The following is a 144,179-nucleotide window of genomic DNA, read 5'->3' as shown; positions in this document are numbered from 1 at the left end:
TTTAGGATAACCATAGTGGATCAAATTAATGATGCATGTCGTTATAGACGTATAATATTGATTTGTTGTGACATGCAGGATTAATTTGATCCTCTATCCTACATAATAACACCTAAATGAACTGTCCCATACTACCATACATCGCGCAATAAGTTACAGCCCTAGATTAATCCAACGAGGAAGAATGACCCGGCCAGCGGTCTAGGGCGCTGGCCGGGTCATTATATATATATGGTTGTATATATATATGGTTTGTTTTTATTCCCGGGTGCTTTTTCGTGCATTGATTTCTTTTTAACATTTGTCATTTTGTAACGTTTAAAGTTGGCTAGTTGTAGTATGATATACTTTTACATCTCGCATGTGTGCAAATAAATTAAAAATTGGGATTTCTGTTTGAGTACAAAGAGTGAGATTATGATTACTTCAATACATTTTTATGGATGTTTCAATTTCATATACCAGCAGAAGGCAGTTACTGAAGCTAGATGAGAGGAAGTTAAACTGTTTATTTTACAATGAGTTGTATAAGATGGAAAAGGTTTTTTTGTTTGTTATTTATTTATTTTTTTTTTTTTTTGTATTTTTTAGTTGTTTTGTTTTGTTTTTCGTTTTGATTTGTTTTGTTTTGCTTTGTTGTTTTTTTGTTTGTTTTTTTTTTGTTTGTTTTTTTTTTTTTTTTGGGGGGGGGTGTGGGAGTTGTATTTTTTTGTTTTTTTTTTGTTTTGTATGTTGTTTTTTATGTGTTTTTTATGAGGTGGGAGGGTTGTCTTTGTTTGTTTGTTTGTTTATTTTTTGTTTTTGTTTTTTTTCATATTTGAAATTAAGGGCTTTTACATTGTTCCATAAGACATTGCATCCATCCTTAATCTGTGTATTAATGTTTGTTATTTGTGTGTCCGTTTCTTTGCTTGTTTTGTTCTACTTAGTCGACATTACTACACATATTCTATCTACAGATAAAAATAATATTACGGTGTGTAATTGTGTCGTATTAATATATTAAATTAAATAACACAATCTTCTTTTATTTACAGTAATATTGTGGTCAATTAACAATTGTAACTTTGAGCTAAAACGATTATTCATAAACATGCGGTTTAACTCACATTTGCTTTCAAAGATATATACATGATCAATTCTAAATAAGTACGTCTTTTTATGAATCATGATCCAATGGAAATAAAAAAAAAAACAGTTAAAAAAACACAAAGTTTGTCCCCTAAAATTGTTAATTGTTTTTCTTGGACTTCAAACTTTGGTTTCTACAGAAGATCGATCAATATTTCGTTTGTTACGTCCACAACTCATAAAATCTGTAATTATAATGACAACCGGAACGAATGACATTATAAAAATGCCAACCCAACCAATGGAGTTTGATGATGCTCTGTCATCTCTGGCTGATATTTTCGTTAAGAGAAACCGTTTAGTCTCCTTCTTGTTAACTGAAATTGCATTTGTTAAATTTTTCAGATGGTCAGCCAACTCTTTACGGAGATCTGCGGTAGTAAGATTCAATTTATCTAAATGTGACCACCGGTTGTTTGAGTTCGGACATGCACATTCACAGGATGACTCTTTTGTTATTATTGTTGTTGGTGAAGAGATAGGCAATGGGGTTACCAAATTGCCGGAACTTGTTCCCAGATTTGTTTCAAAAACTTGTGAGTAGTTACAACGAACAGCATCACGCAAATTGAAAGACGACACACCTGGAAATCAAGTTACGAAAAAAATGAAAAGATTAGAACTGTCATGTTAAACAGGATGATAGTTAAAGCTTATAAATCATTAAGCAGGAAGCATTGGCTTAATTGTGCTGTTATTGCGTCCCCAAAATTTATAACATTTTCTGTTTGGTAAAATAAGTTTATGCATGGCTACGTTATTGTAGAAGTGGAATATATATTGGGTTGTGCCTCAATTACCACAGCTACTATGTAATTAGCTATGATATCTTGCAAAAACAGATGGGAGTTTTGAGGGGATTTGTACATTTAATACTTTACATGGAGTTATATAATCTATAACTAATTGTATTAGTTTTAAAAGTAGTATTACCTAAAATGCATTTTTTTAAACATATTATATAGTAAAAAAATGTTATTACCTAACTTAAATTTCCACATATCATTCCCCGACCTGTTGCTGGACTTAATTCCGATGTAATTAATATCAAATTGTAGGCCGGCATCATGAATCAAAATAACATTCAGTGATACATTTAACCCTTCTCCAACACTAATATTTCCATTTCCATTCCAGGAAACCCAAAACATCTTGAATGTTTCACAATTAAGATAACTAGTAAAATGTACTGTGGTACTCATAAACATTTCATTACAGTCATAAAAATCGCAATTTTTTATTGATACTGTTTTGTTAGTCAATTCTTCCTCAATTGTAATCTTTATATATGGTTCTCTGGTGCTGGCATTTGCAGTTAAAATTAAACTCACGTCAGAGCAAGATTTTACGGAAAAAAACATGGATGTTACATTAGTGTTTGATATCGGGATTGAGTTAATTATAGATGCTGATGTATTGTTGTCCGGACACACATCTGTAAAACCGGCATCGAGAAGTCCTGAAAACAGTACAATCCTAGATATAAACCTGAATTTTCACCATTTTTCTTTGTGACTATTGATATTTTAGTTCATTTGTTTTTGCAATGAACAGCTTTGTATGCACACCTTTCATTTTTTTATTTTTGTTGTCTGATTTATAAGAGAAAAATAACACATGTTCAGTAGTACAGTTTTTATATTTAAGAAATGATGTAAATTGGGAAGTGCCTTATATACCGTGAATCTGAATAGTTAATTAGCAAGACGACGCTAAATTTGAAGAAAACAACTAAAAATTAATGCAAAAATGAATAAGATAAAACGTGTTGATTTAGACTTTGTTTTTGATTTAAATAGGTAGCGATATTTTGCACTATCGACAAAAGCAGTCAAATGGTTTTACAATTCAAATGTTAAAACTATTCATTTCGATGCATTTATTTTAATGATACAACAACTTTTTTCTAACAATATCGTTTCATCCAAAATTGTTAGCACTATTTTAAAAGAGCTTAACTACATACCTTGAGCATGTATGAAAAATCCAAAAATGGAAGCCGTCTTGTAAATCACTTTCATCATGTTTGTAATTTTACCGTGTTATTGGAAAACATGAGAAGCAAATATCGCATTAAAAACGTGTTGTTTATTCCTCCAATCAGGAATACAACATTTTCACTTCATGAACTGCTTTTACTTTTCGCAACTTCCCGGAAATTGTCATACACTTCATAAGTCGAATGCTCAACTTGCAATCAATTATCTTAATAAGGAAAATGATACTTTATGACACAAAGAGTTATAGTTCTTATGGTAACAAAACTTTTCAATATGCATTGTTCTGCGGCTGTCAAGATGGATAAATTACTTAACGGCCTACGTGCGTGTATTTTAATTTGACTTCACGCTTCTTATTTTCAACAAACTTAAATCAATATAAGGAACTTCGTATTCAAAACTGTTCATTTTGTAACCAAGGTTTCAATCCCTGTGCATTCTTATAATATGGTAGCTTTTTTATTGTATCACACTGCGTTCTTCAGATGGCATCTATATATATATATATACCAATGGAAAGCATTTGTCTATTTGTTTTTAAAAAATGTAAACGTTTACAAATATTTGCCTATTGAATATTTTTCAATTCAGTGTATGTGTGTGTTTTTGCGCGCGCGCGTGTGTGTGTGTTAAATTATATATGTTAAATATGTGCCTTATTTTTTGAAGGAGGACTTTAATATAGAATCGGTCTAATATTCAGTTTAATCTTAAACTATCCTAAGCTTTAAAATTGTAACACGCTATAAAATCGACAGAGGATTTCCCAAAATGTCAACATTTGGTAATATATTTCTTTTCATCTTTGTCAAAAGAAATGAATCGTACATGCATGTGCATTTAGTATAGTATAACAAGCAATCCAAATACACAATAGAAACACTATTAATTTGTATAAATTATAGTAGAGAAAAAAAATATTATTGGAATGTAAGGTATGAAATTAAAGAAAATCAAATGTCAATTTTGCTGAAAATGTACGTGTTGTATGACTGATTTAGACACAACAGATATTCGTATAAGGAATATAAAATAAGTAAGAAATGCATACTGTAAAAGTACTTTTATTCATGGTACCCATTTTCGTGGTTTAGGAGAAAATATGTTAGTTCGTAATTCCTGGATTTAACAACACTATCTTCCAAAATGAATGGGAAATTTCTGTAGGTTGGGAACTTAAATTCATGCCTAATAAAACCTATGAAAACTACGAAAGATGATTCCTGACGAACTACAATACTTTCGAAGCTTCTTTCAAAAAAGTATATTTTGTGAAGTATAAAACTGCAAAAATTCTATCAGAAATCAAAAGAGGACAAATCCAGGGACAAAGACCAGACATGAAATACCGAAAAACACAACAAAGATCATAAATTAACTTAAATAATAAATACAAAGTAACAACAAAGTAAATGAGCAACTCGGACTCCACTAAAAACCGGAAGCATGGACCCAGCGCACGGGTAGGGTAGGCATCCTCTGCTTTTCTAGAAACAGCTATCGAGTTGGTCATAAAAAGTAAAGTTCGAGGTAAACGAAAGAGGAAAGGAGGTGCGTGTACACTTGTCGAAGACTTTATAAGGATGTAGTATATTTTTAAAGGTTATATGATGGTACATTTGTTGTTTTTACCATATCAGTTCCCTATTTAAAAATCGGTTTGCATATTTCACAAATGATGTGAAATAAAGCAATGATTTTAAATGTATACTACATATCTTTCATGGTTTACTGTTTGATCAATGCGATTACATATGAAACAAGTCTATCTTTAAAAAAAGATAGCCGACGCAGTAAAATTTGTTGTTTTTACTTATAATTTTCATTAGGAAATAACGCATGACACGCAATTTAAATTTCCTTTTTTGAACCCCACTAAATTATCAGTATTTGGCCAATCAGAAAACAGAATTTTGATCTGGTGACTTGCGTTTACTTTTTTATTGATTTACTCACAGAATGTTTCACCACATTTCATTGTCTAAAATCTTCTGGGTGCAGAGAGTACTTTTGAAGGCATTTGTATATGAAAACCGCACTCAAATGTGTAATGTCTGGAAACAATATAGGTTCTAGAATATTCATTTCAACTTTACCTTTAAGCATATATATTTAAACATGTAAACATATTTGCAAGTCAAATCACTGTGAAAATTTAATGTAATTTTGTCCTTTGAAGTCAGATCAAACATGATAATCTGTATGGTTGTAAGTGCAGTCAAACTTGTTTACGTTCTCCTATCCTGGGAATCAATAAATATAGGGTATTTAAATACTTTTTGATGCTGTTCATTTTGTTCGAAACATATGTCTTGTTTATTATTTTTGTCTTTCGTTTAGTAATATTTTGTTTCACTTTAAGTCCGGGAGTTACTATTCAGGTAAGTGAGATAAAGGACATAAGTACGACGAGGCTGCAAGGGAACTGAATCACAGATATTCAAGGATATGGTTTCTTTTGATTTCCACTGGAACGTTGGTTCCATTGAATACTCTTTCTGTACAGCAGATAGCAAGGCCATTATGATATCGGAATGGTACATTAGTTTATCGTGTCATGTTTCTTCGTTTAGAAATGCTGATAAATATTAAATATTTAGTAATAAAATAGCATTACTTTATCCAATCGTAAAGATAAGAAATGGATGTCGTTATATGAATTTCAAATATTTCTCCATTAGTGAGTTCTATTAAATTCAATCAGGTTTTATAGACGGAAGTGGTATGATTCATTGCCAATATTTCAATCCGTATTCATGAATAAAGCTCATCCAGTGATCAGTGTTATAAATGGCAACTGCCTTGCTATGGACATTGCTATTTACCACACATAATCTAGGTATGTTATTGCTTTGCATACAACCCGAGAACTATACTTATTGTAAAAATTTCTTTTTGTCTATTTGTGAACTATTAAATCTGATATTCATGAAAATCAAATCTAAATTTCCAATAAATTATTTCTATTACATTCGGAAGATGTTGTCAAATCAATGTAGTTTTAAATATATAATTTGCACTGATATACACCATATTCGTCTGTGCAAAAACCAATGATCATTCAATGACAATTGTTACTGAATAAAGTATCTATCTCAATCGATGTTTAGGGTTCCAGTAAAGTTATCCAACAACGTACAGTTTCGATCACTTCTAAACTCTCTTTAATTCTGATTAAACCTGATTCAGGACACTCTTTGCCCTATTCTCTGAGAGATCCCTACAAAAACTCAACATTAAAAAATTATCATTGCACACATGTATAGATTTTTTTTTTTTTACATTTTGCCATAGATATCAATTTAAACTGTATTTATTTAATTATATAATTGCAAGTCTATGATTATGTTCTAAGTGTAAAAACGGTAACCGATAACTTTGAGATGTTTGGTAATTCTCACAAAATTCAGGATTGTCAAATAAATTTTGGATTGAAAATACTTCCATATTACGTTAGGGTCTCAAATTATTCTTTAAAATGTAAAACAATGATATTAACTGGGTGACTGCTACCTATACATTTCTTTCAAAATTCTTTAAAATGCTATTTTTGCAAAATAAAATACAAGTGAGAGCACTTTTAATTAACCTAATGGTCTTAAATCTTTATAGAAAATATAGAAATTGTAAATACTAGCTTTATAGTAGTGACAGTGACCCCTGTATTTTAGTCAAAATTCTTAAAATTAACACATTTGTGCAAAATGTATGAGTGCTATCACTTTTGATTTTCAAACAGATCTGAAATTGATGTCTAAAATGTGTTTTCAATATAACAATCATGTGGTTGACTAGACACATAAAGTGATTAATGTTATGTATGTAAGTCAGTCAAAAAATATTTTCTAGCTAGCGACTGTCAGGATTGTTCAGTAACTTTTCGAATCCACGTCACATTACTACATAGAACAGTTCCTAACAGAAGAGTGTCACAACCCATGAGCTTTTCCGGAGCCATGGCAGATCCTGAGAAATTGTGCCGTGAATCAGAACAGTTTTTGACAGTTTAGAACCGTTCTATGAGAGCTAATCCTCACAGAATCGGGAAGAGATTGGAAGTGATCGGAACTATACCTATAATTGTTTCTATTCCCATGATATAATGTAAACGTATTAATATTTGATGTTGCTAATTTTGCGGATTCTGTAACGTGAACACATTCATGGATATTATTTTTGCGGTTTCAAAACATGGTTAACATTATTAAGTGTATTATTCAATTTCATGATTTTGCCCAATAACATGATGCAAACTATCATTATTCGGCAAACTGTCACTCACAGTGATTGATTTAAAAAAAAAGTAGCACTCCAGCTAAGAATCATGCAAAATTCATGAGTAAAAAGCCTACATATTTTTATTTTTGATATTTTGTTATGTCATAGTAAACTGAAATCAACATCTGGTGTTTCATATAACCCGTGCTCTTAGGAGATAAAAATTATATAGAATGCACTGTAGATTTCAAAACTAAGGGAGATAGCTCTGTAAATTACGCTCAAATACAATAGAATCTACTGGATTTTCAATGTTGGTTATTTGCTAAGAGCAGGCAGATTTGAATGAATAATTACACATTTCATAGTATAGACCCATAAAACAACATAACTACAAAATTAAAAATATGTAGCCTTTTTGGGGTGTATCACAGTTTTCAGATTTTGCATAATTCTTACAGCTACTTAAATTCAAAATATAATGCTTTTTATTTGTAGGAACAATAGCAGGTTTAAATTACATAAAAGTGTGTCCTGACTCTGCAAGCACAGACACGTCTATCATTAACACTATACCATTAACCCAAACTACAATAAAATCATTTGTATTCGCAGTCAAAGCGTGCAGCAATGTTTGTTTAACCTTGGCAGAAAATTCAACGACATTATTGAGAAAGCACACAATTACTATTGGAAGGAAAGTGACATCGGACAATGAAATTTCAAGCATAGCAACGTGTTATTCTTATGGTTGTTCATTCGAATCAGTATTTACCAATGACATTCTAAGTTGTACGTCTTTTAAGTGGTATTGGATTTCCTGGTACATTGATGTTACTTTTGGACTTGGTTCAACAATTTATGAAAATGTCATCATCTCAAAAGATCTTTCAGCACATTTTGTTGTAAATTATATCGGGATAAGGGAAGGTGAATGGATTTTTCGGGCAGGTAAATGAAGCATGTACATAAATAAATATGGCAACAAAGGAAACTAGTATGTAAAGTTAAATTTGTCAATTATTTATATCCACAGCTTCTTTAACAGTTTATTTCTCCGAGGAAGACCAAATAATTGATTAAATCTATAAATATATTGTTTTCAAATATATTTCGAGTTGGGTACGAAGAAAATCCGGACTTTTGTTACTGTTGTTGACTAGTATGCAATTTGATATTATTGAAAGAGGAATCAAGGGTACCAAAATTACGAGCAAAAGTCGTAAGAATGTATTCCAAGGATAGGGAAAACAGACACACACAATAAAGAACATAAAATAACCAAAATGTAAAAAGAAGTAAATGAGCAACGCGGACTCCATTAAAATGTGGGAGCCTCAACCAAGTGCATTGATAAGGTATTTCGTGGCTTTCCGAAGGTAATGTTTTTACTGTAGGAAAAGGGAATGTTTTTGTTTACAGAAAGGGAATTGGAACGATTTTTAGGATGAGAGCTCTTCTTGGTCCAATATGTAACTCAAATGAAGCGACAAGACTATTATGGATTAATTAGGAGACTGAAATCCATTAAAAGCACGTGCAGATTCCTTGAAATTACTGCATTAGGATGACAAAAATATTTGGTTTAAATTGATCAAGTATACAAGTTTATTTAGATTTTCTATTTTTTTTTCTGTGTATTGATCGGAACAGAAATAGCCATTATATAGATTTTTCCGTATCGTAATGTAGTATTAAGTGTTTTGCGGTCGTTGAACATTTATCAATTTTCGTTTACATCTATGTATATATATATATATATTTGTTGTATTTCAACATGTTTGGTTAAAAAAAACGCTATTTATGAACTAAAATCGATTTCCTTACACCTTGGATTTGCTTAATCCAGGGACAAAGACCAGACATGGAAAACAGACATACATAACAAAGAACATAAGTAACTAAAATCATAAATATAAAATAACAAAAGCAAATGAGCAACTCGGACTCCACTAATAACCTGTAATACTCCATCGTAATTTTTTTATTACGTTTATCATATTTCGTCTTTTTTTCAAAATTGCCATTTCTTTTAAACAACATTAAACTTATGAACTTTTTTAAGATTTCTGCTCGAGTTCAATGACATTTTCATTTTATTTAATAATTGAGTACTCATTATATTTTAGATCAATCATCATTTGAAATTCGAGATGCGGTAAAATGTACATATCAAACAACGGCAGAAACTGATGAGATGAAAACTAATCCAGTGTCTTCACATACTTATCAGTTGACGTCCTTAACTACATCGGGCTATAGTGGTTCTACACATCTGAAATGCAGCTGTTCTTGCAAATCAAGGAAATACAAATTTTTTGATAAGATGAAAATAAGTAAAGAAGATGTAAAAACAGTGTTTGCAAACGAATTACAAGTCTTAACAAACTCTATAAAAATCGACAGGAACAGGACAAATAAGTGTCTATCGAAAAAAGTATCAGCCCAAGACGACCGAATGTCTTCACAGTCCGTCGGATGGGTAGCGGCCTTTATTATTTCTCTCCTACCAATGTCTGTTTTAACAATTGATATTCTAAATTACAGAGAAAGGAAACAAATTAAGTAATTGTCATGATCTCTGATACATTTGATTAAGGCCGAAATGAAGTTAACGATCATGACATGTGTAACATAATGTTTTAAAGGCATCTTAGCTAACGCATCTTATCGCAAGGGCAGTTATTTCTTTACATAACAGTTTTCATTTAAGCAAATCAGAACATTCAGCTTAAGTTTTTTCATGTATTTATCGACGTATGTTAACTTTGAAAGCACAATGCATTTAACCCGTATTGTATTTAAGTGTCAGTCTCTGTAAGAATCAGGCAGTGGGTAAAACATAGTATGACTAAAACCACCATTTGAAAGGTTTAATTTGACTTTTGTACCATCATAATCAAGGGAAAAAAATTAAAAAAATCAAACGGATTTTCGACATGTTTCTGATTTTTCTCATTTCACCTGATTCTTAGAATTAATTACACTTTAGTTCAATAATGATGTTTTTACAGTGCTTTGTCAATGGTTTTCGTGTACATTTATCATCCGCATTAAATAAAGTACACTACTGTGTATTTTACAAAATGTACGTTATTTTAAATACTGGTTATGAATTTTGGATATATATTTACAGATACATGCTGTTCACTATTTACATCGACTTTTATGTCTCCATTTATGGAACCGATTTTCAAGACATCTGTACGCAGACTTTTTAATTTGTTGGCACATTAAGAGATGGGTGGTTTCATTTCGATAATGTGCGAGTTTTGTTAACTTTTTTTACATTCTAATTAGAAAATTTCTCACATTTGTTCTCGAATTTTTAACATAATTTGATCATTATCCATTGGGCGTTATAGCAGTTGCTTATGAAAAGGTGTGAAGTATATAACTCTAATGTTGTATGGAATAAGCATATCAATAAAGTTTTGCTTTTAATTTCGCCGAGGTTGTTGTTGAACACCGATAATAAAACGAATATTTCTCGACAATTTATTACTGAATGTTTTTTCCTACATTTTACATTATCATGTTGTTGAACACCGATAATAAAACGAATATTTCTCGACAATTTATTACTGAATGTTTTTTCCTACATTTTACATTATCATGTTGTTGAACACCGATAATAAAACGTATATTTCTCGACAATTTATTACTGAATGTTTTTTTCTTACATTTTACATTATCAACCTAAAATCAAATCTACTTGATCTGATTGCAAATTATTATATACAAAATGCGGGAAAAGAAGATATGATTGTAACAGCGAATATGGAAGTAAGTCGTTTAAATTACAAAAAAAAAAAAATAATTTAAAGACAAAAAAGTATAATTAGATCATGAAGCTTCGAAAGATCCACACACAAAATGAAAAAAACAAAAACACTTTCATATAAGAACTGCAAATTGAAAAGAAACTTAGAAAGGAACTTCATTTCGACCATTTAAATTGTTTCTTTCTTAGTTTCTTTTCAATTTGCAGTTCTTATATGAAAGTGTTTTTGTTTTTTTCATTTTTCATGAAAGTGATGAAAGAAGTTTATACATGCAAACAATTGTATTTTTATTGTATAAGAGTGTTGCCGAATTATTTGCAATTATAAATTACACAAGAATTTTAGTTCATTTCATTAGAAGGTAAACAATATTTATTCATTTCTGTTTTTTCTTATTTTAAAGAGTTGGTTTAAATATGCCAATATACGTAATGTCACACGCATTAGATATTTGGCCAAAATAAATGTTGTAACAGTTTATTTTAAATTTGAATTTTGACGATCATGTTCTTTACAATAAAATGCAATTTCGGCATCGCTGACAATTTTGAAGTTTAAGATATGCACTATATATTCGTCTTCATTAGACGTCGAAACCACACGGTCATAAGATGGTTGTAACAGTCATCGAAAGCGATTCCTTGTGGACATGATGGTAAACTCCTCTTGTATGTCCTGTGTACGAGGTGATCTGAAACAAAGATAATAAAATAACATTTTAGTGTGTTTGTTTTTCATAAGGAAGGAGTATATCAAATAACACATAACAAACAACTATATCGATCCTCATCTCGCATTCTGGCCAAGTGTTTGGCAATTGATATCATCAAATATATGTTTTTCACCTCTCTAATGTGATAATTACAATTACACACTGTTTAATGATGATGGATGTACTAGGTATGTTTTGATTTTTTTCTATCCATGCTTGTATCTACAAATGTTTTCAACTGAATTGTGAGCTATTTACGTGTGAAAAGATTATGTTACATGTATGTGTGTTAGTACACTTTCAAAGTATGAATAAACAAGTGCAAATTGAACGGAATTGATGGAACGAGAAAAGTAAAATTAAAAAAAATAAAATACACATGGCACTAATGTTTGTGTTCCTATTATTATTTTTTTTTGGTTTCGTTTTCTTTGTTATGCTTTGTTTGTTTTGTTTTGGCTTTTGTTCGTTGTTGTAAATGTTTTGTTTTTGTTTTTGTGTTTTGGTTCCTTTTGTTTTTTTTTGTGTTTTTTTTGTTTTTGTTTTTGTTTTTTTTAATACATGCTTTTGTTTATTTGATTTTATATTAATTTATTTGTGCTCTATTCATTGATAGCAAACATTACTATTTATTTAACAGAACATTCTGTTTTAAGCGTAAAAAAAATGGAGCATGGACCAGGTGCACCGGTAGGGTACATTTGTAAGTGGATTTAATGAAATGTTTAATTAACACCATTTTCAGTATGGAATAAAAATATATTTACTCTTGTTCCTATTCAAACATTTAATAAAAAGGTTATGCGAAATAATATGCTAAGCAGCAAAGACAATAGCCAACCGTATCAGAGGGAAATTTATCAAAAATTAATATAACCTTCCTCGACAAATACGAACAAATTTCTGCTGGTTTGCAAAATATATTTTAGGGAAACCAGAAACGTTTTATTACATTGAAAGTGGAGGTAACAATCGCATATAATCTCTGAGTACGTACCTTCTAATTCTTCTCTATGTACTTCGGAATAAACTCTATATGAGTGCATTGTTGGAATGATACACAACAGTAGAATCATCATGGTTTCAAATATATGCTGCATTTTATAAAAGGTGCTTGAAACGGTTAAGATATCAAGATCTTTGTTGTTTGATTGGATTATGTTATACTTGTCCGAAACAACAAAAATCACAGCGTCGATGCAAATGAATCTATCCTAGGGATCTTCCTCCCCAGATGCAAAATATGTTGAAATATACCTTTCTTTAATATAAATGGAATATATATTTTCGTTGCCGTTCTTTGTCAAAACTACAGTATCTGCTGCCCTTCTCTTATATCAGTTGTTCTGAAATTTTGTGCCTAAATTGCCATTGCTTGTATTTTTTTGGGCCTTCGCTCTCCTTACCCAGTCCTCAAGTAATTCAAAAACACAATTCATCGTCCTTTTATGCTGTGATGAGGGGTAATTTGCAAAATATAAAATTTCAAGTGTCAATATTGTACACGAAAACTGAACATTTCTGGTAAAAGTATCATTTTTTGTCAACTTCTCTACTATTTCAATACATCAATCAGGTGATCGTTTTATGGTTGAATGTGTTATATCAAACGTCAGGCAGCAAATTTTATACAGGCTAATTGATTTAAAAAACAAACGGGAAAAATAGAGATATCATAAAGCTGCAGCTGCTAGTGGTTCTAGTTAAACTCTACGAAAGAGCACAAATGTATAGTCTAAACGGTAATATCCATTTCGTTCATCTTGAAAAGAATGAATTTATTAATACGCAAGAGTTTTCATTTCTTTGATTTTACTTTTGAAAAGGAATACATATGCACTAAGGGCATTTTCATTATTAACAGCCTAACTAGAAATACTAAATGCATTTCACATGACAAAATAAATGTAAGATAAATGTATCATAGGTACAGATACATAGCTCATATTTTGTGAAAAATGATTTCAAAACATTTTCAAAGTATACCAAAGAAGACGTTTCCAATAAATGCTGGATTTTTTTATCAGTAACATATTTTTCCAGTGCGGTGGACGCGTTGATCAACAAATGGTCGGCATTCCAATGGGAACACATTGTTCTCCTCTAACTGCTCACCTGTTCCTTGTGAGAATTATTTTATTATTGAACTTAACCAAAGGAAGGAAATCGTGTAGGCAGATCAATTGATCTCAGTTCCCGTTATATACATATTAAATAATCTTATTTCGGGGATTTATACAACACATCTACCCCCCAAAAAAATTGAGATAAAGGATACTACAGACACTTTGAAGTCAGCCTCATAAATTTATCCAAACTAAGAGATCGATTGTAAAGGAAAACTATTACTTTACGACAAAAACAATGACTTTTCATTCCGTATTATTAACTTTCCTTTCATCTGTTGCAACGTCCCTCCCTTCATCACATGCTAGTTTTCATATCACTACTCATACGTTCTGCCAGAGCTTGCCGTAACTATGCAGGCATTTAATACCGCGCTGAAAGTCTTACAATTAGGCTTTTAAAACATGGTTATGTTCCTACAATATTGAAGACATCACTACAGAAGTTTATGGTCGTTATCATTAACTCGTGGATCGTTACGGTATATCCATCTGCACTATGAGATCAATGGGAACCAATTTGTCAACCTATCATAGTTTTCGCTTCTTTTGTCTACCCCGGACTCGATTATTTATGAGTACCCGGCGTATGTTTCTAGAAAAGCAGAAGACGAAGACGCTTACTCTGTGCTCCCAGTTTTAGTAGAGTACAAGTTGCTCATATCATCTACACTTGTTATTCTGGTTATTGTATCTACCTTATTGTGTGTCTGTTTTCTTTGTTTAGTTTTTGTCCCTGAATTCCGTTCTTTCGATTTTCGCCTAAGTCTTTGTTCCCTTAATTATTCTTTCTACTACCTTGCATTAATCTATCAAATTAACCTTTTCAGCTATGACGACGTTTAAATCAAGTTTGTATTTTTTTCTGAGCTATGCGTCGAAATATTACATTAAGTTACATCAGTATCACTAAATAAAGATAATTACAATGTATTTGAATTTTAATGATATCATTTCTATTGATCTGTTGTTGTTTGGGCAGCATGTTTCTGAGTTTTTCAATTTGCCAGATTTTTACAAAAACTGACACTTAAAAATGAATGGTCGCTTAAAAGTGATCTGATGTTCTAAATTATAATGTAAAATATAAAAGGAATTAATACTTTGCCATGTTCTAATGTAGTGCTGTAGATTAGTTTACCATAGTTTTCCGATTACATTAACAGTAAGTACGTCACAAAGTCATGTGTGAATGGGGGTGGGAATATTATACTCCACTTGTTAGACCGAGGGCTATATATTGCACTCACCTTGTCCGTCCGCCTAACAGTCCTTTCGTCCGTTACACTTGTCTGAAACAGATATTTCAGTTTATATCGTAAAGAATGCTTAGTCATTTGGTATGTTGCTTTTGCTTTGACTTATGCCGTGTCATCCCTTTCAAGGTTCCTCGTTTTTTTATACTTTCTGTTAACCGTACAACTAAGTATTTTATTTGTGTTGCATAACAGATATTTAGATTTTTCTGTGTTTATTTGAGGGAAGCCTAGATATTTGGTGTATTGCTTTTGAATAACGACTATTACCGCGTGAAAATGATAAATGGGCATATTCGCCCGATGAAACGTGCAATATTTTAATATTAAGTTTTAGTTTATTTCATTTTATTTTTATTTTAACCATGTATGTAATTCAAGAAGCAAACGCTTTAAAAAAATGGTAGTATAGTTTATTTTGTATTTCATTTTTAGATCAGGAGATCCGAAAATATGGTCTGCTTCCTTCAACAGCCTAAATATTTCTTCAAATGATGTACGTTGATATATGCTTGCATGGTCACAAGTACATGACACGACCTGATCCTTTCATTTGTTGACAGTAAAAGATCGAAAGTGACAAATGTACAAATGACATCCAGTGAATCATGTGATCAGAAGAAAACGAAACGGACGGACGAGTAGACAGTGCCATATGTATACCATTCAGCATTCACCAAAAGGTCGAATATACAGGGTGACTTAAAGTTACAATCATGGTGGATATTTTTGTATATATTTTTTTTTTTATTTTTTGTACATTAACGTTTTCCACATTTCTACCCGTTTAACATTTAAAACTTAATCACCAGTCGAAATTACATGTACTTCACCGTCTTTTCACATTTCTAATTTTACGAGTTGAGTTTCAATTTGCAACTTCTTTACCTACATAATTAACAGTAATCTGACTTCTACAGGATATTTTCACACATTTTTATTTCTTTTGTATAGGTCTACGTAGGTCTAATCCTTACAGGATTAGATACGTAAATACCTTCGCTCATGCACACATGATCAATAATGTGAAATAGTTTTTTTCTAAAATTATATTCTGTTTTAATTGATGTTGTTAGAAAGGGTATTAAAGGGAACGCCGATTCTAGCCGAAATCAAAAGAATATATTCCAAGGACAAAGATCAGACATGGAAAACAGACACACGAAACAAATAACATAAAAAATACATACAAAGTAACAAAAGTGAATAAGCAACTGGGCTCCACTAAAAACAAGAACTGCTTAATTTGTATTTCTTGCAGGTAGTAAACTGTAGAGTGAAACGAAAGGAACTCTCAAGGTAATAACATAAATGACAGGTTTTGGGGAATAAAATAATATTTACATGAGTATTGTCAGATCCTATCCTGTGCATAAAGAAAACGTAAACAAATATGGAAATTAAATAACAAAAGTCAATTTTGTCAGACAAAATATTATATTTATATTATTGAGGAACCATATCCTTGATTTTGTTTGTTTTTTTTTTGTTTCATAAAGTGATGCTAGTAATTGTGTTTCTGCGTCAGGAGCAGACATGCGGCACGCCACATTCACATTGACAATTGCTTGATCACGAATGCGTTTGAATGATAAAACTTTTTACTGCAGATTAATTGATATCAAGTGAAAACTTTTTGTCCAATTGAAATTACTGATTTTTCACTGATATGAAATAAACAAAACTGATGCTCAGGTGAAAAAAAATTTCAATGAACAGGTGAAGCTTTAAAACAGTAGAAATGCATACACTATAACTCACATAAGCAACAAAAAAAACAAACAGTCACTGCCAATTTTGCAGCTTTTAGACAGCCTCTGGCATTCGCGATGAGCACGATACTAGAAGACAACGAGGCAGTCTTATTCAATTTGGGGCGATTTGACATCAATTTTACTGATAGATCGTATTCATATGGCGAATGTGCCAAATAAACGATATTGATTAGCATAACATATTTTAATGTAAGTAGCATACATACTTTGATTTTGTGGAAAAGTGCGAAAGGCCTTGACCAAACTTTACGACAAACGTGATGACATTTCATTCAGAATTGTCAACTTTCCTTTCATCTGTGGCAACATCCCTTCGGCACCTGCGAATGAAGTGTTCATATCGCAACTCATACGTTATGTCAGAGCTTGCCGAAACTACGCAGTTTTTTTGTATCGCGCTAGAACTCTAACAAATAGGCTTTTTGGAACAGGGTTATATTGCTCCGAGATTGAAGTCATCACTACAGAAGTTTTATGGTCGTCATCATGAACTCGTGGGTCGTTATGGTATATCCATATGCACCATGAAAACTGATTTATTCAACGGGTCATAGTTTTTCTTTCCTTGTTTGTCTATCCCCTGACTTGACTTTTTATGAGCAACTCGGCGGGTGTTTCTAGAAAAGCAGAAGACGCTTACCCTACCGGTGCGTCTGGTCCATGAGTTTTTAGTGGAGTCCGAGTTGCTCATTTGCTTTTGTTACTTTGTATGTATGCTTTTAGTTACTTTATGTTCTTTGTTGTGTATGTCTGTTTTCCATGTCTGGTCTTTGTTCCTGGATTACATTCTTTTGATTACCGCTATAGCCTTGGTTCCCTTGATTACTCTCGAACAATTTTTGTATCATTTCTATAGGTATAACTACAACTGATCGATGATACATGATGCTTTTGTCCCCTCACAACACGTTAGATATATGAGAAAATGTTCTATCCAAATAACACGTTTTCTCACCAAATAGTTAATTGTTCGTGTCATTTTAACATGCAATGATCACAGACATTTCGTGATCACCTATTCAAATTATACACCGACTTGTAGTGTCGCTCAAAACTTTTCTTAACTCAAAAGTTCTAGATCAACGAAAAACAAACAAATTACCGAATCTCACCCTTTGTTTAACGGTAATATATTAAACAATCCACGGGAAACTCAATTCTCAACAAATAAGTTAACTAAATCGTTGAATAGGCTCATTCGTAAGGAATATAGTTATAACACTGTTGTCAAATCATTCAGGATAGCATTTTTTGCATTTATATTAATTCTATCATATGGTCTTAATACAGAAATAGAAAAAAAAAAACTGTATTTAAAAACAGTTTTTGGCATGACATAGGTTGTGTCCGTATTGTATGACTTATGGTGTACCATGGTTCTCAACCCCGCAACGGGAAGCATTGGGATTTATTTTACATACGGTGGGGATAATTTTTGTAGGTTTAAACTGGTCTGAAGTTGGCATATCAGTTGGATGTAAGCACCAGTCCATATATGATTTGACACTGGCTATGGTAAGGTAATTATTGGTGTAGAAAAACCCATGGATCAGACATGTCTACTTTTTTGGTTTATATATGCTATATTTTTATGTGACAATATAGCCTTTTCTGTACTGAGATCTGTAGTTCACTGCATTGCACTTTAACCTCCCACTAAAATCAACCAAATCAAACCAAATCAAGAATGATAACTCTTAATGCTTGCAAAGTGTTAATTTCATGTACGATCTATTTAAAATTTTATCTCAAAAGTGCAACAACCAAATGAAAAGCTAAGACTGGTTACATAGAATATATGTGGTTGCTAGCTGTTTCTGAACCAGAAATATGACTTAAATTTGTGGGTTTTTGACATGCATGAATCACCTACTGTCTAGTTTTATAAAGACTTCTAGTTAACTGCTAGTAGTCCTTAGTTTGTACTTTTGTGTAATTTGTACTGTTTCTTTATTTTGGTTGTAACAAGTGACTGAGACCTTTTTGAACTGACTTTTAGGTGTGTTTAACAGTGGAAAGGTTTCCACAGTGGCTAGATTTAAATTGGGAGGTTTGTGATTACGCCAAAGTACTTTAATCCTGGCGCATTTTTTTCGCACCTGTCCCAAGTCAGGATTTTCCGGCCTCTGTATTTCTTGTGTACTTTTCACCTTTAGTTTGTTTTTATATTACTTGGGTATATAGCGGCAACTCTTTCGTTGTACCTGTGTATAATGATGTTTTTTGGAAAGCTGCTGCTTTCCCTGTGGTGTTAAGGTTTACTCGTCGTTCATTTAAGACACATTGGTGGGCTTGGGATGACAGTGTCATACATGTGGGGTTATTGTCTCTTTGACATATTCCCCTTTCGTATTCTCGTAATAAATAACGTATCACCATACTAAAATAAATATCATGAATATTGATTAGTTAGATCTTGAAATAAAAGGTATTTAATCACGAAGCGGTCAGGAATTGAAAAACCTGAATAACTGCTTCATTGTATTCACGGGTTTACGGGGAGCAGTCAGTGCAGGTATTAATAAAGTAAGAGTACATAATTTTAAAATCACAATGGACGCAGTTGAACAGCATGCAGGAGCGTTGATTAAAAGAGGGAAGGAACAAGAACCAGAACTTGACTTACTGTCAGATTGGGTAAAAATATTGGGAAAACTGCACTAACCTGTTAATAACGTCAAATCTAGAAGTTCGTAGAAAATACTGCCCTGCATTACTTGTTAATTACGTGAAACTCGGAGGTTCATTGGGAATACTGCGCACGCCTTGCCAACTTGTAAATCAGGTCATATCCAGAAGTTCGTAGAAAATACTGCCCTGCATTAACCTGTAATCACGTGAAACTCGGAGGTTCATTGGGAATTCTGCACTTTGCCAACCTGTTAATCATGTCAAATTCGGATTTTCGTTGGGAATACTGCCTGTACCAACCTGGTAATCACGTTAAATACGCAGGTTCAACTGGAATATCGCCCTGTACCACCATATCCATTACGTCAGACCTGGTGATTCATTCGGAATATTGCCTTGTACCAACCTGTTTTTGCGTCAAACCTGGACGTTCACTGGAAATTCATGTACCTAGACTTCCCTTTACCAACCTGTAGATTACATTAGTCCCGGGTGTTCAATGGCAATAGTGCCCTGCACCAAACTTTTAATCATGTCAAACCTGAAGGTTCATTGGGATTCTCTCCTGTACCAATCACGTCCAACCCTGAGATTCAGTTGTCATACTGCCCACTACTAATATATGTATCACATCAAACTCGGATGTTTATTGGGAAAACCGCGCTGTACAGACTATTTATCACGTCAAATCCGTGGTTTCATTAAGAATACTGCGCTGTACCAACCTGTTAATCATGTCAAACCCGGAGGTTCATTGGGAATATTGACCTGTACCAGCTGGCCTGTTAATCATGTCAAGCCTGGAGTTTCATAAAGAATACTGCATTGTACCAATCTGTTTATCGAGGTTAACTCGGGGGTTCATTAGGAATATTGCGCTGTATCAACATATTTATCACGTCAAACCTGGAGGTTAAGTGAAAAATTAATGTATGTCAGAGCTAGTAGCGAATATCCTGAATTTATGAGACGCCACCGTTGCCTTGGAGACAGACTTTAGGACCAAGGTTATAAGAAAATACGTTTATTCGTTACTTTAAATGTTTCATTTGAGATATCGTTATACATTGTGTGATAGTGTGACTTAATGCCTAACATAGTGCGATTACAATTGTACATGTATCGAAACATATTCCGTTTCTGTCAAACAGATAACAAATGATGGATTTTCATTATGTCTTCAAATCAATTTGCTGTAGTTGTTACTATGACAATAAAGATGAAAATGATACATTGTAGCACTTTCCATATATCCGTTACACCCTTCATTTCATGCGTTATAAAGCTAGGATATCGTAGCTTCGAGCAGATAATTTGACTGTCTTTTTAGATATAAACCATTAAAATCCCCCAAAATGTGTAATACACGACGGACTGAGGGGTTTCTTAAAGTCATTGGCTATCATTCATTCAGGGTCCCTCATGGACGTTGTAAAGCATCAAAGCGTTTACACCGACCCCCGGCATAGCCATACCCGTGAATGTGGGTCAAGGTGTATTCGGGGAAATTAGTCATGTGGCCACGTTCATTCATTTAAAAATTCATTGAAAGCATCACACGTGATTTAAAGACGATTCGTGACCTAGTGATCCATTTTGTGATCCGTACGCTGTAAAGCCTACATCATTTGCTGAATCTTTGATTCAGCTAAATACTTTTTGGGATAAAATCAACACTTTCCAGTGCAAAAAATAACGTTATGTTTCCGATCACCATTCTAAAATTTGTAGAGTCTGAATGTAAGGATTTATTTTCATTTTTATTTAAATTTTGCAACGAAATAAGTCACAATGACACCAAATCAGAATACAATAAAAGCAAAATCTGCAAAGACTAAACATGGCGTAAACTTAGTGCGCGGCCTAATCCCTTTCGGGATTCGGAGCTGGAGATATTTTTGTTTTGATGGTGCTGGTCAAAATAAACAAAAATATCTCAAGCGCCTTGTACATTCCCAAGAAACTCCAACGATGTCTAGTTTTGCTATATATGTACATGTCAGACTGCATGTACTGACAACTCTTTATATGATTTTTAATTTAACCATTTTCTGTTTATGACTTCGTGCCAATAAAGTAAAGTTTGTAGATGTACATAAGAATATAATTTAGTCTCCTTTATACTTAAATATTGTACAGGTAAAACAAAGTTTTGTTAAATTTTGAAGACGATTTAAAGGATTTAATGAAATAGAGATTCTTAAGAAAGGTTAATGACAGAGTTGTGAAGTGCTGAATGTACATACTGATTAAGTTGGTTCTGAAACCAAATAATACTGGCAGTGCCTCTGGATATATTGTATACAGCTGCAAAACAAATACTGTAGTATACAGTTTTTGTCCAAAGAAACATTTTTTCAGGCTACACATGTATATAACTATTTAGAAGTTAATGAATTTGTTCGATATAATATTTAGTTGAAATGTTAATTTTGAAGTGTTAGCTGTGAGCCAGTATGGATGGATTTAGCCTTAAAGTCCTTCGTATACCGGTATTATAATTTTGTTTCATATAATAATTTCGAATTGAGTTCTCTGTTGAGTACATGGCTGTAACTGAGAAATTTTTCCATTATACGGATTTCTTCTCTTTTGCTTGAGAACTGTTTTAACTAGGGCGAATGTGAAAGCAAAGACCTTATAGATGTAAATTCTTAGCAAATCACACACAACTAATTTGGTCCTAAGGAAGAGTAATTGACAGGCTTTTAAGGGAATTGGAAATGGAGCATTTTCAAACCCGGAATCTGCCGATATACATTCATATTAAATATAATAGTGTCACCGTAAAGAAAATGCGATCGTACGTGACTGTATATTGGTATGGTGTTGACAGCTATGTCAGTATCGTCGTCGTCCATATTCACCTGGTTTTTGTGCGATGCCTTTAGTTATGGTTGATCAATTGGTATATGAACTTTTTTTATGAAATTTATATTATAACTACTAAAGGAAGGCTCCTATTTAATTTGGAGCCATGGTCCTAACCATGTTAAAATTAGGGCTGTCCATGTAACTTATATATACCGCTCAGTTGGTTTGTGTTACAGTTTGTAATCTAAAAAAACCCTAGAATTAGAGCAACAAATTTTACCAAGCTAACCTACCACACCGTCAAAGTGGTTAAAGGCCGAGAGATCTCTAATTTTGAAACAAATGAAAGTTTTGCGTAGGTCAATGAGTGCCAATCCTACATCATTTTTCAAGGACTCCGAAGTAGCAAAAACATTGTCTACTATACATGACAAATATGTTGTCATGCCAGCAGACAAGTCCCAAAACAACATTGTTTTTGTCTGCAAAATGTTTTACATCCAATGTTTATTATCAGAGGTAGACGTAGAAAAAAATAGCAGTGATAAGACCTATACTGCAACCACACTCCACAAAGAGATAGTGGAAAACCATAAATCTGTGCTATCCTCTTTTGGTCTCTCTACCAAGGACGATGATTGTGATTTACCGTCTATGCACTGGATTCCTTAACTCCACAAGAATCCATACAAACAACGTTATAAAGCTGGATCTGAAAAATGTACCACCAAACTTCTTTCAAAACTTTTAACTTCTATACTCACAGCTGTCAAGTCTGCAGTCCTACCACAACACTTGTTGCTCCCGTAGAGGTATTAATTCAGTGTGGATCTTGAAATATTCGAAAGATCTTTTGGAGACAATCAGTTCGAGACTATTATCAGAATATAATAGCATTAAAACCTATGATTTTCCAACATTATATACTTCTATTCCCCATACTTAGTTAAAATCCCGACTCAAAAACATTATGCATTGTTTTTTTTTCAAAAAAGATGGTACATCTAGATACAAATATATAGTTCTTGGTAGAGATTCCACATACTTTGTGAACAATAATTTCAAGTCGTTTTCCAAATATACAGAAGATGTTTACAAAATGCTGGAATTTTTAATTGACAATATATTTGTCTAGTGTGGTGGACGCGTTATTCAACAAACGGTCGGCATTCCAATGGAAACAAATTGTGCTTCTCTACTTGCTGACCTATTCCGTCACTCTTATGAGGCTGGACATTATAGCTGATCTGTTCCGACAGAAAGAATACCATTTAGCTAGATCCTTTTATCTCAGTTTCCGCTACATGTATATACATGACGTATTATCTTTAAACAATCCTAATTTCGGGGATTTGATACATCTACCCCAAAGAACTTGAGATAAAGGATACTACACACACTGTGAGATCAGCCTCATATCTTGACCTACACTTAGAAATCGATGGTAAAGGAAAACTACTGACCAAACTTTTCATTCAGAATTGTCAACTTTCCTTTCATCTGTGGCAACATCCCTTCAGCACCTACGTATGGAATGTTCATATCACAACTACGCAGACTTTTTTGTATCGCGCGCTAGACTTCTAACAAATAGGCTTCTGGAACAGGGTTATGTTGCTACAAGATTGAAATCATCACTACAGAAGTTTTATGGTCGTCATCTTGAATTCGTGGATCCCTACCGTGTATCCATCTGCGCCATAAAACTGATTTGTTCAACGTGTCATGCGTAGTTTTTCTTTCCTCTTTCGTCTACCCCGGACATGACTTTTTATGCACAACACGGGCGGGTGTTTCTAGAAAAGCAGGGAACACTTACCCTACCGGTGCACCTGGTTCATGCTCCCACTTTTTACTGGAGCCCGAGTTGCACATTTGCTTTTGTTACTTTGTATGTATGATTTAAGTTACTTTATGTTCTTTGTTGTGCATGTCTGTTTTCCATGTCTGGTCTTTGTCCCATATTGCATTCTTTTGATTATCGCTATAACCTTGGTTCCCTTAATTACTCTTTCCTACAAAATAGTAATCAGGTTAGTATTTTGGCATCTTAACAATTACATGAATATATAACTAATGACAATTAAAAGACTCTTATTTATTTCAATGTAAAAAAATATACAAAAAACATACATGTATACAAGCGTTTTATATATCTATAGCATTGAATCTGTAGAATTTCGCAAGGAAATACATGAAAAAGAAATACTTTAATTCACTTATGTCTTAAAATTGTAAATATTTCTATAAACTTCGAAATGTGCCACATGCAAATCATGTAGTGCCAATTCATCAAAATTATGATTATCATATGATAGTCATATGATTATCATATGACTCAAATATGTTAACAGAAATCATCTGATAATCTGTTCATTCATGTATGTTTGTGAGGGGAAAAAAACATACGATTATCATATAATAACCATACAAAAATCATATAAAACTGAAACACATGATAATTGTGCGACATTCATATGAAAAATTGAAATACATAATAAGCATATGTTGAAAACCATACGAATCTCATGTGAGGTACATTTGGTTGTGTATCCCCTTATAAATAATGTATAATATGTTCTGATTATGCATGTGTATTATCTTCTTATCAATGAAGGATATATCTATACAAATGTTAACTATAGTACATGTACATGTTATGACCTTAAATAAAGTATAGACAGAAAACATTTATCAAATAAGTATCTCAGGAGATACCTCTTCCTTGATTGTCATTTATTACAAATAGCGTGAGCAAAGGTTAATATGTGTTCGGCAGCGACCCGCTCCCAAAACGTCATACAAGAAAATCCACACGTCAATCAGATAGAAAATACAAAGGATGCCCCCTCCCTTTAATAGCTAAACAAAGTCAATGTTTTACATCAGGATACCCTGAAAGACATTTAAGTAAAAATAGGAGATACAATGACACCACCTAAGAAAGAAATCGTAAGATTTATATCGAATTCACGGGGAGGTTATCCCCCTTTGGTAGATGAATGCCAAGGTCATTGTTTTGCAAACTAAAATAGGAGGTCACAATAGAATCATGGGATAATAAAGAATGTGCAAAAGGAAACTGGATGGACGAAGAATGTGTAGACACAATAAAAAATTATACATGTACCTTCTTCTTTGCAGAGGTATAACGACGAGGAAAAATGAAAAAAATAAGTAACAGTACAACATATTTCTTTAAAAACCAAAACAAACTAGATAAAGTGATGCCCCCGCATTAAACCTTCATACAGCTATATCATAACTCACAATTGTAAAAAGCACTTTGTCAGATGTGTTATTGTGTCTGTGAGACACAAATGATGCCCCTATATGTGGTTTTGAGTAAAACTCGGCATAGCCAAACAAAACTTAAACTCAATCTGTTACTAATCATGACAGACTCACATACCAAAAACCAGTCAAATATCTTCAAGCATTTACAAAAAAAAAGGGAAAAACTATTATTTCAATACAATTTTTAAAGTGCAGGGCCCATTATTTTGGTAAAACTCAGCGTAGAAGAATGAAACTTATACTCAATTTGTTTGTTTGTTTGTTTGTTTGTTGGGGTTTAATGTCCGAGCAGCAATATTTCAGCTATATTCAGACGAGACTCAATTTGTAATTAACTCACATACAGCAGTTCAATATCTTCAAGGGTTTACCAAAAAAGTGCGGAAAACTGTTATTTCCATGATTTTTTTAAAGTCCAGGGCCCATATTTTTTCGTAAAACTCAGCGTAGCGGAACGAAACTTTACCTCATTCTGTAACTAATCATGACAGACTCGCATACAAAAAATCAGTTCAATATCTTCAAGGGTTTACCAAAAAAGTGCGGAAAACTGTTATTTCCATGGATATTTTTAAGTCCAGGGCCCATAATTCAGGTAAAACTCAGCGTAGCGAAACAAAACTTTAACTCGATCTGTAACTAATCTAGAAAGACTCATACACAAAAAATCAGTTCAATACCTTCAAGGGTTTTTAAAAAAAGTGCGGCAAACTGATGGGACGGACAGAATTACGGATCGTTTACTTATCGTTGCGGGGCATAAAAAATAGATAAGGCACCGTGACAATCTATATCAGATTGATATCAAATAATTCGTTTGACTTAATATAAAATGACAACAATCAAAAAAAAAACAAAGAACACACATTTGTCTATCTAATGAAAGCAAAATATAGGTAACAAAATACATTAATGTATAAACATCAGAAAAATAAATATAATATTATTATTGTATTACAGCGAATGGATAATTGTTAAAGCACATATCTAAGGTAGCCAAAACTGTGAACTTGTAGAAACAATATTTGTAGAAGTTCAGGCTAAAAATGTAAAAAAACAAAAATAGTTACCATACTTATTTTCTAAGATTGTCAAATGTAAAAATTCAAACTAAAGAATCCGTTACAGTAACATTATCACATACACACAAAATCTAAGAAAACATTAGGTGGACGCATGGACGGTTATTGAACAAAGAATGGTAATTTGAAGCCAAGCAGTCTTAAAGACTGGGTAAAACGACACGTTCAACGGATTATAGCTATAGTAGAGTACACATTAGGTGGACGCATTGACGGTTATTGAACACAGGATGGTAATTTGAACTTCAACAAAATCAGGAACATAGCTGCCTTCTGAAGGAATAATTATAATTCTACAATACATCTTTGAATTAATCATCAGAATAGTCTTCAAATCCCATTTAGTTCGCTATTAGTAGATGCTGAAAAAAAACAGCGTAAGAGCTCTAAAATATTTATATGGAAAAACAAGTTATAATAATTGTAAATCAAACGTGGAAATTATAAATCCCTGTAAGAATCGGTAACTCTATTCTTAAGTAAAATAACTGTATACCAATAAAGTAAAATTACCGTATTTGCTTAATGGGAAGCTGTGCTTCAGTAAAGAGTAACATAGTCGAATTGTGTGATTGCATATCACCGCTGGTGTTCATGGTCACAGGAATGTGGCATCGGAATTAAGGATGTATGGTGCATTGATGTAGCTCAAGTTCAATAAAGCTATCCAACACAATATATGTACGACTCTCTTCGAACATAATGCAGGGCCAAAATGAAAAAAAGAACAATCTATATGGTTATGTTATACCTTGAATGTATTGGGTGCAGCGGTATCTATATCCTATAATAATACAAATTATTCCAGTAATCAGTAATGCCACAATGGGAACTACTATGTAGATGACTGTAACATTTTGTTTATCTTCCATTGTTGACGACTGGTCCCTCGCTTTAATATATGAAAAACAACTATATGTATAAAACACGTTGACTAGATTTAGATGTAAATTTCCTATCATAAGTGTGCTATAAGCGAACCAATTCAGTGTACAATGTAATGCAAGCATATAGCAATTCAGACCATGAAAGACGGAAGACGGATGAATCACGTTTCAGACAAGTGAAAATGTGTGCATTCTGTTTATTTACATGATTTGATAGTTCAAGAAAAAACTAAACATAAACTAGGACTTTTATGATGAAAGTGAACGTACATAACTTGAATATATTATACTCATGTGTGTTGAAACATGTATTTTCCTCCAACAGAATATGCACTATGACAAAATAATCAGCGAGTTTTCATAGAAACAGGTATAAATGGTACATGTATATGTTTTTTCCTGTAACATCGTCTCAACTAAGACAGCAAAGAGCTCAGACAGCCTGTTCGACATACATGTATATGTTTAAATTAATCGTTGACTCCACGTTTGATCTGTATGTTGTTACCACTGACACTGAGACGGCCTTGCCTCCCCAGTCTGTGGAAATCAATATACAAGTGCAATGTAAAATTGTGACTTCACCCTGCATGTCCTGGTATTTTTGAATAAAGTTTCTCCATTTCCAGCTTAGTTTTAATAACGAATGTTCAAACACACAAGTATTCATGACGATGCTGGATTGTCGTAGGCATGTTTCAATCTTTATACATAATTGTGGGATGACACTGTATACTAATAATTCGCAATTGTAAAACTGAACCCTAAATAAACCAACGATCGATCTAAAATAAGTATCCCGAGAGTATGGCATGGTACATATTTTAATATGCTCTCCTGCCAAAAAAAAAACAAAACAAAACAAAATTATCGAAGAGAACAGAATGCAACTTTATGCATAAAAGTGCAGAAAACTGACGCTCAATTAATTTTCAAAAACACAAAAACCACCACTTATTAAAATAATCAAAGGACTGGAAGAAAATGTCTAGTTGATCTATCAATTGTCATGGTAAAGCAAGGAACCAAATATCAAACGTATATCTGCAAGCATAAGGAAAGAAGTTTTGGAAAACTTAGTTCTTGTATAAAAACACCAACGGAATAGAACAAATTTAAAACTTGACCTGTACCTCGTCATGATGAAGTAGTGTTCCAAATATCAAATGAATATGCAAGCATAATAAAGGAGTATTAAGTCCAAAGGCCATAACTCAGCATAAAATCAACGGATCAGAAAAAAAAACTCGAAATTAATCTGTAACCATATGGTTAAACAATGTATCAGATATCAGATGTGTATCTACAAACATGACGAAAAACATGCGAAAAACTGATTTACCCGACTGACATACAGACGGACGGACAGACGGAATGTTAAATTTAAGTCTGTTTCGGCAAAAGTCGCCGATAAGGACTAATAAGCATCTAGTTCAAGTCCCTTACATTTGTAATTTTAAACTTGAAATAAACTGAAAACAAATACATGTATAACTGTTTAAACCACATTCTACAGTCAAAGATTGGTTCTGTTCAGAAAGGATTCACTGCAATAGGATATTGAAATGGGATTTCGGAGTGTCCATTGATATCGGATGTGGGGAGTGTCCGTTGTCTCTTAGTAACACAAAGAGACAACGGACACTCCCCACATCCGATGTCAATGGACACTCCGATATCCCATTTCAATAAGAAAGTTCAAAGAATGTATTTTATATTCGATATTTCATTTGAATGTCCATAGTTTCATTTAATTTCAATTTATATACCAACCTTTATGAACAATGCGTGATTTGTACATCCGACGAACATGATTAACATTGTACATGTACATACACATGTATGTACATGTATATCGTAAATGTCATTTTTGACAGTTCAGCTTACCCGGGCATCCTAAACTATGGGTAACTGGTATTGCCAGCACCTCATCGCTGATGTTACAAACAACCTTAATTGGACTGCTACAATCATGCATTGGACTCTTAGATGTAACAAAGTAAGAAACCTTTTCAAAAATACCATCTTTATCAGTCAGAGTTTCTTTTAAGCGATGTTCTTCTTTCTAAAGTTAAATAAAAAAATCATTCATATATAACAAAGTAAAATAAAGTAAAAAGTTCCATCTATATCCACAGTTTTTAAAACATATCAACTCATGACTGATTCGGTTACCATCTTTTGTATTACAGGAAAAGGGTGGTCAAAACCTTCAAACAAAAAAGCAATGCCTGTCTTTGTTCAAACAAAGTCTTGCATAAAATGTGAGTGTTCATCCATAGTGTTGATTCATTGTTCAATTCCATAAATTGTAAAAAGGGAGACAACTCTAAACATAATTTCACATATAAAATGAACTTGAATGATAACTTGCGTGAATTAATTAAATTGTTACATTGTTTTGACTTCTTGACGACAATTTAGTTCATGAAAAGGTACATTCTCCTGACAACTCATACATTGTATATACATATATCAATTTAAATACATGTACAGGTACAGGTAGATTGATGCAAATAAATTTCTAATTCTAGCACAAATTAAAAAAATAAAATAATGCATGTGTGCAAATGAAACCTCTACAATGTTAAACATGGAGGAGTGCACCCTCCTTTTCTTGTGTATGGCCATCGATTGTCGGGTATTTATATCAATGAACAAGAACGTAAAATGGTGGATATTTTTCTTTAATAGCAGTTACAACCCTTACTGTCTCTCTACTATACAAAAGTGCACCCAATTATTTAAGAAATATTTATCCCTTCTTTTTCTCCTTCCGTTAGATTGTTTTTTTCAACATCGGTCCAATGATTTCACCGCAAGTAAGTTTCCTTTATGATGATTGGGAGTGTTTACGGTCTTGACTATCCTTACGGATCTCGCACGACCGCCCCTTACCGGGATTTTGTTAGTAAATGTTTGTTAGTAGTTGGAGGTAGCGCAGCCCAGCCTGCGGGATACCCGACCGAAGAACTCAGTCAGAGTATGTCCTACTAGCGACTGGGCTGCTCTGTTGACGTTCTGGCCTACTCCCAGACCCCAAGTCCGAGAGCGTTTCCCCACTCTAACTGTTTGGGAGTACGTCAATGTGAAGAGTGTGATTCCTTTACGAGGAACATGTAACCTCATATAGGGTATGTAAATCTCGTCATATGACCCCGTGGTTTCACGACAACGGGTCCTAATATACCTTTCAATGCATGGAGATAAGTCATTTAGAGAGCTTTGAGTTTAGCGTTAAGTGTAAAAACATCTTTTTGTGTAAAAAGATATTGATAAAAATGACAAATATCTACTTCTACATGAAATGTTGTTAAGAGAAAAACAAAAGATAGAAGATTTCGCATTTTATGTAGCATTTCGATATCCCGGAAGTAAAGAATTAAATGCAAACCGGTCTTTGGTTTTCAATACGTTCTACGTTGGAAATTCCGGTAAAGAAAAAGAAACCAGAACGAGAATTACATACCCTATTGCTGTGGATTCAACAGTCCTAGACAAACACGTGTTTTAAGTACATATTATAACTTACCGATGTAACAAGGGAACAAACGGGAGTTGGAAAAACTCTGCTAATATTGATCCTCAGCGAGTAAGCTCCGTTTTCCATGGTGTACAAGGCTTGGATTTCGCTGCTTTGTGGTATATCTACATATACAAATTTGAAAGACAAGTCAATATTAGCATATCATAAGATTTGATTTGTATCAAGCATTCTGGTTGGTTGGTTCTATTTTGAACAATTCAGGATATTTTGTTTAACCTAACTAAAATAACCTGCCTTAGTACGTTGCGACATTAACTTCATTTGGTTTTAATACCCCAAAAACAAATTATAACGTTTTGAGTTCGAATCAATATTTTTTGGACCAGAATCCATTAGAAATTAAATTAGGAAGAACATGCAGGCCTAACAGGCCTAACAAAATTATAATTAGGAATATACAAACAGTAGTACAAAATGTATATAGTGAATCTGTAGTAAATTGCTGGATTAATTCAAATGGTGCGAAATCAGCACAAAGAAAAATGTGCCAATGAGAAACTGGTTGATGACCAACGCATTGTAATAAGCCCGAAAAATAAAATGATTTCTAATATACATGTTAGTACACAAAGATATTAATTTAATGCTTTGCGAACACATGAACCTAGCAAGTACAGTGGAATTGGAAGTCTCAACGATACATGTACATGTATGAATGTTCAAAGTGATAAAATAAGTTTTAACTTACATTTAAAAGTTTGCTCATTCACTTTCAGCACCATTTCATCCGACTTGAAACCGTATCTACAGGCGTACGGACAATTTAAATCGTCTTCAGTAATGTTGAATACTTGCAGTGTAAAATATGTGGCATTTATCTCAGTCTCTTTGTACTTTTTAGGGTTTGATGAGACACCATTAAAACTCAACAGGCCATTGTCAGGTCCTCCTATCCACTGTCGGCTCCGACGTTTGGAGAGATCGGATATAAAACAGTCAAATCTTATGTTTTTTCCTATTTCCACAACATTGGTTTCAATCTTTAAGGATACTGAAATTATACCATTTAAATAAAAGCTTATCTACATTTACGTATTGAAGAGAAATAAACTGTTTCAAATGTTGCTGAGCGAAATTTTCTTAATCCTTGCAAAGTATGCTGCAATGACCCGATCAAAGATTTTCTGGTTGCCTCATATCTTTCGAAAAGCCTTCATGCTCAGCTGTTTTTTTTTTTTCTTTTTTTTTACCTGAATGTAAAAAGTGAAGCATTGAGGCTTAATCATCTATGACCTTCACGCTGATACTAACTCTATACCCACTTCATCTGCAAATTAAAAAAAAACTGCAACAAATGTTAAATGTGCGCTCGTTCTACGCAAGTAGATGGCGATGTTTAGTTTTTAGCGCTGCACAATCAGTTGTTTTGTGTTTTCCGAAAAGACTTCGTATGGACTATAAATGACCAAATGATTCCCGTCACCGACTGTTACGCATCGTGGTATATAGAAGTTCGCAGTGATCTAAAATCCTTCGACAAAATAAAAAAAAACTGTTTTTGAATGGGCATCAATTCAGTTTCGTATCTTTCAACCATTTAAAGCGGTATTATACATTGTAGTACATGTACCATATATAGTTAATTGTCCAACTTTACGAATTGGTTATACATGTACAATATATCCACTTGCTTTTCCAGCTGTTGACCTCCGAGTGTACTTTTCCATAGCGTTTGATTAGTGCCGTATTAGATCCGTGAGAAATAACAATTACATGTATGAACGTAGGAACAGCTTACATGTACATGTATCTGCGGTTCACAATCCTGACATTAATGCGTTGCCGCATACATGAACAAATGTACATGAACGAGGTGTTCAAAACCGTCGTACATTATAAAAAAAGGTTTACTGAAAAGCCTAGAACGGGACACCTCATGTACATGTATGTATGCTTCATCGAGTGATAACAGCTTTTTATGTGTAAGTTTACCTTCTGAAAGTAGTCTCCCAATCAAAACACTGACAAAAATGAAGGGTGATGATGATCTGATGATAATGAACATGATGAAATCGCCTGAAATCAAATATAGCACTAGTTTCAGTGTACCTACATTAATGTTTATCTCTCTATTTTCTAGTTTTTAGGAGATATACAGCTTGCTCCCAATATCAAACATACAGCCCGACTAGTATATAACACGAAAAGGGGGATCCTAGATTTGGGAGTAACTCGCTTCAACTCATTTCCCACTAATAAAATCGAACATATTACTATTTACTGCTCTGCAACCAATCTAATAAATAAACACCGATATCACCACCAAATACTTCTTATTATATACAGACGGGTTGCATATATGATAGTGGGAGCAAGCCCCTCTGATATAACTTCATCCAATCATGCCAGGTGCAAAAAAACTAGACATGCACTTTTAAGGCCCTGGAGCTCCTACAACTCTATTTTAATAGCATACACATGGCCACAGTAGCTAAATAGAATTATTATTGCAAAAACCAATAACACCAGATCAAAAAAAAAAAAATGACACATTCTTGAGAATTGCATTATCAAAATTCCTATGCCATCGTCTATGCAAAGTTTCATTTGTGTTTGCCATCTCTGGGCTTCCGATGCCAGGAGGCGGTTACCTTAATAAAATACATGATACAGTGAATGATACATCAATATGGTTTCGGGGGTTGTGCTACCCTTTTGTAACAAAAATGGCCAAAAGATGAGCAGCAAATAATAGCATGAAATCCCTTTCTTTATACAAATTTCTTGATCGGAACAACTGCCCCTTTTATCCGTCAGGGCCTGCATGAGATATCTGAAAACAGTTCTTCCAACTGGTACTCAGCATCTCTCTTCATATTCCAATTCTATGATTGAAGAGTAGTATTTATATACTTGCAGGGTTGTTATTTCTAGCTAAACATCAAATGGTTTATTACGCGTTTGAAATTAAATAGGCAACTTGAATATAAGGACACTGAGCAACTTGTTTATTCGGTTAAATGCATAGAACATGTAGAAATAAACAGGTACTGATAAGAGGTCATCTATTTTTAATTACAAACTAAATTAATCAAGCATATTAAGTTGGCAGTAAAAGTTCTTTATTGGGTTTGTTTATTGTTGTCAATAACATAGAATTGAAATGAACGTATTAGAAATACCAACAAAGTGGACCTAACTATCTGCATGTGAACCTTAATGGGGCCAATGGGAATATGTTCTTGCAGTAGTGTAAGATAATTACAGATGCCATCAGGCTTTACAAATCTAAAGGCTCTGGTGACTGCTATATCAATTCTGATCTTCATCTAGATTGATAATAACAACCTATAAGGAATTGTAGTATTTTTTTAATTTGCTGTTTGTTTATTGTGAAATATAAGGTAAACAAGAGGCTCCAGGTGGCTAATTTTACAGAAAAAATATGGAACTAAGCATATGAAAAACCTTATATCAGCCTTTCATGATGATCGTTCTTTAAATTTTGGAGATTTTGGAGTAAAATAGGCCTGAATTGAAATAATTTAAAGATTTCCTTCCATTTAGACCAGTTCTAGAAAAAACAGCAGTCATTTTTATACTACCTGCATGTGTGACTGAGCAATCTAGGAAATCTAAGTTCTATAAGGGTATGTTTATCTATATTTTCTAGTTTTTAGGAGATATACATGTACTTTATTTTTCCTCTTTTAGTCATGTTTTTTTAGTTTACAATGTAAATTCAGCCATCAATAATAATTTCTGGCATTTTCTTAATGTGTGCTAAAGTGTGGAATGGAGTTGGTGATGTGATTTTAGAAAATGGTACTAATATGCATAAAAGCTTTTTTTTAGCCTCATTTCGATGAAAATATGCATATTCTAAGTAAATCTGGATTCAAAAAAGGTTCTGACAACAAATTATGATGATTCCAAAGCATGAAGCTGAAATATCATATATTGATAAAGTCATGTCAAAGATTACACTTTATGTAAGGGAGGGTAGGTATAGAAAAGTGCTTGTGAGGATAAAACAAATGAAAGAAAATAACTTATTTCAATATAGAAAATCTCAATAATAATTTGCGACTCATAATATGACTTTAATTTAAGATGTTAAGTTTCAATTTGTTGGTATATATGTAGGTAGAACTTTGACCCCAAACATCATCTGCTTAAAATACTTAAGAATGGAGACGGTTTTGCTATGACTTTGATTGCAATTTTAGTTAGAGAAATGAAGATATTACTGGAAAAAAGTCAGTTTATAGCTCTGTCATTGCTTTAAAGGTGTGAATTTTTCAAAAGTTTCACCATTGTCGCCTATGAGAAATAAATAGTACCCTTCTACCTACATGTATGTTCTATTTCTAGTAATTTTTGTTACAGTGGATATGTTTTTCCGTGGGTTGAAAAAATAAAGGATTGCTGTGGTGTAGAATATTTTAAGGAAGAATAATACCAAGTTTAGTTGATTCTTTCAATATATCATTAAACTTTTTAAAGACATTTTGCATTCAACTTACTCAGTCCTAACATTATTCTTGATTTCAGTGCTCTCAGTTTAATGGTAAATAAGAGTTATCCCTCTTTCAATGCACCATGCACCCGTTTAAATAAGGTATTGACTCTGGCGTAACAAAATCCTCACCCCAATTCTATGTCAGAATTTTTTTTAAATGCATAAAGGAACAAATAACCTCAGGAACCCCTTTATTCAAATCTCTGAACCCCTCCCCCCCCCCAAAAAAAAAAAAAAAAAATTAATTGCATGTACAAATGTACTTGTATAGTGTGTGAACAAAGTTTTATACAACATGCATATCGGTTTGATACCAGTAGTGTGAATGTACTAGATAAAAACAATGTGTACAGTTTACATATTTTGAATACAAGTTTAAATTGATATTATCACTTATACATTACAGAGAATCAACTAAAAGGGGGGTGGGGTAGGCACCAAGCAGTAGCAATCATTGGGCATTTATATTAAGGCACCACTGCATGACCATTTTTATTTTGGGGGGAATTTGTAGTTATATTTCTGAAGCTACTCTAATTTTACTTTTTTTTCCATGGAATAGTAAAAAATAGTTTATCTGGTTATTCAAAATGCCAGCAAAACATAAATTTACAATGGTCAAACAGAACTACCCCCCCTCCCCCATTTTAAAAGTACTGAAAAAATGTTCAACCCCCCCCCCCCTTTTTCAACAACTGAATAAAATGTGATTCCCCTTTTAAATGCATGATATTGGAAGTGTTTATGTCAAAATTATACTTCAGTTTCATAGTAAGAAAATCTTACTGTCAAAATTATACTTGAGTTTCATAGTAAGAATAAGAAAACATGTATTTCAATGGTATGCTATATCAAAATTTGATGTCAATTTTTTTTCTTATTAGTTCAAATTTGGAGAAAAGCCAGCCAATTTTACATGTATGTACAATGTTATGGTTACAATATTTATAATTCGTTTCATTTACAGGATGAAGGTTCAATAGGCATTTCACATCAGCTGCTGAAAAATGTCAAACAATCCCAAAGTGCATAAAGGAGAAGGGGTATTAAAGGCTTGTTTTAACCTAAAATACAACTAAAATTTAATCATCAATTGTCGAAAGTGAATTTTAAGTGTTAATTGCGAATTTGGAGATTTTATTCCAAAACAACTAAGAACATATAAGGACATATGAAAATTCTTGTTTTAAAAGGACAAAATAATTGCTTGAAATTTATCAAAACATGGATATTCTGTTCAATTTTGACTTTTTGGTCACTTTTGGTCATATAACAGCCTAACAGGCAAGGAAATGGTGGCCACACCCAAGAAACATTTTACATAGTTTATCATATGAGAAAGTATAAAGTTTTTTTCTGGGTGTGGACATAGTTTTCTTGATGTCTGGATGTAAATATGCCAGAAAAAAAAGCAACTATATTTACAAATTTCGACAGTCTTAGTATGTTAAAGGATATATAATTATGACACCATTGTGATCCTTCATTTTCCATATACATGTATGTATACCAATATATATTCTGACTTTTTTTTAACAGTTCATGTTATTACAACAAAGTTGATTTTTTGGGCAATATTCATAGCCTAATTCCCCTACACCTTAAGTCATACTGCAATGTACCTAATCAGATATTGATTTTTTGGGCAATATTCATAGCCTAATTCCCCTACACCTTCAGTCATACTGCAATGTACCTAATCAGATATTGATTTTGGACACTTTATAAATACCTGTTTAATATTGGAAGCATTTTGCCAAATTTCAGTGTGTTAATTCAGTGTGTCTGGGTCTGCCCCTGTCATATCAAGACTGGGCTACATAAAAGTAAATATTACAAACACAGTGAATGAAGGTTTATGCATGCTGGAGTATGAAAGTGCATGTACATTTGTAACATACACAGGGAACAATTTTATATGCAGTCTATGGATTGAAATGTATGTGGTTTAAATACCAAAAAACCTATGTAGGGAGTGATAAAATATGCAGAGTGCTTATAACATACACAATGAGTGATTTACAAAACTTGTCAAAATGTATCATGCATGCCTGCATGCATATGGGTACAGGGGGTTAAATCAACTATTTTCATAAATTTTGCACATTGATAATGGATATGTGGATGCTGCTGAACTATACAGGCCTATAAATTGAGTAAAATTCTGTCAAATCATGGAAAATTTGATTATAACAGTAATAATGCATTGTCACAATGGGCATTCGATAAACACCAATACAAAGATAAAAATCAAAGATCTAACATAATGTGGTAAAAGATAATCAGAAAATTGTATACGGGTACCATGGTAAAGGCTCGGGAAATGGAGACGGCAATACATTTTTAAAATTACATGTACATTCTTTTCGAAAATTCAAACTTACCGCTTCTGGATATGGTATAAAATGTATAACCCGTATCCGTACCCGTACCGGTCTTTCCCCGTACCCAAATACCATTTTGCCAATTTCGTAAAAATGACTTTTTTCTGGTTTCAAAATGTCTAAAATGTGTAAGCCGGAATTCCCGTAGCCAAACTCCAAGTCAGGTATTTTTGTTATTTGTACAATACATGAGTATAATTGCGTACTAAGGTTTTTAGTAGTCAATTTAATAGTTTGTAACGGTAACTTCGGGTTACATATTTCAAATAGACTTTAGAAAACCGATCCAAGAAATATTAGAAAAATGTACATCATTTTCTTCATTAAAAATTAATTGAACCGAATTTTTACACATCTCGTGCAATTTTCAGTTCTTAACATACTGTAAAAGTGGATATTTTCAAAAAGTTTAAACATTATTTTGGTACGGGGGAAAGTTGGTATGTACGGGTACGGGTTACACATTTTAGATGCTACCTTTCAACTGGCTTACTAGCGGTACAGGTAAAGAGTAAAGGTCACATTGTTATGATAAATTTAAACTTCAGAATTTTATCAAATCTTTTTATAAAATTTGTACCGTACGGAATTTAAAATGATATGTAGTAGTTTAATGAAAGTAAAATAGTGAAATTTTACTAGACTTTCTAATTAGGCGTTTTCGAATATGGACATACATGTCTAGGAAAAATAATCGACTGACAATCATACATGTATGTATTACATTTTTAAAGAGCTACATGCACTAATTGCGATACTGAGTGTTTTTCAAAACAATTAACGTACAATCAAGATTCAAGATTCTTTATTTCACTCAGACACAGATTATGTGTAACATGAGGCAAATACAAATACAATTAATGAAAATGGCAAGGTAGACAGATATACAAAAATTACATAAAATATATGCATTAAATTACAATATAGCTGACAGTTTTTTGATGGAAATTTTAGATAACTAAATTGTATGACAATTTGAAAACATACCCTTGAACTTGTGTATTGATGGGTGGGATGAAAAATACTTTGGTACATATAGCTTCCTATGATTTACAACAATAGAATTTTTACATACAAATAAATAATGAAACTCATATCCTAATAAACCTTCATTGCATAAGCTACATATTCGTTCATGTCTAGGTATATTGTGCCATCGTCCAGTATCTATAGGAAATTTTATATTGGACGATCTAAATGTGGTTATCCAGATTCGGGATTTCTCGGGTAAACGAAGTAAGTAAGTTTCAAGACCAAAGTTTTGCTTAAATAACTCATAGAAAGATCCTCTAGAGGAGTTATCAATGTCACTATGCAATTTTTGAACGAATTGATCTTGCAATATCTGCTTAATTAGTTGTTTGTATAAAGAAAAATCTATAAATTGTTGATCGGTGAATATATAGCTTAATCCACATGAATCAAATATTGACTTCAGGAACGAGATCCACTTAAAATTACAAACATTATCAAAATGTAAATTAAACATAAGTTTAAATACAATACAACTTAGTTTATTTTCGTTTTTGAGGAGGCGAGAGTAAATTGACACCATCCTCAGTTTTATATCTATGTCTAAAGGGAATCGGCCAAGTTCTCCATACACCATGCAGTTCGGCGTACTTTTTCTAACATTATTAACAAAATTTCAAGTGAACCTTTTCTATGGAATTTGTGTTTTCGAATCCCCAAATTTCAGATCCATATAATAAAATAGGAGCAATCATAAAATCAAAAAGCTTTAATTGAATGTCGATAGGTAAATTTAAGTTTCGAATTTTAGTGTAAACGGCAAATAATGTCTTTTCAGCTTGTTCAACCAATTTTCTTTGGGCATCAGTGAATGAGCCGTTATACTTAAGCAATAATCCTAAATAATTATATCTGTCGACAATTTCAAGTTTAAACTCTGGCAGTCGCCGTGGTTTGCGTTTGCAAAATATTATAACTTTAGTCTTGTTAGTATTAACCGATAATTTCCATGTATCACAATATGCCGAAAATATGTCTAACGATTTCTGCATGTTGTCGCTCGCTTGTGCAAAAACATCAGTATCATCCGCATACAACAGTGCAAAAATCTCTAAATATATCTGCAGAGCATCATGAGATTTATCTAGAATAAAGTCTAATGACCGGCAATCAGCATTCCTAAAGAATTCTTCCAAGTCATTCAGGAAAATAGAGAAAAGGAAAGGCGACAAGTTTTCTCCTTGACGGACTCCTATCAAACAAGGAAAGAATTCTGAACGATCGTTTCGGTATTGAACGCATGATCTTATATTGTTATACATATTAAAAATGACATCAAAACATTTACCACTAATATTACTACGCCTAAGTTTAGTCCATAGTCCGGTGCGCCAAACCGTATCAAAAGCCTTTCTAAAATCTATAAATGTACAGAAGAGCTTTTTTCCGCTTGATAGATATAATGAAATCAAAGCATATATGACAAATATGTAATCAGCAGTTGAATGGCCTTTCCTGAATCCAGCTTGATTCTTTGAATTCAGACTTATCTCATTTGAAAGATCTGTTAGTCTTTCATTTATAATGGAAGTAAATAACTTACCCAGACAACTAATAAGTGTGATAGCTCTGTAATTATCAGGGTCGTTTACATCCCCCTTATTCTTATATAGTGACAGTGAGCGACTGGATTAGGTATGAACAGGTACTGAGGCCAGAGGTCAGGCTATAACACAGAATATCTCACCGCAAACCGTGGTGGTGCACCGTGTTTGGATAGATGCCGCGTTCCTCGCACCTTAAAGAACCCTGCTGTGGTATTCGATAGGAGTAGGAACCTTTGCACCCGCCACAGGAGACTAAATTGCCCGATCCTACACATTCCTCCTTATTTCTTGTGGCAATCAAAATGTGCCGACCCTATTATACTTGTGCTCAATCCCATTTTCATGTCATCATCATTTCATGTTCATTTTATCATCCATGTCATGTGTAATATTGCTGCTCGGGCGTTAAACCCCAATAATCAATCAATAAATAATTGGCGTTCAAGGAAATCAGAGTAGCTAGAACAACGCTAGCGTAACGAAGCATTTGTGAAATACAAATACAATAGACAGGAGATAATGGTATATTGCTGATCAGGTAAGGAAAATATATGATATTAAAATTACAGTCTTTTGTCATGAATCTTAGTGCTGAGATGACCACTGTTGTCAAATTCGAGATGTACATGTAAGTAGGTTCACAAAAGATGCAGAATAAGCTGTTTCTCCAGTAGCCTTTATCTCGATCTCTATTGGATATTTTAGAGGTATTTATAACCACTTACAAAAAAAAGAAGGGTTTTTAATGGACAATACATCATCAATAAATCTATATGTAAACTCAATGATAAAGACATTGTAATAATTTTGTGAGGGTATTTCAACCGAAAGGTCGAGCAAAACCCTTTGACACGGTAGATATTGTGAGGCATGACGGCCAATAGCTCAGCAGTACGGGGCGCCGAATGGGCCTCTTGGGGTTTTGTACTCAAAATTCAATTTCTCACAAACCAAAACTGAATTTTGTTTAACAAAAATGAGTTCTGATTAACAAAATTTAAATCATAATACATATCTTAATTTTGTCATACAAAGTACTATGTCAGTGGACAAAAGTTACTTTTGTCATGACAAAATTAATTTTTGTATCACAAATTTTACTTTTTTGTTACCTAATTTGAATATTGGGCAACAAAAGTCAATTTTGTATGAAATAGTTTAGTTTGGATTCAGTTAACTAGTTTGAAAAAAAAAAAAGAGAGAGAGAAATATTATGACAACCACTGGTCTCGCAGACGCTGGTTTCCGATTACTTCAGACAATGAAATATCATATGGGTGATGAGCTATTCTGCAAAAAAAAAAAATAAGTAACACCTAATAAAGTATTACTCTTGCAGAATAGCGCATCAACCCTATGGTATTTCTTTGTTCGAAGTCATTAGAAACAAATCGTAATGAGAGAGAATTCATTTGCATATCCAAAGGATTCTGTAAATCAATTTGCATACAAAATTGACTTCTGTGACACAAAATTGAATTTACAAACTTGAATTTTGTGACAAAAAATAGACTTTGTGGCACAAAATTGAATTGTGCTTCACAAAATTGAAGTGGTCATAAAAAAGTCTGTATAACATAATCTTATATGACGAAAATGATTTTGTTTTGACGGAATTCAATTTTGTGTACACATAAAGATCGAGTCCCATTCGGCGCCCCGTAAGCAACGCCGTCAAAGTAGCATTGAATCTATAAATGTATGATATCAATACATGCAACAATCAAATCTTAAGACTACTTTATAACCAGAGAAAAATAGGAAGTAATGAAGTTTTTTAGCAATATGATTCATTATGCTTTACAAAGATTCGTGTTTCATACATTGTACATACTAATACTACTTCAACGCGAATAAAATCCTTTTCACAGCATTTATACTTGTACATGTAAAACAACGACGTTTTAAAACTTAAATTAATTGTATATTTTGATTAACTTTTAAAAAATAATCGCTAATCAATGTTCTTTGCCACTGATTTTGGCATGCTTTCAACATTCGAAATGGCACGAATACGAAATGCTCTAAAATCGGGTGACTCCCACTAGAATCTTGGTTTCCTTTATATGATACTTTTTCGTAACAGTGAGAACCTGAATGTTTTTTCATTCAAAACAACCACTTACCAGGAAGTGCAGGTAATGTTTTCGTTTCAGTCTTTTAGCGATGTTTTGGTCGCTTATGATATTGACTAGGGAACCAGATTAGGAACCAGACTAAACATCTGGCAAGGGCTACATGTATCAACACGTATACATATAGAAGGAATTGAAAAATTCCCAATGATGTTAGAATTTGACAGTTCTAATATCGTTAGGAATTTTTCAGACCCTTCTATGCATACATTATCTTCCCTGTATGAATTTGATCCGATGAGGGAGTGTAGCGAACAGAGTCGTCACATTCCGAGACGCACGTACAAATATCAGGGCCCTGCTAATGTATATGACCTATATAGTCAATTGTGATGAGCCCCTGTGTCTGAATCGGAAAATGGGTAATGTTCTATGCTAACCGATCATTTCATCTTTTAATATAAACTTTCCGTTCTCAGACAAGTAAACAACACACGTAGAACACATGTGTATGATATTTGAGAGGTACATTCTGATCTCGTATGAATCTAGTAGTTTGAAGCTATGACGGTATATATAAAGGCTGCAAACCACTAATGTCACTTCCCATAGGCTCCAATGCTAATTTCACTAAGTTCAATGTGTTATGGAGCTTTTACCTTAAGTTTAACCTAGAGAAGACTATACATCACACAAAAGCTGCATGTTTACACTAATAGCCCTGAAATTATTATGTGGGGTTTACTACCTTTCGGTGTGACACTGGCTCCTAGAAGACAGTGAACTAAAAATAGAACGGGAATTCCTCTCCATTTCACAAAAAAGGGTCTTCATGCAGAACTCATAAGCAACCTTTATAACAGTAAGTTACCATGATCATTTTATGTAGGAACGAAGAAAATATAATCCCTTCCAAAACAAAAGCTCACTTGTGTAGATCTGATGTGCACTTTTTCCACAGCAACATAACACAAATGCACTAAAACTGGTGTAGGACTATTTTTGCGAACGTTCTAAAAGCTCATTGGTGGAATAAGTGGTATGAAACCTTAACACTGCACCGACCCACAGCTTAATGTGGAGTAGTAATGTAGAATTATGCAGATCATATACGAATGTAAAGTTCTGAAATTACGAGTGCAATAATTCGAAGTCATTAATAATATTAGTTATACTTAAAAGGTTTTAGCTGTCTCTAAACTTGAAATTGTTATTATGAACCACATAAATTAATAATAATACTAAGATTTATTTAGTTACCCATGCATAGTAATACTTGTATTTGTCTATAGGACCGAGAAGATCGAATCGTAACATCTTGGAAAACATATATCTTATATTCGATCATTACTACAATATGCCTCTGAAGTATGGTACAACTGTGATGATTCACTCACGGGGAAAATTAAAGCAAATAAAAACGGCGGAAGCTAGAATTGTTACTAGTTGTCTACATGCTGTTACTAAATAGATTTTTCATATTGAAATATCAGGATTTTTTTCATTTCTTAATAGTAGCTGGAAAGAAAGATTCTTTTGTAAGAGGCAATTTGTAATACGGCAATAATATATCCTCTCCGTTTCGGAATGGATATATAGTTGGAAAGAGATTGTACCTTAAGTTTGTTAGATATTACATGTATCGATCATTTGAAATTTGTTACATCGATATTCTTCTGGTGTCATCCAATTTATTTCCTTATATATATTTTCCATTTTTGTAAACACCGTTAATTTCAGATATACATGTATCTTAGGGTTATCGAGTTACATGTATAAGGGTCCAAAAAGGCCACACTCGAAAAAAATCTGATTTTACTTAATTGTTTCACCGTTTTCAAATAAGAATATCAATTGGACTCCTCATACAAATCCCTGCTTGCATTTACAGTCAGAGGGGACACACTCGAATAATCGACTTTAAAAAAATTAATCCCTCATAAAAATTCATACCTGAATGTTTCAATCAGATTTTAGCTAACTCTTACAGTTTAGAGTAATAAGGGGTACAGTAAAAGGGTCACACCCGAAAAAAATCGACTTTTATTTTCGGTATGATTTCGAAAACAAAATTTTATTGGATTTTTCATAAAACATCTGCTTGAAATTTCAGATATTTCTGAAAAACGAAAAAAAAAAAAACAAAATTGAAAAAAAAACAAAACAAAAAGAATGCAATATATGAAATGCTTTGTGAACAGCGCCGGAATAGTTTACGTTTCTGTATGTTCTATGCCTCCGTAATTGAAAAGTAAACATATAATTTTATATGTCCTGTACTATTGAAATCAAAGATCTGCCTGATAAATGTATGCAACAAGTACCCGTAACTTTTTGCTTCATGAATTTTATTCATTAAACTTTTCTTCTATTCAAATTACATCTAGAACCATCTAACACGGCGGTAGTTTTTACCTTTTCTCTCGTTTCAAACCCGTGTTGAAAGTTCTAAGAAATATATTTGAAACCCGTGAAAATATATGCCTTCATCCTTAATACAGACTTTTTTCAAACCAGACAGAAGTTACTTTCACATAATTTCATGCAATTGTAGTTTGTACTGTTTATATTCAAGAATTTATAGCGACATTTAAAAAAAAAGTTGTTTTAGAAATACATACTACTTTCATACAATCATTTTGAACCGTAATGTAAATGTAAAAATTTGAATCTTCCAAATAATTTAAAATTCCGGAAAATTTCATGTAGTATACTTCATAGTTGAAAAGTAATTATTTCTCTTTTAAAGTTTTATAAGAAATGTTGAAGTTTATCATCAGTGACAGAGTTTTTCTTATATTACCAAAATGATTTTCAACGGAGGCAATAAACGAAATTATCATAGTTCCCAGGGTCAAGGTATTTTTTTTAAATATTATTCAAAACTAATAAGATATTGAATATTTGTTTTTTTTTTATACTTAACAGTCTACACAGGTCAAATTACTTATGTTCTTCGCGTAAATTATTAAGAATAGCAAAATCGATTTCGCATATTTCAACGTATTTTAAATGTTGTTTGAACCCACCCAGATGTTATAAATACAATGTATTCAAGAATATTATTGACGACTAAGTTATTGACGACTTACTTCCATGCGGGTTGTATCGACGGCTAGCTTCTCACTGGTTTGATAAGGAATATAAATGCGAATTATAAATGAATAATTAAGTGAATGAATAAATAAAAATGATTAGAAAATTAAAGCTACGTAAAATACAGAATAGGAATGTATGTATAATATGTTCATATAGTTTTTTCAGTCATAATGGTAAGTACGAAAAGGAAATGGTTTATTGCTAATGGTTTCTTGTAAAAGTGCTGACAGATTCTAAAGATATATGATTCGCATATTTTAGAAAAGGAAAGTCTATTCTACTTGTCCAGATAAAAAGTCTGTGTCACAAGATATAATAACAATGGTGAGTTCGTCTTGAGTCAGAGCGTCCTGAAGAGCACTACATGCAAATGGGTTGATACTTATGATCATGATCTCTCTCCACACTTCATTGTAAATGAGCCGAATGTGAGCAAAGTTAGGCTCGCGTAACACATACTTGTTCCATCGCAATGTTTCAAGCTCTCTAATCTTACAATAATCAATTTGTACACGATTTTTTTTCGAAGAAAGCTCGGTCTATCATGAATCTATCCAGAACATCGACAATACCATATTTAGTGATTATACGGACATCATCTGGAACAAAGCCGGTTTTTATATACATCCGAGATGTTTGTGCTGGTATTCAATAATTCGTGTTAGAAAAAGATGCTTGGGAAGTTGAGGATACGGCCGAGAAACTGGAGCTTTTGTTTGTCTATCATACTATCTACAGATACATGTAGATTCCAGGTAGGCTGGTGCATTTGTATGTCCGGATCCGACGCTTGAGGCCTTGTAATGAGTTTATGAAATGTCCGGATCCGACGCTTGAGGCCTTGTAATGAGTTTATGAAATGTCCGGATCCGACGCTTGAGGCCTTGTAATGAGTTTATGAAATGTGTTTTCTTTCTAGAAGTAGTATTTGATTTGAGCGCAATGAATATCTACCTGTAAATTAGTGTTGTAGTCTCCAAAGTTATCATTTAATTAGAAGTTACAAGTCAATCAAATGAATCTGTACGAAATACTGAAATGATTGCTTGACTCAGTGCTTCAGCACTTTATATGCAAACGATTGCATTTCATAATCTATTATAAGATGTTGAGTTGTTTTCTGAAAATTACTTTATTGTACTTTCCACTATTGTTGTTCTACATATGTATTTATGCCAATTTCAAAAAAGTTATTTAAGCATTTCTAATACGACACATTTTGACTAGTAAATGGGGTATGCTCAATTAATCAGAGTGGAAACTCATTTTGACAACGTCATTGTAAATTAAACGAATACTCTGTGCAAAATATTAAAATTCATGAGCGTCTGTTACATTTGAAGCTGTGACTTGATCGATCCGTCCTGTAACTTAGTCGTCAAGGTAAATATGTAGGTTAAGTTAATCTACAGTGTTAGCCAATCCGTATACATGGACTTGTTTCTTGTCACGCTTTTGCTTGTATCAGAACATTCATGTCAGATTGAATCTCCACTGGACAAGCATCAGGAAATAAAGTTTGAAGACATTCTTTTTCTGAAATACATGTTTAAAACATCCATAAATTGTATGATTTATTTCTGATACGTTTTTGAAGAACAGAAGTTCCCAATATAAGGCGTGGTACATTTGCATTAAAACAATCAAGAGAAAGTATTCGTCTAGCACATATGATAAGTATAATATTACTGATTTACTAAAACAACAATTACATGTTGTTAAATTTCAGAAGTTTGAAAAACAGAATAAATTAAAGCAATGTGTTTCTGAAGTATCATTGTTCTTACCTTTTAAACTATTCTTTTTCCAGATGATGTAACAAAAAACTGCTACAACTGTGACAAATAAACAAACTATCGCGGTAGTACATGTTACTATAAACGCTGTCTGGGACCGAATCTTCACTGTTTATTAAAGAAAGAAATGTTCACTGATGTAGTATTTGGAGATGTGATTTGCAGACAAAAAATATGTAAAGTTTGAACACCAAAATAATTAAACTATCTTGCAAACATGTGTTCCAGGAACTTAAAAGATGGATGAATACATTTTGTACTTGGAGGTAAGTTGAACTAAGGACAACACATACGGATTCAAAAGAAAGAACATGTTGATGTCCACTCACTTTGAAAAGAAAATGTATCTTTGATTAGATTTTCCATTTAAGGTTTTCAATACCAAAATATTTAGGACTAAGAAATGCGCGAATCTCTGCCTGTTTTTTATGCAGAGTTGCATCAACACAAAGTTCGTTGAAACACCCTTTTAACTTCACGAACAAGGCATTCAAATAAAATAGGCGAACGCTGTGTCCTTTGAAGGAAATTATATCAAGTACAAACATATTAAGTAGCACTCCAGCTAAGAATCATGCAAAATGTGATACATGGTTGGAAAGCCTACACATTTTTATTGTTGATATCTTGTTTAAAATGCCTTAGTAAACATAAATTAACATTTGGTTTTTCATATAACCCGTGCTCATGGGACATAAAAATTGTATAGAATGCACTATAGAATTCAAAAGTAAGGGAGATAACTCTGTAAATGACACTCAAATACAATAGAATCTATTGGATTTTCAATGTTGATTATCTCTTAAGAGCAGGCAGATTAGAATGATTAATTACACATTTCGTAATATAGACCCACGAAACAACTTAATTACAAAAATAAAAATATGTAGCCTTTTTTGAGGTGTATCACATTTTCCAGATTTTGCATGATTCTTACAAAGACAGCTACTCAATATTTGGCTTTGACTTTCCTTGTTTTACCTTTTTATTGTGATTTTAAATTCTACATCACTCAGAATAAATTACTAGACATATTTTACCATTGCACTCATTTGGTTGAGGCTGGAAAAAGTTGTATGAATCGTGTTCCGTATTGCATTCTATTCTGATCGGCTTTCCACATTCGTAGAGAGGTGAAGTCGACTGAGTTCGATAGATTATATCAAATACTAGTCCGTTTCGGGTTTTATTTAACTTTGAAAGCGGAATTCTTTCGTCGTCTTCCTGTAAAAATGTTAAACAAAACATTATCAGTTCGTAGCTAACGGCCTTATACAATATACTTGTTACATGTAACATTACAACAGTATCGTTTTTGGAATATACACTTTAAGAAATAAAGATACTAAAAGAAAGAAAGTGCATTGTAAAAACAAATAAACAAACAAGCAAATAAACACATACACAAACAAACGAACACACACACAAATAAACAAACAAAGAACAAAACAAAACAACTTTAGATAAATAAACAAAGAAATGAAATTCACAAATAATGCTGGTTGAAAAATAAGTAGATAAAACATCATAAGCCATTATATCATTTTGAATTCATAATATGATCACATGGTGCTTAATTAGTATTAAAATCTAACGGTAATAATATGGTATTTACATAATTATCGTCACGTGATTACCATATGATTATCATATTCTAAATTTGGCATGAAAACATTAGCTTATCATATGATTATCATGTGATAATCACATACACACACACACATATATATAAAAGGGCCTGAAAAATTCCCAACGATGTTAGAACTGTCAAGTTTGCGATGCAAATTTTTTGGTCGTTCCCTCCGCGGGACTCGAACTCGTACCGCTGTGACATCTATGGCAACACCGCCTGCACTAAATCCAGCGCCCTAGACCACCCGGCCAGCTAGGCTATATATAAGTATAGCTTTTGCTGGCCGGGTCATTCCTCCTCGTAGGATTAATCTAGGGCTGTAACTTAGTACACGATGTATGGTAGTACGGGACAGTTCATCTAGGTGTTATTATGTAGCACAGAGGATCAAATTAATGATGCATGTCACAACAAATCAATATTATACAACGTCTCAGAATGCGACGACTCTATTCGCTACACTGCTCCATCGGATCAAATTGATACAGGGAAGATAACGTTAACTTATAGAAGAGTCTGAAAAATTCCCAACGATGTTAGAACTTTCAAAAAAAAATTCATATATATATATGAAAACTGAAACTCATGATTATCATACATTTGTATCATGCTCGTTTCACATGATAATTATATGTTCACAACCATATCATTCTCATGTCAGGCACTGTTGGCTGTATTTGTTTATATTGTTGCTTACATTAACGTGCATATTACTACAGGTTAAGGAATCCATCAAATTATTCTGTATTTTTGTGTGTATACATTGCATGATATGCGTTTTATAGTAAGATAAGTTTTAATTATACAAACCTTAACCTTAACACCACACGATGGTACAGGAAAGACCTTCCATAACCGGAGCTCCAAATAGTGAAAACATTTCTTTGGCTGTAACTGATATATTTTGTTTCGTTTGACGGTGAAGCTGAAATCAAATGGTATTCGTATACTCATTTTTAACATATGTTTCTGTTGCATGTTTTTATGTTATATGCACAAATTCACACATGGGCGGATCCCAGGTATCAGGTGAGGGGGGGGGGGGTGATAAAATATAACACTGAGCAAGCGACCATTTAGCAAATGTTGAGGTAAAGCGTGTGATTAAACCAAAGTTTCTATGCAAGAAAATGTTTCCCAATTCTAAGTTGGGTGGGATGTTACACCCGGCACGCCCGTCCTTGGATCCGCCCTGGTATATATTACCAAATAAGATTTTTTGTTCAAAAGTAAGTACATTGTTTACAAGTATGATGGTAAAACCTCAGCACTTATGAATTTATTATTATCTTGATCTCTAATTTTGTCGTCGTTGCACGATTCGAGTATTTTCTCGACTAAAAAGGAAAAAATACATAGTTTTAAATATATGTATCTTGAATAACCATCCGTTAATTATTCTTCTAATACGGAACTGATAACTGGTAATTATTATTTCACATGGACATAATCCAATATCATACCTTTGAAGTCAATGTCTGTGCTGTTTATACTCAAAATTCTTTGATCTGACTTGAAGCCATAACGACAGGCATACGGACATTCAAGATCAGACTCTGTAATATTTGATATTTGTAGTACATAGGTATTGCTGTCTTCCTGTATCTCTTTATATTTGTATGGGTCTGAGACAACACCGTTGAAACAAAGAAGTCCATTGTCCTCTCCCCCAATCCACTGCCGACTTCTTCTCTGCCTTGGCTCTGTTATCTTGCACCTCAATTTCAAAGGCTTACCGAGTTCGATTACCCTATCCTCTAGCGACAAACGTACTGTCAGAAAAGAAACATTGACCTTTTTATTAAATTTTAATCGCAATAACCAAAATTTGTATTATGGAATTTTTGTACTTAGCTCATATATTTTTTTTCTCTCTCAAAAACTACAAAAAATAACATCCGCGCTATTTATATTACGAATGCAGGTGTACAGAAATCGTCATTATTTTACCATACCATTAGCTTGAGATATATCCAAAACCATAAGATGTGTTATTACTAGATAAAGCCGTAAATCCATTTTTAATACACGCTTACTAATAGTATATTTTGATAATTGAAGATACTATGCGAAGTTATAGTTTAAATAATAATCACAGGTATTCTTAAATTAGAACATTAGCTAAAATTCTTAAAATAGATATTGGGAAATTTTACTAATTTATAAAGAGAAGTACCATTACCAGTAATGTTTTTAAATAGAAGAAATTAGAATAATACATTATGAAACAGATGACTCGGGCCTTTTTGTATTTTCACATCTGAAGTAATATCTTAGATTTCATCCTATTTAGAGAAAACAACCTGTATATAATGCAGTTTAATTAGATTTAATTAAAACAGTTCTACTTCTAACCATGGACTTTAAACTACACAGTCCCTCTGCAAACTGTTCAAATGATGATCGAGATCGCAATTGACTCAAAAGTGAAACCGAAAGTAGATTCGGTAAGTATAAAAGATGTATCTATCAGTGAAACGAATTTAGCACAAGTAAGTATGGAAATGTTACCAAAATGTTTAAAATATATCAAAACATTACGGAAAATAATAATAAATCAGACACACAAAAATGAGAGCCGGCACATCATATCTAAAGGTTAGTTACATTTCTCATATTCTGTTCTGATGCATTCTAATTTCTAAAGTTTTATTTTTTTTGGTATGAAAGACGTATAATTTTCAGAATAAATGCAGATATTTTTTTATTGGTATGAAAGTATACATGTTACAGGATGTTTCTTAATCTCCAATAAATCTATAAGAACCTTAGCAGATAGTTTGCCATATTTGTGACAAGACTGCATTTACATGACCCCCTGATGATTATATAAAAGTATTATAAAAGGGTGGAGTAATTTATTGCATCAGTGGTGTTAATTCATCTTAAGAATTAACAACAAATCAATATTATACAAACGTCCCAGAATGTGCTCCATCGGAACATTATATTGTGTATGTGTTCATGTGTGTGTGTGTGTGTGTGTGTTGCAATGTATACAACTAAGCTTGTTGTAGGACGTTGTTGTAAAGCAATATATGTTATCTGAAAGACACATTTTCCAGAACTGTAATAATATACATTTATATCTATATAAACATGTGTGAACTTTTAAATTCAGACAAAACATCCAGAGATACCTATATGGTATAATATAGTTTGGGCTACTTTTTCCTAAAACAAATATAAAAACAGAGTTTGTGACTATAATCACGATTAAACGAAACACTTACATATAAGATCTAAATTTCCATTCATTACACTATAAACTAGTTCATCTGATGTAAAGCTATAACGACGGGCATACGGGCATTCCAGAATCGAACTACATTCAGTATCTTTAAAATGTACGTGTTAGTTTTTTTCAAGCATCTCTTCGTACTTTTAATCTGATACGACACCGTTCAAAGAGTAATCAAGGGAACCAAGGTTATAGCGTAATCAAAAGAATGTAATCCTGGGACAAAGACCAGGCATGGAAAACAGACATACACAACAAAGAACATAAAGTAACTAAAATCATACATACAAAGTAACAAAAGCAAATCAGCAACTCGGACTCCATTAAGAACTGGGAGCATGGAGCATAGACCATTGTCCTTACCACCTGCCTATCCACTGTCGGGTTCTCCTTTTTGGTAGCTCAGTTATTTCACATCCGAGTCTAAATGGTTTACCAATTTTAATCCCATATTTGTCTATTGGTAGTCGAACTATTAAATATGAGATACACATTATTTAATGAGATGATATGTGTAACCATTTAACGTAAATGAAAACAATTTCTTGTTAACACTGAGGTTATTGTAAACATCATCATATCAATTTCTCCCATGTATTGGTCTACTCTTTACATTTTGGATATTGTGCGGCTTAAGAAAAAAAAATCAACTTTAGCAATCATGACAGAAGAAAAATGTAGTCTTATATTTAAAAAAAATATTAAGACGTAAATTTGTAAAACGAAGTTAAACAAAAAATTAAATGCAAAAAAGAAGAAGAAAAAAAAAGGAATGAATATATGTCGATACCTATACTCGGCGTCACATAATTAACATACTGTTAAAATTTGAATAAAAATATTTTCTACGACTTTATTGACACCAACCGTCGTTTAAATTGTCTTAAATGACTTGCTCATTCGTTTAGCCAAACAGCTTCTCAAAAACAAGTCGCTTATTAGCTTAAATCATGCGTAACAAATCCTTACGGGAAAATCCCATACTAATATCCGCCATGTTGGTTTTTACGGGACGATTTGTTTACAAACGAAGTGCGTAAGTTCCCGTCGAACTCCGGTGACAATCGTCTGCTTGATCAACTTCTCGGTATTATACGTTTTTCGCGTAAAATAAATCCGAGATATCCGAAATAACGCCGAATTGCATTCTGGGTTCTTCGGTTTTTGGACAAACCATTTAAACGTAAACAACATCTCCTAGCAACCCGATCACTGTAAACATGGACGACTTTTTACAATGTAAATATTGCCACCTAGAATTAAAATCTGACCGGAATTTAACGATTCAATGTTTAGGGAGAAGCCGTTTGGCTAAACGAATGAGCAAGTCATTTAAGACAATTTAAACGACGGTAGGTGTCAATAAAGTCGTAGAAAATATTTTTATTCAAATTTTAACAGTATGTTATTTATGTGACGCCGACTATAGTTATCATAAACCAACGTACCATCAACATTTGGAATTTTAATTAGGAATATCACCACAACTGATAAACATGGTAAAAATATGTTCATAATGGTTATGTTTTTTTTTTTTTTTTTTTTTTTTTTTTTTTTTTTTTTCTGAAATGAAAACTTGTTTTATCTGCTCAATAAACTGAGATACATACTGACGGAATTTTTCTTTGAATGTTTAATTGTTTTTAAAAAATTGTGGTTGAGGTTTTCTTTCATATTCTCTGTAAATATTCATCTATAATTTTTGTTTCTTCGCGACTATCTGGAATGAGTATGTCCAAGGTAAATACATTTAATTCTCCAGAGATATATTTAATTGTCTATAAGGGTTAACATGTCATTTCATACGTTACTTTTCTTAATATACACAACTGTAATTGATCAACATAACTTTTCTTTTTTGTGGGATCTCTAATTGATTTTCTTTACATATTGTTAAAATGACTACATGACTTACATCTAATGCATTACGTAATGAACAAAATATCATTCAAAATATGTAAATGTCTATTATTTTAAATTTTCAGTTACACGACGGAAGTATGACGTATTTTCATTTTGTGGTTGCATGTACTTCGATTGTACCTTCATTTTCTCAGAATTGATGTTGTGAATATGAGAATCATAAACATGTTATATCCTTTAACATTTCTAATGACTTTCTTATACCTTGTGTATTCTCGGTGTCACATACATAACATATCATTCAATTTTGATATGAAAATTGGTATACAGTGTTATTGAAACACACCAACGTTAAATGACTTCCTCATTCATGTCACAAAACAGCTTTCCGTAAAATATGTATTGTTCAAATCCGATGATTTTTTTTATAATACAGATCACAATGTTTACATTGTCAAATTGGCGGTGATTTTGTTACCAAGATAATTTTCCGCCTTGTCGTGTGTCAAATATCCTTTTGACGGTTATCGTTCCTACAAAGTATATATTTTTTGAACACTTGAAAAATTACATTTTTTATCAACATAGAAATTAAAAAAAGTACAATCATAAGTATTTTGTCAACGGTCGACATAAAGCAACAAAATTGCAGAATAACAATAATTCTTTCAAACAAACAATAAATATATAAATAAAATAAATGGAGATTTGCTGATTGCTTTTTTGGTGATAAATAAAAGATCTTTTACCTTAATTGCATTTCAAATCCTTCATTTCAATCGGCAACAAAGGGCTACACTATAAATAGTGTGACTAGGTACCTTCTAAATTAACTTAAAAGTCTTCAAAGTGGTGACTAACAAAGTCATTAAGCGTGGAGCAAGCTTTTTCGGACATGCAGTATTACGCCTAGGAAAGCATTGCACTCGTATACTGCATTTTTCTAACGAAATATTGTGTGTACTATTATTTCTGTTCGTTTTATATTTTGTTAGCTTCAAAATTTATTTATAGAATTATATACATGTAGCTTCATTCGGATGTAATATGTGTGGTTAATAAGATCTGGACCAAATATGTTGAGTACTTTTTGATGCTATCTTAATGTCCACTGTCCTTCCCAGCTACTTCAATTCAATTGTGCCTTAGTCTAATTGTGCTCCTTTACTTGCTGACCTATTTCTTCACTCTTATGAGGCTGACTTTATAGCTGATTTGATCAGAAAGAAAGAATATAGTTTGGCTAAATCCTTCAATCTCAGTTTCCGCTATATAGATGACGTATTATCTTTAAAAAATCCTTATTTCGGGGATTTGATACATAGCATCTACCCAAAAAAACTTGAGATAAAGGATACTACAGACACTGTGAAGTCGGCCTCATATTTTGACCTACATAAGAAATCGATGGTAAAGGAAAACTATTGACCAAACTTTACGACAAACGTGATGACTTTTCATTCAGAATTGTCAAATTTCCTTTGATCTGTGGCAACATCTCTTCGGCTCCTGCGTATGGAGTGTTCATATCACAACTCGCACGTTATGCCAGAGCTTGCCGAAACAACGCAGACTTTATGTATCGCGCTATAACTCTAACAAATAGGCTCCTGGAACAGGGTTATATTGCTACAAGATTGAAGTCATCACTACAGAAGTTTTATGGTTGTCATCATGAACTCGTGGATCGGTATGACGTATCCATCAGCACCATGAAAACTGATTTATTCAACGGGTCATAATTTGCCTTTCCTCGTTTGTCTACCCCGGAATTGACTTTTTATGAGCAACTCGGCGGGTATTTCTAGAAAAGCAGAGGACGCTTACCCTACCGGTGCACCTGGTCCATGCTCCCTGTTTTTAGTGGAGTCCGAGTTGCTCATTTACTTTCGTTACTTTGTATGTATGATTTAAGTTACTTTATGTTCTTTGTTGTGTATGTCTGTTTTCCATGTCTGGTGTTTGTCCCTTGATCACATTGTTTGATTATGGCTATAACCTTCCCTTGATTACTCTATCCTGAGACAACTGTTTTGGCATTCCGTTCACCTTATAATCTACGACAGGCCCGGGTAAGAGCAGAAATTTAACGTAAGCAAAAATACGATAGGCAAATGAAATCACATGCAGTGATAGATGTAATACTTGTTCACAGATCCTGCAAATTAACATTTAAACGCTATTGCATTAGCATTTCAGAGTAATACTGGTATAATAATTTACGGTATATGTGCACAGTTTAAAACATAAAGAATAAAACACATAAACTAACACAATGAAATAACAAAATAATAAAAATAGCATTTCTTAACACGTTTCTAATCAGAAACTCTCAATTGTTGCACCATATCTAATATTTGTCTGCAAATGATTCCATACTAAGCTACCTGATATAAAGAATGGTCATTTGAAATATTCCTTTCGGGCTCCTCGCAGAAATTTTATGTTACTTCACTCTTTGTAATAGTTCTATAACTTATTTAATGAATAAATGTTATGATATATTAGTACGCAGGTGTTAATTGATTCAAAGACTTAAACACTAGCATAGCTTTTCTATCAATATAATGATCAGTTATTTTCATTCATCATTATTTTCAATAATATATGTGATGGTGATAACAGATCTTGCACATTCAAAATTAAAAATATACATGTAATTCTTTCTGTTTGTTTTTTTTTTTGTAACTTAAATTATTCATCTACATTGAACACTTTTAAAATTGGACCATACAGTAAAACAATGATTACAATGTGGGACATTACCGAGTTAAATACTTTAAGCTTTGGTAGATGTAAAACCTTTTAGACGCTTGAATAGACCAATTTCTATGAAATTGTGTTCGTCAAATTATCAATGTAGTAAAACCATGATAAATTACAATTAATATTAAAACCTATCTTTTTAGAATTTTAAACAGTTTGTACTACAATGACATCAAATCGTTATCTGTATAACAAATATGACTTACACCAGTTCAAACTATTCTTAAAAAACACAAAACATTATAATATTTGATAACCGTATCGAAGAGTAATCAAGGGAACCAATATTCTAGCGGTATCAAGAGAATGTAATCCAGGAAAAAAAATCGCTTTACTTCAATCTATAAAGAAAGAACACTTGTAAGCTTCCCATCGTGTATGTTTTTAAGCCAAAGATAAAATAAATTACTTAAAACAGTTCCACATTAGTCTTTCGGACTGAAACCGGACTGACAATGTGTAATTAACTTATTTGTTCATAATTATTCATACAATGTATTGTATACGATTTCTATTAAATGTTATATATTTATATTGTTGGAGTAATGTCTCAAAATATATCGACGTTATTCGCTACATTGCTACATCGGATCAAATTGATACAGGGAAGATAACATAGGCATAGAAGGGTCTAGACAATTTCCAACGATGTTAGAACTGTCAAATGTGAGAAGGAAATGTTAGGTCATTCCCTCCACCGGACTCAAACTAGTATCCTAGACCTCAAGACCAGCTAGGTCATATAAAAATGTAGCTTTCGCTGGCCGAGTCATTCTTCCTCGTAGAATTTGTCTGTGTTTTGGGGAGATTCATGGTATTTTGCACGGTGACTTTTTGAATGTTTTCCTATAATTAATGCAGACATGTCTTTGACAAATGTAATAGCAATACTTTATTAATGGTTTGAAATGTTGATTTTGAAAAACAGATAATTCCAGTACAAAAATCCCTAAGGACTGCAAAATTTGGGCGGCATGCGAAGAACAAACAGAAACTAAGACGATAATAAATATCATTATGAAAATGAAATTGTATACTATATTATTAGACTATAACTTGCAAACATAAGTTAAAACAAGGCAGGGACTTTCAGCTCAACTAAGCCTTTGTCTTTCTTTTTTTTTAAATACTCTTCACAAAACTTACTATTTTCATATATCAACATTGCTAACATTATCAACAAGGCTAATATGCCTACAATAATTCCGCTGATAATTGGTAATGCAACCCAACCTAAAATGGTAGATTTCTGACATAAGTTAAGGTTGAAGTCATGTATTGCAACAGAAAATGAGTTTTAATGACAAATTAAAAATATTTAAACATAAACTATGCATTGTTAGCGTCACAGGTCAATATTTGTTTGTAGGTATTGGCTCAAAGTAAATTTGTAAATAATACGAGCTAAGTTACGATGACAACAATAAGGATTCAAAGTTAATGTTCCTTCATCGAAGCATTTCGTAGAGATGTGAAGTATAAGAGCTCTGATGATGAAAATTGCAAGTCTAAACTTAATCTTACAATCAGACACAGTTTACAATTTTATGCCAAAGAAATAAATAAAAACAAATGATCGTATGCATTTGTTCGTATGATATGGAACAAACACATTTATTTAAAAAGTGTGATCAAAGAAATAGAAATTGATGGAAAGAGAGGATGATCAGCACTAATGGTGTATAGTAGCAATTACACAATTTTATAAACATATACCATCAAATACAAAAAAAAGGTCAGATCTCGTTTAATTCTACGTTATATCAATGGAAACTATAAAGATGTAGGATGTCCCCGAGGATATCCACCAACCCAGTAGTCAGACTGGTCTGACCCCGAATAATATCACATATTATCTACCATTTTTTATGAAATTTGGCAGTATTCCATGGGCAATAACTATACCTCAAAACACACTATGACAGCCAGTCTCCAATCACAATAATTTTTTTCAGGATGAGTTCTGAAGTCAGAACTATTTCAACTGTCTTCATAGCTAACCTATTCATCAGAACATTATGAGTTAAACAAGTATATGATACATACAGTATGTATTACATATAATAAAACAAAATGAAGATGTAATTAAAACATAAAACCAAGATGCAAGTATTTATGTGGATACAGTGAGAATTAAATTCATGTTCTCTTTAGAGACGAAACCTAAGTTTATTTCATATATCGTAGTTAAAATGAAGTTATAACTATTTACTAAATAGAATCTAGCAAAACCCATGCTCCTAAAAAAAGCAGCAAGATTTAGGAACAACAAATTGAAAAAAAATATTACTTTTAATCCACAACAAAAATTCTAGACATCAAACAAATAATATGAAGTGAATATACTGCACTATTAACACCACACAATGCTATTAATATGAGACACAAGGTCCCAGGGTTATGCTGCTACAAGATTGAAGTCATCACTACAGACGTTTTATGGTCGTCATCATGAACTCGTGGATCGTTATGGTGTATCTATCAGCACCATGAAAACTGATTTATTCAACGGGTCATAGTTTTCCTTTCCTCGTTTGTCTACCCCGGACTTGACTTTTTATGAGCAACTCGGCGGGTGTTTCTAGAAAAGCAGAGGACGCTTACCCTACCGGTGCACCTGGTCCTTGCTCCCAGTTTTTAGTGGAGTCCGAGTTGCTCATTTACTTTTGTTACTTTATATGTATAATTTTAGTTACTTTATGTTCTTTGTTGTGTATGTCTGTTTTCCATGTCTGGTCTTTGTCCCTGGGTTACATTCTTTTGATTACTGCTATAACCTTGGTTCCCTTGATTACTCTTTCATTTCTTTCTTCAGACTTTAGTGACAGCATGAAATAATGCTAATTTGATAAGCAAAACGTGACTTGCAGAACAGGATTCAACCCTCTGACGCACCCAGAAAAGTCGTAAGATTGTAAGTCACTGGCGTGATGGAATATGCTTGTAAACTTGGCCTCCTGCCGGTCAGTATAACTTTTTTTCTATTTCTTTTTTTAGATGGGGTAAAAAGGGATACACATTTTGATATGTCATTTGGTAGGTATTTAAAACCATTATTATTAAAGTTGTTGGTATTTTTTTTTTTTTTTTCGTACTTTGACTTTTTACATTTGTAGGTAAGGATATTAAAGCTTCGTAACTTCCTTCAATAAATTAAAAACAAGAGTACATGTACAATTAAAGAGAATTTGCAACAGCAAAGCAACAAGTATACATCAAGGAAAAATAATTACTTTTTTAAACTTAGAATTCCAAGAAATGCACAACTTGCCATGTACTGATAAAAAAAATCTTTATACTGCAATCTGCCTATTTCCGCAAGTAAAACATATTGACCGTTTATTCATAATGCTTTAAGAGCTATTCTATGTAACCATCAAAATTAAGCAGAAATGGTACATTACAAGTTTGGAATTAAGTATTGCACAATGATAGTGTATCATATAAATATTGAAAAAATGGTATGCATTGCTATAAAAGAATTGTGTCACCATAGCAACGGCATTAATTATGTATGGTCTTCACAGATTTGGTGAAATTTATCATATCTATATTGTTCAATAAAAGAACATCCAAATCTGTTTATCTGTCATTTTGTTTTGTATTCTATTATGATCTTGATATAATTAACTAAGTAACTAAAGGAATACAATTGATTTATTAATTTTCATTTCTTTATTAAGACTTTGTATCACTTTCAATGTCATTTAGAGTCGAAATGACACTAAGTTGAGACATGTTTTATTTCAAAATGCAACAAAGGAAATTCCTGATATCTTATTTTTACAATATTTAATATGTTTTAAAAGTAATCTTAAAAAATCAGAATGGGTATTTTTAAAGTAATATGCTGCTCATCTCTGAAAAATGCCAAAAAGCACAACTTAACCCTAACCTGACCCCTGTCTCACATTTATGGATTGATTTAATAAAGAATGTACTTTTCTAACAATTTAGAGTACATAATATTTATATATCTTATCCTATGTTTATTGCCTAGTCATAGGTTTCAAATTAGAGTTATCTTTCTTTTCATCTAGTTCACTCTCTAAAAAGGAGGCTATAAAAAGTCGTCTGCTTTTTGAAGAAGATGTTTGTTTACAAAAACGAATGACTTGTAATTTTAAATATCTTACTGATTCTGTAGTGTGTTCAGGGGATTTTGTTCAATTGAAAAGGCATTCTGAGGAAGACATTAAAATAATATTCACTGAATGTGGACTTTTGCCTGAAAACTTGTTTGAAAGTCATTGGAAAATTTGTACTTCACATTTTGCAAATATCTTGCAAAGAAATAATAAGCGAAGCAGAAGGTCATATTGCGAAATACCCCAGCATCTAAACACACATCCTGAAGCTAATGTTGCATCTGCATGTAGTATTTTACCAACGGAACGATCTAAACGGAAAAGGAACAGAATTTTGACGTTTGAAAATGTTGTCACTATTCGAGATAACTACGGCATTGTTCTTCCTGTTGGAACTCGTATGTAGTTTTAGCATTTGAATATTATTTATAAAGGTCTCTTAAACATTAGCATTAAGGTTTATCATAACCTTTTTGAGATAATGGCCTCAATTACACCACAAATTTTACAGACAATCCGGTGCTTTTAGGAAACATTTGAAGCATAGCTGCATCTAAATGATTAAAATTTTAATTCATTTTCAGTTTTAGAATATCAAAATCTTCAATTGATTCTTCTGTGCATTTTTATCAATTCTGCAGAGGGTGCAAAAATAAACTAAGTTGGGTAAAAGATTTGAGATGTTCCCCATACAAAGAAGTGAGTTCTTTTTTTAACTTTAAATAATTTTCAATTGAAAGACAACACCCAGATGTAAACTAACAGGTGATTTAAACTGCGTGATCAAGTGGACCATCTCAAGTTAAACTCGGGTGATTGTTATTTTGGCCATCTGTTGCATATTGGAAAAAAATGGACAGCAAATACCAGGTCAGTTTTTTATTTAATTATATGTTAAAATGATGCATCTTTTTCATATCTAGGGCCAGCTATGCCTGATTTTGTTTCTAGATGCTCAGGTTTGTCTGTACACAGAGTAAATTTTGTGAAGTAAAAACGGCCATATTTTTCAATTCATTCAGATGAACCCTAAACACATGCATCTGGGAGTAATAAGACCGATAGAGGGTCCCAGTATAATTTAGTAATTATAGATCAGATGGAACTTTCTGTAATTATCACCAAAAAAAAATCAAAGGAGCAGATTTTAGAAATAAATATTCTCGGAAAATAAATAATGTGGCCTGCGGTAGAATAAAAAAAAAATAAATTTTGTCCACTATCTTTTTTTTTCACCTGTAAACAGAAAAAGAAAAAAAAAATTGCCAGAAATGAATGTCAGACCGAAAACATTCTTGTAGCATTTACCATGACTACTGAATATAGATTTTCTTACTAAAACAAAATGCCAATGATAGATTATAATCGAAAATCGATCGATTATTTTCCAAAATCTAATGACCCATTACAAAATTATCTAACCGATTGGTTGTGAGATTTAATCACAAAAATCCTCTGAATCCTGCAAATGGCATTTATAATTCACAGTTGATTCATTACTCACGAGCAAGTTCTAATTTTTCGGATTTCATAGAACGTCACAAATGTTTACGGGACAGGCTTTTAGATCAGGGATATGAGGAAAATAGCCCTAAAAGGTCTTTTTCCAAATTCTGTTTCTGATACCAATCACTTATTGAGAGATATTTTGTTTCTGCTAAAGCCATGCATGAACACTGTTTTATTTATATAAGTTCTTAAAATTCCGTGTATTGATTTGACTATTTTTATTCCTATTATGACTGTAGCACTTTAGTATGCTATTTAGGGACCGACCATTTAACTTCAAAAGGGGGGGGGGGGCTATGGATTTTTACTCTGGGTTAAAATTTGTTTTTGAAATTTTTGGAAATCAAATAATTTTTTTTCGTGGAAATATCGAATTATTTTGCTAGGTTTTTGCCACTATTTTAAATCATAGAAATTCAAAAACATTTTTTTTTTCAAATTTTTAAAATCAAATTATTTTTTTTTCTGAAATTTGGAAATCAAATAAATTTTTTTCGAAAAAACCATACCCCTCCTCCCAAGAAATGTCTTTTGTCATAGCAAAAACTCAGGAAGTGTTGCTATTAAATATTATACAGTTGTTATAAATGATATGAAGATGGGCATATTGTATTTTGGTGAAATTTTAACAAATATTTCTTGGGAAAAACTTTGTTATTGTTTCAAAAATCCCACATTTTGACAATATTTGGAGACTTGGAACATAAAAACCACACATTTTGACAATATTTGGTGACTTGAAACATACAAATCACACATTTTGACAATATTTGGAGACTTGCAACATTTTTCATCTTAAATACCAAAGTATCATCTTGTCAGACAAGTACAATTCCACTAATACCACTGTATGGAATGCTTTCATATTTGATAGAATAAATTGTTGATCAATATGTGTTGATGTGCATGCTATTGCCTATCTATTGCATTTTTGACATCGGTATGAAAAATGTATCGGCGGGGCCCTTACTGACTTGTCAGTTTTTTCTAGTATAGGATGAAAATTAAAATATTATATTAAATGCAGGGTATATCATTTAGATTCTCATTCACACGATTTTAATGAACACATTTCATGCAGATTATAAGTTTGTAAAATGATGGGGCAAAAAGATCAAAATTCTACAAATCAATTTAGCACAACATAGATACACTAGTCTATAATGCAAGTTTCGGGAGTATTTCTCTTCATTTAATCGGTAAAATTCAGAATCATTTCTATATGTACAGGCCCGTACACAGGAGTTTTGAAAGGGGATGCTAACCTAAAATTCTTGACTTTTATAGTCACAATTCAAACACAATCTCGACTTAAATAGTCATAGTTGATTCAAAATGATGAGTTTAAAAGTGCTTGTTTGTTTTCAAAGGGGGTGCAATCGCACCCACTGCACCCCTCTGTGTGTGGGCCTGATGTATAGGTTTCTTGTCATGTAGAAATTATATATCCCTTTTCAGGATATATGCTCAGTCGCAGAAGAATTGCATCAAGTTGGAGCAATGACAACCGAAAAGTTGAAAGAGTACAAAAGTGCAGTACAAGAATGTAAAAGATATTTAAAAACAGATTATAAGGTATTTAGTTCAATCAGTTGTTATTCATGTATATAAATTTGATTAACTTTGTAACTGTTTGTACTAGAGTGATGTAAACTTGCATAAAGGAACATCTATTGTTGTCTATCAGTATCCAGATTAAATAAGGTGACTAGTGTGACCTATATTACACAGTCTGGTGATTTTGTTTATATTTACATATGTTTTCATGCTTGGTTAAGATTAACATCCAACATTTCCATAACTTATCAATTATTTGTACTAGAGTGATGCAAACTTGCATGTAGGTACATTTATGTATGTCTGTCGGCATCCAATTCCATGTGTGTAGGTCTGACACTGTGTCATAAATACATGTATTAGGCTTTAGTATTTTGAAATATTGAACGTCCAACTTGACATATCTCGACAAGTACATGTACTATATACAAATTTGCATACAAAAATATCTTTGGTTTTATGTCAGTAACTAGATCAAATTAGGTCACAGTGAGATGTATTTCATGCTTCAGTGATTTTGTTCAGGTTTACATCTAACTTGGCCATATCTCATGTGCTACATATACAAGAGTGATAAATTTGCATGATGATACATCTCTGATTGTCTATCAGCATTCAGGTCAGGTTAAGTCGTCATGACCTATATATCATTGTTAATCGAATAACAATTGTTTCTAACATTATTAACCTATGGATACATGTTCTGTAAACCCTGAAATTTTCACGGCGTCTTTATTTCACAATTCATCAATTTGATTTCAGTTCATGCAGAAGCTCGATAGAACCAAATAATAAATAGATTTTCGTGCAGTTTAATATTGGCGGAAGACGCAAAAATGGCATATAAAACTGCTGCGAAAATTTCCCTGTTTACAGTATATTTTAGCATAAGAGGCTAACTATGTAATTTCTTATATTGTAAAGCCAGATATTTTTTAACCAAATACGAATAGTCCTTAATCAGGCCCTGTCCAACTTGTTTTTAAGATAAAACAAAAGATGATACATTTCAGGAATCTTAATATCATATATTTTAGGTTCATATAGCAGAGACATCAACTGTTCCTGACCATTGCAGGTTATTTTCTCTAAGTGATAAGTTGGAAAACTTCAGCTACAATTGTGACCATGAACATGATATGGTGTGTAGTAATTGTGAACAAATACATGAACTGCTCTCTTCATTATCAAATTTGATAGCCGATAGTGACCTCATGGAAAAAGAGTGCATTAGAGATGACTATCAGTATAAATTATCTCAAGCACAATTGAACATCAGCAATTGGAAAACTCATATCATGCGAACATGCCATCAAGAAAAGGCAAAGTCAGATACAACGTCAAACATGGGCCCAAATGAAGTCTTAGTAGTACTAGATAGGGCGATGAAGTATCTGCCAAGGCGATACAGAAAGGATCAGAGCAACTGGTTTGCTAAGCGGGGAATATGCTGGCATATTGGAGTAGTCTTAAGGAAACGGGTAACAATTGAGAGTTTAGGCTTCATCCACATATTTAATAGCCAGATAGCACAGGACGCACAGTCTACAAGTGCAGTAGTGTTCGACATTGTACAAGATATAAAAGATATGAATGAAGAAGTTGACAGAATACACCTATGGTCAGATAATGCAGGCAGTTACAAAAGTTCAAAGACCATTAGCGCTATGTCCAAATGTGGTATTGTTGTATCTTATGACTTTTGAGAGGCACAGAGTGGCAAGGGAGCATGCGATCGCATGGCAGCAACAGTAAAAATTGGTATTAGGAGATACATCAATCAAGGCCATGATGTACTGACAGCAAAACACATGAAAATGGTATGTTCTTTTTAGCTCATCATGCCCATTACCGTGCATCTATCGTCTGTCCAAAGACAAAATGTCAAACATCTTATATCAAACTTTCGAAGAAATAATATATCCTTGGTATTGAAATAAAAAAAGAAGATCGTATAAAGGATGAGGTTTCCTATACTCATAAAATAATACACAATTTAGGGTGATTGAAAGTCACAACAGTCTTAATGGAATCAACATAAAAATGGTATTGCTAAATATTGTCTTAATTATAAGCAACTACATATTACTTAAATAAAGCCTTGTATGCTTGCATTCAAACGTAACTTTGTCAAACTCAATATTGTCCCTATAATACAATCAATGGTTTATTAGAGTTTAAAGTTAACATAGCAACTGCATAGAATCATATAAAGTAGATGCAGCTATGGTTGCTATTGTTTTGTGACATCCATGACCGCCATAAAAATACTCTGATTTAACACTACAAAACAATGTCTTGTTGAATTGTCAAGATGCACGACAACACTATAAATTATATTGTATATTTTTAACATTTCATGTGAATTATTCTTACACATACATTCACTCCATAACTAGAGGGAAATATAAAAAAGGAAACGTGTCATGAAATTCAATTTTGGCTGAATTTCACTAGTGAAAATCAGGTTATAGAATGGTGAATATTTTTCGGACAGGGAAGTGGGCAGAGGGGGAAATATTTCTAACACTTTTCTCAGCAACTACAAATTGTAGTTTTGATATTTGGTATGCATCATCAGGTAGGGGTCCCATATCATGTGACCGAATTTCAGACTTGTCAGATATCTACCTCTTGTTTACCGAATAAAAGAATATTACAGTGTTAGGGCTATTCCATTAAAATGTATGTGGGTGGGTATGAAGGGACTTTCGAAATAATCCCACAACCAACAACTTTTTTTTGTAGAAAACTTAACATACAAATAGTGGCCACAAACTGAGAATGACCCCTGACCAATGTACAAAAATAAAACTTCCCTTCCTACCCTCCCGCATTCATTTGAATGGAATAGCCCTTACTGTAAGTAAAGAACATTTTCGTAACATTTTTCTCAGCAACTACTTATGGTAATTTGGTATGCATCATCAGGTAATGGCCCCATATTATGTGACCTGATTTCAGACATGTCGAACATCTACTTCTTTTTTTAATGAATTCAGCCAATTTCGTCTTTGACCTATTTTTTTTTTCTATTTCAGGCCATTGAAGGGATTTCAATGAAGGTGCGTTATGTTGTAAAAGTTGTCAAGTTGGAAAATCAATATAAATCATTTCCTCTGAAGTTAAAGATTCCATCAATATCAGCGATGAACAACTTTCAGTTTAATGAATCTGGAATTAGAGTATGGAAACATTACAAAATTGGGCCAGGTAATGAAAATTCATTCAAATTGATAAACGTACATGTATGTGTCAGTTGTAATTGGAGGACTGATTCTAGGCTAAATTTTATGTATTAGATATTCAACCAATGAATTGTAGCAGCACATGTTTACATGTTCATGGGTACATCTATGGTAGTTTTCAGCTTCCGCAAGAAATTAAGTCAATATATTATCCTTTCCATGACTGTCATTAGGTTTGCCTTTTTGTACGCATCACTCTGTCAGTCACAAAATTTGTCAGCGCAACCTCTTAAACACTACTGAACAGAAATTTACGAAACTTGGTATAGACATGTAGCACGGATGTCATATGAAGTTGTGCATATTACCTGGAAATCGTGATTTACCGGTTTTTAGCTCATCTTGCCAAAGGCCTTGTGAGCTTTTGCCATCACTTGTCGTCCATCATCCGTGTGTAAGCTTTTACATTTCAATCTTCTTCTTTGAAACCACCTGGCTAAATTAAACTGAACATGGCTCAAATGTTCATTGGCATGAGGGGATGAAAGTTTGTGATTTTGGTGCTGATCAAAATTCTTGCAAGTATAAACATGATCAGCATGATGAGATCTACCGGCTGTGCAATTGTCGTGAAAATCTGTTTATTGATGTAGGAATTATTGCCCTTTTTATGTCCTGCCAACTTTGTTGTGGGACATATAGTGTTCGGTCTGTTCGTCCTTTCGTTCGTTCGTCCGTCACACCACAGCTTTTCCTTTGTAGCTGATTTAAGTTTTTTTGCTAATAACTCAAAAACCGGTACAGATATCAAACATCTGACAAAGGATGAAATTGATCAGGATGATGAGATCTATCTGCAGTTCAATTTCTTTGAAAATCTGTTTTCTGATGTTGTAGTTATTTTTTTTTGTTTAAGGTGATTTCTCGGAAACGTTAAGTTGGAACTTCATGTAATTGTGTACACTTTTTTATCAGCATATTGACCAAAACAACCTAAGAATGGGAAATTTCGACAAACATGTGGCGAACGGAACATCCGTGTCGTATACACATTTACTTTTTTTTTTTTGCTATTTTTGAGGTTTTTTGCATAGTAACTTAAGGAAGTTCGCTCCCCAAATTCAAGATAACAAGGTTTTTAAAGACTGTTGTAAATATGAAGAACTTAAATAAAGAAACTAAAAGAGCAGAAAAAAATCATGGGTCAATGTGTTCGTTTTTGAGATACAAGGCGTCCAAAATTTGGCGGGAAAACAAAATTCTCTAGATTCTTTATATTTTAAGCATTGCCGACTAATTTCCCACAACAAACTATGAAAACATAACAAGCATTTTATAAAATTTTCAAAAATGACATTTGAAACTATATCAAATTGAAATATGAAAAGAAAAATGGAGGTCAATGGGCAAAATTTTTACAAACACTTGAATGGATAAAACCCGAGGATTCCGAAAATCTGACAAAAAATCAAATATATGAGGAGCGACTCTCCTTAAAAACAAAGGCAGCAATCAAAATTCTGGCAGGGTAAAATTGACCAACATGATGAGATCTACCTGTTGTGCAATTTTCATGAAAATCTCTTGATTGATGTTGAAGTTATTGCCCATGAAATCTCATTTTTTGCAAAAAAAAATATGTAGCATCCTCTGCTTTTAGAGAATTGATATGTGGCAATTTTTTACATGATTTGCTAATGAATACCAGGTGACAATACAGGCTCCTTGGAGCCTCTGGTTGCCGGTTTTATGACCTTTTGAACTTAAAAATGAGCATGACAGTTTGAGACATATGTCTTTCTCAAAAATTAGTTTTAATTTAAATTAACTCTTTTATTTTCACATTACATTGATTAATTTTCAGGATGATACATTAAATCAGTCATCTCTGCAAGTAATTGAGACACCAAAAAAATTGGTTGACTTCCACAGCATTAGTCATCGATCTTCTCAACAAAACCAGGGAATACATGTATTGACCTGTTCCAATGAAGGTTGTACATAATCATTTAACACATTTACAGAACTGAATGACCATGCAATAGTTGATGAATGTGTAATCCAATCGGAACGTTTGAAAAAGCTGACATACTAAAGACCGAGTATGTTAAAAAATTATTTGATGCTCAAGTCCTTACAAGAGACTACATTATAAGAACAAATTGGAAAGAAAAAGCAAAACGTTCAATAAAATCAAAAGACTTCTTTGATTGACCGTTTTAATATTGGAGTAACAACAGGACGTAAAGAGGATCCTGAAAACGTTTCTGTATTGATGAAAAGTGTACAGAATGCTAATGGTACAAGACGATTTTCCATTGAAGAATTCTTAACCCTACAGCAGATTACTAGCTTTTTATCTAGACACTGTCGCAAGAATGAGGCTGTGAGGGAGCAGACAATTTCTGACATTCAGAACAATTTACTTAGTGATGCATAGAAAGTTGGGTCATATAGAGAGAAATATACTTATTGTACACCTGATAAGAGTAAATGAGAGTTTGATCACTATGGGAAAGCTAAACATGGAAATGTGATAAATGGCATCTTTTATCACATTTTTGTGTCGCCTGCGACGAAAGTCGCGGAAAGCGAGACATAGGTATGGTGTATCCGGCGGCGGCGGCGTTGTCCACAATTGTAAGACTTTTTTCTTGTGTCTGTTTAACATGAACTACCTATGCTAGGTCATTGATATTTGGTATGTAGATGCATTAGCATCAGTATGGTTCACATTTATTGTCATTTTGGGCATATGCTCCCGCAGTCACAGTTCATCGACTTTTTTATTGACCATATGGGGTTCCGCAAGGCGCGACACACTTCTGTGTTAACAGTTTATTTTCTTGTAAACCATGTCTATTCAAAACTTGCATCTATATAGAATATAATTTACTGTTACCTGAACTGTATGCCACCTGGAGAGGGATTGATATAAGTTAATGTAACTTGTTTCCGAATCCAGTATAAATAAATAAGTTTAAGAGTGTATGTTGACTAAAATTCATTCAATTATGAACAATTATAGTTAGTTGCTAATGTTTTCCATAGTGATCAAGCTCTACTTTGCTACAGTTACCACAAGTTGGTTAAAGCCTTTTATATTTGTTTCCACAAATATAGACATTTGGTTATAAAATTTAACTGTACATTTAGAAACCATGTATTTACTGGTATTGCACATCCTAATTTTTATGGTAATGTTGTTTATAAAGCTTCAAAATTCAAAAGTAGCCCTTATGATATTTCTAATTAGCTTAAACATCTCGTATTCAGGGGTATAAATTTGAAATTTTGGTTCAATCTTTACAAATGGTGTTTATTGGTAAAAATGTTGACACTTTGATCGATTTTTTTAAGAAAAACAAAAACTTATGTGGTTGACCATATCATATGGCCATTTTGATTTGACAGTTTTTACGGTAGTTGTGGGACTTTATCGACTTAGTGTATTGGACAACATAGGAATGTTTTTTTGTAGACGCAACTCCTTTGACACCTCTAAACAGATTTTGCCACCACATGTACAATGTAGTTGATCATATACTGCCATTTAATTTAACCAATTTTTATGGGAATTATGGGACTTTATCGACTTAGCGTATTTGACAACATAGGAATTTTTTTGTCGACTTATCTCCTCGGACACCACTAAACAGATTTTGCCTAAATTTCGTATAAATGTTTGCCACCATATGTAGTTGATCAAATCATACTGTCATTTTTATTCAACTAATTTTTAAGGGATTAATGGGACTTTATGGACTTTTTATTGGATAACGTAGGAATGTTTTTGTGGAACTCCTGGAAAACCATTGAACAGATTTTGCTAAAATTTTATAGGATTGTTTGTCACCATATACTACAGCCATTTTGATTTGACAATTTTTACGGGAGTAATTGAACTTACTATATATCCAACTTTCATGTGGGGGCAGGGGACAATGGCTACACTTTTACCCATCCCTCCCCACTCCCCCCCCCAAAAAAAAACAAACAAACAAACAAACACAACAAAAAATAAATTCAAGATTCAATATACAATATATAAGTGCTACATAACCAAACAAAAGTATAATGTTTTCTTTTTAATCTTCCCATTGTTATTTTTTGAATTTTTTATAATTTTATATCAATTATTTCTCAAAATCTGTGTTTTTTCAACAAAAAATAGCAATTTTACATAAAAAAACTAAACTTATAGTAGACTCTTATATGCTATATGTAAGTCATAAAACTTAAATCTAAACCAAATGCAAAACGTTTTGCAACCAAATAAGATGGTGAACTGGTTAAATGCATTTTTTTTCAAAGGGGGAGAAATTGCCCAATTTTCAAAACCCGTTACTATCAAACGAAAAAAATATCCGAGCCAATTTTTTAAATATTTTGATCTATAGGACCAACTTCATATTTGACATTAATTTCCAGATTTTTCTCAGTCGCATTGTTTGTAGGTGACACTTTTAAAAGTTGCAATTTCAGCAAACAATCGTAAAATGCATAATTAAGAAATTCCTGTTTTAGACTTTGCCTATTTTAGTAATTTTTATAATTATGAGCACTGTGAATGATCATACATTTTATATTTAAACATATATGTTTTCATTGAAATTATCATTTTAATGATTCATTTAGCTATTTGAACAGAATAAAGTAATGAAATAGTGCAAAAATTGTGTTTTTTTCTGTAAATTTTGCCAATACAAATGGAAAAACCATAATATTGTTGCTATGGTAACATAACATATTTTTAAAAATCATTATACTGCTCAAAGTATTTACTATTCCAAGGGGAATATTTAGTAGGAAAATGAGAAATTGCTGAGAGATGCCATTTGTCATTAATTTGTGGATTCTTTGGTGGTTACATAAAACACTCTTAATATACCAATGTCATATTATCACTTTAAGCCACACCCATTGCCCATGTGACTGTTTCGGAACTACTTTGTTCATTCATAGTCGCTACTACGAATAGTAAGTATGTAATTACTTTCTGCTGTCACCAAGTATTGAAGAAATCCACCTAGATATATAGCAGCAAACCGAGAGTGACCTAAACCTTACCCTACTGAAATAAATGCTGATAGGAACTGTCCTGTGAATTAAATCATTCACTTGCAAAAGTTCATAAAAGTTACTCTTTGATAAAGAGATACGTCTAAAATGTGAATGGTAAGCAAATTTATCCCACTCTACGAGTTGATGTACTCCCAAACAGTTGGAGTGGGAAAATGCTCTAGGACCCACGTGGGTGTCAAAAATCAAGACTATTGTATCCCGTTCATGATTATTACACATCCAAAAAAATACATATTTGCGTTAATCATGTAAGCGGGTTTCCAATGTTTGCTATTCGATGCACCTAAAATGATATTGTAAAGGAAATAAGAGTCACCAATATATTCATACCAATATAAATGTATAAAATATCAATGCGATAAAGTTTTCAATAAAACACCGAATCAAAGAAAACCTAAAATTGTACAGAGAAGGATGCGAAATTTTAAAAATATCTTATTTTCGCTGAAATTAATTTGGTTCGCTATCAATGATATAAATGTAGAATCTACAACGATAACGAGTTGAATACACAAACACAAACATTTCAAACAAAAGAAACCAGACGATTCCAAAGGCTTTTTTACTTCAAATCTTCCCGAGTCCCTTCATAATTCTTGTTTAAGGTAAGAAAATACATTATCTAATTTAACTGAAATATAAGTACAATGGCAATCGAGGCGTTTCAAGATGGAGTCCAAGACATTCGATTTCTAAGACGATTGAACTCGGAGAATTAAAAAGTCAATACTGATGAGAAAATTTTTTCCACACCGGTTAAGCTGTATGAAAATTGAGGCAAAACTAGAGAATTAAATCTTCTTGTCAGGGCGGATATATTTAATTTAGGTATTTAATTTTAATAATTAACTAATATTTCACATACCTCCATAAATAATGGTTGTATCAAGTGGATTACAATTTTGAATACGTTTAAAATTCGAACTTCGTGTAACTAAATCACTGTCGACGATATCAAGAACAATTCGGTCAGTTAGGGCAAAAGTACGATATTCTTGGAAGTGTTGTCGATTATTTCTAGGTGCATATGAAAAAAAAAGAAAAAAAAAACAATACTTTTTGTTCTGGACGAACACATTTAATTCTGATTAAGATTATTGGCGTTATTTAGAAAAGAAAATAAACATATTATGAACACTAGGTTGTAAAACTACGACCCACGAATATTCATACGAAGTGTCGTACATAGGCGTCAAAAATGGTTTATGCATTTTTGTTCCTAATTAGTCTGTCTCTGTTATAATAATACGAAGAACGAAAGGAGCCATTTCAGTTCCAATATTATCAAATGAAATGCATTTCCGGCAAGGATGCACAACTGGATTTACACTGTGTGAAATTTATTTTGTAGTTTGTTCCACCTTGTCTGACCAACCCGCTTACTGATATTGAACATCCTTCTGAGGAATTTTAATGAGAAAAAAATCAATGTTTTAGTAATGTTTGTTTATTTGTAATCACAAGACCAATTATAATTCGTTAACGCTGACTTACATATACTGAAATGCTTCCGCTATATGAATGTGATAAAAATAAGCTGATATGTTCAGTCGGTTATGAATAATCGAATAGATCTATGTATATAAATAAATACACTTGACACAGTTTGTATTTAACAAAGTATCTACTTATTGTTGATTTCTATCATTGCCTTAACAATGTAAAATAAGGGAAAGTATCATCATACCATGTTTTAAATTAATTGAAAACAGCCTAAAATAAGGTAGGATGGTGTTTCTTAATTTAAAGTGAAATCTGCATTCTGCAGAGTATATATATGAAACATATTGTTAGTACATGTTTTACAAACTATAAGTATATTATCATGAAAAGCAATTTCTGTGTCGTGCTATGAGGAATCAAACGCCAATCAAAAACTTTTAGTATTTGAAAGTAATACATGAACATTTTGTTTCCATGATTGTCATAAGTTTCAAACGTTATTTGCACACATTTATTATAGGATTGAACAACTACTTTAGGTCGTTTATGCATGTATGAACGGATCTCGGAGCTCTTAAACTCAATGGACGACGGCCGTACATGTATTGCTTGGGAGGAGAGAGATCCTTTCCTACTTACATGAACGACCAAAAATGGCTGTTCAATCCTTATAATTCTATCCGACAGTCAAATTTCTCCTCTGAGAGCCTCAGTCGGGTGTATTGATACACTGTGTTTATGTTATGCCTCAATACTCACACATTGCTTTGCTCACGTATGGGAGCGCGGACGAATATTTACACCTAATCGGCTGCACAACGACAGTGAAGGCGGCATAGACGAAGTGGCATTGAAAAATACGATATGATAAACAATTCGACAGGAATACATTGATGGAAATGATTCAGTCAGACTCAGTTATAAGTTTGTTTCCCCTAGCTGAAAATTACTCTCTGTAAACAAACTTGACCGGTAACAATAATGTGCATGTAATAAACTGTTCTCACAGCTACAGGAAAGTAACGCTAACTGCATGCAATAAACTATTCTCACGGCTACACTGGCGAATCACTGGCGCCTTATTACCATAAAAAGCAGTTGTTGCAAATTAATGGAGCGTATAATCAACAAGCGCCTACAGGCATACTTGTAATCGGAGACCATTCTTGATCATGAACAAGCTGGTTTTAGACAGTACAAGAGCACAGGAGATCAGACAATACATCTATCTCAAGTAGTCAAGGATGCATTTCACTTGAAGAAAGTAACGCTAACTGTCTTCGTAGATCTTCAGAAAGCATTTGACAAAGTCTGGAAAGGTGGCTTTCTTGTGAAAATTCTCAGAGTTGGAGTAAGTGGAAGAATGTACAAATGGGCCAACTCATATCTGTACAATAGATGGGCAAAAGTACTCGTAGACGGGAAACAGGGCCAAAAAATTCTTCTAAAACAGGCGGTACCACAGGGAGGATATTGCAACCACCACCATACTCTACATGAATGACTTAGTTCCAGTGCTAACAAATGATGTACAATCAGCACTGTACGCAGATGATATTGTCCTCTGCTTCTCTGTGGAGTATGCAACTACTGCAAGGTGTAGGATACAAACAGCAATAAGTATGGTAGTCAAATGGGCCAATGAGTGGTGTGTTACCACCAATAGATAGAAAACAACAGCAACCCTCTTTACACTCTCACCTAAAACATAATCTGTCAAACTGACCGTGGATGACATCCACATCACAACGGAAGACCAACAAACATAACGTGGTGTAACTTTCATGGAAACAGCACATAATGACAGCAGAAGCCAAAGCCAGACGAAAACTAAACATCATCAAAAAACTTGCTGGTACAAACTGAGGTCCTAATGAGAAAGTTCTGAAATCTGTCTACAAAGGAAATGTACGTCCATCAAGAGCCTTAAAACTGCCATACAGTAGATACCTGCACATTGTGGCGTCATCAGAAATAAAAAAAAACCAAAAAAAAACCAGATAAGATAGCAAAGGAAGGCGCTTAACAACAGCAAGATGAAAATTCTGTCTGCTACACAGAGATGAAGACCATCATCATGTCTCTGCACAATACCCCTCAGAAGCAAGAGTAAACAAGGGAACCAAGGATATAGCGGTAATCAAAAGAATGTAATCCAGACATGGAAAACAGACATACAGAACAAAGAAGATAGCTACCATCAACTAAAAAGATATCAGCAAACTACAATTTTCAGGCGTAGGACAGGACACAACAGACTCAACCAACATTTGTACAGAGTTTTGAAGGTCATACCATCACCGCCATATTGATTTCATATTGACTGGCGTTCATGTATGTATGAACGATCTGGCACCGACCATTTAAGAACGGCTATAAGCATAAAAAATCTCAACATTACAATTATACTCGAATCGAACAGAAAAACAAACTTATTTAAAGAGTGTACAAAACACAAAACACGAAACTCCTCTATAAACACCAATGTCCAGTAACCTTCAAAGGAGGTCACTTCTTACCTTTGTAATTAATCAGGCATTCATTGTATAAAATGAATTTGCAGTTTATAAGTAAAAAAAATATATATAACATGGTATGTACTTGTATTTACTGAATTCAATACATTTATAAATTAAAATTGGTGAAACACCGCACATCAAAGGTTACTAATCATTATCCCCTTAATTTAATAAATCCTGTGCGATGTAGACAACATCGTAAGAGGAGATAAAAATGTTTTACTAACTTTTCAATCAAATACTACTTTTGGGTGACATACAAATTCTGTTTACTTTTTGAACAGAAGATTGAAACATGTAAACATGTATTAATATTGTTTAGCTTAACTGTACTACTTCCAGCTTTTTAGTTCACATTTCTTTTTCTTAAAGCCATGAACTTGCCAATAGGACACGTGGTGTTAAGCTTACATCTCGGTTGTTGTTGGATTGGTATCCAGTGTATGTATGAGTATTTATCTATGCATTAATATATGCCTTACACAGGTTGTGGTCATATATTTTAACCTCACTCTTCACTAACAAATATTAATAGAACAAATGAACATTTTGTGCTTCGATGATTCTTATTTCTGATTTGGCGCAATGAATTTAAGGAACGGTTCTAGGTATTGAATAGATTATACGTGAAGATATGGTTTGCGAGAGTTTAGCGGTTTACAAAAAATATAAACTGACCAAAATCAGGTGAATTCATACAACCTTTTATAAATATAAAACAATAACTTATAATAATTACTAATGGATTACAGTGTATTATTAAAACTTGATTCGGATTCAAAACGATCTTTTGTTTGGTATTATGGTTATGCGTAGTGGGTAACAATTGATGCTAATAAAGAGGTATCAAGAAAGTTTACAGATTAACCTGGTTTGCTGAAAACAAAGCAACCAATGAGAAAGCTAGTTGGAAAATCAAATTTAACCAAAATACTGAACGGAAATTGATTACATATCAGATGTAATATAAAGTCACGATGATTTTCTGTGTAACTAGATACTTTTTACCTGGATTTTCAACATAAAATTGCTTAAATATAAGACACATCTACTGTCATGTGTTGATTTTAAATACAAAATATGAATCCCTACTTCAAAATATTTATTGTATACTTTTATGAATCCATTGCTATTCTTTTTACTTGTAGATGCAAAAGAAATTATAGACATTTATGTTTCTTCCATGACAAATGTAATGCTGAATTGTTCTTTTGTTATATCTGCTGACTCAACCTTAGATATCAATATTACTTGGAGTGTTTTATTGGACAATAGCCAAAGTGATACAGTTTTAGTTGACAGGAATGAAATAAACCCACTTCTACAAAGTCCTAAGTTTAACCTATCGAGCAGTTTTAGCGATGGCGAATATAACCTTCTTATTCAAAATTTCTCGCGGCAAGACGAGGGTGTGTACAGGTGTTGGGAATCGACAGAATTTGACACCAATAATGCATTGCGAGAAACTGAATATCGTTTGATGATTGCAAGTAAGTTTGTTTATTTGAAAACTAGATATGTCTAAAGCAAACGTTAAGTACTGTTTGTTTTTATTTAAAAGAATATATTCAACAAGCCTATACCAATGTACACAAAATGTACATACAAACGGTTTGCATCTTACGGAGAATGATTACGGGAACCATGATTCGAGGAAAAAAAAAATAAATAAAATTCAAAGATAAGTACTAGTCAAGAAAAAGACACAAAAAAAACATGATATAACTAAAATAACAAAGAAACAAAAAAATGGTGTTGATCTTATTGCTATTTGTTATTTGTAATATTTGGTTTCAAAGTGCTTTGTTTGTTTTGTGTTTTTTGTTTTTGTTTTGTCGAGAAAATCCACCCTACGTTTGCAGCATTGTTTCTTCAATTTGTTAAAATTCAACATTCTTTTTCAGCGGGTAAAATTTTGTTTTAAACATTTATATTAATAATGATTCACTTCGGCAAATGTATGTTATTCGGTTCTGATTTTAGAAATTCCGTTGAACGTCACTATTGAGAACATAACGTCAAGAGGAACCATTCTTGGGACAACAGGGAATCCCCTAAATATAACTTGCTCAGTCACAAGCGGATTTCCGAATGAAACAATAATATGGAGAGAGGGGGCGTCTATTCTATTGGATGGGGGACCAGGGATACTTACGTATAGTTTTACCCCTTATCGCAAGGATAATCGACGGAAATTAGTATGTGAAGTCCATCAGAAGTTTCTTGCTGCACCTCTGATAAAGACGGTTTATTTGGACATAAGGTGTAGGTTTTCCTGTTTAAATGTATCTACTGCCTTAAGATAACTATATATATATATATATATATAAAAGTCAACAATCACTCTTATGGGGTGATGGATCGTTAAAAACGATGCGAAACATAACAGTAAATTAAATAAACGTCTAAATACGTTTAACATCACCAGGAGATGGTAAAATTTAAATTGAATATTTCGGATATCTGATATCCTTCTTCAACATAAAACTCATAAAACTTAATGAACAGAAAAATCACAAAACTTCACGATCAAAACAGATTCAGAAGCATGAATCGCGTACGCTGTGGGTGATTGTACCTTTATCAAAGGCACACATAAGCAAATGATAAGGATACTGAAGGAAAATAACAAAGGGGGTCTTTTTATCAAAATTAAAAGTAAAAATTAACTGTTGGAAACAATTTAAAAAAAATTCAAAATATAGTAGTACGGCGTATTGATATGTAGTGCTAAATGTTGGCGCTCTAGATTCACTTACGAGGAAGTATCACTCGATGAATGAAAATTATATTTTTATATAGCCAATTTGGCCGAATGGTCTAGAGCGTTGGATTTAGTGCAGGCGGTGTTGCCTTAGATATCAGAGAGGAAAATGGGTTCGAATCCCGCTGAAGGAGTCACCAAATCTGCATCGCAAATTTGTAACCTAGATTCTAGAGTTGGGGCGTAGTTTAGACTTGATTATATATATTTTTGATCCTTGTATTAACATACTATGTTGATCCTCGCCGTACATGCTATGTATCAACATAGCAATGTATTAGCAAATTAGATAGTAGAGTAACCTCACCTCATTAGACTTCTTAAATATGTATTATGTACTTGCTGTGGCGTGGCTGTATTTGTATACGGTTACAGATCCAGTATTGTCTTACTCGATACCATCAGAAGTTGTCCTGTTCAGGTACACCATGCGCTAATGTTCACGTTCTAGATTTACTTACAAGGAAGTATCACTCGGTTAACAAAAGCTATATTTTATATAGACAACTTAGTGGAGGCAGTGCTACCATAGGTGTCAGTGGAGAGAAGGTGTTCGAATTCCGCTGAGGGAGACACCAAATTTGCATCGCAAATTTGCAACCTCGCATCGATTCTAGTGTTGGGGTGTAGTTTAGTCTTGAATATATATGTAAGGGTCTGAAAAATTCCCAACAATGTTAGAACTGTCAAATTTGTAAATTGTTGGTCGTTCCCTACGCGGGACTCGAACTCGTACCGCTATGACATCTATGGCAACACCGCCTGCTCAAAGTTCAGCGCCCGAGACCACTCGGCAAGCTAGGCTATATAAAAAATATAGCTTTCGCTGGCCGGGTCATTCCTCTTCGTAGGATTAATATAGGTCTCTAACTTAGTACATGATGTATGGTAGTACGGGACAGCTCATCTAGGTGTTATTATGTGGGATAGAGGATCAAATTCATGATGCATGTCACAACAAATCAATATTATACAAACGTCTCAGAATGTCAGACCCTCCTATAAGTTTACGTTATCTTCCCGGTATCAATTTGATCCGATGGAACAGTGTAGCGAATACGTCGTCACATTCTGAGACGTTTATATGTTTATAAACAGCATGTCTATACAAAAACCCCAAAAAAACAATGTTTAGCCTTTTTGTCAAATAAGTCCAAGTTTATATATTTACAAATATAAAACAAAACACATTTATAAATACATATTTCTACATTGTATTTTTGCATGATTTCATCCGCAGGATCAATACTACTTTGAATTAAACAAATAGAAACTTACCCGTGTAGTTGTAAAACTAATAAATCATTTAAAAGTGTTGAAACGCCTTTTTTTAGTTGGTCACACGTATGAAATTTTATTTCAGATAAACCATTAGTCAGCATTTACCCACGCAATTCTACCTTTATAGAAAGCACCAAAATCCTATTGAATTGTTCATCAGAAAGCAATCCAACATCTAAAAACGTGACGCTTACACACCAATCACGAACCATTAAAACTTGCCTAAATAGTACATGTCAGTACAATTTTACACCAACCCGTCATGACAGTGGGAAATATAAGTGCAATGCAGCAAATATTATAGGCAATGGATATGCAGAAGTTGATATTGTTGTCGTGTGTAAGTATCTGCGTCGTATTCTATTCATTATCGTTTAAACTTACACCGCAAAGATGGGGAATCAGAGGTTGTCATAATGATTGAATGTTGAATATCGTAAAATATCAACATAAACTGTCTACGTTCTGCATTGGCCACATAGAGTTGGTTATGATGATCAGATCAAATAAAACGAATATGTTTTTTGCGACTGTAGTTATGGTAAAAATACATATTTTTGCTTCATGTTTTTGTGGAATATTTACCCGCTTGATATTCTGCTTCTGCCATTGCAGAAATTTTAACGATGAAATCACCAATTGCTACAAGAGGAAAACGTGAGAAGAATAACAATATCGATTTTTTACCCGATATGATATAACGCGTCACTTTCACACACCAATCATTTTTCTCACCAGTTTTTGTCACTTTGTTCATGATGTGATATCGTAATATGTCCAGCTGCCAAAGGAGATAAAAAAGATTACATTATAGAGAATAGGTCTGTCTGCAACAGTATAATACAAATATATACATTAATGCTTGACATCTCATCATTAGGCTGACAAAATGACGATGTTCATTGATTCCAGTATTTAAATATAATAAATAAACTTGGATATATTTACTCAAACTTTAGAAAACAGTTTCCAAGTCGGTCGATTAGTACTTACAATTAAGAGAAATTATCAATTTGTGTTTCAATGACTATTTTAGTTTTATGATAGTTCTTTCGCATATCCAAATTACCACTACTTTGTTAACAATGTTTCCCTATTTTTATAACAGTCTTGGTTTAGTTTCAGACCCACCAAATGTGACTTTTAACAACAGAGACAACATTCTGAAATGTGTGCCAAATGGAATTCCTTATAATTTTTCGTTTTTAAGATGGAACCATTACTCAGAATCAAGAGAACTTATCAGGACTTTGAAAGGCTCACAATATCTTAATGTCCTTATGGACGGTGGTACAAATGCCTTTAAATTTAGTGGCTATTATCAATGCAGTGTATCTAATGGCGTGCCCAATAAAAAGGGTCACAATAAACGTTCTGGGGAGTGTTTAGTAAAAATCAGAGGTAAAACTTTGTATTTGCATTTGAACATTTTCTTGTTTCGTTTTTGAAAAGCGGTCGACCCTTGCAATAAAAAACATCCTCCTCTATTAGTTCTAATATATATTAAGTAGTGACAATACAATTTGCACCAATTTATTAAATACTGTTGTATAATTCATTGGTAATTTAAATCGACTTTTCAAATGATTTGCCAGTCAATACGCTAAGATACTACAAGTTGAACTACGAAACTACCAAATGTATTTCCATACACTAAGAGTCATGAACTATTTCATTTTTGTTCTTTAGATAAACCTAAAATCATGCCTGTGAGCAGCAGAACACAATATGGGAAATTTGGAACGAGTGGATCGTTGAAATTGTTAGTTTACAGTTTTCCGAAATTTACAAACATTATGGTATATAAGAATGAAACATTACTTCAGAATCCAGATATTTATACCACAGATAATATACAAATTGAGTACGAGGCGTTCAGAACCAATTTTCGGATTAAAGGTTTCGAAGTTCGTTTTAAGATACAAAAACTTGACCAAAAATCGTTTACAGACTATCAATTCATCATCTCGAATGATTTGGGTTTTGACAAATTTGACATCAGTCTGACATCAAAAGGTAAATACTAAATCAGCACACTTCACAATGCATTCCATTGGAATAAAAATAACGCCAAAACAATGCATACATATTATGGTATGAAGACAGACGCGCGTTTTTGTCTAGTTTTTATTTTTCTGGAATCGTAGCACAATTTCATTTAAAGTTAACAAAAATACATTTTCTCTCTCTATCAAACATCATAATTTCGTTGCCAATGTCTACATCTTTTATATTTGCATGTATAAAGTCACATGCAGTACATATGTTGGGAGCGAATCGATCCTTCGCCACCTGAAAATGGTCGGTTTCATTAATATTTTACCGCAAACTAGCAAGTTTCAAAACTATAAAACGGTCAATATTTTAATAATCGTTTCAGTGTATCCAAACTCAGCTTTATATATTTTTTTTATAAGAATTCCATTTTAATATATATGTGGGTTTCATAATAGAAATTCCAGAGAAGCCGAACATAATTTCGCTTACTACTAGAGTAAACAATGCGTTTCTGAAGTTCAACCGCAGTTTCAATGGCGGGCTACAACAATTCTTCACCATAGAATACAGATTAGAAAGTCAAACAGTCTGGACTAAAGTAAACACAATTACAGATACTTTCATAGGAACTATTGACGTTGTTATCAAAGATCTGAATCCAGATGCGCTATACTTCTTTCGTGTGTATGCTTCAAATGATAAAGGGAAAAGTCCATTTTCTTGGACATCGAGTCGAACACTGCGTAAGTTGTATGCACATATTATTAAGCAACACGGTTTTTCAGGCCGTTAAATTTAAGGTCTAGCACAAATCCTTATGCGTGGTTAATACTTTTGTATAAGGAAGTGATAACGACATTTGTAGTATACACTTAGCGAACAGGAATATTAAGCTTTACAGAGGGAACGCGTAAATACAACAATAAAAATAAAAACTCTGCAGATTCTAGGAAATTACATTTATCGCAATAATTTTGTTTAGTTTTAGCAAAAGACAAAATGAACACTAAGAACCCTTCGCTAACGATTGGATTGACGATATTTACTTTATCTTCAGTGGCGGTAATTATGATTGTATTGATCTCTGTCAAGAAAGGTAAACATAGAGATAATTGTGTATCATTATTTTTATTATGTCGGACATTTGCAGTTAAGCTACTTTTCCTCTTATGTCATCTAAAGATATTTGCATGCATAATTTTTTTTCTAAAGTTTTGCTCAACGTTGCTGAAACTATATACAAGTACAACCATGTTCCCCAATCAATTTGAATTTTAATTAAGCTTGTTTGTAGCACTGGCGAATAAATGACCTGACCTCATCTGATTATTTGTATGTTTCGTTCTCGGTAAATGAATATGGTTAGAAATATTTCATATCTGTAACGTCAAAAGGAGCATTATTCCATACAGGTATTTTCTTTTTTTTATCACGAAATACACTTTTGTTATCCAGGATTTCCGAACCCACTACAATGCATATTCAGGTAAGATATGTTGTGTTTTGATAATATAGAACGAAAATGGGCTGAGGATACAAAGGACCGAGTCGATAAAGCACTTAAATCATAAATTAATATGAAACGAGTCGAGATTTACCATACACAAATTTTGTCAAACAGACATTAGTATTACTTGTAAAAAAATGTAGAATTAAAAGAAATCCTTACCCTGCCATTTAACATTGTGTATTGTTCAGGTAGATAATATCCTTGCAAAATTATACAGGCATATATATTTCCAATTCACTTATAGTATTTATATGATGTGAAAATAATAATTATTTCAAAAGAACTCTGGACATGCGATTTCGGATGGTAAAATTACGAACATCGATTTTAAGATGCTTTTTTTAATGGTTTTAAATAGAGGAAAATTTGTTTCACAGGGGAGATAATTGGCTGGAAATCGAAAAGGCAACTATACAAGACAAGTTTTGTTGTACATTTTTGTTCAAGTAGACAATATGCATTACATGGTTCTTATCGGAGGTAAACATGGAAAACAATCTAAGTAATACGACGTAAAATGCAACAAATTCTCTAAAAACTTAACTTTGTTGTATTTTAGTTTGGTCTCTCTTCTAAAGACGATGGTTGATCGTGATCTTCATTCACGTATTAGATCCCATAAATGCAATCAACGCTTCGTTGCTGTTTCTGCAAAACTTGCAACAAAGTCTCTCTCAAAACTATTAATTCCATACATACAACTGTCAAAGAGAGTCGTCAATCTGAACACGATTTATGTAAATCCAGAAATTCAAAAGGTTCTCTGGAAACTCTCCATTCCATATATTATTAAAATAGAAATAATAATCATAATAATAAATATGTTTTAATCCTTTATGCTACTATCCTCCATACTAAATATAAATCCTGACTCAAAGGCAATGTACATCGGTGTTCATCGGGAAAACGAAATGCCTAAATATATGCTTATACTCGGCATAGAGTTTTCAGTTAATGTTAAGGTCTATTCTAAAACATATTCAAAATGTACTGAATAATATGTTTTGTTTTAATTGACAACATATTTTCCAAGTGTAGTGGACGTGTTTTAATCAGACAGTCTGTATTCTAAAGGGAACAAAATGTTTTAATCTACTTGATGATAATTTTTTCTTCACTCTTATGAAGCTGACTTTCAGCTGATCTTGTCCAAAACAAGGAACACTTGTTGGCCAGATCCTTTGATCTCAGCTTCTACTATATGGATGATGTAGGGTTTAAAAAGACTCTGGTTTCCGAGATTTTATTGCATCCACCCAAAATAACATGAAGCAAAGGACACAACGGGTACCATGACGTCAACCTTATATCTTTGACTTGAAAATCGATGGAAAGGGAAAACTCAAGCCCAAACGATGCGACGAACATGATAAATTCTAATCTTTCAACTGTTGCAACATCTCTTCAGAATCGGCATATTTACTTTTCTAAACACAACTCATACGTTATACACGAGTATGCTAAAACTGCGCGGATTGTTTATATAGTTTATTTATCTGTGGCAACATCCCTTCGGCTCCTGCGTATGGAATGTTCATATCACTACTCATACGTTATGCCAGAGCTTCCTGAAACTACGCAGACTTTTTGTATCGCTCTAGAACTCTAACAAATAGGCTTCTGGAACAGGGTTATGTTGCTAAAAGATTGAAGTCATCACTACAGAAGTTTTATGGTCGTCATCATGAACTCGTGGATCGTTATGGTGTATCCATCAGCACCATCAAAACTGATTTATTCAACGGGTCATAGTTTTCCTTTCCTCGTTTTTCTACCCCGGACTTGACTTTTTATGAGCAACTCGGCCGACGTTTCTAGAACAGTAGAGGACACTTACCCTACCGGTGCACCTGGTCCATCCTCCCAGTTTTTAGCGGAGTCCGAGTTGCTCATTTACCTTTGTTACTTTGTATGTATGATTTTATTTACTTTATGCTCTTAGTTGTGTATGTCTGTTTTCCATGTCTGGTCTTTGTCCCTGGATTACATTCCTTTTATTACCGCTATAACATTGGTTCCCTTGATTACTCTTATACTATTCTAGACTTCTTACATTGAGGCTTAATGAATAGGGTTATGTTGCAACACAAATAAAGTCAAATAAATCCTATAAAAATAGAACACATTCTAAACATTACATCGGTAACATTCGTCGATTTATTCATAAGTTTGCCTTTCAATTTTATTTAGATAAATGAACGAAAACGATATTCAGTCCAGTATGATTTACAGGAATATTTTAATTTCAGGTTAGGAAGGCTCCCCCAAGAACATCGCAGTAAATAACATTTTTGTGGTCAAACGTGTCTCCTTAATTGAACGTTTTCTCTATGTGTAATCCTTTAACATCTTAAAAGTATTAACATTGATCATGTTTCCTTAGTAAACGAATTTGGGTTTACTGACCGATACTCAAACTGGATACGACTAAATGTTTTCAATTTATATATAACACTTATTCGTACAACATAATGTTTAATCAATTATGCATGTTGAAATCCGAGTGGAATTTCATTGTATAAAAGTTGGTTTGTATCTAAGAATGCTATATAAATTTAACAACGATAGCAAATCTTTCCGATTGATATGGAACATACATACTTATTTATTTGTAAAATGAATATTATTGATATTTTTTACATATTGACGTTAAAAATCTCTTCACTCTGATTCAAGAGAAAAACTAAATATAAAATATTTTTAGAACATTAGAAATTAAAAAAAATATATATATTTATTCATAATTGTTATATAACATTTTTCTTGCAAAATTGGTTTTGAACGCTTCCCTTTCATTGCAAACTCGTTTGATTTGCTCATTGTAGGGATCATCAAGTCATGAATGACGGCTAACACATCTTGAATGAATATGTTACAAAAAGAGTCATAATTGTATAATTTCTTTCAACCATAACTCAATAATGAAGTTTCAACGTGTTTGTTTCTAACATGTTTTGTTTTTTTTTTAAAAACTAAAATATGATTCATAAAAAGTATGATAAGCTCAATTCTGGAAAACTAAGAATTTGAGCATTTCAATAACTTTTTCAATAGATACATGTATTTGGCTTATGTTGAGTAAAAGTTTTATGTTAAAGAAATATTGCAATCAGAATGACTATTTGATGTGTCTTCCAATAAAAGCGAAATTATCACCAATGAATACAAAATCAAAAACGCTACCCGAGTACAGTTTTTGATGTAAAGGATATTTTTGTACAGTTAAACACTACACAGATGTTAAAATTGCCCATTAAATCAATACTGCGAAAGAGTTATTTTGTTGTACAATTTAACACACATATCGGTTTTGCATGATATTTATTATTCACTTAGTATCTGTATTTTCTAATGATGTACGATTTCGTTTCTTTTCGGAAGTTCCGCATGGAGATATGTCTGTTGAAAACCAGATTTATCAATCTGGCAATGATTTGAACCATGTTGACAATGACCAGGAGGATAACACATATTATCAGCAACCTGATCGGTTTCAATTGAATGGTATGTTTTAACCATGTCTTGCCCACATATTGATTGTTAGTTATACATTTAACTACCTATAGTTTTTAATCGTTGTTGCTATTGTCAGTACTAAACCTCCTGAAACGTGTAACATTACCATTTTAGCGTGCTTCGTGTGCTTCGTGTGCGTGTATCGTGTGCTTCGTGTGCGTGTCTCGTGGAATCGTGTATTGTGCAACGTTCTTCGTGCAACGGTTCTGTATTATGATTGAATGATAAAATTTTGCGGAATATCGTTGTAATTTCGTTTTCCATGCCAAAATCAGTATTCATTTTACATTGAAAAGACAGCATTTTGTCACGAATCAATACTTGTAGGAATTAATTGGTTTCAAACATTCGGACATTATTTGTACATATAATAAAATACTTTAAATATTTCAATGGCTTTCCGGAATGATCGGGGAAAAGTTTCCCGAACTATAACCGTTTATGATTTCATGGCGATCAATTCCCTGATGGTAATAGTTTGTCTTTTGAGAATAAAAATTAAGTATTTATTACCCCAATTTTATGAAATTTAAATATTTTCATACCTCAGTCCAGTCAAAATATTTTTTGCAGTGTACCATGTATGATAAAAATGGATACTTTGCATATCAACAATGCAACATTTTCATTTTTAGACAAATAAATGTTTATTAACAAATTACATGTGAGATGTTAGCAATCAACAACAAACGATGAACACGTACTCTGTATATCATGACTTATTTTTAGTTTCGTTTTGCAAGTTAGATTTCGAAATATACCAATCACTAATAAGAATACTCCCGGCGGACACGATCATTCGTTTATCGTGCTTCGTGCAGCGTGTTTCGTGTGTCTTGGGGATTGGGAACGTTACACGTTTCAGGAGGTGTAACAGATATACAAATATATACAACCGATGAAAAAATATGTAGTGAGAAGAGGAAACAAGCATAGAATAGCAAAATAAAACACGAGTACAGAAAACCAATGCTAACAAATGACGCAAGAACTGGACGTACACATGGTGTTTTACATGGATTTTGTGGTAAGAAGCCTGCAGTCTTTTACATATACAAATCGTAAGGCACCGACCATTTTTACACCGAGGGGGCCTGGAATTTTCGATGTTGCTAAATATTTTTTTTTTCTGCTCCTCTTCTTAAATTTTTTGTTCAATAGCAATTGAATTATGTTTTTTCAGGATTATGGTTTTTTTATGGAACGATAATTTTAAAATCAGAATTTTTTTTCACTCAATTTCTTGTATTTAGGCACTATAATATACAAATCGTTCAATTCTTGGTGACCAAAATAATGTTTCTTCTCTGAAACTGATGTGGCTGTGGATTTAGAACATGTCTATACACCGCAAAGATAAAATAAAGCTAGCAAATATCTGGTAAGAAGTAAAAATTAAAAAAAAAATCCTTCTAATCACACCATTATGTGGTGAGGGTTGGATGAAATTTACTTGGCCTAAACAAGACATGGCATTGTCTGTAGCCAGGAATTGATGATGAGCTGCTTCTTTTTTCTAAACCATACAGGTAAAGACTGGGAATCGTGCAGGGCGGAAAGTTTCCCCAGCACAAGCTGTATATTTTGCAGTCGAGTAACTTTTTAATGAATTAAAACTTTTGAGAATGTGCATTAGGCACATTGGAGTACTACCAAGTCGTAAGTTTTGTAAGGTTTCACCCTATTCCATTTGGATTTAATTGCACTTTCTTTAAGAAATTTACTGAAGACTTAGATAACGTATAAGTAAATTTGAGTAGTTCAGGTCCTTTTTGGCAATGTTAAATAACATTTGAAGTTGATCAAAAGACCCACTAAAGAAAATACAGCCATCATCGCGGAGTTTATTATGTTGTGCTTGTTTGGGAACTTTTCAACCATAAGGTAAATAAGTTCTTACGCTTGTATGTCTCATATGTCAGGGTTAGGGACTGTCCTCATTTCACATCGCATTAAGAAATAATTCTAATAGAAGAAAGTATTAGATTAGAAGTAAGTTCTTATTGCATGAAAGTAAGGCATAGTCTTCCTTTTTGTTATTTCAACGTAAGCGTTTTCAGCCGCCTTAATTAGTTCATTACGGAACATGACTTATACATACGTAAAAAAGTTCCTTGGTCTTTAACTATACGTAGCAAAAATAAACAAGACGTCGACGCAATGGGGAATAATCGGACGGTATGGTATTCTTAAATTTTTCTCGTTATGAATTTTTCGTCTATAAACAGTAAAATGTTTATATTAAAGATATTTGATACATACTTCTTCATACATAATTGAACGTGTTGAATGTGAGTTTATGGTACATTCACTATATATTCTTATCACAATATGAGATTTCTCTCCTTATCTTTCCTTATTTCATTTTTATGAAATACTGAATACAACATTATTTATTTTTTTGTCAGCATTCAGCAACTTCATTTTTTTCTTGCCACAGCAAAACCATTTATTTTAATTTTTCTTCAATTTCAAAGTGAAATTAATATCTTTTTTTCAAAGATATCCCAGCCCTCCCCCACCCTACGTCCACAATATAAAATGGTCGGTGTCTAAGTGTAAAATGAGTCTTTACACTTACTCTTACGATGGTTTGTGGAAAAGACAGTTGACTTTTCTGAAGCACCATAATAAATACTAAGGTGTTATTCGGTACAGTTATCCGCTGTTATATTAGGTTAGAATATTTGAACTTTTATAATCACGTACCAACTAAACAGGTAATTACATTGTATTCCGCCTGGAGTGTCTGTTGAAAGACAAAAGAATGTTATCCAGGGACAAGCATTGGATAGAGTAAACAGATATATACAGTAAAAAAACTAGAATTAACCAAAATATAATACGTACAAAGAAACAAAAGTAATTGATCAACTCTGAAAACTTGGAGCATGGACTAGATGCACCAGTAAAGTAATCGTTTTCTACTTGTGTCGAAACACCGGCCGAGTTGCTTAAAAACGTCAAGTCCGGGCTAGAGGAAGGAGGAATTATTATTATTAGTTTTTGTTTTTGTTTTTGTTTTTTTGTTTTGTTTTGCTTTCTTTGTTATATGTTTTTTTGTTTTTTTTTTGTTTTTTTTTTTTTTGGGGGGGGGGGAAGGGGGGACATGTTCCTTTATTGACTGATATGTCGTTGTTTCCCTGAAATTTGTTCAACAAAAATGGTCAATTTGCGTCGCTATTTTTTTTTCTTTTTTGTGAGATAGATTTAGTCGTCGAAAATCAGTCGTACCAAATTCATGAAGATTTGATGCCGAGCGGAAGACAAAGTGGAAATCAAGCTGATCAACAAGTCATTGCACAAAACAACGGTAAATTTAGAACTTATCAAAGCACTTTTTAAACCAAATAGGTTTCAGTGTGTAACATTTGAACACTGCTTACATGTATTTAATTTCATTGTCCAGCCTATTGGTTGTCGAAGTAAGACAATTGTCTTTAAACAAGTTTTCAGATTTATGTTGGCTTTGTTTTGAATGTTAGAGTTAGTTACAATAAATGTTGATTTATGTATTATCATGTATTTCAGCTTTGTTTTAGCATTATAAGGATTGGTGGAAGTCATTATTGTTTTGCTATATCATTTCAATATGTACAAATACTTAAAAAATATGTGCAATTTTGCTTGCTTGCTATGACCACGATGTATGTATGCCATAAAGAAAATCCATAGAACGCTAGTATTGGACCTCAGCTATGACGCACTTCCGGTCGTCCATGGTACAAATAATTTCGTCGATGACATGAAAACCCTAATACAATAAGGAAAACCACAAGTGGTTGCAAGATATAAAGAAATTGTATATTAGAATTAGAACAATATCAGACCTCGCAATGAGTCGTAATGCCGCATTGGTAATGCCATGTAATAATCTATAAGTAATTCAACGACATAAAAATACACAATACATGCCCATTAATTTAAATCACTGTTTTTTTTTTTTTTTTTTTTTTTGTTTTTAATAGAAATAACCACCCATAATAACAATTATGGACGGACACACGGCCATCAGGTAGGTTTGAATTTCTGCAGACTTTAAAAACTGTAAATCATATAAAATGTTCGGATACCTTGATAGTATATAAACAAATTAGAAGGAAAACTATTGACAAAAGTAAAGAACAGTAGTTATGAAAATATGACGAAGAAAAAAAAAAGCGTTAACACGACCTTGTCTCCACAAAATGAATCCAGTTTATTGGTAAGACCTAGTCCCTTTTCTACTGATTTTCTAAATGCAATGGATTGAAATGAAACTTACATTCATATAATTGACGTTCGTCGCGGATGAATTGCCCAGACTGCTCTTCTGTATTGGTACTATTTTCACTAACCCGCCCCTTTTTTCCCATGTCGCATTTTCCATTAACTTTCCCACCACTGAATGTGCCTTTTAAACCATCCCAGTACCTTGTATATGTAACAATTTTGAGCACTTTTAAAAGCTGTCGCAGAAATGTCATGATAGATATTAAATATTGAACCTTGGATGTGAGTGTTTGTAATTGTTTTCTTCTTTGAAAAAAGGCCGCTTTTACATAAAAATGAATATTGCTTATCAAACCAGATCATTTACTTACACATAAACATTTTCAAGACAATTTGATTTATATCTAATCAACGATACTCCAATTTATTTTTCCAGAACAATCCTGCTTTGAATTATGCGGAAATCGGCAGTCAAGACTCTCCTCATGCTAGAAGTGCGATTTATGTCAGAACCAATACAATATCGTCTGAACTGGACCATTCAATTGTGGCACCACTACAATCAAATGAGTCAGACGACAACAATAACTATTCTACGAGTGATGACGATGATAACGATTTTATGCATCTTGGTGACAAAAGTGCCCAGAGAGTTGTTATCGGATAGCGGGCTATCAATTTTTTAGAAATTTAATGCACCAGAATATGAAAAATACTAAATTATATATCGATGGAAAGCTTATTTCTAACTCTATCGATATAAAGATGTCGTACGCATCGATTGTGGTGCGTCTCAAGCAAAATGGGGTCAAAGTGAATCAATATTTTGAAGAAAAAATGTTAATCATTTTCGTATGACTTACTTCCCTTTGCTGGTAAGATAAATTCCAAACTATTTACATCAAATCAGCTCAAAGTCCATGTCATACAAGAATCAATAGCTAAATTTAGGAAAAACTTAACATTAGTGCTGTCTGCAGCTGTTTTTGGTCCGAAATGAAAGGTCGACTTTGTCATTTGAGGTATCGAAATGTAAAATGAAAAAGTAAATATTTAAAAAACACATTCTGAAATTATTTTTTTAAAATCTAACACTGTCAATACAATATCGTATTTTCTATTTAAATAGCATTTAAAAAATGTCATTTCTCCATCAGTTCAAATACAACTTCCAATTTGAAACCACACTTTGTCATTGGCAAAAGTTGAGTTTATTGCACACAACGAAACAGTACATTATTGTATCTTTATTGATTTGTTCTTATTTTGTTTACTCCATACAACAAATATTCGTCTTAAACATGCAAGTGAAAACCAAAAGGAAGAAACAAAATATTTTTATTGTATTGTATAGTAGTACCATAATTTTGAACGGTCATAAAATGCGACAAAAACTAATACACCGCCCAAGGCACTTTTTCTGACTAGTTTCTTGAATCTATACAATTAATGCAATCGCCGTCTTTTGTGTTTTAGTGTCCCTTCTTACACGAACACGTAAGAAACAACAATTCCCATTTGTTAAGCATCTGTACTATTTTTCAAATGTTTTGGCAACTTTATGATTTCTTCTTAAGCTATAACGCTGATCCAATCCTCTCCTTTTATACGTCTTATGCCTTAATGTTTTATTGGTTAAGCTTTGTTACAATCCTCATTAATGTCAACTCTCAAATCTACTAGTCTTAGTATTACATGTCGAAAATTTAAGAGACCATGCACATTGACTATTAAAATCCGGAATTGAAACGTATCATACTCAGATTTTGTCCAAGTCTTATAAATGTCCCTCGAAAAAATTAAGCGGATATCCAAATAAGAACACGAATACAAATTCATCGAAGATTTCCTAAAAAAATTCCAGCAGAATAAATAGTACACAACATATCATTATCAAAAAAATGCACGAGTGAAATTTTGACTGACTTGCCACAGTACATGGTAACATACGAGAGTACAAAAGGAGGAATTGTATAGAACAAAGGCATACATTTTTGTTAAAACATATGAAGGGAGAAGAAATTAACAAATCAAATAAAAAAAGCAACGGTGATGCAACACATGATTTCTTAGCAAATGCAAACTACTCAATACAAGCATTTTTATCTAACATCTGAACGTGTACACATGTTGATACCGTTAGAAAAATCGCCTTTCATGTTATTTACCAGTTAACTGCAGTAGTCTCCACCGTGAAATGTGATGTGTCAATGAAATACTATGTCTAGGTATGGCACGTGAGAAATGTACCTAAACACTTAACACGCAGACTGAAGTCATTTTTTATGGGTCATCGTGAATTGGTGGATCGTTACGGTGTTACCATCTGTACCATGAAAAGTTATTTGTAAACGTGTCATCGTTTTCCTTTCCTCTTTCTTCTGCCCCGGACTTGACTTTTTATGATCAACTTGGTGGGTGTTTCAAGAAAAAACAGAGGACGCTTACCATACCGGTGCACCTGGTCTACACTTCAGTTTTTAATGGAGTCCGAGTTAGTCATTTTACTTTTGTTACTTTGTATATACTACTTTGGGTACTTTAAGTTATTTGTTTTGTATGTCTGTTTTCCTTGTCTAGTCTTTGTCCTTAGATTACATTCTTTTGATTTCTGCTAGAATCTTGTTTCCTTTGGTTTCTCTCTAAAATGTCACTGACGGGAAAAATGTAGGTCAAAGTAACCTTATTCTTAATGAATCCTGTTGAACTAACAAAGACCAAACAACATGTGAAGAATCAATGCTACACCCATGTCTGGTGCCTGAAAAATGGATCTACCGGCGAAACAAATTCGCGCCAAAGGAGAATGCGTGTAATTGTGCCTTAATAACTAACACAGGGGCTTAAGTTCTCCCACTACATACATGCAGCCCCACTGGTATATTGTAGGTAATATACTGTTGGCATTGCATATTTGATAGTGGGAGCAAACCCCTGTGATTACTAATGAATCACATAGTTTTACCATAGACCAATCAACATATATTGTATCTGCTATTCAACGTCTAGCAGCTGAGAAATTGGCCTGAAGGCAAGGAGCAGAAAAAGAGGCAACAGCAGTTAAGGAGGTCGTGTGAAAGGGAAACGAACTTCCCAATTCAACGTTTGAAACTACTAAGATACACATGACCTTCGTGTATAATGCATTTCCTGTCAACAATGTTATGAATACAATTTTTCGTTATCTTAGGACTGATGCATTTTATTTATCAATGTGTTTGGAAGATGTTAAATATTAAATTACAAATCAATGTATATACAATGATTCCATTTAGTAAGGGACGTGTACACAGGGTACATGAACATATATTCGAGACCCGGCCAAGCATGGGGAATTAACTACCATTTTATGAATGTATACTGGAATAAAGAATAATGGATTACATTCCAAACTGTTTCACCTCTGGTAGGTAGGTGGGGAAGCCAGGAAAGAAGCGAGAACTGGGCGTTAGGGTTCCGGAACAGGACGTTTTTATGCGGAGGGGCGGGTGATGGGAGTTCAAGGAGTGTGAAGAGAGAGAGGACCAGGAATCACTTATTCCTATCCCTCCTGCTACCTCTTATAATCATGATTTTTTTATTGTCAATCTGAAAATTATTGCGGGGCTGTCCTCAATGTTACTTTGTTACTTTGCGCCAAGTAAGGAAAGTCGAGTGAATTGATTTTTACCTGAAAAGCAAGCTTCCACACTGAGTAATCATGTTTTACTATAAAATACAGAACCATTCATACACATACCAAGTTTGTGTGTATTGTCATAAGATTGGTCACATAGTCTGTGACTGTAACACTCGAAAACGAGACCTTAAGAAAACAGTCAACCAACATGGTAGCATGACTCAAAGTAGTGGGCACCAACTGGTTAATATGTGTTGGTCAAAGTTCCGCTTTTTTATGCAACGCTTAAGAGTATATGGTAATTGTAATTCACATTTTAATCCGTTATTGATGGTGCCATTCAAGTATGAGCTTTCAAGTAAAATTACCAATCATCATTCAGTGATAATTGTCCTCCCCTTCATTACCCAAATTAGTACACAAATGACATAAAACATATTTTCAAACAACCGTTAACTTACGTTTATGTACATTAAAAATGCTTGCCATCATGTGATATGATTATACCTTAACACACAAAGTTTAAAGTATATCTTTTGCATGTTCGTCTGTCCAAACATACACATTTCCCTTCATTACTGGATGAATGTATTTGCACTTCATATGCTATTAGAGTACCATGTAAACAAGTGTATTTCTCCCGGACATTTAGGTCAAGGCTAAAGCTGGTCTGTCTGGCTGTTTGTCTTTATTACCTTTTCTGCAACCCCTCCTACAATATGAGATGAATTCCCTTGAAGCCTTGCGTACTGATTGACTATCATGTGAACATAATCATAATCTCAGGTATTTTGGTTGTGGCAACTCTCTATTTGTCCGGTTGTCTGTGTGTTTTTACGAACAACATTCGAACTTCTCCTACATTACTTGATGGATTCCATTGAAACTTTATATACTATCATTACACTACAACTACAGTACGTGCGCATGTGCATATCATGAAGAATTTCAGTTGGACAAATAGTTCTTTGTAAAATTGTAAAAAGGGGATTTTTTTTTTAATTTCAGAACTTCTTTTATATCATTCGTTATTGTCTTATTTTTGAGTATATCGTAATTCAAACAAGCTGTTTCGTGTGTCCTAGCTTTAATATGAACTCAAGTAATAAATATATATATATAATATATCAAGTCTAGTTAGGTGGAAAATTGCCACTCCTACCCATGAAAAACAAAAACATCATGAACTAAAATGAAAACGAAACACGGAGTGGGTAAAGGCTGTGAGGTCTATAATTTTGAAACGTATGAAAATTTTAAGTAGGTCAAGGAGTGTCAATGTTATATCCATTTTCAAAGACCCCGATGTAGCAAAAACATTATCTACTTTACATGAAAAATATGTTGTCGTACCAGCATACACAACTAAAAAAAACCATTATTTTGTCTGCAAAAGGTATTACTCCAATGTTTATTATCAGAAGTAGGCGCAGAGAGTAATATCAATAATAAGACCTATACTGGAACTACTTTCTTGAAAAAAAGATAGTTGAAAACCATAAATTTGTGCTATCCTTTTTTAGTCTTTCTACCAAAGTCGATGATTGTGATCTACCGTCTATGTACTGGATTCCTCAATTTCACAAGAATCCATACAAACAATTCTACATAGCTAGATCTACAAATGTATCACAAGATCTCTTTCAAAACTTCAAATTTTATACTCACAGCTTTCAAATTCCAAATTTATCTTCCAAAATACTGAAGAAGAAGTTTCCAAAATGGTGGAGTTTTTTTATTGACAATATATTTGTCCAGTGTTGTGGCCGTCTAAAACAGTTCGGCATACCAATAGGAACAAATTGCGCTCCTTTACTTGCTACCCTGAAATTACGGATTGTGTGCTCTTTCTAGAAGAAGTGGTAATTCATTATCTGAGTGCAATGAATATCTTCGTGTAAATCTGTTTGCAATACCCAAAGTTCTCATTTAATTATAAGTCACAAGCCCATCTAACAAATCTGTATCGAATCAATATCAGAATGATTGCTTGCCTCAGTCTTTCAGCACTTTATTAACAATACAAATATTTTAAAATGTGGAATTGTCTTTCTTATGACTTTATTATACTTTCGACTATTTTTGTTATATATATACATGTATGCCGATTTTAAGTTATTTAAGCATTTTTAATGTGTCACGAAAAACACATCTTTAGTAGTAAATGGGGTATGCTCAAAGAAAAATCATTCTGATAGCTTCATTGTAAATTGCACAAAATATCTGTGCGAGATATTGAAACTCATGAAAGTTTGTTAAATACGATAATGTGACTTGATCTGTCTTGTAATTTCGCCGTCTTGGCAAATCTAAGCAGTCCAAGTGTTAGTCCAAGCTCAATCTATATACGTGATTTGTTTTCTATGACGCTTTTGAGTGTAAAAAAACATTAATTTCAGATCAAATCGCCACTTGACAAGCATCAGGAAATAAAAGCTGAGAAAATATTCTTTCTGAAAGACAAAGACATATTTAAAACATCCATAACTTCTATACAAAACAAACGTTTCCTACCCAAGACGTTGTTTAGTTGCTTTTCAAAAAAAGAGAATGTACTCTTCTATCACTAAAGATAAGTATACTAATTTAGATTTGCTAAAACAACAAGAACATGTCGTTAAATAACTGATGTTTGAATACAGAAGCAAGAGAGACAGAATAAAATAAAGCAACGTGTTTCCGAAGTATCATTGTATTTACTTTTATACATACGATTTTTGTCCGAATGATGTAACAAAAAAAAAACACAAAAAAAAAAAACAAAAAACAAAAAACAAAAAAACACTACGACTGTGACAAATATACCGACTATCACAGTAGTACATGTTACTATAAAAGTTGCTTTGGGCCGAATCTTCACCGGTCCTTGTATTCAAGGAACTTAAAAGATGGCATGAATACATTTTGTACTTGGAGCTAAGTTGAACTAAGGGCAACACATACGGATTCATAAGGAAGAACATGTTGAAATCCCCTCACTTTGAAAAGAAAATGTATCTGTGATTATATTTTCCAATTAAAAACGAATTTCAAATAGTATACCAAAACCCTTTTACACGTCTCCTGTATCTCAATCATGGACCCGCCCTGAATATAGTGCAGGGAAAATCTTATTGTTAAGTAGTTAAGTATGATTCTTTTTAAAAACAAGGCACAGGAAGATTCATCATATTTCACGAAAATCATATGGAACTGTTCAAATGCATTTGTTACGTCCTATAAACAAAACATTTCTTGTGTGAATGTACATAGAATGACTTTCCTTGTTATAATTTCAATAACTACAATATTTACCTGGTGCATATAATTCTATGTAGTCCTTTAACACAAATGCATGTTTCGTGTGTTTACTTCACATATTTTACCTTTACAGTCATGGTTCGTAGAAAGGTAATGTCGACTGAGGTCGATAGATTATATCAAACACTAGTCCATTTCGTGTTTTATTAAACTTTAAAAGTGAAATAGTATGGTCGTCTTCTTGTCAAAAAAAATTAAAAATAACTATCAATGTGTAGTTTAATGACCTTGCATGTGTTAATCATGCAAGGAGTTAAACAAATTGTAACAGTAATATAGGCTTTAAAATCTTGCAAGAAAGTACACTGTAAAAACAAACAAACAAACAAACAAACAACAACATAACATTAAGTAAATGAAAGATAATCGAAGTACATTACTGCTGCTTTGTAGTTTTTTTGCTATACCATTGATGAAAATATTAAACAAAATGGGGCTAAGAACATCACCCCGTTTAACGCCTCGACTTGAGATAAATGGTTCGCTAAGTCAATCAGGAAATTTTATCCTCGCGCATATATTTGAATAAATGGAGTCTATAATATTGAATATCGTAATAGGCATTTTATGTTGCAAAAGTAAGAAAAAAAGCCCAATTCTTCAAACACTATCGTATGCCTTACGTAAATCAATAAAGGCAGCAAAACCATTTTTTTTAGATTTATATGTGTCTATTATGCTTTTTGATGTTAAAATATGATCAGAAATACTTTCTTGTTTTTTTTTTAATGAAATCAATTTGATTTTTACTAATTATATCAGAATCTGTACAAAAACTAAAAAGCCTATTGTATGTGACCTTTTAAAGTACTTTGCCAAGGTTTGAGCTGATAGATAGCCCTCTGTTATTATTTGGGTCAGTTATTCTTTCTATTTTTATATAGAGGAATTTAAAGGTCTTCATTCCATAATTTGGGAAATTCATCTTTTTAAAAATAAAATTGAACTATTTTTAATTGGTTTTATTATGTTGGGACATCCAAACTTTATCATTTCTTTGGAAATTAGATCCGTATAACAGTTATCCTAACTATTTAGTTTTTTTTTTCTTAAAATGGTCAATAAATTCATCAAGAGGTGTATTATCCTCATTGCCACAATATATATTATTATTAAGTATGTTTATCATCGACCAGAAAGGGGATTTTATCCAAACAATCATTATTTCAAATGCCAATTCTTTGTTTTAACATTTTTCCTCATACTTGCAACGTCTCCTGTACCATGCACGACAATATTAGAAAGCCTCTCTGTACTCTGCATTATATGGAAATTTATTAACTAGTTTTATATAGTTCTTAACAAAATTTTGTCAGTTCAGTACAAGATTCGAAAACCAGGACTTTCTTTGTTTTTCCCTTCTTTTATTTTTAGGCAATTTCTTATTTTGGATAAATTTAGCACATTTTCTGACATTATCCAGCAAAAATGAATTTAAATTTTCGACAATTAAATATGAATCTGCAAAAGTCTTGTCTAAAAATTATCTGCATTTATTCAGTGATTCATCACTGTTTATATTTTCCTTGTAAAGTTCTATTACATCTATTGAGCGACCGTTTACCGCTTTTGTTATTATGTTTGAGGTCTAGGTTGTTCCGTTGCAGAGTATTGTCTATTTTATAAAAGAAATATCATCAAAATTTGTATGATCATTGTCATCATGAAGCACATAATGAGGTTGTGTATTGGTATACACATTAAAATCACCCTGTATTATTATGTCTCCAAATTTTCTATATTCTGCAATGTCTTTTTAAAAAAATATAGAAAAATATAATAGTTCAATTGAAACATCAACATTAATTATTGCCTGCCCTGCGTACCTGGAATATAGGGCAAACATGTAATTTAAGTGCATTTTACTTCATTACGCATGAAATAAAACCCAAAATGAAATGTGTTTTGATAAATTCAAGCCACAGAATATACAAGAGCAACGTCATTAATCAAAAACAAAAAAACAAAAAAACAAAAAAACATTAAAAAAAATCGTTATCACAAATCCACTTCCGGTAGAGGATAAAACAAATCTTACCTCTCCAGAAATTGGCATCTGATCTTTGTAATTATTATTGACCACTGCATAACGGTTTTAATTTTTGCTTGCAATATGCAATATTCAAACTATAAAAAGCACCCGTCACACTGTCAATCGAGAGAGGTCGATAATATAAGTCAAGTACTAGAGCTAGACGATGAATGTAGTGAACCACTTATTGTCCATTCTTGTTACTCCTTCAATGATTACAGCAGAACTATATATTTTTACGAACAGACATGGTGTCTAACCAAACAATACGAAGCAGGGGCAAATCACGTTGAAATGGGGGGATGCTATAGTAGGATATTATTTACTAATTGTGTCAATTTTACACGTGAAAATGACAATTTTTCTCAATATAAATGAGGACTGCCACCCCCTCCTCAACCAAATTCCCGATCGGCGAATGCGAAGTAATGTTTCAGTAGTTTTGAGCAACAGTTTATTCACCTTATCTATCATCGAAGTGAACACATTACCCTTCGTCGGTAATACATGTACAAATTAAAGTAGTATTTGTTTTATCACATTCTTTTGATTTCCGCTGGAATTTTTGATACCTTGATTACTCTTCCCCTTGGGCTTTTCGATAAAACGACAGTAGACTGAATCACTGTATACGACATCCCACCGTAGCTGATGCTAAATATGATAATTTTTCGCAAAATTGACTATTAAACACATATTTCCTCCTTCAAGTGTTTTTCTTGGTACTAGCAGTCCAGAATGAAATAATTCATGCTATAGTTTTAGTTAAATTATACAATCACAGGGAGTTTTAAATAATGGTAAGAAATTAACTCATTTTTAAATGTGATAATGAAATATTTTTCTTAATTACAAGGAAAAACACGTAATAAATTCCCGATACGGCATTTGTCGGTGAAAGACTAACCAAGGGAACCAAGGTTATAGCAAAAATATGTTTAAATACACTTTAAGGATGTTGACTTGAGCGAAATGGCAGAATGAAAGTTTACTGTTCTGTTTTAAGATCAAAGAATTGCAATTACGAAATAACCGAACTAATAAACAATAGGTAATAGTGAAAAGGAGTAATCAAGGGAACCAAGGTTATAGCAGTAATCAAAAGAATGTAATCCAGGGACAAAGACCAGACATGGAATACAGACATACACAACAAAGAACATAAAGTAACTAAAATCATACATACAAAGTAAGAAAATTAAATGAGCAACTCGGACTCCACTAAAACCTGGGAGCATGGACCAGGTGCACCGGTAGGGTAAGCGTCCTCTGCTTTTCTAGAAACACCCGCCGAGTTGCTCATAAAACGTCAAGTCCGGGGTAGACAAACGAGGAAAGGAAAACTATGACAAAACTATGACCCGTTGAATAAATCAGTTTTCATGGTGCTGATGGATACACCATAACAAGTTCATGATTACGACGAAAAAAATTCTGTAGTGATTACTTCAATCTTGTAGCAACATAGCCCTGTTCCAGAAGCCTATTTGTTAGAGTTCTAGCGCGATACAAAAAGTCTGCGTAGTTTGTTCTGAGCATGCGCCTATTAGACATGGACGTGTAAATTTTGCTCTCCTACCTGTTGAGCATTATTGTAGGATAACGTACATGATGGAAGTTTGATAGTTGAAACTTATATAATTAACTGTCGGTTTAGTATAAATATTGCAATTATATACACATTTGAATTATTTAAAGTTCTCCTGAAAAGATTTTTGTTGCACGGTCTAAACAAAAACAAACATCAAATATGGCCGCCTCCTTTGTTCAAGTGAGCGGACATGATCCTGACATGCTGGTGTCTAATTCTCAACCTACTATCAGTTTATCATCATCTAAATCGAATAAACGAACTATCCCAGACAGTCCTGATCACCTTCCTGTTACTCAAAACCCCCACTTCAAAAAATATTATTTATGACGAAAATATTGGTGATACCGCATACGGAGACGACGATAAATGTAATTTGCTTAATAAATACTCCAGTCTAATTTCCTCTCTGGATGACGAGAATGTTCCTCTTCCTGATTTTGAAGAAAAGACAAACATTGTCTTAACATAACTTGAAATAAATAAATCTGAAATCGTAGACATAATAAAAATATTAGATCCCCATAAAGCATCTGGTCCTGACATGATAAGTCATAGAATGTTGAAAATATGCCCCGAAAAAGTGGCAGTTCCTTTAAGAATTGTATTTAAGAAATCCCTAGAACAATGTAAGTTTCCCACAGGCTGGAAAATTGCAAGTGTAATTGCGATCTTTAACAAAGGAGACAATTCTCTTCCATCTAATTATAGGCCAATATCCCTGGTAAGTTGTGTTGGAAAAGTGATGGAACGCATTGCTTATAAGCATGTGTTTAACCTTTTACAAAGAAATAAGCTCATTTATGAATATCAGTCTGGGTTTCTTCCAAAATGTTCAACAGTTCATCAACTAATATAAATTTATAATTGTATTTTAAATTCTTTAGAAAATAAGGAGGTAAGTTGTTTTGTGTTTTGCGATTTTTCAAAAGCTTTTGATAAAGTATGGCATCATGGGTTATTAAAGAAAATGAAGTCATATGGTATATGTGGAAATTCATTGAATTGGTTTCAAATATATTTAGACAATAGAAAACAAATGGTAGTAATCAAACAATCGTCTTCGCAACCTTGCAACGTTACAGCTGGTGTGCCTCAATGCTTAGTTTTATGTCCTCTGTTATTTATAATATATATCAATGATATTGCTGAAAATCTTTTGTCCTTATGTAGAATATTTGCAGACGACACGTCTCTGAGCTACTCTGATCGTGACTTATCACACATAGAGACAGTGATTGGTCATGACCTCAGAGAGCTAAGTGATTGGTCCAAAAAATGGCTCATGTCTTTTAATCCTGAAAAAAGGGAAATTATGTTGTTTTCTAATAATGAAACTCCCGAAATAAACTTTGTATTTAATGATAAAAATATACCAATTACAGATATGCATAAACATTTAGGTGTAACATTTAGTAACGATGCAAAATGGAATAATCATGTTGAATGTATAATCAAAAATGTATCAAAACATTTAAATGTATTACGGAAACTTAAGTATAGTTTAGGAAGAAAGAATCTTGAATCACTATATCTTACTTTTATTCGACCGTTATTTGAATATGCATGTGAAGTTTGGGACATTATGGGCGTGTGTTATTGCAATGAACTTGAACAATTGCAGCTAAAGGCTGCTCGAATAGTAACAGGACTTCCAATCTTTACTAGTGCACGAATCATTTATTGTGAAATCGGATGAGAAACTCAAGCGGAAAGACGACAAAGAAGAACACTAGAGTTGTTCTATATTATTCAACATAATAATTCTCCAGAATATTTATAATATTTGATCCCGCCAACAATTCAGAGTACAACAGTTTACATCTTACGTAATGGAAATGACTTGATACATCTTTTTCGTCGACTGTCTTTGACACAAGACTCGTTTTTACCATCAACATACGGTTATGGAATAAACTCAATTTGTCTATTCGTAACATTGAATCTATAGGTAAATTTAAAAATGAATTAAAGAGGAGTAAATCAAATCCAGAAAACAGAGTTCCTAAATATTTCGAGTTTGGAAATCGAAAATTCAACATTATTTTAACAAAAATACGATGTTCGCCTTCCTTTTAAATTATGATCTCTCGAGAGTTAACATTATAACTGATCCATCCTTCCGATGTGGTGCTAGCATTGAAGATTCAAATCATTTTTTCTTTGAATGTCCTCACTATTCTGATATTAGAAACAGATTCCTTATTCATCTAAATTGGTTACCGGAAAATTGTCGAGTAAATTTAAGTACCTTAACGTGTGGTCACCCGGCTCTTACCGATGAGCAAAATGCAATAATTTTTAGTCATGTGTATAATTATATAAAAGGATCTAAGAGGTTCCATATTGTATAATCAGTATCATTTATACTGTAAGTATATTTGTAACAACCACATACATCATCACAATATTTGCTAGTTATATCATGTCAATATTATGTTTATATATTTATTGTATTGTTTTGCATGCTATCAATATGTATTGTTACACACTGTATATGGGAAAAGACTTAATAAGTTTGTCTAACTTGTGTCTTATCCCTTCTGCAAAATTACGCAAATAATTAAAAATAGTTGGGAATTTCAAGTAGCATTCGTGGTTAATACACACCAAAGTGATCAGAATATTTGGTTCGCAGATAAAATTGTTTTTTGGGTTTTGTTTATTTACGTAAACAACACAGAATTAAATGCTATATATTAGAAATATCTATAAAGTGGACCTAACTATCTGCATTTTAACTTAGTGGGGTGCGCCAATTCGACTATTTTCCTGCGGTAGTGAACGATAAAAGGCTCTGGCGACTGCTTTATCAATTCTGATCTTCGATCTAAATTGATAAAAAATACTTTATATTTTTGTTAATATTTTACTGTATTTTTTTATAATATGTTATATGCAATATGTTTTGGATATATAACACACAAAAAACTGCTATGTGTTCCTTATATTCTATTTTTAGTAATAGCGGCCTTGTTTTTCCGCGGATCAAAAATCCCGGTATCAATTTTATGTTAAAATACCCTTTGATACAGAACCCAAACCACATATTTTGGTAACCTGGATATACACATTTAAATTATCATAGAAACAAAAATCAAACTTTTTTTATGAGTATGGAAATTAAATAATCTAGTCACGGTTATGATGCAAATTAATAATCTGGACATGCACTAGGCTGAAAATAAAATTTCTGACCTGAAAAAAAAATCCAGGCCCAACTCCCTCACAGCACTTATATTTCCTTATACAATTTATATGAGGCCTAAAGAAGGATTTGCAATAAAAAAAACATTCAGGATTTAGAAATGCATAAATCAGACATTATAAGCCTCTGCCTGATTTTTAGGCAGGGTTGTACAAACAGAAAATACCCTTTTAACTACACAAACAATGCATTCAAATAAAATAGGGAAAACACCTCGCCTTTTAAGGAAGTTATATCAAGTACTTATATATTTTAACATTGACTTTCCTTGTTATAATTTTTTCGTGACATTAAGTTCTATATCACTCAGAATAAACCTTGTTTGGACATATTCCAATATGTTTTTAGTGGAAAGTAATTCTATTGATATAACAAGGACAATATTTTTGGGAAATTATAGTTTATTTATAATGTTATTTATACTTATAATTTATACATACTATAGTATTCTTTGTACCTAAAAGTAAACCAATCAATGATAACTTCCTCCTTTCAAAGAAAAAAAACTTCCTGGTGCATATGATTCTAAGTAGTCCTTTAACAAAAATGCATGTGTCGTGAGTTTACTTCACATATTTTTCCTTTGCAATCTTGGTTGGGGCTGGACAAAGTTGTATGCATCGTGTTCCGTTTGGCATTCTTTCTGACCGGCTTTCCACATTTGTAGAGAGGTAATGTCAACTGACTTCGATAGATTATATCAAACACTAGTCCGTTTCGTGCTTTATTAAACTTTAAAAGCGAAATAGTATGGTCGTCTTCTTGTAAAAAAAATTAAAAAATCACTATCAATTCATATATTAATGACCTTGCATGTGTTAATCATGCATGGAGTTAAACAAATTGTAACAAGTTTTGAAATATAGGCTTTAAAAATAAAGATACTAAGAACGCGCCATCTTGCAAGAAAGTACACTGTAAAAACAAACAAACAAACAACAACAAGACACAACATTAAGTAAATGAATGATAAATGAAGTACATTACTACTGCTTTGTAGTTTTTTTTACTATACCATTGGTTAAAATACTAAACACCATGGGGCAAAGAACATCACCCCGTTTAACGCCTCGACTTCAGATAAATGGTTCGCTAACGCCATTAGGAAATTTTATCCTTACATTTGTTCCTCATAGTTGCAACGTCTCCTGTACCATGCACGAAAATATTAGAAAGCCTCTCTGTACTTAGCATTATATGGACATTTATTTTACTTGTTTGATATAGTTCTTAACATAATTTTTCAGTTCAGTAGAGGATTTGGAAAACCAGGACTCTCTCTATTTTTTCCCGTCTTTTATTTTTAGGCAATTTCTTATTTTGGATAAATTTAGCACATTTTCTGACATTATCCAGCAAAAATGAATTTAAATTTTCGACAATTAAATATGAATCTGCAAAAGTCTTGTCTAAAAATTCTCTGCAATTATTCAATGATTGATCACAGTTTATATTTTCCTTGTACAGTTCTATTACATCATCAGACCAAACGAATTTGCCATACAAAGGGGCTAAACCACCATGTTGGTCTTGCCCAAGGGAGCACTTTGTTAACACACTACAGGTTATAGGATTGTGATCAGACAGTGATGTAAAATCATTGACTTTAAAACTACATATAACATTGATAAAACTTAGTGATATAAGTGTGTAGTCTACTACACTACATCCGTTGTAAGTTATGCAGGTTGGTTTGCCGAATAAATCTCCGGAAAATCTTTCATTTGCGATTTTAAGGCCTGTTTCCTAACATCTATTGAGCAAACGTTTACCGCTACTGTTAGTATGTATGAGGTCTAGGTTGTTCCTTGGCAAAGTATTATTAATTTTATCAAAATTTTTATGATCATTGTCATCATTAAGCATATAATAAGACTGTGTATTGGTATACACATTAAAATCACTCCGTATTATTATGTCCCCCAATTTGCTATATTTTGCAATGTCTTTTAAGAAAAAAAAATAGTTCAATCGAAATATCAAAATTTATTATTGCCTACCCTGCATACTTGGAATATAGGACAAACATGTAATTTAAGTGCATTTTACTTCATGGCGTATGGAATAAAATGTGTTTTTATAAAGACAAGAGACGGAATATATAAGAGCAACGTCATTAATAATGTTTTCATCATGCAGATATAAGGCAAAGATGAAGATGTAGAAGAAAAAAATGTATGAAAATACAAATAATAGTACATGCAATCCTTATAAATCTAAATGTCATTTTTGTTTAGCAGGTATTAAATACTTTGTATCATATCCTTAGCAAAACATTAAACATGCTACTTATTTATTTGACAAAAATCCAAGACGGGAAAGGAATCATGACCATCGCCACTATACGTCATCTAAGTTACATGATGTCTCCATAGATGGTCTTCCTCCTTTCATACAATAACTTCTTGGACTTCAACACATTAGAACCAAACTTTATTCTATACCTCTCAATTTACTACACTTCCTTTACAAAACAAGTCTTGACACTCCTGTTTCTGACCCCACCTCATCATTATAAACACGTGTTGCCATCATTTTGGAAATTGGTTTCCACAGACTCTTTAAACCAGTTTGTGTGAAAAGTCAAGATGAAGAAAAACGATCATTTCTTCCACTACCGTTTGTCAACAGAGGTATAGATGCAATTAATTTAAATTAATAATCCAGCATGTTAAAGTTTGTGGTTACTTTTATATTGTTGATCAAGCCTTGTTACCAATCTAGAACGAAATGTGAGTATAGATATTCTTCATACATATGTTTCACATAGCTTTATTTTTGTTACTCAAATGTGATTTATCACAGGAGGCACGTTGACACAATTAATTATACTGTCAAACAATTTGAAATACGCAGTATTAGAGCGTGTCCTAAAAAGCATTCCAATTATATTTCCGTCTCTCTCTTTGTTGATATGCTTATTAATATCAATTGTCAAATCACTTTTATCATCAATAATAATAATGGTGCTGATGGATACGCCATTACGATCCACGAGTTCATGGTGACGACCATAAAAATTCTAAAGTGATGACTTCAATCTTGAAGCAACATAACCTTGTTCCAGAAGCCTATTTGTTAGAGTTCTAGCGCGATACAAAAAGTCTGCGTAGTTTCGGCAAGCTCTGGCATAACGTATCAGTTGTGATATGAACAATCCATATGGAGGAGCCAAAGGGATGTTGCCACAGATGAAAGGAAAGTTGACAATTCTGAATGAAGTCATCACGTTTGTCCTAAAGTTTGGTCAATAGTTTTCCTTTACCATCGATTACTAAGTGTGTAGGTCAAGATATTAGGCTGCCTTCACAGTGTCTGTAGTATCTTTTATCTCAAGTTCTTTTGGGTAGAGGCGATGTATCAAATCCCCGAAATTAAGATTGCTTAAAGATAACACGTCATCTATATAGCGGAAACAATATTCTTTCTTTTTGATCAAATCAGTTATAAAGTCAGCCTCATAAGAGTGAAGGAATAGGTCAGCTAGTAAAGGAGCACAATTTGTTCCCATTGTCCACACTGGACAAATATGTTGTCGATTTAAAATTCCAGCATTTTGTAAACATCTTCCTCTGTATATTTGGAAGATTATTTGGAATTATTTCTTACAAAGTATGAGGAATCTCTACCAAGAACTATATATTTGTATCTAGGTGTACCATCTTATTTTTAAAAAAAACAACGATGTATAATGTTTTTAAGTCGGGATTTTAACTGAGTATGGGGAATAGAAGTATACAGTGTTGAAAAAGCATCGGTTTTAATGCTATTATATTCAGATAATAGTCTTGAAATGATTGTCTCCAAAAGATCTTTTGAATTTTTCAGGATCCACATTGAATTAATACCACTACGGGAGTAACAAGTGTTGTGGTAGGACTGTAGACCCTCTTTGACAGTTGTGGGTATAGAAGTTAAAAATTTTGAAAGAGGTTTGGTGGTACATTTTGCAGATCCAGCTATGAAACGTTGTTTGTATGGATTCTTGTAAAGTTTAGGAATCCAGTACATAGACGGTAAATCACAATTATCGTCCTTGGTAGAGAGCAAAAGAGGATAGCACAGATTTATGGTTTTCCACAATCTCTTCTTTGGAAAGAGTTGTAGCAGTGTAGGTCTTATCACTGCTATTATGTTCTACGTCCACCTCTGATAATAGACATTGGATATAAAATGTTTTGCAGACAAAAAACAATGTTCTCTTGGGCTTTGTCTGCTGGTACGACAACATATTTGTCATGTATAGTAGACAATGTTTTTGCTACATCGGGGTCTTTGAAAACTGATGTAGCCTTGGCACTCACTGACCTACTTAAAACTTTCATTCATTTCAAAATTAAAGACCTCACGGCCTTCAACCACACTAACAGAAAATCAATGTCTACTTGTTCTCATTTTATCCATTTTCTTGCATAGTCCTCGACGGCATCCATAAGATCTTTAATGTTATAATTCCAATTTATGGAGCGTGGTTCACGGTACTTGGGACCTTTAGAAAGGATATTACGCAGAGATTCGTTTTCGATAATGGTTAAATATCCCGTAACGACGTGACCAGAAGGACCATATTTGAATGGGGAGGTTTTGCAGGAACAGTCAGGTGGTTTAGCCTTGAAGTCCTCAATCTCGAGATCCTGCAATAGCCTTTTATAACTGAAAATTTTGGATGCGATGGGTGAAGTATAGAAATATGAAATAATTGGTAGATAGTTGGCTGGGAAATGTTCTTAAAAAATGCAATTTGGAATGCAAATGGAATTTGAGGGTTTTTAAATACATAAAAACAGTTTATGTCAACATACTTTTTGAAATATGATATAATAGTATGAGCTACCTTTTGTATGTACAAATTTATCTACTTTTGTCAACTCTTAATGTTTTCATTATGCAGATATAAGACAAATATGAAGATATACCACCCCACCCCCTTTTTCCAAAAAAAAAAAATGTATGAAAATACAAATAATAGTACATGCAATCCTTATGAATCTAAATGTCTGTTTTGTTTAGTAGGTACTAAGTACTTCGTTACATATCCTTAGCAAGACATTAAACATGCTACTTCTACCACACTTTATAAACAGTTAATATTTTTTTGCTAATTTGTGATTATCTGCACCAAAATTTCTACGAAACATTTAGAGGTATGCTTTGATCTTCACCCTAATTGTGAAGATATAGCGAAATGATTTGCATACATTCACCAAACAGAGCACCGAAATATGATAGATAGACAAAGGTTTTTGAATTTCTTTCTCCATTCGCATAATTGAGATTTTATTTCTGTTGTTTTTTTGTTTTTTTTTAATATGTACACAATTAGTTTTCTTTAAAATAGGGTGTTACTACAGCGACATAATCCAGCATGTTAAAGTTTGTGGTTACGTTTATATTGTTTATCAAGCCTTGTTGCCAATCTAGAACGAATTGTGAGTGTAGTCATTTTTCATTCATATGTTTCACATAGCTTCCAATTTCTATAATCGTCTTACATGCTATATGTAATTGTTTAATGCGAGTTTGCTTTACTATCTTGTTCTTTAAATTTAATGTTGTCATTGATTACGATTACGTTGGATTTGAAAATAACTATGAATTAATTAAAATATTTGGAACATTTTGCTTATGTTTTTTTTTTTTTTTTTTTTGTATTTATCACAAGGCCTTAAATTCTTTTATTTAATAACAGGTAACATTTTATTTTAAAGTCAAGTAGAGCATCAACCTTCACCAATTTATTAAACCACATAGATTTTTAAAAATATACAAGTCAACAGATACCATTTGAGGCTTTAATATTTCCATTGTTATCATAATGTAGTGATAAATTAACCAGAATTACATGTGTATAGGATATTTGTAAAAATAAATGATTGTTTGTCTATCCCGGACTTGACTTTTTTATGAGCAAATTTGCGGGTGTTTATAGAAAAGCAGAGGACGCTTACCCTAACGGTGCACCTGTTCCATGCTCCCAGTTTTTAGTTCAGAGCGAGTTGCTCATTTGCTTTTGTTACTTTGTATGTATGATTTAAGTTACTTCATTTTGTTTTGTTGTGTGTGTCTGTTTTCCATGCCTGGTCTTTGTCCCTGGATTAATTATTACAATGATTGAAGAAATGTAATCAATGACAGCTGATTAACCATAACAATTACACTTACCCCATCTTTTTGGGGTCTGAATACTACTTGACTCGAACAAAGAACGATTTTGTTTTACGTCCCCACTAGTCATGCACGTGTCCAATAAAACAAAGCCCCCACCCTATACACACACACAAAAATAAATAAATAAAATAAAAAAAGCCAAAAAATAATAATAATAAACAAACAAAAACAAACAAACAAACTAACAAAATCTAAAGAAGGAAATCTGATCTTTAATTGAATGCGTATTGTCTTGTATATAATGTATATCGAGTGGTTTTGAAGTGTGCAGTGTTTTTTTGAATTGCATTTTGAAATCATTACAATATGATAGGTAAATAGAGAACAGTTTAAAAAGTGGCTTTTTACAAAAAGTGCACACAACATGACATTTACGTCGTCTTTATATCTATATATGCCTTATTTTTCTGTCGAAATTTCTTAGCAAATGTGGTGAATATAGAAACAGTTTACACTCCGGCATTGCGAGATGTTGTGCTAAATTGTTCCCGGAGTCATCATCATGAAATAAATATCAATAATGCCTCGATGTCATGGGATCGTGTCCTGAATGGCAGTATGAATACTACTAGGTTATTCGATGGTATCCAATTTAATCCAGATCTACCGAAGAACAAATATAAACTTGTTGGAAATATAAGCGACCGTGCATATAGTCTCTTGATTATTAATATTACTCACCAGGATGAGGCGTCATATAGATGCTTGGAAGTTCTAACGAATGATTCATTGATAAAGACAACTAAATATAAATTATTGTTAACAGGTAAGCTGTATCAAATATTTTCTTTCTTTATTTTCATAAATCTAAAATCGGTCTAACAGAAATGCATTTGATAGGATTGTGTTACAATGACTTTTGCAAAACTCATGTACAGTACTATAAAAAAAATGGTAAAACCGGACATCTAAATTTAAAAAAAAAGGTCTATGTCATATGCTTTTAACTGGTTCTGTACTTATTTTATGGACAAACACTAAACACAAATATCAATCTTATTAGTATTGGACATTTTGATATGTTGAACATGCATTTCACTGCAAACTGTGATAATTACCATATCAATTTAAAAATAAAATGAATGATACACGAAAAACACACAGTTATATATGTTGTCAGGATAATATTTTACCTTGAATATGTATACGATCAGAGATTTGACTTAATGAATGTGCCTTTACTTTAGTGTACCTGTTCAATTCTGCCATGACGATAGAAATTAAACATGCGGTTTTTCACACAAGACATCAACACGGAATTTCAGGAATTGTTCAAAGCCGTTGTGTGCTGATGTTTATATGTTTATATACAATTGGAAAACGCAGCTGTATATGCTTAGATTTATAATATTTACTTCCATTAAAACTGAATGTAAATAACAACCACATTTTATAAAAAAAACATGTTCTTGGAGCTTGCAGATCAAAATTACAGCATAAAATACTGGTACATTGTATGTTACCATGCTTTTTACGTCAATATATCCGATTAATTTGAACTATAGATTTTCTGTAGATACTTATTTTAGAATAAAAAGAAAGTTATTAATTAATCACTTTTCCAGAGCTTCCCTCAAATTTGACAATACATAATTACATAAATGGAACAATTAATGGGATGGAAGGAATACCCCTCGACCTCATTTGTACTGTCATAAGTGGGATTCCGAAAGAAACTTTGCATTGGTTCGAAGAAAATATTGAACTCGTCAATGGAAGTTCGTCCCAAGTGGTATATAAAACTGTTCCTCAACCCATCGATAATGGCAGAAATTTGACCTGTACGGTGCATCATGATTTTATAGACAATCCACTACTGAAAACCGTAATGTTGAACATAAAATGTAAGTTCAAGTTCTAGCACAAACTTTGAGTACATTAAAGAATACAATAAACTTCATACAAGGCATGTACTTAATTTGTTTGAGCAATCAAGATTGTAATCAAAATATCAAAGGTACATTGATTTTTATTTCTTTTTTTAATATTTAGTCATTGATTTTCCTCAGACAAACCACAAGTGGAGATTGAAAATATAGATGTCATTTTTGAAAACGAAACAATATCACTGAGATGCTTGTCAGATGCTAATCCACAGACTACTGCTACATTTTGGTCACATGAAGGCAATACTATAGAAATGTGCAACTCATCATCCTGTGAATACACCTTTAAATCGCTACGGCAACACAGTGGAATTTATAAATGTGTAGCAAGAAATGAATTGGGGGAAGGTGTCTCGGAAACAGAAGTTGTCGTATACTGTAAGTATTGATACATTTTACATTTAATAGATATTCATCTTAAAAAAAATCAAACTTCCTTGTATGTCTTACGTGTGCATTGAATCTGAAAGAAGTGGTGGAATACAAATTAAAACTAAACAAAATAAGCTTTCATTTAATACCTTAAATTGCCATTTGGTTATATATTTTAGATCCTCCAAATGTTACTTTGAGTAACATAAACAGTACACTAGAATGTCAACTGGAGGGTTTACCTACAAACTATTCATATCTAAGTTGGCAACATTACACAGAATCAGGAAACCTTATTCGAACACTTAATGGGTCAAAATATGTCAACGTTTTGGAAAGTCATACAAAACCATATAAACTATCAGGAATATATGAGTGTACTGTTTCTAACGGTATACCCGATTATCGAGGAAGCAAAAAACAGACTGGTAATATTTTGGTAAAACTATCAGGTATAATGTAAATATATTCATTTCATACAATCCTTTCAACTATACATTCAATGGATATGTTTGTTTGTTGCCCGGGCAGCAACATTTAAGCTATATTCAGCCAATCGAAATGGAGCAACCACTTTTAAATGTTAGTCTATCACATCAATAACCTCTATTTTCGATGAAAACGACGAAAACCGTTCTGCCAGAAAACAAAATTAAACTAATATCATTGGGTACATACACATTATAAATGGCAATAATCACAATTCCAAAAACAAGTACATGTAACACGGAACAGTAATTATTACTATATTTCTTTATAATTGTGATGCTTTTTGGCTTAAAGCAAAATGAATGGTAAACAAAACCATTTTTTTATGTAGACGTTCCTGAAATTGTGTCTAATAGTAGTGATACACAGTATGGAAAGTTTGGTTCTGATGTACAAATAGATGTACATGTATACAGTTACCCAGAGATAAAGGTAATACATATAGATAAAAATGGAACGAGACAATGGCAGCCTAACATAATTGTAACTAACGGAACTCTGGTCAAAGAACAGTTGTTTGGAAAATCAACCTGGATCAGTTGTTCAACGGTTTCTCTGTATATAGGAAAATTAGACAAGGATGATTTTACGATTTACAGATTCGAGATACGGAATGCAAAAGGGTACAGAGTGTTCGACGTCATGCTAACCTCAAAAGGTTAGTTGCAATTTTTTTTACTTTACTTACAATATGAAAATTCTTGTTTTATATTTGTTGGCAGAAAATGATGGTTGACGTCTGGATTTAGTATATCTTTTAATTCTTAAGATAGCTGCAAATTAAAAAAAAATCTACGGGGTGTAAGAAATACCGATAAATCCCATGCGAAGTCTTTCCTAGATTATTTGACCTATCAACAATTCCAATTACAAAATTGAGCATTTGTTTTTAAAAAAAAGATTTAGCTTTCGAGAATATCTATATATGTATGATCGATTAAAATAATTGGTAATCGATAATAAAACATATATGGCACTAAAGATTGCAAAAACAGAACAGTGTTATAAAGATTATATAAAGTTTGATTTATCATTTTTTTATACAAACCATGATCTTAACGATAACAAGAAACCTTGTGTTGTTGTGTTTGTTTTAATTTTTATTTACTTCTATGGGGATTTTGCTTTTGTTTGATCTAAAGTTTGTGGTTACATATGTAAGTCACGATATGACTTTTTTTTTCAGATACCCCACAATCACCACTGATAACTGCAGTAAGGTCAAGTAAACTAGAATTGTTTATTTCCTTCAATAGTGGTTTTAATGGTGGCTTACCTCAGTCTTTTACAGTACAGTTTAAACGTGATAACGAGTTAAATTGGACGGAATCAGACGTCATTAGCGACAACAATAGCCAATCTTACCAATATCGCATTAACGAACTTTCTCCAGGTACACTCTATCATATCCGGGTCTATGCTTCAAATAGAGTAGGCAAGAGTTTATACTCACGGGTATGGCAGGTACGCACACTGGGTAAGTATTTACAATATAATTTACATTACGATAGAAATAAAAATTATAGTGTAGTTATTGAATCCGCAACTTAAAGATCTTTTTAGATATTTGGTCATTTGTACGATGTGCAGAACAAGAGCATGTCAATGCATTGTTAAAGCCATGTTTGGCTCTAATCATTCAAGGATTATATACACGTTATTGTTGATGCTTTTGCACACTGGACATCTCTGATATTTTTTTCTGAATTTATTTTTGTGTAGCTGTAAACACTGTTTTGGTTATATTCTCATTAATTCTATAAATTTGAGCTGTATTTTTAATCATTATTTCAGAAGATAATCATAGCAAAATGAGTTTTCACGGTGTGGTAGCTGGATCAACTATCTTTGTTGTAGTTGTTGTAATTTTGACTGCTGTTGCTTGCAAAAATGGTAAGTACTTTTATATCATCTTAAAACATTCAAGTATATGGCTCATACATTTTTTTCAATGTTTTTTTTTCATAGTAACTTTAGATTTTATGAAATTGGGCAACATGCAGTACAGCATAGATACCCAATTTACGCTCTTTTGGTTTGTCAAATTCATGTAAAAGTCTTATCCAAAACTTTCATAAAATTAACACTATGTTGTTGCGTTATTATCTGTTTAGTTGTCATGTTTCACTACACACTGCTGAAATTCAATGTGATACTAATATGTTTCCAAATATTAAGTAGCAAATGATTGTCTGCAATAGGAATTATATTGAAAGCAACACCGTTGGAAATTCATAACGCACTTTAAGTAATTGACCATACGTAATTGGTAGTGAAATGCTAGGTATAATATGAAATTTCTTCATTTTACCTATAATAAGAACATCCCCTCTTCCATCTAAATCTTCTATGAAACCTACAAATAATCGGTGTCTCGACATAGTTATCTAGAGAATACAGTATGCAACAAAACCCGTAAGATATTCTTTACATAGATTAGCGAATGGCCTTATTCTATTCTTCGACAATGACGTTTTCTCTGATGATTTTGAAACAAGAAAGAAATAGTTTGCAAACTACATTAACAAAAAAATATATGTTGAACTGTTCAACAAAATAACTCGCATGTTGTATTTCAGAGAAACTAAATTGCAGTAAATTCACGCCTGGGTAAGTAAATTGATTCTATTAATAAACCTTTCCAAATATATAATATAATATATATGTAAATAATAACTATTGGTTTCATATTGAGTGAAAATTGGCTATCGCAAAATTTCAACATCATAATTATATAATTATAGGGTTTTTGATGATGTGGACATTTAATAAAACGAATTTATATTTTGCGATATTCATTGTCCAATAGGTTTAAAACCTCTGTTTCTGTGATTTGGTTTGAATATTTTGGCAACTTGACATTTGGCATATGTTATGATGGAAAAGCCATTGTCCACTTATGACGTTACTATAACTGTCGACAGAACATCGTTAGAATCGTCTCAACGTCGCTAGTACACCATCACAGAACAGCGAGTTGCAACAGTAATTTTTATTTTTATATCACTAGTTCGAATCACATTGTCCATGGTGTGCTATTGCAAAAGTGGTAAACGTCGTCCAGGAAGTAGATAAATCAATCGAATAGTAAAGGATGTGAAATGAAGAATGATGGACTGTATTAGAGCACTTATTTTTTAATATATAACCTAATATACTGTCGTCCAAACCATAAAAAAACAAATCGAAAAGCAGAAGGACACAGAAAGTTGGATATGCAGAAAGAATTGCAAACACGAATATTAGCAACCAGACAATATTTTAAAATGAACCGCTTAGAACAATATGAACGCGGAATTGATCGAACAACGCTGCTTGTCATTGCAACGCCTTCGACATTTTCGTTATATACTACGCTGTTCTAGGTTATGTTGCGCTAAGATTAAATCTTAATCACTTACTCACTGTTCATTTATTTTTGTTTCTATGTACCTGTGTTTTGCAAATCAGAGGACGCTTAACCTACCGGTGCACTTAGTCCATGCGCCCAGTTTTTTTTTGTGGAGTCCGAGTTGTTTATTTGCTTTTGTTACTGCGTATGTATGATTTAGTTACTTCATGTTGTTTGTTGTGTATGTGTGCTTTCCATGTCTGGTCTTTGTCCCTGGATTATATTCATTTGATTTTCGGTATAATATTGGTTCCCATGATTATTCTGCCAACAAAAAGATAAGGATTCGCTACAAAACACATTTGTAGAAATCGGCTTGAGACCGGATAATATGAGGTTATAACAACATTACTCATATTTTTATTTCCGTCTATAATTGCCATACTGAAGGGAAAAGTCATTCCCAGCATAACAACAGTATATTTGTGTGTTTCGATCTATTTACCTTTCGTTTTTATACAGATATATGAACGAAAACTATTATATTTCGTCAAGTATAATTTGCAGAAATATTTAATTACAGGATAGGTAGCCTCCCCCAGGAACATCGCAGTAAATTACATTTTTGCGGTCAAACGTCTCTACTTACTTGAACATTTATTTTATGTCTAACTCTTTAGCATCTTTACAGAATTAACATTGATATTTTTTTTCTTAGTAAAATAATTTGTGGTTACTGACCTGTACTTAAACTGAATATGACTAAATGTTTTGCAATATATATTAACACTTATACGTACTACATAATGTTAAATATAACATTATAGTACTTTTGTTTATAAGAATGCTATATCAATGTAACAAAAAAGATCCTACTTATATAATATTTTCCTTGCATATGAATGTTTTTGACATTTTTGACCTACTTACGCTGAATATTTCTTCCCACTGATTCACGAGAAAACACTAAATACAAGATATAAAAAGAACATTAGAAATTTTTTAAAAAATATATATTGTATTTTTTCATAATCCTTGAATAACATTTTCTTTTGCAAAAGATGGTTTTAAACAACTCATCTTGTGCTCATTATAGGGAATGTCAAGTCATGAGCGACAGCTAACATTTCTTGAATGAATATATATAAAAAAAGCTTTAATCGTAAATGTTTTCAACCAGTCTGCGGCTACTTTAACTATAACTAAAACTAAATAAGGAAGTTTTTGTGTATTGTATTGAGTTCAAGTGTCATGTTTAAGAAGTATTTCAATCAGAATAACTATTTGATGTGTCTTCCAATAAAAATGAAATTATAACCGATGAATGCAGAATGACTGTGGTGCTAATGTACAGTTTTTGATGTAAATGATATTTATTTTTGTATAGATAAACACAATACAATTTAACACAAATATCGCCTTTGTAAAATATATATTATTCATATAACATTTGCAACTTATAATGATAATATAATTCCGTTTTTTCCCGAAGTTCCACATGCAAATATATCTGTTGAAAACGAGATGTACCAATCGGACAATAGTTTAAATCATGTTGACAATGACCAGGAGGATAACCCACATTATCAGCAACCTGATCATTTTCAATTTAATGGTATGTTTTAACACGTCTAGTTCAGATATTGATTAGCTATACGTTTAATTTACCAATTTTTTGCGGGTGCGCCGGTAGGGTAAGTGTTTTCTACTCTTGTAGAAATACCTGCAGAGTTGCTCATAAGAGAGGAAATACCGATTTTATTATCTTATTAAATATACGTGTTCAAGAGGAATTGCCAAAATATTCTAAGTGGTTATTTTTTTTTTATTTTATTTTATTCTTATTTACTTTGGGGGTTGGTGTTTTCCTATATTGACTGATATTTTATCTCATTGAAATTTATTTAATTCATAGATTTCGTCGTTGAAAATCAGTTGTACCAAACTCATGAAGGTTTGATACTAGATGAAAGACAAACTGGAAATTCTGCCATAGCGCAAGACAATGGTTAATTAAGAAATAAACTTAGCCACAATGATTATGCAAAAAAAAAAAAAAAAAAGAAAGAAAAAAAAAAAAAAAAAAAAAAAAAAAACACACGTAAGAAGAGTTTGAACTTCCAGTTTACTTTTAAAGTCTTACACTTTTCTTCAACAAGAAGGAGACTTTTACTCCTTATCAAAGTAATCGTTTTCATCCATTACCAATAACTGCTTCAGCTGTGTAGATAAATCACTTCGCTTGAATTGATTGAACCATTTCTTTTCATTCTGTAACATTTAAACACTGGTTAATGATAAAGTATATTGTCGTGTTAAGACAATTGTCTTTGAACACGTTTTCTGATTTGTTGTAAATGTTGAAGATTATTATAAAAGCTTTGTTTTGGCATTACATAATTTTGTGATGGTCATTGTTCATTCTTCGATGACAAGAAAAACAACAAGTGACTGCAATATATTAAGATATGATCTACTATAATAAGAACAATTTCAAAATTGGCAATGGAACAAAAACGGAATTCTTTTTTGCATTTTTCTAAATATGTCATAATAGATCAGTACGTGGTATATCCATATACCCAGCGGGTATCATCACTCGACCAATATCCGACAAATGGATGATACATAAGCCGATATTCGTAATGCCATGTAATAATATATATGTAACGCAAGTACATAGAAAAAATACACAATAAATGTCATTGAATTTAAATCACTTTATTGTTTATTTTGTTTTTGTTTTTTGTTTTTGTTTGTTTTTTTTATAGAAAGGACCACCAATTATAACAATTATGGACAGACACACAGCCAACACGTACGTTTGAATTTAGAGTAAATTTTGGAAACCGTAAATCATATTTTGAAACTTGAAGGTATTTGGAATACGAAAAGAAAACAACTGACAAAAATAAAGAAAAGTAGACCTAAGATGTAACGAAGCAAAAAGTGTTATCACCACCTGGCCTCAACAAAATGAATCTAGTTTAACGGAAAAGTCCCTTTTTATTGATTTTCTGAATGCAATGGGTTGAAATGAAATTTACAAACATGTAATTGACTTTCGTCGCGGATGAATTCTTCACACCGCTCGTCTGTATTGGTAGTAATTTCATCTTCTCTTTTTTCGTAAGGCAATTAACTCAAATGAATCAAACGTCGACAACGAATATTCTACAAGTGAAGATGATGATGACGATTTTATGTCTCTTGACGGCATAGTGGATTACAGAAAAAGTGCTCAAAGAGTTGTGTGAATCAATAAACCAAACAATTTATTGTATGATTTGAAACTGTTTACATGATTGAAGTCATATTTGAAAGCTGTGCCAATAAAGGAAGCATAATATAATACATTTATTATTATTAGGTTATTTGCTTGATCTAAAAATATAAATGTATCTCGTCTGCCTACTTGTTTCATATTTCAATGTAATTGACGGGGAGTAAAAAATGCCATATGGAAATCATTTTCCGGACGAGAAACAAATAAGCAATTAAAACATAATAGAAAAAATCAATGTTAACACATAGATTTGACTGCTACTACTGTGACATTTATAAAAATAAATTTCAAACTAAACAAAAAGGTGGATACTTTATAAATCATTTTTGTTTCCTTACGTTCCCTGGTAGGGTCATCTAACACTTTCTACACTATTGTCAGGGTGAAAAACTGATTAATAATGCACATTATTATGAGAAATGTAAGAACAATCACAGGAGTTAAAAGACTTATATCAATTAGTTTATTTAAGGAAACGATTAAACAGATAAGGAACTATTTAAATGTTTGCAAGCTCTACGTATGTACAACTGACTGATCTACAAAACATCATATCATCATTATGTTTCATAACACCCTGGTCGAAGAGTTATAAATGAGGAATAAGTTTAAATGACGGAAGTTGCTTGTGAGTAATTCCTAATCTGACAAACGTCCAATCAAATTTCACATATCTTTTATAACACCAATGTCTTTATATAGTTTCATTTATAGAATACAGTTGTTCAAATATTCTGATGTTCCAAATGCATTTTAAACATACAAATGTTTGCACATGAAAGACCGAAAATGCGGATATATTGACATTCACAGCAAATCCAATAATTAAAATTCAAAGGTTAAGGAAGAATTTCTTGCAACTACTTCATTTTAATTATGAAGAACATCTTTTGTATTCAAACTCATCCAACACTTTGGGAAAAGCGGAATAATACGTAAATATGCGTACCATTATGTTTTGCGCACTGTTGACCAAATTATGATGGCCGTTGGCAGATTATTTTACTTGTCAATGCTCCGTGCTGTGATATGGTTTTTATCCGGTTGAAATGACAGTAATTTATAATAAGTAACGTACATTCACTAGCTATTTCCAAAAACGGTAGTCTGCAACCTTTGACATGCAAACTACTAATTAATATCAACACGTTTATTAAAAGATTAAAGTTCTTCTAAACAATGTTACTATAAATTGGACGATTTAAACACGGAAGTGTTATCAGAAAAACCATTATTTAAGCTGTTAAAAGCAAATTAAGTACATAAAATAAAGTTTCGTGGTTTTAGGGGTACCAAGTTATGAGCTATTGCTAATTCAAGTAAACTATAAATCTTGAGCTGAAGTCGGGAATTACGAACATGAAAAAATATGAAAATGATAAAGTTACAAATTTAATTGAAACGGATGGAATTGTAGCTATTTAATTGTGTATTACAGCTGTAATCATTTTCTAGCAAACAGAGTTCATGCTTTTCGTTTATGTGTTCATGTCGTTTGTGACTGTACTTTATTCAATGCTTGAAATATCTAGAACACATGAATGCGGAATTCCGTATAGTTTATTATATTCTTGATATTGCCCATTTTATATCCTATCATTGAATTTTATTGGATGTGTTTTTTTTCAATTCCACAAACGATATTATGAAAAAGGTGCACTTAAACACGGAAGTAAAAATGAATGTTGTCATTGATAGTCAGTTAATTGTAGTTGTCGTCATTAGTAGACTAGAACTAAGAACGATAATACAAACGAGGAAACCTATAAAAAAGGATCTTGTTACAAATATGATCGAAAAACAATTATTTTTGTATTCTATATAAATTATCCTATTCACTCATTTAGCAAATACTCAGATTATCATACATTTTAAATTTAGATTAACACTTAATGGTATGTTTTACTATATTTGAATTTATAATACTTTTTTTTCAAGTAAAACCGACCATAAAACATTTGTTAAAATAATTGTCTGCTGGGTTTGAAATCATGGTCGGTTTATTTTGTTCTTTTTTCTTTCGGTAAATTATAATTGTATCGATTACTCGAGAAAACAAATTCATATATTATTCTTAATATGAAATAAAGCCCGTGTTTAAAATTCCTCTAACAAATATTGCATTGATATAAAAGGAGCATACTAACATTAAAATTTAATCAATATGAATATAAATTAGTAAATGTAATGTATAAAACCAATGGTACATAAACAATGAAGTCAAATCAGTATAATTTTTCATTTTTAATTGGAGGTGTAGATAAAAAAACACGGTAAAATATTTACAATCATCCGCAGCCCAAACATAAAACATAACAGCACAATGATATACAATAATTGGAAAGCTGTTAATTCAATGGTGCGAATATTGCTTCGTTCACAGATTGTTCGTGGAGTGAAGTGTAAATGGTGAGAGTGAACGACCAAAAATTTGCATCGCAAATTAGACAGTTGTAACATCGTTGGGAATTTTACAGACCTTTCTATATGTTTACATATCTTCCCTGTACCAATTTGATCCGATGAAGCAGTGTAGCGAATAGAGTCGTCACATTCTGAGACGTTATATATATATATATATATATATATACCCGGCCAGCGAAAGCTATATTTTTATATAGCCTAGCTGGCCGAGTGGTCTAGGGCGCTGGACTTAGTGCAGGCGGTGTTGCCATAGGTGTCACAGTGGTACGAGTTCGAGTCCCGCGGAGGGAATGACCAAAAGTTTGCTTCGCAAATTTGACAGTTCTAACATCGTTGGAAATTTTTCCGACCCACCTATAAGTTTACGTTATCTACCCTGTATCAATTTGATCCGATGGAGCAGTGTAGCGAATAGAGTCTTCACATTCTGAGATATATATATATATTCGTTATTTTCAAAGGGAATAGTGCTATTTTCCCAGATTTGGAGTTCACGTCAAGATGGTAGTACCAAATTATGATCCGCCCTTGAATCAGAATGGAGAGGCAATTGACAAAATTTTAATTTGTTAATTTTAACGCCAATTGAAGGATCAGTTGTTGGTATTAAAAGAACCCTTCGGAGTGAAAGTCACTTCATTACACACACACCACCACAACCAGCAGCTCGAAATACTACCATTCGTTGTACCGTTAACAAAAATCCAAAAATCAAGACTATCGTATGCCTATTGTGTCCCTTTTGCATAGTTAGTAAATATCTCAAAGAAACAACGAATATATGTCTGTTAAATATCGGGTATAAATACTTATTATTTTAATCTCTAAACATGTAAGTGGGTCTCAAACGTTTGCAATTCGAAGTAAAAAATGTACCTAGAATGATATTGTAAAGGAAATAAGAGTCACCAATATGACCAAACATTAAACTAATTGTAAAAAAAGCCAATGCAATGGTGTTTTTAATAAAACAACGATAATAGGATAAACTAAAATTGAAACATACAAGGAAGGATAGGAAATGCCAAAAATATCTCCATTTTCGTAAAAATTAACTGGGTTGGTTATCAAGAAAATTTTCATCAAACGACCAATTATAATTCGTTGTTTATGTTGACTAATATACACTAAAATGTACCCGCCATGTAAATGTGATAAAAACAATGCTTATTTGTTCCGTTGGTTAAGATTAATCCAATAGATCTATGTATATAAATAACTGCACTTGACAGAGTTTGGTTTGTATTTAACGAAGTATCTACTTATTTATCACTACTATTACTTCCTTAACACTTAACACGAACAAAAAAAGAGGTTTTAAATCCAGCCATCGATACAATAAACCACATAATTTAAAAAGCCTTTTGTATGAATTACATCATATACGCACCAAACTTTAAAATGTGAAATGTTATCCTATTGGCGTGTTATTACTAATATATTTAGATTTGTTTTGAAAGTTTTTTTTTTAATTTTCTATTGTCTAAACAATTAGGTTAAGGAATAAACGAGAATGTTTTATATCGAATAGAGACAGTGCGGTGGTAACGTACGTCGGATTGAATTAACAGTCTCATACTAATCAATGTAACCGAGATTCGAGCAAAAATGATTAAAAAAAAATATTTCAAGGATAAAGTTTATACAGATTAGCAAACACACACTACAAAGACCATTAAATAGCTTAAATTGCACGTGCAAAGATACAAAAGTAATTGAGCAATCCAGACTCCACAAAAAACTGGGAGCATGGACCAGGTGCACTGGTAGACTACGCATCCTCTGCTTTTCTTGAAACACACTCCGAATTACTGATTAAATGACACGTCTGGTGTAAACAGAAAAGGAAAGAAACACATGACACGGGAGTTCATGATGATCCCAATCAAATTTTTGAAGTGAGACAGATGCATAGCAAAATAAACAAACTTTTTAATTAACTAATTTAACTAAGCAAAAAGTAAATGCAATATAAAAAGATACGAAAGGGGGTAATAGTATAAAAAAAATATGGCCAGTTGACAATGGACTGTATGTTATAAGCCGTAATTTCAAGCCAGATATAATTTCCTCAGTCCTTATTTATCTTCACTTCAGGACAAAAAAAAACAAAAACAAAAAAGAATCAAAACAAAAAACAAAAAAAAAAAAAACGTGTCACTATGCAAACAATATGTTTGCTGTTTGTATGTAATGTGATGTTAAGTTAAGGCACATTCTATTTTTCTTGAAAAGGGTTTTTCAACGTTTGATCAACACTGCAACTGTTGCGTAGAGGCATATATTCTCAATAAATCGAAATATCAGATATTAAAATTGATGTTTATTGTAAAAAGTTCTTGTAACCAAATTTGTACTAAGCCCATTTTAGCAGTTAATAAAACAAAATATGTCATAATGTTATTTCACAGAGGTATTGGTTATGCTTTTAAACATTTATAATGGTGTCAATACGTACATGTAACGTATATGTTTCACAATTTAAACTACACGTTCTTTATTGCTGTACTGATTTCAGTTTCTAAAGGGCTACAAAATCATAACATTTTACAGTATTAATATTCAAAATTATGTATTGCGTGATTTCTTCCAATTAACTGAGGACCTCACATCATATTTGTAATTTGATGTAATGATCAGAGGTGGACATATGTTGGTTCAGCAGATCATTACTATTAGAATAGATTTCGTTAGAATTGCGTCCCAATTCCTGATTTCTTGAAATGACGTCTTTGTATTCGGTTCTTTTTTACGTATATTGTATATGCCGTGTTATGCCATATTTTTTTCTTGAAACATGGAGGTATCTGGGATATCTATATTAACCATATGAAATGCTTTGGAAATGAGGTTACAAGATATTCATCGGTGTTGTTTTCAGACCAATTTATCAAGTCATTAACTTCTTTATGTATCTCAAAAATGAAAAAAAAGATACTGATAAATAAGTTGACATTCCTTTTTTGGCATGAACAGCTCTACAAAAGTCTCCTTTTGACGGCAATTGTAAGAGTTACTGACGAAGAAAGAAAATAAAATAACGACTTTCGTCGTATTTAGCTTTCAACTATTAATAATATACGTTTAAAAATCATTTTTAAAATGATCTTAAAGAAATATGTTGTTGTTAAGTTATTGTTCTTGACAGACAAAAATAACAGCAACTGCAACAGTAAAATATAGTTTTGACTTAGTTACTAACAAAGCACGAGAATAACTGCTTCTTCAGATCCATTATCGAAGCCATTTATTGCCTTACACGTATACGATTCCGTTTAAAATTGAACTTTCATGTATTACTGAAGCAAGTCGTAATGGTGTGTGATTGGTTTGTTAATGTCAGGTGTTTGGACTTATGAACCATATCATTTCTCATGGACAAACAGTAAAATGAGCATTACTGCAGTATTACTAGGTTTATGGTTTAACAAATATGCGGTATATGAAACTTCTTTTTTTTAGTTATTCAAAGCTTAAGTGTTCAACATACAAGAAAATACATGCGATTCATTCAATGTAAGAATTGCGCGATACTAAGTTTATTGAATGTGTACTTGAATTTTTACTTTCTATCTGCAGTTCATACATCCTTGAAGCAGATTACAGTTCTATTTTATTAATCTGCAAACAGTCAATTAATACGTAATATTTAGACAGGACAAAATAACACACATGATAACTTTCCTCCAACATAACACTGCATATTGCTTTCAAATTTACTCTTGAACAATCAGAAGTGACTTCAGATGTGTGTTGAATTGCCTATAAGAAAATAATTCGGACTTTAGATTGGTTTATCTAGGTTTAAAGTACTTTGAATGATGGACAGGGACTGTTTGGTTTAAACACATTTTCGTAGTGCTTAGTATTTGGTTGAGACACGTTTTACTGTATGTACACTAAAATTATTGTGTTAGTAATACAAAACTGCTTATCATATAGAGTCCAAATTTAGACATGCTGTGCATGTTTTTCAACGAGAAACCTTTCATCATGTGATTTAGACTAAATATCATGGATCTTGAAAATGGAAAACGGGGGTTTTAGGCCATAAATTGCTCATTTTCGAATACATTTTGCACCGAATCAATATATAGGTGGGTCTGCCTCCGTTTCTTAGACGGGGTTACAGTGTTCAGGTAGATATATTAGTGTTATACCTTTTTTGGAAAATCTTTGATAAACAGAATTTAAAAGATAGAATAAATTCCATGGGGAACTAAAGGCCTTCTTATGGCGGTTTCGGGATTTTCCAGGTTAGGTGGCGTTAAATGAAGCAAATACCGCGCGAAGTAAGGCAAGAACATTTTTGTGGTGGTATATTTTGAGAAAAACCTACATTTCGTGCACAATTATTCCCCCACCCAAATTTAAAGGGGGCATTCCCGCCCTTGGTTCCACGCCTGCTTTCCTTTGTATTAGTCGTCTTTATCAAAATCTTTTGTTAATTACTACATGTGTAAAAAATATTATCAGGAAATCTTACAAGGCATGTTAAGATTGTGCATCTTAACAAAATATGATTAGTAAATTAATTTTACAATTCACGCCTGATTTGGGTCTCAAATACATTGCAAATCTTGAGATTCCAATAAGTATTGGCAATGCATATAATCAAAGGTCAACAGACTTTTTTACAATTCAAAGAACAATGTAACTTTGGAATAGGCATACATAAGCACATAATATTTCAAGCAGTATAAAGATTCATATTTAATGGGAACTATAGGGAAAACACTGTAAAATATTTGTTATTATCCGCATACTCTGATAAACATAAAATGACAGACACTAATGGAAAACTGTTAAGTCAATATAAGTTTGAATAATATACTCCCGTTGTAAACCAAACAACTCTTTACTATTTTTACAACCACTTATTTAGGCAAATTACAAATTTATGTCTATTTGTATAAGTGTGACTTTAATTTATCAAAGCAACACAACTAAGATTGATGCAGTTGTCGAACATGCAATGCAATACGCTAGAGAAAGTAATATAATAGGTCGGAACAATATCTCTTTTGATAATTCTAATCACTTCTTATATACTATTTTTTGAATTCTCCACATCAGCACGTCAAAAAGTCAACCCCATGTTTAACGATCCCGAGGTAAAGATATATTGATTTGATAATATCATCGTCGTTCCAGAAGATATACTTCCTAGCACTATAGTGTTTCCGTACGAAACACAATAGCGACTGTCTATTTTAAAAATAGTTGTTGACAGTTCACTTGGCAACCCAACATACTCGCTTAGTACTATATACACAACAAAGACATGATTTAAAATCTCAGTGCCCTTGTTTTTATTTGCTATTTTCAATGGCTTTAATTTCAACTCAAACACGACTTGACAGAATTCAATGAAAGTTGATATGTTTGTGCCTTAGGTATAAGCATGATTGTCATTTAGGTATGACTGTTTGGATTGTTTTCTCCAAGAATAAACTTATTATTGTTTAAAAGAGTAATCAAGGGAACCAAGGTTATAGCGGAAATCAAACGAATGTAATCCAGGGACATAGACCAGACATGGAAAACAGACATACACAACAAAGAACATAAAGTAACTACAATCATACATACAGAGTTACAAAAGTAAATGAGCAACTCGAACTCCACTAAAAACTGGAAGCATGGACCAGGTACACCGGTAGGGTAAGCGTCCTCTGCTTTTCTAGAAACCGCCAAGTTGCTCATAAAAAGTCAAGTCCGGGGTAGATAGACGAGGAAAGATGAACTATGACCCGTTGAATAAATCGGTTTTCATGGTGCTGATGGATACATCATACTTTTTTACTTTTCAGTCGTTTTCTCTTTGAATTATTCCCCTTTGGTCATATGGCAGAGTAAGTGGCTTAGGTATTGAAATGTTTATTCATGTGTTGTAAGTAAAGGTAATTTATATGTAGCGATATTAAACAGGTTTTTGGACTATTGTCAAACACATCTTGTCTGAGTTAGTATCAATTTGGAGTGAACTAGAGCAATGACATTTGATAAATGGAACGTTCAGTTCAGACGAATTCCTAAACATTTTGCTCATCAGGGCAATAAAGTGTTCCCCGATAGGTTTGAGTTTTACACATTGTCATGACGGCACCATGAAATTTGAATTTCCGTCCTGCGTGATAATCCCAACAGATCCATATAACCAATACCTTAAAAGGCGTTAAACGTATTTTTAAAAGTGCTATGCCTACGATTATTAACATGCTTTATTTATTTTTTTTTTTTTTTGGATAAAATGCATTGAACAAGTCGAAAATTTTGACTTTCCCATTGTTCAATTTGTTCTGCAATACCTGGTTAATATCCGTATGCATAACAGTTTTTTGATTGTCATATTATCATGATTATCGAGGATTATTGAAATATGAAGAAGGAGTTAATCTGTAGGGCTTATTACCCTGGATTTTTTACTTTTATGCATCAAGGTGGCATAACTTCGTTCTTCCATATTTTGCCAAGCGCACAGGTGATCAGTTTCTAATGTCGGATCTCGTTATAGAATAACTACGATATAGGATATAAATGCATATCTGGCGTATTTCTTCAATATGTTGAAATAAATGTTCACTTATTTAAATACCTAATGTTCAATACAAACTCATTAAATCATGAAGGTAGAAATGGGTAATAATTAAGTTCTTATTGAAATCAAAGTACTTTTGTACTGAATCAAATTATGTCGTATGTTTGAAAATTTACTTTAGAATAAAAAAGGGATAAGTTATACACAAGAAACCGGGATCAACGCATCTAAAAGCAGATTTGTTGTATTAGTATATTAACATTAAACCCATTCATTTAATTTCACCATGATGCTCAGTATAAATGACACTAATTCAGTCTTTAAAATAATACGGAAAAGTTCACGTGGCAACGATACAGTGCACAAGTTTGTGTTTTATTCAAGTTCTAGAGTGTTTACATGGTACACTTGAAACTATCCGAGGTACAAACACGAATACTATATAGCTCGTCACTTTGATTTAATTGTGACTATCAAGGTCCCCCAGACTTCCGGCTGATTAAGTATGATATACGAATGTTTTCTGTGGCTTATGTGAGTAATAGGGAACAAACCATTTCATCACAACACAAAGAAATTCTCCCAACATCAAATGGCTTTTTATACGTCCAACATTTCTAGACAACTTGAATATCGAAAGTCAACGACTGGTGTAGTAATGTGAATACATGTAGATAGAAATGAATAACTGGTACTGATAAGAGGTAAGACATCAAGTGCTTTTAATTGAGATCTTATTAATTCAAACCAAATAATATGCTATTCCAGGGATGGACCCAGGTTTTCATATTTGGGAAAGGGGCCCATAGTTAAAGTTCCTGAAATATTCTTTTAGAGTGGGTCTAATATAGATATCTCTGGTGGTAAAATTAGAGAGAAATTAAAGTTTCAATCTAAAACCGCATAAATGCATGCTTTGCAAGTTTAGTGATAGTTTTTCGGATATCCTTATTATTATTTTTATGTATACAATGTTAAACTATTTTGTAACAGTTTTGTTTTAGTTTCAGACCAATGTAACTTAATAGCAGAGAGAACATTCTGGAGTGTGTGCCAAATGGAATTCCTAATAACTTTTTTCGTTTTTAAGTTGGGATCATTACTCAGAATCAAGATAATTTATCAGGACTTTGAAAGGCTCAGAATGTCGTAATGTCTTAAGGACGATGGTACAGACGCCTTAAAATGCAGTGGCTATTATCAATGCAGTGTATCTAATGGTTTGCCTAATGAAAAGGGTCAAACAAACCGTTCTGGAGAGTGATTAGTAAAAATCAGAGGTAAATACTTTGTACTTAAACTATGCAGTCATTTTGATTTATATTTTTTACATTTTTTACGTTTTTTTTTTTAAGTGGTTGACCCTTGCAATAAAACCATCCGTATGTTAATTTGGTATTTACTTGTTCGTTCCAGTATACTTACCTTTCTTTCTGCTAAAAATGATAGCATGGCTTAAAAAAAATTAAGTAGTCAGAATAAAAGTTCCAGCAATTTAATAAATACTGTTGTATAGTTCACTGATTGAGATCGACTTTTCAAATGATTTGCCTGTGACTAACAAGTCAATAAAGTGAATACGTTAAAACATACGGTAATTGGAACTACAAAATGTAATTTCATATACTCAGAGTCATGAACTATTTCATTTCTGCTCTTAAGATAAACCGAAAATCATGCCTGTGAGCAGAATCACAGTATGGAATATTTGGAATGAGTGGTTTGCTGAGATTGTTAGTTTACAGTTTTCCAATATTAACAAATATTAGAATATATGGAATATTACTTAAGGATTCATATATGCACACCACAGATAATATATCAATAGAAAACGAGGCATTCAGAACCATATTTCGAATTAAAGTCTTCGAAGTTCATTTTAAGGTACAAAAAACTTGATCAAGAATCATTAAAAGACTATCAATTCATTGTTACTAAATTTATTACTGGGTTTGGACAAATTTGACATCAGTTTGGCCCTTAGAAAGGTACAAACTAAATCGGTAAACTTCACAATGTATTCCAATGGGAAATATAACGTCAAAACAAAATATACATATTACGGTTTGAAAACAGACGTGTGTTTTTTTTTTTTTTGTTTTTTTTTCGTCTGGAATCGTAGCATAAATTCGTTCAACGTTCAAAAGTTGACAAAAGTACACTTTCCCTCTCTACAAAACATAAATAATTTCGTTGACAATATCTAAATCACTTGGAATGTCTTACATCACATGCATTATATATGTTGGGTGTGAATCGAGCATTCGCTATCTAAATAAGTCGGTTTCATTAGTGTATTATCGCCATTTAGATGACAATAATGTGAAAAGATTTGAAAGTTAAATAAGGTAGTGTGTTTCATAAATCTACGAAATGGACTATATAGATCTCTTTTGTTGAAAACGATTAAATGTTCATTTATCATATGGTCCAAGAAACATATTTTAACTAATCATAACATAATGTTTTTTCTCTAGTAAAATTCTGTTATATGAACAAATGTTGTTTTCTTAAAGTTATGTTTTATGATCAATCTTGCTACAATGAACATCGTGTGTGTATGCATAAAAACAGTAATATAAAGTTATTAATTGGCAAATTTCCACCTAACAAAAGATCCCTTGAAAAAGATAAATCAATGGTATACGTCAGCGGTGTACGGAATTTCTGATGATTGTTATTTGATACAAAATGTGTTTCCCACTTACATTAGATGCCATACAAAATCCTGATTATAAATCATTTCTCCACAATATTGATTTTGATAATGATTTTCCTGTACTTACTACGTTCATGTTAAACTTAGTTCATACATTTAATACCTTTTCATCGATGTAGTCTCTCTATATACTTGTACATGATGCTGTTATGTAAGTGACCTGCCTTTTTTCCGGAAAATATGTATTTCTCCCTCAGTTCCTAATTGTTTTTTCACAGTTTAGTTTACACCGATAATAATATTATTTAATGTCCAACGAAGCGCACATTCTTCATTGATGTGCATATTAAAACAACAGACCAGATAAGTCTCCAATCATGTGGTTAGCATTACAATTATGTTTAAGTTCTGCTAATGCATGGCTATCTGCAAGCATGGGTCTTTCTCGGGTACATCTGAAGAAAATAAACATTGATTAAATGCATTGAAGGATGACAGTTCATAACAAGCATAACTTTAAAAAATTATCGGTGTAAACTAAACTGTGAAAAAACAATTAGGAACTGAGGGAGAAATACATATTTTCCGGAAAAAAACATATAACACATTTGTATTTGAGCTACATAATGGAAATTTCAATAAATTTAATAAATATATAGAAACATTTAATACTGACATAATTGTTAGAAGGAATATGATGACAAACTTACAATTACAACGTTCAGTATTTTTTTTCTGTTTTCTCCTGAAATGATGTAAACAAATCGCTGACATTCCTCCAATGAAGACAATTATTCCCACTATACTCACAACTATAGTAATTGTTTCTTGAGTTTTGTGTTCAGTTGATTCTAAAACCATAATTGTCAATAATACGATTAAAACATGTAAACAATAGAAACTATAAGTAGATTATTAACATTGTCATTTTTTGTAAAACCAATGTCACAAACGTCCTGTTCATGTAATTTTGTTTTTGGTTATACATCTCATTCACATCAGACGTTTTCCTCCGAATCCACCTACATCAGTTTAAGTTTCGTTCCCTGTTCTTTTTTTTGTAATTATATTAAGTGTTATTGTGCTACAGAATCGATCAAGCCAAAAAGCATCAGACTTTTCAATAAAAATCAAGGTTTGGTATATTTTCAATGTAAAATAGATCATGAAGGAAGTACACTGACAAAATATTCGTTTCGATTACAAAGTAAATTATCTTATACCCGAGAATTCTATTGACTGCATTTCAATTTTGAATGCATTTTTATATACATGGACATACGACATTATTCAGGCATTCGGCATTTAGCAAGATCTTTAGCCGAATGATTCGAAAATTGTAGATTAAAAATCAACTAGGGTTAAATTTCTAAATCGATATTTCCTAATTCGGTAACGAAATTATTCATGGTACGATGTTTGCTTTGTTTTTGTTTCAAATTGTCAAACAACTTGACTTTTTTATTTATGATAAAGTTGTGTGGATCAAGCGGGATAACTCTGAAAGGATTTTGCATATCTTACTGCTTGAATTACATGTAGATGGGGGAAAACAACAAAATTTGGTTGTTGTTGTTTACTTTTTAATTGCAAAATTTGTGTTTTAAGAATTGAATAATAACATTCATTTTTGCTATTTGTATGCGTATGAATACACATAAGTCTACCTCTTCATTGTTCTCTTTTAGGTCTGCACCCTACATCTATTTTATAATTTATTTTAGCCTTACTATTACATTCTGCAGAAATATTTGTAGGAAAATCAAAGTCAACTGTATGATTCCCACTGGAACATTCTATCCGCAAAGGCTCTTTGCATTCATGTAGGATTAGTTGTGACTGAATGCCATAAGAAGCATTATACAACAGACCAATCTTGATTTCACTTTGCTTGACCAGATGTACTTCACTATTTTTCTGTCAAAAATAAAACTCATAAATCTCTCTAACACAAGTGATATGTTTTGTATTAGTATACCCCGCTATCTATAAATAATCATATATCAGTAGAACTGCTTTTTTATGTTTTCGGTCATATGACTTATATATGGCATACATTGTAATATATTTAACCAGCGCATTCTATCGGAATTTTCAAAAGCCCTCTCGATTTGCATTCAGATGTGTATGTTTGCAATTGTTATTATGTTGTATTCTTTCAATTACAATCAAATTTCGAAAAATAGGATCAACACATACGATAATAAACATATGATGTATTCATATATTTCGGAATATTCAAAAAAAACTGTAAATGATAGATTAGTTTTTTTTTGTGTCTATTTTATACATTATAGTGCTGAGCAAGAAGTCAGCTATTATTTTTTCTATGACCGAAAAGGTCATTGGTGAAAGAGGTTGGTAAGGTCTACGTGACAGACGGTATAGAATGCTTTTAATGCTTGATATATTAATGGCTTCAGTGACAAAAAATCATGTCATGACTTTGATATAAATATATTATACCTTAACATTAATACTACACGTTGGTACAGGGGATACCTGAGATAATTTTAAATTTACGATATAACTACCATTGGTGTGGCCATAGTTTATCACAGCACTATTGCCAGACGGGATGGCTGAAACATAAGACAAAATGTAAAGATCAATTCTATTATCTTAACAATGATATTTCTAGGACTGTAGTACTATACATTTTTATCTGTATACACATGTTTGAACTTTTGAATTCAGATAAAACATCGAGCGTTACATATATAGTATAATTAAGCTGGGGCAAATGTGTTGATAAAACAAGTATAGAAACTTTTGCCTATAATCACGATTAAATGAAACACTTACATATAAGGTCAAAATACCCATTCATAACACTCAAAACTAGTTCATCTGATGTAAAGCCATAACGACAGGCATACGGACACTCCAGATCAGATTCCCTTACATTCAAAATCTCTAATATGTACGTATTATCTTTTTCTAGCGTCTCTTTGTACTTTTGAGGATCTGATACGATACCGTTGAAGCATAGAAGACCATTGTCCTGACCACCTATCCACTGTCGGCTTCTCCTTCTCTGTGGCTCAGTTATTTCACATCTCAGTTTAAATGATTTACCGATTTCAATCTCATACTTGTCTACTGATAGTCGAACTATTAAAGATGTGATACACCAAATATGATTATATGTGTAACGATTTAACGTATATAAAAACAATGTCTACTTAACACAGAGGTATTTCTAACTATCATTATATAAACTTCTTTCATTTATTGGTTTTCCTGTTTTATTTTGGATACTGTGTGGCTAAAGAACATTCAATGGTACACCTAGATACAAATATGTAGTTCTTGGTAGAGATTCCTCAAACATTGTAAGAAATAATTCCAAATCATCTTCCAAATATACAGAGGAAGATGTTTACAAAATGCTGGAATTTTTAATCATATTTGTCCAGTGTGGTGGACGTGTTTTTCAACAAACGGTCGGCATACCAAGGGGAACAATTATGAGACTCGTTTGTCTATTCCGGACTTGACTTTTTATGAGAACTCGGCTGGTGTTTCTAGAAAAGCAGAGGACGCTTACCCTACCGGTGCACCTGGTCCGTGCTCCCAGTTTTTAGTGGAGTCCGAGCTGCTCATTTACTTTTGTTACTTTGTATGTATGCTTTTAGTTACTTTATGTTCTTTGTTGTTTATGTCTGTTTTCCATGTCTGATCTTTGTCCCTGGATAACATGCTTTTGATTACCGCTATAACCTGGGTTCCCTTGATTACGTTTTCAATATTAGGATTCATGACAGGGAAACAAATCATTAAAACATAAATTTGTAAACAAAATAAACACTAAATAAACAAATAAAGCAATAAACAAAATCGCCAACTTGTTATCATGAACCAACATACCATCAGCATTTGAAATATCAACCAGAAATATCGCCACAATTGAATAAAATGATACAATTCTTTTCATAAGGGTAAATTTTGTTCTGTAAAAAAAAACATTTTGTTTTCTACTCAATATTCAGAAATATATATTAATTACTTGAATGTTTAATTCTTCACAAAAAAGATGTAGTTCATACTCTGTAAACAATATCTTACTATAATTGAACAGAAGTTATTTCTAACGAATAAAGACTGATTTTGTTTTAAATAATTACTACATTAATAACATTCATAAATCATAATAAATTCATTGTCCATGTAATGAACAAAATATCATTCAAACTGTGCAAATGTGTATTATTTTAAATTTGCAGTTTTCACGACGTATGAACATGTTTTGATTGTACCTTAATCTTCGTACATTTCATGTTGTGAATATGAGAAACATAGAAATGTTATACTCATTCGCCTTTTCAATGACTTTGTAATACCATGCGTAGTCACTACTTCTCAGGGATTTAATTGTGTCTTAAGTAGATAATTATACTTCCGTTTTGTTATTCTAAAACTCTTAGGAACCATATTAAAAGCTTTTAAAATGAAGAACTATTATCATGAAACTTTACACTTTACCATTCAGTGTGAGTTATACCGTATGAATTACGTCGATATAAAGATTTGTTGTTTTATACATTTATTTAAATAAATTACGTGATCTCTAAATAAATCGGGTTTTCAATTGGTTCGTTACATTTTGAAATACCCTAATTTGTTTAAATGTAATACATGTAATACAGCAATTATAATTGTGTAATATTTTAAAAGTTTCCCTTTACTACACATTTCTCACTAGAACTTAGTCATAACTATAAATTGTTGTTCCTTGTTTGGACATTACACATCATTGTGTAGTATTTAAATATAACAACTCAATTTTAAATATCTAAATGTTGAATGCACTGATCCGATTTCCTTGCGTGAATTATTAAAGATTAACTTCATATGGGTTTAAACTATAATTTACTGTGTATGTCTGAGTTCTTATCACATGTATCATGATTAAGCTCCTCATATAATTTGCTGTATCATAAAATCCTAAATTAATCGAAAACATGCCTACACCAGACAACTTTGAAGTCCAAATTTGTCAGTTTAAATGTATTTTAACCTTGATAGACCGTATACCTGTTCAAACCGACCAAATTCTAAAGGGGTTCAATGTAGAGAGGTTGTACTGCAATTCCCCTTTTTAAAGGAAAAGACCACTTTTGCATTAAGTTAGGCCCTTATGATAAATCATACCTACGTAAACAAACATAAGTAACCTTTAATGCAAAATGCGCTTTTACAAAATGCTAAAGGCTATGCAAAGTTCGAAATCATTGCCATCATGCAGAACTCTCCTACCTGAAGGAAGATCATAGTCAGACTTTATTGATTTTTACCGATAGTTTCCGGTTGAAATTTGCTATTTCTTCGGACATCGTAATCAATTGCCTGTTCACTTTCACTTTAATAACCGACGTAACAGTTCAACCGATCTTGGTGACGCCCATAGGCGCGGGAAATTCAAATTTCCGAATAATAAATCTCGATTAATTAAATAAGAAAAGTAAATTATTTTGTTTCAATTTCATTTTCATGAACATTTGGCAGATAAGTTTCGATATTTGTGACTCGCACAATAACATGGTCTTCTCCTTTAATAAATGTACCTTTAACGGTTTCATTACCTTGTCTTCTTCTTAAACTTAACTATCCATAAACACTGTTTCAATGTCAGCCTCATATCTTGACCTATACTTAGAAATCGATGGTAAAGGAAAACTATTGACTAAACTTTACGACAATGGTGGTGTCTTTTTATTCAAAATTGTCAACTTTATTTTCATCTGTGGCAAAATCCCTTCAGCTCCTTCGTATTGAGTGTTCATATCACTGCTCATATGGTATGCCAGACCTTGCCGAAACTACAACTATATTTCATCTATCACAATAATTTCATTTGGCTCGATGAACTTCGGGTATATCAATACAGCTTAATTTATGTTTTGAAATGAGAACAAGTATTATTTACTGTCGAGTGTGTTTGAAGGATCGTTTTCATTTACAATACTTAAAAAAGGCTTATTTTCCATATATGGAAAACGGCGTGGTTTACAAGCTTGAACATTTGACAGTACCTCCTTTTAGTATAATTATTTACTCAGTGTTTCATTTTTATTAAAATATATCCCGCATGCTCATAATAGTCTAAACATTTACAACATTTACAAATACATAAAATAACTAACAAATTACTAATTTATCTGTATCTTGCAAAAAAATCGTGAGGGAAAGTAGATCAAAATTATCATTCGCCGACTTTAACAGATTAACAAATTTCACCCGAAAAAATATTTCTAATATGATTTTCTTGGCTATTCTGATGATTCATTTCTTTTCTAGCAAAATTCAGGACAAGTACATTAATACAAATTATATTGCCAAAGTTAAACAAATTTGGTTGCGATTAACAGGTCGGTCAAAAGCATTTTATAGTTAAGTTGAAAGACGTCAGATACTGATCACGTGAATTACAAAGGAAAATACCAATAAATCGGAAGTTGAAAAATCGCGTATTTTAAAACCTGTATTATCGAACAAACCTCATAGAATACGTATAGTAGCAATTTTAGTCCTTTTAAAACAGGTTTATTGTAGAGTACGACTTACTTAAAAGATTTTTTTTTTTTAATTTAAAAAAAAAATAACGTTTATCTAGATCCTTTAATCTGATGGTGAAGCTGATTTCCAGTGTCTTGTCGCTCGCTCTGGAAACACTTCATGCCTGTAAGTGTCCACTTGTAGTAACACATTAATTTCTTGCGCTATGTCTGATACGTTTGTCCCTGTAACGAATAATAAGTCATTCACACATAAATGGTTTAATGTTTACAATGATGTTCAGAGTAGTGTTATCCCAGAGTATTTCTGAGAGAATATAAACTTATATGTTATCAAACTATTGTATATTTTCAGTACAAATTAAATTCAATGATTGTTTTTAAGATTGTGTTCATCAGACTCTCATTGTGAATAATAAAAATTATATGTATATGTTTTCTTTCTTATTTACTATAGCTTTTTATGTAACGGAAGGACGTGCTAACAAATCTAAACTCTTAATTAATAGGAAGTTGCACAATACTTTTGAATTGCAGATTGAGACCTTAAATTAAGTAACCCTTTCTGTAAGAATCAGGCAACATACAAATCAACGGTAATCAATTTTGATATTCATATGAATTGATGCATACTATAATCTACATTTATTCATGGTTATTGTAAATTGAATCCATTTTGATTTTTTTGTGAATTCAGGATGGAATAACTCAAGCTTCATAGTTGTCATCGAACAGAATGACCAAAAACGGAATTTTAACTAATAATTGGCTTTGTTGTCGCATTTTTGTTTTTATCTCAAACCTTCATTTTTTTTCAAACAAGACTTTCCTACTATCTGTAACAGTTTTGTGTTAAAAAAGCGTGGTCTATTTCTAACTAATATTTGTACATAACAAAAAAAGGAAACCACTATTTGTAAAAATGAGAATTCGGTATAAGATTGTTAAGAAAAAACATATGTAGGCAATTTATGTCAACTTTCAATGTTTTAAGATGATATGTTTTGACTTACCAGGATTCTCTTGGCTCATTATCTTTCTATAAAACCATAGACAACAAAGTGAGAGGATAAACAGACAACATGTAGCAATTGACATCATCCAAATTGTTATACCCCTGTGGGAAGGTATGGGTTCCTTGTCTAAAACAGCAATATACAATGATGAAACAAAACGGTGATAGATATTTAATTAGAAATGTAACATTTTGTTATCAATAATAAAACAAATGATCATACGTGTTTGTCATAATTTTCTCAATTCCCAACAATGTTAGAACCGTCACATTTTCATGTTCTGTCGTTCCCTCCGCGAGACTCGAACTCGTATTACAGTGACATTTATGGCAACACCGCTTGAACTTAGTTCAGCATCCTAAACAATTTGGCCAGCTAGGCATTTTACACGATGTATAGTAGTTCAGCACAGCTTATCTGTGTAATGTGTAATGTAAGACGAATGATTCAAATAACGACAAATACCATACAAGAAAAATATCATAAAAAGCTCCATAAATGGAATTACTCTATTTGCTTCACTGCTCTTTTGTAGTATATTTGATACATAAAAAAACGTAAAGTTATAAGGGTCTTAACATATCCTAGTATTTTTGTCAAATGTCGACTTTACAAAGCAAGTAAGAATATTTCAAAAACAGGCCGAACTCGGGTTTTGTGAAATATGTGACGTGCACGAAATCAAGTGGTTTTATTTGCCCTATCCTGCACAACTTTTGTTTTAATTTCCTGCACATGAATTTGAAGAGGACCAACTCTCTTTGCAATCATTTCGGTTTTTAAAGATGACATAATACATTTTACATGAATTCACGCACTACTAAATTATACGCATAAACATCAGAACATAAGAAATTAGATAAAAAAAAGACAAGACAATGTCTAAAAGATAGTTTTAGACAGGATGTTCATGTGTCAGTCAGTATCAGTCATAAAATGACTGAGAATGGTAAACTCAGTTTTTGTTAAAGAATGTACCTTTATGACACTCTGAGTTCTTGATTGGTATGTTAAATACTTCACTTCCTAGATTGCATGCAACTGCGTTTGGCATACTGCAAAACTTGTTAATTGTTCCTGAACGTAACCCATATGTTGTACAGAAGATTTTCTTGTATAATATTGTTGATTTTGAGTTCAAATAGGAAATCCTTAAACAAACAAATACATTATGATCAAAATAAGATGTATAAAAGTCCGAATGTATCTCAATATAATATTTTTCATATCCAAAATGATAAAGTACATATAATAACGTTAAAATTAAAGAAATCTTTTAAAACAAGCTTAATTAAAGGTATCTACATATCATTTCCTGTAAGGGTAATTTGCGATTTACAATTGGATATGTCGTCAATATGTTTTTAAAATGTATAATTTTAGAGTATGTGTGTTTTATACGTTTATATTTTATTATTATACTAAATCGGCTGATGGTTTCGTGTACAAAAAATGAAACTGTAATAAACGAATTCTTAACAATATATTCTATATTTAGCTCAACTTCTAATTTACTTCAAATATTATTCCAATAAAAACTAACCTTACTTTTTAGAAAACACATTGGCTTTGGAAAAACACAATTTACTTCTACATACAGAAAAGTTGTATTGGTCAAACTTTCAATTACATAAAAACTGGACAAGAATGAAGTGGGAAAACCTACAATAAAAACAACGGTTTTCATGTATACATGTATATAGTAAAATTCATAAAAGGTTGCTGCCCTGCATGCAAGAATAATTAAACGCCTAAAAACAGTTCCCATTGATTTGTCAGATACAGACAAAATGACATTACAAATGATTGATTTGTCAGGTATAGACAAAATGACATTACAAATGATTTGATTGTCTTTATTAAGTACGTTCTTATTTTGGAAAAAAAAATCTAACATTTTTTACTTTAAAGGCGCAATTGTTTCCAATTTGATATATAATCAAATCGCACAAGGTACTTACGTGCAAAGTTTTCATTATTTACTGAAATTCTTGTTTCGTCGTATTCAAACCCGTAGGAACAGGAATAAGAATATATCCTCCACCGTGAGGTTTTTAATTTCCAAAGAAAAGTTTCTTGAAGTGAAATATATCTCTTTGTACTTGACTGGACATTTTCCAACTCCATTCAAACACAAAACATCATTATGTATTCCTCCAGCCCACTGTCTATTCCTTTCCTCTGAAATGTTCGTTACCTGGCAATTTAAGAACAATGATTCTCCAAGTCGTATGCTTGAACTTGCTAGAGACACTGTAACTTAGATGCAAACAAAATACAACGTTAATACTATAACTATTACATTTAAAACAAACAATTAGCACATGTATTGCACTTGAAATGGTAAATCAATACTTACTTTTGTGAACAGAAGAATAGGTGAAGAATTGAACCTCACGAATGACAACACTTAACATTTTGTACATCATGTAAATGAACTTTGTATGATGTTCAAATATGCGTAACTAAAGCTATCGACAAAGAGAGTTCAATTATATATTTTCATATTTCAAAATAACAACTGTTCAGTACTAAACATTTTTGTTAACATTTATTCATAAAATGTCTTTCTTGTACGCAAAAGTACAAAGTAAAGTAACGATACAATAACAATAAGAAGATACTGTTAAAAAACTAAACAAAAAGAACTAAACATGCAAGTAAACAGCTTACTGATTCCTCAATAAAAATTGTTAATGTTTTTGAATAAGAGAAAAAAATGTCCATCAATGTTGATACTGCAAGCATGCAATTTGGCAAATTTAAGCACGGTACTTACATTTTAAATTTTCTTATACATACCTATAGCTGAAGTAAGTGGTGTAAAGCAGATTATTTTGACTATGTTAATGTGGGCTACACTTGTACGTGGTACATTTCTGGTGACTAACATTTTGGCAATGGTGGAATTTACCGAGAAACGTAAAACTGATCGAAGTCGATTGTCAATTATTTGTTTGGGTGTAACAAACTATTTTAATGGTCCATGCTCCCAGTTTTTAGTGGAGTCCGAGTTGCTCATTTACTTTTGTTACTTTGTATGTATGATTTTAGTTACTTTATGTTCTTTGTTGTGTATGTCTGCTTTCCATGTATAATCTTTGTCCCTGGATTACATTCTTTTGATTACCGCTATAACCTTGGTTCCCTGGATTACTCTTACAGATAATAGGTCATTATTCTAATAACAATGGGGTATACAGTTTATCTTTAATCGTATATATTGTACAAATACGTTATAGTTAACTGATTGTTTAAAAACACCACACCCCTGTTTAATGTAAAAGTACTCCAAAGCTCATTATTTATTTGAAAACTCTTAATTCGAGAAAGGCAAGCAAACTGACTCGTAGCTGTTTCATGAGTACATCAATATATCATTAAACAGAAAGTTGATAACTTATTTAACACTTTAAATGATGTGTTATCATTCCAATCTCCAAATCAACAAGAAGATATTTTTCGAAACCCAATTAGTGTTCAGTGTACATATATATATATATATATATATATATATATATATATATATATATATATATATATATATATATATATATATATATATATATATATATATATATATATATATATGACACACATGTCTTTAAACTCTATTAAACATAAGCGATATAATGAAATCTTTATATTTTGCTGTGGTCAAACAGTGTTATATTTGGTACTGATCTACGTTTTCAAGGTTAAATAAATCTATTGATGGTTTTCATGAAACCAGAACAATTGAAATGAGATGGGATGACTTTTTTGCAAGAGAGTGAAACTTCTTTGACGATAATCATAGCAACAGGGTAACAAATATGAACACATGATATTGTTTCCAACGTATACACGCCAAAAGAGAACAACGTATCATTCACAATATATAAATAATATAATACTAAATTACTAAGCA

The 144,179-nt window shown here is 32.4% G+C and overlaps 3 protein-coding genes, 2 long non-coding RNA genes and 2 pseudogenes across 27 annotated transcripts; 4 read left to right on the top strand and 3 right to left on the bottom strand.

Moving 5' to 3' along the window:
- Nucleotides 1–24,544: 24,544 nt before the first annotated feature.
- On the bottom strand, nucleotides 24,545–51,381 carry LOC148599329 (uncharacterized; annotated as a pseudogene). The gene is made up of 10 exons (XR_015917759.1): nucleotides 51,245–51,381; nucleotides 50,753–51,061; nucleotides 50,100–50,214; nucleotides 48,697–48,880; nucleotides 47,648–47,764; nucleotides 31,950–32,252; nucleotides 31,247–31,362; nucleotides 29,602–29,779; nucleotides 27,579–27,719; nucleotides 24,545–27,189 (listed from the first exon to the last, which is right to left on the bottom strand). The product of XR_015917759.1 is annotated as an uncharacterized LOC148599329 (transcript).
- A 159-nt stretch (nucleotides 51,382–51,540) lies between these two features.
- On the top strand, nucleotides 51,541–55,147 carry LOC148599328 (uncharacterized). The gene is made up of 2 exons (XR_015917761.1): nucleotides 51,541–51,736; nucleotides 54,516–55,147. It is a non-coding gene; the product is annotated as an uncharacterized LOC148599328 (long non-coding RNA).
- Nucleotides 55,148–61,204: 6,057 nt separating this feature from the next.
- LOC148599327 (uncharacterized) lies at nucleotides 61,205–69,751 on the top strand (annotated as a pseudogene). Its single transcript, XR_015917668.1, has 6 exons — nucleotides 61,205–61,645; nucleotides 62,171–62,223; nucleotides 64,215–64,331; nucleotides 65,351–66,133; nucleotides 67,355–67,526; nucleotides 69,366–69,751. The product of XR_015917668.1 is annotated as an uncharacterized LOC148599327 (transcript).
- A 4,462-nt stretch (nucleotides 69,752–74,213) lies between these two features.
- On the top strand, nucleotides 74,214–93,105 carry LOC148599326 (neuroglian-like). The gene is made up of 15 exons (XM_088557265.1): nucleotides 74,214–74,309; nucleotides 76,921–76,989; nucleotides 77,697–78,038; nucleotides 78,532–78,813; nucleotides 80,676–80,933; nucleotides 81,713–81,994; nucleotides 82,283–82,609; nucleotides 83,047–83,334; nucleotides 83,574–83,687; nucleotides 84,047–84,077; nucleotides 86,351–86,379; nucleotides 87,483–87,605; nucleotides 90,826–90,930; nucleotides 91,586–91,632; nucleotides 92,266–93,105. Exons 2-15 carry the CDS (start codon nucleotides 76,923–76,925, stop codon nucleotides 92,494–92,496), a joined length of 2,526 nt encoding a protein of 841 aa, XP_088413391.1. The 5' UTR covers nucleotides 74,214–74,309; nucleotides 76,921–76,922; the 3' UTR covers nucleotides 92,497–93,105.
- A 2,489-nt stretch (nucleotides 93,106–95,594) lies between these two features.
- LOC148599325 (uncharacterized) lies at nucleotides 95,595–99,077 on the bottom strand. The gene is made up of 3 exons (XR_015917760.1): nucleotides 98,743–99,077; nucleotides 97,117–97,901; nucleotides 95,595–96,160 (listed from the first exon to the last, which is right to left on the bottom strand). It is a non-coding gene; the product is annotated as an uncharacterized LOC148599325 (long non-coding RNA).
- Nucleotides 99,078–101,506: 2,429 nt separating this feature from the next.
- LOC148599324 (adhesion molecule nephrin-like) lies at nucleotides 101,507–121,193 on the top strand. Of its 12 annotated transcripts, none has more exons than XM_088557528.1 (15): nucleotides 106,033–106,250; nucleotides 110,918–111,008; nucleotides 112,172–112,513; nucleotides 113,313–113,591; nucleotides 113,757–114,011; nucleotides 114,185–114,457; nucleotides 114,826–115,152; nucleotides 115,786–115,971; nucleotides 116,289–116,387; nucleotides 117,074–117,104; nucleotides 118,409–118,437; nucleotides 119,318–119,440; nucleotides 119,741–119,833; nucleotides 120,597–120,643; nucleotides 120,960–121,193. In XM_088557528.1, the coding sequence occupies exons 2-15, from the start codon at nucleotides 110,945–110,947 to the stop codon at nucleotides 121,080–121,082; spliced, it is 2,271 nt and encodes a 756-aa protein (XP_088413654.1). In that variant the 5' UTR covers nucleotides 106,033–106,250; nucleotides 110,918–110,944; the 3' UTR covers nucleotides 121,083–121,193. The 12 variants fall into 12 exon arrangements, 6 of the variants coding, with proteins under 6 accessions (XP_088413655.1, XP_088413654.1, XP_088413653.1 ...); XM_088557526.1 differs by having other exon boundaries at nucleotides 106,035–106,250; nucleotides 115,681–115,971; XM_088557529.1 differs by lacking the exons at nucleotides 106,033–106,250; nucleotides 110,918–111,008 and adding an exon at nucleotides 101,507–101,580 and having other exon boundaries at nucleotides 115,681–115,971.
- Nucleotides 103,384–142,577, bottom strand: LOC148599323 (uncharacterized). Of its 10 annotated transcripts, none has more exons than XR_015917758.1 (11): nucleotides 142,231–142,566; nucleotides 141,813–141,931; nucleotides 141,248–141,420; nucleotides 140,267–140,395; nucleotides 136,606–139,478; nucleotides 135,541–135,849; nucleotides 135,202–135,317; nucleotides 134,466–134,652; nucleotides 133,446–133,586; nucleotides 132,899–133,190; nucleotides 103,384–103,669 (listed from the first exon to the last, which is right to left on the bottom strand). XR_015917758.1 is itself a non-coding variant. In XM_088557539.1 (10 exons), the coding sequence occupies exons 5-10, from the start codon at nucleotides 136,670–136,672 to the stop codon at nucleotides 133,147–133,149; spliced, it is 690 nt and encodes a 229-aa protein (XP_088413665.1). In that variant the 5' UTR covers nucleotides 136,673–139,478; nucleotides 140,267–140,395; nucleotides 141,248–141,420; nucleotides 141,813–141,931; nucleotides 142,231–142,567; the 3' UTR covers nucleotides 125,839–133,146. The 10 variants fall into 10 exon arrangements, 6 of the variants coding, with proteins under 6 accessions (XP_088413665.1, XP_088413659.1, XP_088413662.1 ...); XR_015917757.1 differs by lacking the exon at nucleotides 103,384–103,669 and adding an exon at nucleotides 118,726–118,791; XR_015917755.1 differs by lacking the exon at nucleotides 103,384–103,669 and adding an exon at nucleotides 119,969–120,096.
- Between the last annotated feature and the right edge of the window lie 1,602 nt (nucleotides 142,578–144,179).

Source organism: Perna viridis, chromosome 13, assembly GCF_037379345.1.
Source record: "Perna viridis isolate PV_CMFRI_1.1 ecotype Kerala chromosome 13, ASM3737934v1, whole genome shotgun sequence".
In the NCBI taxonomy this organism is placed as follows: Eukaryota; Metazoa; Mollusca; class Bivalvia; order Mytilida; family Mytilidae; genus Perna; species Perna viridis.
This window is presented reverse-complemented; position numbering and strand designations above follow the sequence as displayed.

What these genes read in the sequence shown, in the direction of transcription:
- LOC148599324 (XM_088557526.1), top strand. Translation starts at nt 110,945, where the DNA reads ATGTTAAAGTTTGTGGTTACGTTTATATTGTTTATCAAGCCTTGTTGC. An exon ending in TTGCCAATCTAGAACGAATT is followed by an intron (nt 111,009 to 112,171) that starts GTGAGTGTAGTC and finishes GAAATTTCTTAG; the next exon opens with CAAATGTGGTGAATATAGAA. An exon ending in ATGGCAGGTACGCACACTGG is followed by an intron (nt 115,972 to 116,288) that starts GTAAGTATTTAC and finishes TCATTATTTCAG; the next exon opens with AAGATAATCATAGCAAAATG.
- LOC148599323 (XM_088557533.1), bottom strand. Translation starts at nt 136,672, where the DNA reads ATGAAAAGAATTGTATCATTTTATTCAATTGTGGCGATATTTCTGGTT. An exon ending in TGATATTTCAAATGCTGATG is followed by an intron (nt 135,850 to 136,605) that starts GTATGTTGGTTC and finishes CATCTTTAATAG; the next exon opens with TTCGACTATCAGTAGACAAG. An exon ending in CGTGTAGTATTAATGTTAAG is followed by an intron (nt 134,653 to 135,201) that starts GTATAATATATT and finishes TATTTTTGACAG; the next exon opens with AAAAATAGTGAAGTACATCT.
- LOC148599326 (XM_088557265.1), top strand. Translation starts at nt 76,923, where the DNA reads ATGAACTTGCCAATAGGACACGTGGTGTTAAGCTTACATCTCGGTTGT. An exon ending in GGTTTATTTGGACATAAGGT is followed by an intron (nt 78,814 to 80,675) that starts GTAGGTTTTCCT and finishes ATTTTATTTCAG; the next exon opens with ATAAACCATTAGTCAGCATT. An exon ending in GACGGACACACGGCCATCAG is followed by an intron (nt 91,633 to 92,265) that starts GTAGGTTTGAAT and finishes TTATTTTTCCAG; the next exon opens with AACAATCCTGCTTTGAATTA.